This window comes from Diabrotica virgifera, chromosome 1 (assembly GCF_917563875.1).
Source record: "Diabrotica virgifera virgifera chromosome 1, PGI_DIABVI_V3a".
NCBI classification, from domain to species: domain Eukaryota; kingdom Metazoa; phylum Arthropoda; class Insecta; order Coleoptera; family Chrysomelidae; genus Diabrotica; species Diabrotica virgifera.
In genome coordinates this window covers 173,774,821-173,918,999 of record NC_065443.1, presented here as the reverse complement: position 1 = coordinate 173,918,999, position 144,179 = coordinate 173,774,821, and the positions used below count along the sequence as shown (strand labels likewise).

At 33.6% G+C, this 144,179-nt stretch overlaps 2 protein-coding genes across 6 annotated transcripts; one reads left to right on the top strand and one right to left on the bottom strand.

Annotated features, from left to right (window-relative positions):
* Positions 1-27,155: 27,155 nt before the first annotated feature.
* On the bottom strand, positions 27,156-138,175 carry LOC114341582 (polygalacturonase). Its single transcript, XM_050641777.1, has 5 exons — positions 137,938-138,175; positions 107,310-107,534; positions 74,558-74,772; positions 30,330-30,657; positions 27,156-27,431 (listed from the first exon to the last, which is right to left on the bottom strand). Exons 1-5 carry the CDS (start codon positions 138,002-138,004, stop codon positions 27,175-27,177), a joined length of 1,092 nt encoding a protein of 363 aa, XP_050497734.1. The 5' UTR covers positions 138,005-138,175; the 3' UTR covers positions 27,156-27,174.
* Positions 131,387-134,001, top strand: LOC126878885 (uncharacterized). 5 transcript variants are annotated; one of them, XM_050641778.1, is made up of 10 exons: positions 131,400-131,972; positions 132,488-132,565; positions 132,649-132,726; positions 132,808-132,885; positions 132,973-133,050; positions 133,132-133,209; positions 133,293-133,370; positions 133,452-133,529; positions 133,622-133,699; positions 133,783-134,001. In XM_050641778.1, exons 1-10 carry the CDS (start codon positions 131,867-131,869, stop codon positions 133,980-133,982), a joined length of 930 nt encoding a protein of 309 aa, XP_050497735.1. In that variant the 5' UTR covers positions 131,400-131,866; the 3' UTR covers positions 133,983-134,001. The 5 variants fall into 5 exon arrangements, with proteins under 5 accessions (XP_050497737.1, XP_050497739.1, XP_050497738.1 ...); XM_050641780.1 differs by lacking the exons at positions 132,808-132,885; positions 132,973-133,050 and having other exon boundaries at positions 131,387-131,972; XM_050641782.1 differs by lacking the exons at positions 132,973-133,050; positions 133,132-133,209 and having other exon boundaries at positions 131,387-131,972.
* Positions 138,176-144,179: the final 6,004 nt, after the last annotated feature.

The following is a 144,179-nucleotide window of genomic DNA, read 5'->3' as shown; positions in this document are numbered from 1 at the left end:
GGTCATTTAGGTATCTACAAAACATTTCATCGTGTATCTCGCCTTTTCTATTGGCCTTTTATGAAAATGGACATTACCAAATATATAAGGAAATGTGAGGTTTGTTTAAGGACAAAGCCTGAACAGAAAAGTCCTGCAGGACATATGGGACAGGCTGTCGAACCCACAAGGCCTTGGGAGATCATCAGTATGGACTTATTTGGACCATTGCCCAGAAGTTCAGCTGGTAATACTTAGATTTTGGTAGTTACTAATAAGTTCAATAAATTTCCTCTTTTATTCCCTCTGAGAAAGGCAACTGCCACTTCTATAAGTAAAGTTTTAAAAGAAAATGTATTTCTTTTGTTTGGTGTTCCCAGAGTGTTAAAATGTGATAATGGAAGTCAGTTCAAAGGTAATATTCTAAGATCTTCTTGTCAAGAGTTTGGAATCAGATTTCTTTTTACTCCAAATTTTACCCCTCATCCAAACCCTACTGAACGAATTAATCGTATCATGAAAACCATGTTGATGGCTTATGTTAAAGATAATCATAGGTTGTGGGATGTTAATTTACCTGAACTAGGTTGTGCTATTAGAACTGCCAAACATGAGGTGACAGGTCAAACACCATATTTCATTAATTTTGGTTGTGAGATGATGACCCATGGAAGTGAATATCATCTAAAAATAGGGAATGTAGAAAATAAACAACCTGTTTATGATCGTTCTAAAAATATGAATAAGTTGATAGACTGGGTTAAGAAGCGGATTGATAAAGCTTCAGATCACACCAGAGAAAGATACAATTTAAGAAGAAGAGATGTTCATTTTAAGGAAAATGATTTAGTTTGGAAAGAGAACTATGTTCTTTCTGATAAAGCTAATTATTTTACATCTAAGTTTGCTGATCGATTTGTTGGACCTTTTAGAGTAAAGCGTAAGGTTGGTTATTGTACATAGAATTAGTAAATGATAATGGTAAGTCTATTGGTCACTGGCATGTGAAAGACTTGAAACCTCACCCACAGAACTCTGATAGCCACGTTGACTCGGATTCTGATGTAGATAGTGTAACATAGTATGTATTTGTAACAAGTTTCTTTGGGATTCAATTCAAAGAAACTTAATTTTCTTTCCGGAAGGAAAGGTGGAGTTATTACGGTTGAAAATTTAGTAGTAACTTGCTTCGTCTTTCTATTGCCAGATGGCGCTAGCCACCTATTATCATCCATTTGGTTGCGATGTGTTGTAAAACCTCTCGATGCAATTTAGTTGGATTATGGAGAACAGTGCCTACGTTTCTTCTGATGAAGCTCCAATAAGAGCAGAAAATCTAGGTTAAAGGAACTGGACTGCACTCCGTAATCTAATTAAAGAGTAAGATTGGTTTGCCTTCGCATCGCAACCGAATAAAAATGGTACACATTTTTATTTTAGTAGTAACGTTTGTTGAGTTTTGGTTGTTTATAACCGATTATTTTGTCCTTGGAGGATGTATAATTTTTATGTTTGGATGTATATGCTTTTTGTGTGAGTCAGTGAGAGAAGATTTTTGTTGTAGAGTTTTTTGTTTTTGAACGCCTTGTTAGCAAATCAACAACGTTCATTCTTTTTCAATAAAGAAATTTTGAGAAAGGACTTTAAGCCAGGCCGGCGATTAGAATTCTCAGTTTTTAATTGAAAATGGTAGTTTTTCGATCCTTTGATGGGATGTGCTGAGAATTCTTCTGTTGAGGTTTCCGTTTGTGTGCTGGAAATTTGGGGCACGATAAGAATTTTTGGGAAAACCCTCAAATATTAATTTAATGTATTAATGGCCAGGCTGAGAGTTGTTTAATGGACCCTTTTGCATGTTAAAGGTAAGCTGAAGTCATTTTTGTTCAGTTTATTGGTTCTCGGTTTTAAAAAGTTAGTTCAGTTATTTTTATTGTTTTTTCTTTTGCTAGGGTGTTCCGGTGGTACAGTAAATGTATGTGTTTTTCGATCCTGGGGCTTTGAAGAAGTGGCAATAGAAGTACATTTATTTAGTAGATTAGAAATAATACATTTGGCAGATTTATTTAGAAGTTCTATATTTGACGTTTAACCATTTGACATTGTGACAAAATTTAAGGAAGATTGCAGTGTGTTTATCCAGGCAAATGGTTTGTTATTGAAGGAAAAAAGGACGGTAACAGATTTTATTTTATTTTATGGGAGAAGACAAGGATAAACAAGGGACAATTTAGGTTGGATTAAATGGGTTTAAAAAGGGGACTAAAATAAAAAGATTTTATATTTATGTGAAGGAAACAGCTGGTTCTGGTTTATTTTTTTTTTTTGTTAAATTAATTACCTAATTTTGTTCTTATAAACTGTTGAAATCAAAATTAATATTTGTATGTAAAAAAAAGGATTTAAATTTATGTTGACATTACATTCTCTATAGTTATCTAGTGTTTTATTTGAACTGTCATGTATCATGCTCTCTAAATCTAACCAACTAATTAAAAATAATAATTCCGACTGAGAAATAGCTGTGGTAATGGCACATCCAACAATTCATCGAGTGGTATTCTCAACAAGGAGAAGCCAATAAAATAGATTGATTACTCCGATTAAGAAATTCAGCTGTTGCAAAATGTGAAGCAACACTAAAACAAACAATGATTTTAGAATATTTTAAAACAAATTGATTCGATTGCCCATACATAAATCCTTCTTATATTGTGAAACAAAAAATACAAATAAAATTTAAGAGTTGTACTCTGACCTTTTAATTTTTTATTAATGTTCTGTTAACCGTCTTTTCGATTATCCTTCATACCCTTGGTCCGGTGCCCTGACGGATAATCGAGGTTCCACTGTATAATCAAATGCAATATAGTATAAAAAAATTCTAGTGGTTAGTAACAAATTCATCTTTGATAAAATTAAAAACCAATTGTATAAGCACAATCATGTATAAGTTTTTTAGTTTAAGTTCTTGATAACAAAATAAAAGATAAATATGCGCTTGAATAATATAAAAATAAAAATTTACCTTATGCATCATTAAATTAAACGTATCATCGACTCGTGGACAAAACATTTTAAAATTATCAGTAGTAATTGCACAAGAGCTCTAAAATTATTGAATTTTTCCCGAGTGTCACTTTGGCAGTTTTAATTTCACGAGCCGAAGGCGAGTGAAATTATGTCAAAGTGTCACGAGGGCAAAAATTCTATATTAATTTTAGAGTTCGAGTGCAATTTGTTGCGATTATTTCATGAATAAAACTGTTCAAAACCAAAATTTTATTGTAATTTATATATGTAAGTACCAATTAGTGAAATTAAACACACAGTTGTTATAAATATGTATTTGCAGGTTGAAAGTCATCACTTTTATAATTTTTAAAACATTTGTCATTAATGTCACTGAATGTATTTTTTCGTAGCAACGAAGGGCATCTGACGTAATATGCTTAACGACGGCGACGGGAGATTATCAAAAATTATTACCTTAATTTGCATGTCTGTAGCTTTCTATTGGTCAGAATCTCCTATGAATGAAATAATCAGTAGTAATTGCACAAGAGCTCTAAAATTATCGAATTTTTCCCGAGTGACACTTTGACAGTTTTAATTTCACGACACGAAGGGGAGTGAAATTATGTCATAGTGTTCCGAGGGCAAAAATTCGATAATAATTTTAGAGATCGAGTGCAATTTGCTGCGATTATTTCATGAACAAAACTGTTCAAAACCAAAATTTTTTGTAATTTATTTAAGTAAGTACAAATTAGTACAATTAAATACACAGTTGTTATAAATATTTGACGGTTGAAAGTCATCACTTTTATAATTTTTAAAACATTAGTTGTCATTAATGTCACTGAATGTATTTTTTCGTAGCAACGAAGGTATCTGACGTAATATACTTGACGACGGGGGACATTATCAAAAATTATCACTTTAATTTTTATTTCTGTAGCTTTCTATTGGTCAGAATCTCCTATGAATGAAATAATCGTACATATTATGTTCAATGTAATTAATTGGTGTTACAAAAAAAAGACGTTATATAGAGAAAACTATATTTTAGACGTTTTAACTGAATAATCAAAAAAATTAAACCCCTAAAATTACGTTATACCGACCACGAAAATCAACTTTAAGGCGAATGACCAATTTTGGTACATGTTCAAAAATCAAATTTTATGCAAAAATACGAAAAATAAATTTTGATAATATTTCAATTTTACCTCGCTGTATCTTTGGCAGCTGTAAACAATTTGTCTTGAAAATTTTACTGTTTCATCTTTGATGTATATATGTTATAGTCAAAGCCCGAATTTCAGGCACTCCTAGGTTTGACTAGGCAATCCTCAGGTCTGACTGACGGTCTTAGTCAAAGCCCGAAATAAATTACAGTTTCGGCCTTTGACTAGTTAAACCTAGGAGAGACTACGTTGGTCAGGCAACGGTTGAAATTTAATTTTATGAAATGGGGGTTTGACTAGTCAAACTCCGATCAGCTATTAAAATGTCGTAATTTGTTAGATTAGGTTTAATAAAACGTCATTTTTTAATTGTAATGTTTATTATTTTTATATTGTCGTAATTAAAATAAAAAAAAATAGTGTTTATTCCCGCATGTTAAGGCATTATGGCATTTAGAGTTGCACAATATGTTAGACCTTTTACACTTGCATGTTTTTGAAGAGCATTTATTATTGCAGTGGTATTTTATAAATCCTTGTTCTCCAAATTTAGAATATGCTGTACTAATTTCTCTTAGAGACAGCTTAACGTTTGGAACATCTTCGAAATTATGAAAATTCTCTTTGCATTCTCTTATTTGGTTTCTTGAAAAACATGTGCTGATTGTTCCGTATTTCGTACCAAGTCTATATAAACCGTCAATTATTGTTCTATCTTGTATGATACCCAAAATATTTCGAGCATCTTCTTGGCACTCGTCGAGCATGCGTTGTGCACAGACAGAAAAGATTAAAATAAATAAAGGAAATGCGATTTAAGGTCTTCATGCCCAGGCTAATGCTATGAAACCATTAAGTGAAAAAAATGTCCTCCAGTTTCGATCGAAAAAACTGTAACAATACCTATCCCCAGCTTTGATAGAGCCAAAGGAGATGCTTGAAATATTTTGGATATCACACAAGATAAAAGAATTTACGATTTATATAGAGTTGGTATGAAATATGGAACAATAAACACCCTTTTTTCAAGAAATCAAATAAGAGAATGCAAAGAAAAATTTCCTAATTTCGAAGATGTTCCAGTCGTTAAGCTGTCTCTGTCTCTAAAAGAAATTAGTACAAAAAATTCTAAATTTGGAGGACAAGGATTTATAAAATGCTCCTGCAATAAGAAATGCTCTTCCCAATTACGTAAGTGTAAATGTAAATGTAAATCTAACGTATTTTGCAACTCTAAATGCCATAATGCCTCAACATGTGAGAATAAATACTAATTTGTTTATATTAATTACGACAATACAAAGATAATAAACATTAAAATTAAAAAATGACGTTTTATTAAACCTAATCTAACAAATTACGACATTTTAATAGCTGATCGGGGTTTGACTAGTCAAACCCCGATTTCATAAAATTAAATTTCGACCTTTGCCTGACCAACTTAGTCTCTCCTAAATTTGAGTAATCAAAGGCCGAAACCGTAATTTATTTCGGACTTTGACTAAGACCGTCAGTCACACCTGAGGATTACCTAGTCAAACCTAGGAGTGCCTGAAATTGGAACTGACTATAACATATAGATGACAAAGAGCTTTGTCCAAAATGTTTGTACAAACTAAAAGAGGAGTCCTTAAAAAAACATTTTGTCGTCAGATTTCGTTAGTTTCATGTTTACTTAAAAAGTTAAAACTTTTCAGTTTATAATTTTAACTAACACAGCAATAAAACATAATTCATGAGGAAGTTTTCTGGAAAATTTTTAGTCAAAATATGTAACAGAAAACAAGTTATGTGACTTTACATACGAGAGGTACATCTTAAATACGCTTATTTCTCGAGATACTGTGTGGTGTGATGGCCACGGTGTGGTGAATGGCTACTTGGTCAATGTGGTGAATGGCCATACTTTATGTTTTTGATGGTGGTGAAAACGAAAATTAGGTTTATTTTGAATTTTACTTATGGGAACATTGACAATATCGCAATTTTACCCTAAAATTAAACAAAAAACTGAAATTATATTTTTTTGCGATTAACTCGCCACAACTCTGTTTTAATTTAATATTTTTTTCTAAAATTTCTATAGTAACCTTTTTAAAGACAATAGTACCTATTTCAATATTTCTGTCGTATTATAATAAAAGTTATGAATTGTTTAAAGTAAAAAGTGCAGATTCCTGAATTTGCAAAGCTTAATCGAAAAAGTTGAGTGACACTATTTGAAATTTAGCTTTTTAATCAAGTTTATGTTAAAATATAGGGTACAACGAATAAAATGTTTTATAGAAAAGAAAATGGTTCAACTTTTAATTAAAAAAAAACGTGATTTAATTTTTTTTTATTTTTGGGGTAAAATAATTGCGATTTTGACAATGTTCCTCCATCTTAAATTCAAATTAAAGCTCATTTTCGTTTTCAGTACCATCAAAAACAAAGTAAGACCAAAATTAGCCATTCACCACACTGTGGTCAGTATCTCGAGAAATAAGCGTTTTTTGGGGGGATTGCCACTCGTCTAGAAAGTCACATAACTTTTTTCCTATTGCATATTTTGTCTTAAAATTTTCCAGAAAACATCCCCATGAAATATATTTTTTCTATGGATGCTATACAATATGCAACGTCTCTCACTACTTGCATACATTCAAAATGAACAGTTCCTCACGCAGTGAGAAAAGTCGGCCATTGCAGTGAGAAATATTTTTTTCTCACGGGTTCTCCTACGGCAGCGGTTTCCAACCTTTTTTAGCTTGAGGCACACTAACTTAAAAACTGGTTCACCCACGGCACATTTTGGTAAATAATCTCTATAATAATAGTGAGTATAATCAAATTTCGCGGTACACCTACAGGCACTTCAGGGCACACCAGTGGACCTCTGTCCTACGGTCTTCCATACTATGATTGCCGTTTTCATGGTAACATGCGCAATACAAACACAATTAATGTTGTGAAATAAATGTGTTAAAGCAAAACCTACCAGGAATTACCTTTCAGAATTGTTCAAAAATAACTTTTAATTAGAATTTAAAAAAATAAGGTATATAAATTTTAAGAATATTAAACACCTACACAACATGTATACAGTGAGGACGTTTGAGTTGGAATAAATTCATTATCTCGAGAATGGGTGAATTTGGAGAGAAATCCTGAGATAGGTCGATTTTTATTTTTAAATTACGACTTTTTGGCATATATATCATACTAGTGACGACATCCATCTGGGCGTGATGATGTAATCGATGATTTTTCTAAATGGGAGTAGGGGTTGTGTGATAGCTTATTTGAAGGGATATTCAATTTCAGTGGCGTGCGGTGACTTTTTTGAAAGGGGAAGCGATTCAATAAGGATATAAAAATATTTTCTTAAGGGTCGAGGGTCGAGACACTTCCCACCTGATAACACTCTGATGCGCAGGGGCTCTCTATCAGCAAAGTGCTTATGTGAAACGTCCTGGGTACAAGGACTCACACACTAAATCCTACCCCGATCAATGCGTGAGGCACTCTATTTCCGCTATTTCTAGTGACTAGTGACCTATCATTGATCTGTATTACTAGCTCGGGCCTTGAGTCCTCGCGCCGGGCTTGGTTTCCTAAAGAAGAATTCTATTTAAAAAAAATTATATTCCGAGGCATTTTCCACAACACACAACTTTTAATAATATGACACTTATTTATACTTGAGGTCTATTCTCCTATCAACTTCTGATAATTGTTGAATGCAGTCTTTTTCAATGGATAATAGGGCTAACTTTCAATGTATGTCTTCCCTTGTTTAATTTCTTTTAAACTCTTAATTTGAAACTTTTAATGCACCTTAATACTGAAAAACTTCGTTCAACTGATGCACGTGTGGCTGGGATAGTTAGTACTAATTCACAGAACTTGACCACTTCACACAGTGACTTGTTTAAACCAGTAGTTATAATTATCACTAATGTCAGTTGTTTCATAAACGACACTTAACTGTGAATGCAAAGCTGGGATATTAAAAAAATTTCATTATTTAATCGTATAGTGAAATAAATTCCTCTGTGGGAAATTTTGATGAATTATAATTAGAAATATTAAGATTATATATTATAATTCTACAAATTTTAAATCGTTAAAATTTTGAAAGCTAAAATTTATTTGTTGTAGAATATTATCAAAAGGTCTCTCTGTTTCCTCTGTTCTCTCTGTCTCCGACATTATCAATCTTCATTATTTTTCTTTCATGTTCAAACCCCATATTTTCAGTTTTATCCCAAATATTTTGAAACTGCTCTCGTTTTTTTAATTATCAGTGGTAATTGCACAAGAGCTCTGAAATTATTGAATTTTTCCCGAATGACACTTTGACAGTTTTAATTTCACGAGCCGAAGGCGAGTGAAATTATGTCAAAGTGTCACGAGAGCAAAAATTCTATATTAATTTCAGAGGTCGAGTGCAATTTGTTGCGATTATTTCATGAATAAAACTGTTCAAAACCAAAATTTTATTGTAATTTATTTATGTAAGTACCATTAAACACACAGTTTTTATAAATATTTGACGATTGAAAGTCATCACTTTTATAATTTTTAAAACATTAATTGTCATTAATGTCGAAGGGCATCTGACGTAATATACTTAACGAGGGAAGATTATCAAAAATTATCGATTTAATTCAGATTTCTGTAGCTTTCTATTGGTCGGAATCTCCTATGAATGAAATAATCGTATTAATAAAGTCATCAATTTTTCTTATACAAAATGCAATGTCATTTGACTTCTGTAAAATGTCAAATAAAAGATCAGTAAAAGGAAAAATCTCTGCAAAAAATTTAAATCGAAATATTCTTTAAGCGAATGTATGTTGACCTAAGCACCCCTTATCAGTCGGAGCATCTCACTTTTGGAAGGCGATAGGACGATCGCTTCCAAAGGGTACCAAAATTTGCGCGACTAGTGGGTGCGGTCATTGAACCCTGACCAATTTTTAAACGGGACAACTGCATGACAAACGGCGGTTTTGAGATGCGCTTCTGTCAGGAGTGGACCGAATAGTTGAATTGTGTGCATATTGAGTTCGTTCGTACGCGATTAATTTTTAATATTTTTCAATGCCTATTGCCTAGGTAATATGTAGATTACTTGGATTAGGGAAAACTTTTTGATTATTAAATATTAATTAATAATATATTTTCTTATATCGAAGTATAAATAGGGAAGCGGTGCTTCCCCCGCTTCCATGGACTGCACGCCTCTGTTCAATTTTCTATTCAGTAGTATAAACAATAACCTAATTATTTATACAGGGTGACCAAAAAATATTTTTTTGATTAAATTAGTTGAAACAAAAAGAAGAATATGAGCAATTTATTTAATTCAAAATACATTTTACTGCTGTCAGAAAACGGGTAAAAATATCTATTTCACAAATAAACATTGCTTTTCGCTTAAATTCAATGTTCAAACTGCTAAGAGACAGGTGGGTGGCAGTTTTAACATTGAATTTAAGCGAAAATAATATTTATTTGTCAAATAAACATTTCTTTCTGTTTTCTGACAACAGTAAAATGTATTTTGAGTTAAATAAATTGCTTATATTCTTCTTTTTGTGTCAATTAATTTAATGAAGATGCTAATCATGCAGATTGAAAATGTGGAAAACTTCACGTACCTTGGAAGTGTCATAACAGAAAGCGGAGGTACAGAAAACGATATTCGTTTGAGGATACGAAAAGCTCAACAAGCATTCAGCATGCTTAACCCTGTTTGGAGGTCTGGGGAATATACTACAAGGACAAAGTTCCGAATATTCCAGTCAAATGTTATGTCTGTTCTACTCTATGGATGTGAAACCTGGAAAGTGACAAAATCCCTTACAGACAAATTGCAGGTCTTTGTTAACAAATGTCTACGAATTTTCTGGCCAAACACCATCAGAAACGAAGATCTGCTACACCTGACCCAACAAAAGAAGGTAGAAAATGAAATAAAATCCAGAAAGTGGGGGTGGATAGGTCACACACTCCGAAAAGATAATTCCAGTATTGCAAAAACTGCCCTAGAGTAGAATCCCCAAGGAAAAAGAAAAAGAGGTCGCCCAGCACAAACTTGGAGAAGATCAATCATGGACGAGATAAAAAGTCAAGGAAAGTCTTGGAATAAGGTGAAGGCCCTAGCGCAAAATAGAACCCGATGGCGCGTTTTCACTGAAGCTCTATGCTCCACTTAGGAGTTCAAGAACATTATATTATTATATATTAATTTAATGAAAAAAAAATGTTTTGGTGACCCTGTATAAATAATTAGGGTATTGTTTATATTACTGAATAGAGAATTGAATAACCATTCAAACGAGCTATCACACAACCATTATTCGTATTTTAAAAAATAATCAATTACGTCATCACGCCCAGATAGATGACGTCACTAGTATGATACATATGCCAAAAAGTCCTAATTTAAAACTAAAAATCGACCTGTTTCGAGGAATTCTCTCCAAATTGGCACATTCCCGAGATAATGAATTTATTTCAACTCAAACGTCCTCACTGTATGTATTTTATTTTAATTTATGCATATAATATACCTAAAAGCACCTAAATTATTTAATTTTGAAGTTTGAACTCTTGACAAAACCGCATCCATAGAAAAAGTACAGTGTACAACATATGAGAAAATGACATATTTCTCCCTCGCTTGATTTGCGGCCCTCGCCTCGTGCCTCGGCTCGTGCCAACAAACTTCTGCGCTCGTGAGAAATATGTCTTTTTTCTCACTTGTTGTATGATTTTTGAATATGTTCCACCAATTCTAGATAAAAATAATCTTCATATTCGGATTCAGCGACTTCAAAAATATGAATGACCAAAATTTGGCATTCACCTATCACGGTCGCTTTCTCGATTTATAAGCCTCAACTTAGAGGTGTACCGCTCGCCTATTAAGTGAATAATTTAAACAAATATTAAACACTAAAATTTACATAATGAAAATAGTTCAAACAATAATAGTGAAAAAAAAAACAGTTCAAAATTTTACATAATGAGTTTATTTATTTTATTGCGATAATAATTTGTTTGTACCACCAGAGAGTATTAGAGCAAGAGCTCGTGGCCGTTAGACATTCCATATATTTAATAAAAGCTGAAAGTTTATCTGCGCATGTCCCCAACACAGGTAAAAACGATCAGCGAGTACGGACTTTAGATCGTGGTTACTTGAGTAGGTAACAGGTAGCAAACGTATGTAAAATATTATATTATCTACTTTCCTTAAAGGACAAAAGTTGAATTTTATATTATGTTACTTGGACTACTATCAAAAGATAATATCTGAGAAGCCGGAGAGTTTCAATGGTTTTTTCAACTTGCCGGACACATTGAAGGTCTACTGAATGTACTCGAGTGTATACGAACTAGCGAGATAGTGAGTTCCGTCTACTGCGATCTTTTACTGCGCATCATCAGCCGTATTATTTATATTTATATATTGTATATTATTATACAGGGCTTGCCAAAAGTAGCGGGACGGTCGAGTATTTCGCAAAATAAACATCCGATCGAAAAACCGAAAAATACGTGCTCAACATTTGCCAAAAATCTATCGAATGATACCAAACACGTCCAGGAGGTGGGGTAAGGGTAACTTTAATATTTTAAATAGGAACCCCCGTCTTTTGTTGCGAATTGCTTAAGAAAAAATAAGATTTTTTAGAATTATGATAAATGGCGCTGTAATTGGAAAAATATGATATATTAACGCCATCAAGGTATTCAAATCTGCCATAAAAAATGTGGGACCTATTTAAGATTTTAAAATTACTCCCAACCAAGCTCCAGGGTGTGAAAGGGGGTGTCGTGTTTGGTGTCATTCGTTGGTGTCAACGTTTATTTCAGTTTTTCTATTGGATGTTCATTTCTCGAAATATTCGACCGTCCCGCTACTTTTGGGACACCCTGTATAATAATATATAATATTAATACGACTGATGATGAGCAGTAAAAGATCGCACTAGACGGAACTCGCTATCTTACTCGTTCGTATACACTCGAGGACATATTTATTGTCTCGCGCTCGTACCTACCGTAGACTTCAATGTGTCCGGCCAGGTGAAAAAACCATTGAAACTGTCCTGCTACTGAGATATTATATTTTGATAGTAGTCCAAAATAACATGATATATAAAAATTCAGCTTTTATACTTTAAAGAAAGTAATATTTACATATTTCATATTTTACACACCTTTGCTATATATCGTCCCAAACCATTTTTTCAGTGCGTCACAGATTATCGAATTCTCTCTAACGCATTACAGTTGGAAGGGACAGAAAAAAACGTACCTCTGTGATTATTATACCTTGAACTTAGAAAATTATGTATTCCTTGACGGGTATTTGCATATGCGTCTTTTCATGAGCATTTTTCAGTGCGTCACAAATGATAGAAAAAAAGGTAAGTTTGTGATAATACACATTTATGACATTTATTCTAACATGACATTTTAGTTAAATCTGACAGTTGTCACATTTTATTTGCAATTTGGCATAAAAACAAATCAATTGTGTTTATTGCATCTATAAAACGGTATTTTCTTTGATTTGTATAGTCTTATAAATTGTACAGATTATATTCGTAGATATTTATTATATAATAAGTAAATAATTTTTTCGATTATAGCGCCGTCTATTGACAACTAGAATAAATGTTATAAATGTCACCGACAAAATGTAACCACCTACGTGCGTTTTTTTCTGTCACATACAATTTAATGCGTTAGAAAGAAATCGAAAAATTGTGACGCACTAAAAGATCCTCATGAGAAAAAGCATATTAAAATGACTTATACTTAAACATGTATAATTGGCTGGCGATTACAATACTCTAAATCTATATAACCAATCAACGATGCGAATAAAAATAATTTGGCACAATAGTAATCGATTGTACAGTATTTTTACAAGGTCATATGGTAAAATGACAATTGTAATTTCTAGGTTAGTATTTTTAAGCGACGTAAATACAAAAATTTTATGTCATTGGTATATTCGGGCATTGTATAGTGAAATTTGATATTATATTTATTTAATTTTACATTAAACTATTTTAAATATTAATAATCTTTCAAATATTTGTATAAATATTGATGTTTATATAAGTATAAATATTCTGACATTTGTCAGTGTCAGGTTTAACTAAAATGCAATGTAATGATTATGATTATGAGGTCAAAATTAATGACGCACGAAAAAAATGGTTTGGGATCCACTATTATACCTGTTACCTGCTCAAGTAACGACGATCCAAAGTCCTTACTCGCTGATCGCTTTTACCCGTGTTGGGGACATGAGCAGACAAACCTTCAGCTTTTATTAAATATGAAATAACTAGCGGCCACGGGCTCTTGGGCTATAGAGATTTAAACGAAAAAAAAAGCACGCCGACTTAAAAAACAGGTATTCTGACGTGAGAATTTTTGTTTAAAAATTAGGGTGCTTTTTCAATTGAAATCAAAATAAGCGGAAAACAAATATTTGAAATAAATAAAAAAAAACGGGATAGTTCCGGGAATAAATCTCGAATAAAGTTTTGGGCATAATATGGAGAGTTTTGACTAAATTTCGTGATTTTTGTTTGTGGAAGATAAAAACAGGAAACCAAGAACTCGGTTATTCGAAGTTTCCGCATATATTTTGAGATTATTCTTTAAACAACCAACGTGTAATCACAAAATTTGTAAATCTTTGTTTTTTAATTTTATCTTTGCACAAACGTCATAGTTCATTTAAAATCAAGTTATATTAAAACATTAAGTTAAACGTACGTCGATATAATGTATTGTACTTAATAACATTGATTATGTACTGTCAATATAATCGGTGCCGCCCAAAATCCCGACAGCCAAAATCCCGACAGCCAAAACACCGACACGCCAGAATCCCGACATGTAAATTATTATGTATTTTAAAAGAAAAAATTATTTAAACACTTCATTTTATAATATAAAAGCTATACTTACTGAAATGGAAGGTTGTAAGTGACATGATAATATCTATTATATGAAAGTAAGCTTGAATTCAGGATTTGATTATACATATATTATTGGACTATATATTGGCAAAAACAAAATTTAGTTCATATACCCATGTTAGAAATTTTATTTAGAAAATTAGTTTATATTAAATGGTAAATACTTTTGTTTAGTAACAAAAAATAAAAAACAGATTGCCCTAAACAAAAAACAAGGAATAAATGTAATTTTATGTTAAATAGAGACTTGTCAAACCTGTCGGGATTCTGATCTGTCGGGTTTTTGGCCTGTCGTTATTCTGGCGTGTCGGGATTCTGGCCGTCGGGTTTGTGGCTGTCGGGATTTTGGGGTAAACCACAATATAAAAATTATTAGGAAATGGTTATTATCCGTGGGCGTATTTTATACAGTTATATTTTACTATCTATATACATTTATATTTAATATGTAAAATATTATACGGGAAATAAATATTCTACCTTCGTCTGTGCTGCCATCTTGGGAACGTTTTCGCTGTCTACAGCTCATCAGCCAAGCTCTCAGAACAGACGAAGATGTAGAATATTTCCTCCGTATACTCGAGGCCGTAAGACAGCCATGCAGTCCTTATGGGACTAGCGCAATCTGAGTTAGTTAGAAGCAACCTACCTTGCTCGTTTCGGTACGAAACCGATCTGTGCCTCTACTTTGAGGCCACGAGATGTCACCTGGTATTTATTGAAAAATACCTACGGCGTCAAACAAGCAGGAAATAATCGCAACTTTCTACTTTTTAAAAACTCAGATTGCGCTAGTCCCATAAGGACTGCATGGCTGTCTTACGGCCTCGAGTATACGGAGGAAATATTCTACATCTTCGTCTGTTCTGAGAGCTTGGCTGATGAGCTGTAGACAGCGAAAACGTTCCCAAGATGGCAGCACAGACGAAGGTAGAATATTTATTTCCCGTATAATATTTTACATATTATTTTCATACTTTTAAAAAGTAGAAAGTTGCGATTATTTCCTGCTTATTTGACGCCGTAGGTATTTTTCAATAAATACCAGGTGACATCTCGTGGCCTCAAAGTAGAGGCACAGATCGGTTTCGTACCGAAACGAGCAAGGTAGGTTGCTTCTAACTAACTCAGATTGCGCTAGTCCCATAAGGACTGCATGGCTGTCTTACGGCCTCGAGTATACGGAGGAAATATTCTACATCTTCGTCTGTTCTGAGAGCTTGGCTGATGAGCTGTAGACAGCGAAAACGTTCCCAAGATGGCAGCACAGACGAAGGTAGAATATTTATTTCCCGTATAATATTTTACATATTATTTTCATACTTTTAAAAAGTAGAAAGTTGCGATTATTTCCTGCTTGTTTGACGCCGTAGGTATTTTTCAATAAATACCAGGTGACATCTCGTGGCCTCAAAGTAGAGGCACACATCGGTTTCGTACCGAAACGAGCAAGGTAGGTTGCTTCTAACTAACTCAGATTGCGCTAGTCCCATAAGGACTGCATGGCTGTCTTACGGCCTCGAGTATACGGAGGAAATATTCTACATCTTCGTCTGTTCTGAGAGCTTGGCTGATGAGCTGTAGACAGCGAAAACGTTCCCAAGATGGCAGCACAGACGAAGGTAGAATATTTATTTCCCGTATAATATTTTACATATTATTTTCATACTTTTAAAAAGTAGAAAGTTGCGATTATTTCCTGCTTGTTTGACGCCGTAGGTATTTTTCAATAAATACCAGGTGACATCTCGTGGCCTCAAAGTAGAGGCACAGATCGGTTTCGTACCGAAACGAGCAAGGTAGGTTGCTTCTAACTAACTCAGATTGCGCTAGTCCCATAAGGACTGCATGGCTGTCTTACGGCCTCGAGTATACGGAGGAAATATTCTACATCTTCGTCTGTTCTGAGAGCTTGGCTGATGAGCTGTAGACAGCGAAAACGTTCCCAAGATGGCAGCACAGACGAAGGTAGAATATTTATTTCCCGTATAATATTTTACATATTATTTTCATACTTTTAAAAAGTAGAAAGTTGCGATTATTTCCTGCTTGTTTGACGCCGTAGGTATTTTTCAATAAATACCAGGTGACATCTCGTGGCCTCAAAGTAGAGGCACAGATCGGTTTCGTACCGAAACGAGCAAGGTAGGTTGCTTCTAACTAACTCAGATTGCGCTAGTCCCATAAGGACTGCATGGCTGTCTTACGGCCTCGAGTATACGGAGGAAATATTCTACATCTTCGTCTGTTCTGAGAGCTTGGCTGATGAGCTGTAGACAGCGAAAACGTTCCCAAGATGGCAGCACAGACGAAGGTAGAATATTTATTTCCCGTATAATATTTTACATATTATTTTCATACTTTTAAAAAGTAGAAAGTTGCGATTATTTCCTGCTTGTTTGACGCCGTAGGTATTTTTCAATAAATACCAGGTGACATCTCGTGGCCTCAAAGTAGAGGCACAGATCGGTTTCGTACCGAAACGAGCAAGGTAGGTTGCTTCTAAATAACTCACATTTATATTTAACTATATACGGGGGTCGGCATAAGTCAGGCAACGCTCTCGAAAAATCGGCATAAGTCAGGCAACTCTCGTAAGCGCTAACACAGACGGGGCGGCGTACGTCGACTGAACCCCCGCTGAGATGTCGTAAGGGACGCATCCCTTACTATACTTTGATGCAGTGACACACACCAGGCGCTCTTAAAATTTTCGTTGCATCGGTGTTCCCGCGACCCATCCTAGAAACCATATGTCGCCAGTCGGTTTTACGACTTCGACGGCTTATCATATATGAGTGTATCGTGGTACAACACAGACATTTGAGCTGTTTTCTAGCGAATTTTATTGTGAGTGTTGCCAAATCTTGTTTAATGATGGAAATTACAGACTCGAACTATATTTTTACTTGAATTTTTTACTCCCATATCAAATTATTTCTATATGGGACTCATTGTATTTTTATTTTTTTTATCTTATAGCTTAAGGGAAACTTAATTAGGTACATTTCTATCTGGAAAAAAAGTAAATTATTTTTCAAACTCTTTTCAGAAATCAGAAACAGAATTTTCAAATCTGTAACCATTGACCAGGTTGACTTGACTTGCGTTATTTGTCAGAAGGATTGACTTTAATAAAAATAAAATTATTGACTCCATAAAAATAAAGATATTAAACAGTTATCTTACCTTATTTATTATTTTATTTATTATGCTCTACAAGCCTTGTATTTACAATTTTACATAATGCAGTTTATACTAATAACTTATAAATATAATTTTATTTGATGTCTATTACGTAAATATTTCTGAACTATGGTTCTCCACTATATCCTATTTTTCGCCTTCTCTTTCCAGTGTATAATTTCCATCGATACTATATATTCCTGAAACTTTCTTGCAGTCTTTTTCTTGGTCTACCTCGTGTCCTAGTCCCAATTGGTCTTCGTAGCAGTACCATCCTTGACATTCTTTCCTTATCCATCCCCTCGACATGACCTGCCCACCTGATTCTTTATGACTTTGTGTATCTTGTTATACTTAGTTCCTTGTAAAGCATCCTTAATTCTTGATTGGTGCTTCTATGCCAGCCGTCTTCTGTATCTGTATTATTTCCCCTGAAAATAGCTCTCAGTACGTTCCGTTCTCAACTCTATATCATTTCTTCTTCTGTTTTATTTAACACCCATGTCTCACATCCGTAGGTGACTGTTGCTCTTATTACGGTTTTGTTTATTCTGGTTTTCGTCTTTCTCGATACGTACTTTGACTGTATTTTGAATTTGTGAAACATCACTATTTCCTAATTAATGGGGTATAATAAAGGGGCATCAATTTAACACCTTTATTTGCTCAGTGGCGTACCATAGAATGGACAGCCTCTTAGCGTTATAAATAGTTTTTCTTAGGTGATATGCTTTCCCTCATAACGGTGTTATTTCTTGAACATGGCTCTTTAATACTTACTACTAACTCCTGAAAAGATTTTTTAGACATTCTTGTTTAAAAAACTTCTCTGGGCCTTTATTATATTATATAATTTCGTTATACAGGGTGTCCCGAAAAGATTGGTCATAAGTTATACCACAGATTCTGTGGTCAAAAATAGGATGATTGAACCTCACTTACCTATATACAATAGTGCACACAAAAAAGTTACAGTCCTTTGAAGTGACAAAATGAAAATCAATTTTTTTTCATATATCGAAAACTCTTAAAGATTTTTCATTGAAAATGGACATGTTGCATTCTTATGGCAGCAGGATCTTAAATAAAAATTAAAGTAAAATTTGTGTACCCCATAAAAATTTTATGGGTGTTTTGTTCCCTTAAACCCCCCCAAACTTTTGTGTACGTTCCAATTTAATTATTATTGTGGCACCATTAGTTCAACACACTGTTTTTAAAACATTGTTGCCTCTTAGGACTTTTTCGATAAGCCAGTGTTTATCGAGATATTTTGAATATTTATCGAATCCACCACATATTTGTATATATGGTTAAGTACGATTATAGAGACCTGTTAATAATCTGAAAATGTATTTATAATTTACATTTTTAGGTATATTTTGAAAAAGATGCCACATTTCGATAAAAGGTGACTTATCAAAAAAATACTAAGAGGCAAAAAAGTTTTAAAAACACTGTGTTTAACTGATGGTACCACAATAATAGTTTAATTGGAACGTACACAAACATTGGGGGGTTTAAAGGAACAAAACTCCCATAAAAATTTTATGTAAATATATTAAAAAAGAAGCCGCATCTCGATAAAAACTCGCTTATCGAAAAATACTAAGAGACAAAAAAGTTTTTAAAACGTATTTTTCACTAATGGTACCACAATAATGAATTAGTTGGAAAGTACACAAAAGTTTGGGGGCGTTTAAGGGATCAAAACCCCCATAAAATTTTTATGGGGTTGACAAATCTCACTATAATTTTGTTTTAAGATGATCCTGCCATAAGAATGATACATGTCCATTTTCGATAAAAAATCTTTAATAGTATTTTTACTACAAAAGCGATATTACGTAGGTCAAAATTTTTGACGTAAGAGAACTGTCAAAACATTAGAATGTGACTTTTCATTATTGCCATGTTTATAATAAGCATGGCCATAATGAAAAGTCACATTCTAATGTTTTGACAGTTCTCTTACGTCAAAAATTTTGACCTACGTAATATCGCTTTTGTAGTAAAAATACTATAGTTTTCTATTTATTGAAAAAAAAATCTATTTTAATTTTGTAACTTCAAAGGGCTATAACTTTTTTTAAGAGCACATTTATACTAAGGTAAGTTAGGTTCAGTCGAACCATTTTTGACTCCCGAATGTGTGGTATATTTTATGACCAATCTTTTCGGGACACCCTGTATAATGTGTAAAAAAATTCCTTATACTTTCGTTCTTTTATGATAGAATGTATCCAATATCTGCGTTTCTTTTTTCTTTAATCTAAGGTAAGGTAAACTTGCATTTATTATTACAAAAGACAAATCGTCCTAACTTTCAGACATCGTACCGTACAGCAGCCAACACGCAGGGCCCCACGTGGGCAATGTGTGCTGCGCACACAGGCGCCAGTAATTAAGGGGCGCCACTAGAGTTATTTTAGAGAATTTTTAGTTATTTTTTTTAATTGCGTATATTTTGGGCATATTTTGAGCATTTAATGTTTTGCACAAAGGCGCTACTACGTGCTGGCGCAGCACTGCCAACACGCGACTAAATTTGGCAATAACGAAATACAAACACTTTAAATCGTAGCATAGCTGCCGGCCATATGTTTTAAGCTGCCTCGACGTCGACTTGACGCGCGCCGCCTGGTGTGTCCTTGCTCTAAGTCTGGCAGAGCAGTCAAAAAATATTAAAACGAAGCATGTTTATGTTCATGCTTCAGACAGTTGTGTCGGTGTCATGATAGCACGTCGGCGTCTAGCTACGTGGCATGTACGCGGGAGTATCTTACTGTTCAATTTGGAGAATGGATAGGCAGAAGCGGAATCATTGAGTGTTGAGTGGCCGCTGTGGTAATGTGACCTGACACCCGACCCGGTGAGTTCTTCTTTGGAGCCTTCTCAAGAACCGCGTTTTGCAAGAGGACTACGCACACGCACCCTTCCCGACCTCCGAACTGCAATTGAAGAATGATTTGAAAAGCTTCGCAAATTCTTCAGAATTGCTTATAAAGAAGAATAAAAAGACCTCGTATAAAAAGTCATTCGTGAATAATTTCATGCATGTGCAAATATATAATGGAAGAATTTATTAACCCTTTTCTATTGGAGTTGAATTTTTAACATCAGATCGCCCGTAAATTATTTTTTCTTTAATTTATGTTAATTTTTCTTCCTTTTTTAATAGGTTCCATCCTGTTACAAGTATGAACCGATACGCATATGTAAATATCAAAAGAAAGAAGTCGGTTAATATAAACCATAATTTTCTTAAAGTTTCGGGCATAATATTCTTCATATTTATTATTCTTGTCATTTTGCAACTATGACCTGATAATCATCAAATTATAGAGTATATTCGCAAGTTTTTTTTACTTTGAAATGTAAGTACATTTATTTATATATATTTACTTTATTTTTAAAACCTTTAAGAGGTGCGTGCTACAAGGTAGATTTTAAAAATGGTTGGTGAGGCCCTGCATCCCCATCTAAGCCCTTTGGACATTGCAAAACTGCATATAGTTTAACACCTTGATGAGAGTCTATCTAAATGGTATGATTTGCATAGTACGTACAAGAATTCAAACAATATTAACATCGTCACTTAAAATATCACAATTTAGTGTTTTCCGTTGCCAACTAAATTACATTAAAAAATATAATCAATTAGGTTTTTTTCTATAGAAATGCGAATTTTCTTATTCTTCTTCTTCTTTTAATAGGATTATGTTCTGTTTCTTCTGTTAAGTCTCTGCTGCGATCTGGGGCTCCAGCTCTCGTACCATGGTTTTTTGGTTCTTCCTACGGGTCTCTTGGTGTTAGGCTTCTGTGTCTATGCCCACTTCGCCATACGTTCATGGTCCATCCGATCTACGTGATCACTCCAGATGAGTCGTCGTGCCCTTGTCCATCTCACTACGTCTTAAACTAGCTCTTTCAATGTGTCTTAGTTTCGTATCCTATCTCTGAATGTGATACCTCTTATGGATATTAGGGTTTTATATCTGTTGTTCTCATTATTTGTTTGGTCTTTGTCTCGGCCCTTGTTTCAGCTGCGTATGTCAGTAAGGGTCTAACATATGTCTAATAAATGCGGACTTTTCCGTGCTCATATAATATAATTATTCGGTCAGATTATATCCCTCCCTTAAGAAGCCAGGTATTCTCGCTGCTTTTGTTGCCTGCCGTTTTGTTTCCTGTCAAAGATGCCTGTAGCTAGATATTTCCATACCCAGGTATCTACAATCCATACTTGTTCGATTAGATATGCTATTATTTCATCTTTTTTTTTTCTTCTATTTTTACAGATCTAAAAAGGTATTGTTGTAAAAAATCCTCGTGGTTCAATTCACAAATATATTGGGAAATATAAAATTAAGTTGCCCCCTTCATCTCATGAAATATTTGCACTATAAATTCACATTGATTTAATTGTTACTCTCTGATGTTTTGTTGGCAAATACTTTAATAATTATTGATTCAGTATTTATGTTCCGTTTCAGACGTCGACCGATAAGGTCGAATGGCCAATCGATGTAAATACAAATATTCGAAACAACGTTTTTAAACTGTTTTTAATCTGTTTTAAACTGTGCTGTGTTTTAAAAATAAAACTTAACAACAACTTACGCTACATAAAAAGAAGTTACCTGCATCTGAAGGCGAAAACCGGTGCAGGTGTCTTATGGCTTTGTGATAGCTGTTATCAGTGATCGTATAAAGGTATTTATTTATTTATTAATTACCCATCATTAAGAAACAAAACAAATAACAATTAATACCTAATACTGTGAAAAAGTCAAACACAATAATCGGTATGACGATTTTAATCAGTGGCGTAACTTAATAAATTAGGTGAATAAATTATTAAACCAAAAATGTATCAAAATACGAATATAGGGGAAATGACACCATATATACAAATGCAACCCATCCCAAACATTTACGGCACGCAAAATGTTCAGTATCCAACTGCATTTGATGCAAATCAATCCATCTCAATGGTACCACAAAATTATGCGGCTCATAACAACTACGAACAGGGGATGTTTCTCACTCAACAACAAATGCAATGTACACCATTCACGATGTCAACACAGGCCATTTCCGATCAAAGCCACCAAAATAAAGTTCAGCAGAAGATAAATTATTATTATGATGCAGTAAAGCCAACTACAAGTAATCAAAACCAAATCAGAAATGTCTCACTGTCAGAAAACAAAAAAATGGAGCAAGAAAATTCAGATAATGAAGTATTTCAACCAAATGAGTTCCAAAAAATTGAATATAAGAAGCGGAGAAGAAATAGCAACAGCCCACAAATGAAAAAGAAATCCTTAAAGGTAAGTGAAGTTGAAAATTCTATTAGCACAAAAAATCGTTTTTCTTCACTATCAAATGAAGATAATACAGAGCAAAGAAATAATAACAAAAAGGAAATAGATAAAGTTCCTCCTTTTATACTATATGGAGTCTCAAATTTACCAGGTCTTCTAAAATTAATTCGCTCATCTACGTCAGATTTTGCTTACAAATTGTTATCAGAAAACGAAATAAAAATCCAGAAACTACTATCGACAATTACAAAACAATCAAAAAGCTGCTGGACGACAATAAAATCGTCAGGCATACCTATAAACTACCAGAAGAAAAATCGTACAGAGTAGTTTTACGTAACATACACCACAGCACAGACACAAAAGACATTACAGCAGCATTAGCTGAAGAAGGTCATAAGGTAAAACAAATAATGAATGTCCATGACAAACAAACAAAATCACCCAAAAACTTGTTCTTTATTGTCATTGAGAGAAATCGAAATAACGGTGATATCTTTAAAATCTCAAAACTGTTAAATGCAGTTGTTAGATTCGAAACACCCCACAAAAAGCAAACTATAGTGCAATGTAAACGATGCCAAAGTTATGGACACACAAGAAACCAATGCACTCAACAATTTCGCTGCGTGAAATGTGCTGAGTATCACGACTACCGTACCTGCAAAAAGAAAAAAGAGGATGGCAATCCAGCAAAATGTGCATTATGTGGAGGAGCACATCCTGCAAATTATAAAGGTTGTCAGGTATACCTTGAAATTTTAAATAGAAGATATCCCTCCAGTAATGGTGTGGCTGTACAAAATCAAGTGACAAGACCAAAAGTACAAGAAAAAGAATCACAAAACACTATAAGCAGCTCACACGCTCCAGCAGAGGTAAAAACATATGCACAAGCAGCTTCAAATCAAAATCAAGTTCAAAATATAAACAGGGTAGAGTTATTACCGCAGTCAACAAACAATCAATTCACCACGTTTCTTCAACAACAAAATAATTATCTCCTGCAACAAAACGTTCAACTTCAACAACAAATAGAAAAGCAACAGCAAGCAATCCTTGAACTAACCAAGGAAATAAGACATTTGAGAGATCTAGTACAGCAAAACACTAAATCCAACAATTAATGGCTCAAATATTTAAAATAGCTTTATGGAACGCCAATGGGGTCATAAATCGGAAGAATGAAATTGAGGCATTTTTAAAATTTCACAATCTAGATATAATTCTAATATCTGAATCTCACTTAACATCAGAAAATAGTTTTAGAATATCCAACTATTTAATGTACAATGCTGCCCATCCAGACGCAGCAAGAAGAGCCAGTGCTGGAGCAGCTATAATCATTAGAAAGGGTATAAAACACCATATTTTACACAAGATTGAACAACCAGATCTACAAGCAGTCTCCATTGAAATAGAAGATTGGATCGGACCAATCTCGATAGCTGCTGTATACTGCCGACCAAATTATAGAGCTAACAAAAATTCTTTAAGTAATCTCTTTAACCAACTTGGTAACCGTTTCCTGGCAGGTGGAGACTATTACGCCAAACATACTAGTTGGGGTTCAAGACTGTGCGCTCCTGGAAGAGGCAGGGTACTACATCAAATCATATCAGAACAACACTTGGACCATTTGTCTACGTATCAGCCTACATACTGGCCATCAGACCCGCAGAAAGTTCCCGACTGTTTAGATTTCTTTGTTACAAAAGGGTTCTCAAGGGGATATCTAAGTATCGAATCAAATTTTGATATAGAGTCTGATCATACTCCTGTAGTAGCTACTGTACATTCAGGAATTAAAGAAAAAGAGCCTCTGTCCAAGTTGCACAATTACAAAACCAACTGGCAAGCTTTCAGAGAAAGGGTTGAAGCAAATATTGAACTAAACGTATCACTAAAGTCACCAGAAGAACTAGAAAAAGAAATCCAAAATTACACAACAACGATTCAGGAAGCTGCATGGAAATCAACACCTCCACCAACAAAAGCTAAACCAAAAACGAATTGTCCAATAAATGTCAGAGAAAAAATAATTGAAAAAGGTATCTGAGTAGAACTTGGAAGCAAACTAGACATCCAGATGACAAGTTAAGGCTCAATAGAGCAGCACGACAATTGAAGGAACTACTAAAACAACTAAAAAATAACAGCGTTCAAGAATACCTAGAAAATTTAACTCCGTCAGATGCCAGCGATTATGCCCTATGGAAGGCTACAAAAAAATTAAAACAGCAACATCGTCATATCCCACCAATTAGAAAATCCAACGGAACATGGGCCAGAACAAACAATGAAAAGGCAGAAACTTTCAGCGAATACCTAGAAGAAGTTTTCAAACCTATACCAGCTGCTGCAACAAATAACGATCAAGAAATCTACAATTTCCTACAGAACCAAACCCCGACAGGAGAAAACACACTACACGCTTCACCCAAAGAAGTTCAAAACATAATCAACAATAATCTAATAAAAAAGAAAGCACCTGGCTATGACTTAATCACAGGTGAGGTAATTAAAAATCTACCTACCAAAGCAATTAAAATGCTAACTCAATTGTGTAATGCGGTACTAAGGCTAAAACACTTCCCAATGCAATGGAAAATTGCGGAAATTATCCTTATACAAAAATCAGGAAAACTTCCAAATGAGCCCACTTCATATCGACCAATTAGTTTAATGCCAGTAATGTCTAAGATAATGGAAAAAAATAATAGAAAAAAGACTTCTACAAATACTAACAGACAGAAATATGATACCCGACCACCAATTTGGCTTTATGAAAGAGCATGGCACCGTTGAGCAAGTTCACAGAGTGGTCAACGTTATAAATAAAACATTTGAAGAAAAAAGTTACTGTTCAGCAGCATTCCTCGATGTTAGCCAGGCTTTTGATAAAGTTTGGCATCAAGGACTGTTGTATAAACTGAAAAAGAACTTACCAGAGGAACTATATACACGCCTTAAGTCGTATTTATCAGAAAGTTACTTTCAAGTGAAGTTTGAGTCAGCCTATACAAAACTATATCCCATCAGATCAGGGGTACCGCAAGGAAGTGTTCTGGGACCACAACTGTATCTGATTTGCACAGCCGACTTACCCACAAATCGTGATATAACGACCACCACCTTTGCAGACGATACCGCAATCCTAGCAGTACACAAAAATCCCGTCGAAGCTGGTGCAAAACTCCAGAGAGTATTAAATCAAATAAATACGTCGGTCTTGACGGTCCAGTTAGCTGGGGCTCAGTCGATCGACAAGTTTAGTGGATTTGCGATTTGCGGTCGCTGGTTCGAGCCTCAGCTAGGTCATGAAATTTATAAAAAGGCCAACGCCGTAGTATAAAACTCAATAGAGTCTACGGCTTGGTCTGGAATAAACTGGCGTCTGATCGGCCTATTGAGGATCGGTACGGGAAGGGATAAGGGCTTCCGGCTTGGTGATACTCCTCCATAGATCCCTACCGAAGGGCGTTGACGCCTAAGAACGGTGTATACATACAATACATGGGCACAAAATTGGAGAATTAAATTGAATGAACAAAAATCAAACCATATTGTTTTTACAAAATGTCACGGTGAATCACCTACAGTAACAATAAATAATAAGGTAATTCCCTCAGTTACCTCTGTAAAATATCTGGGCATGCACTTGGACAGGGGATTAACCTGGAGAACCCATATATGGAACAAACGGAAACAACTGGGAATAAAATTTAGTAAGCATTATTGGCTTCTAGGGCGTAAGTCTAAGCTCACGATTAGAAATAAACTGCTAGTCTACAACACAATATTCAAATCAGTCTGGGCATATGGTCTGCAGCTCTGGGGAACAGCATCCAAGTCGAATGTATCCATAATTGAGAGATTCCAGTCCAAGGTGTTACGTTCAATAATCGATGCTCCGTGGTTTGTTACTAACTGGGATGTTTACAATGATCTGGAAACCAAAACCGTCAATGAAGTGATAGTGGAGTTAAGTGCAAAATACATCGTACGTCTTGAAAGCCATGCGAATGTGCTTGCAATTAATTTGTTAGACAACAGTCAGGAAACAAAACGGTTAAAGAGACTGACACCATTAGATTTACCGCACAGACATTAATTTTGTTACAGTAGCTAAGTTAATATATGTAATACAGTAATTTAATACTATCTCTATAGAGATGTGTGGCGTTGGTCACAATCTCTTCATGTCATTATTTCTCAGATAAAATGTGCCTATTGTTATATGTTATAACAGATTGCCTAATAAACATTAAAATAAAAAAAAGTATTTATGTATAATATATGTATAAACATATCTATTTTAATTATTGCGTGCTACCTAACTATTAGTTTTTCTTTTGCTCAATATATTAAATTTCAAAACAATATATTTCTTTTGCTCAATTTGGTGCAAGCATTTGTGGAAAATACGACTTATGACAATAAAAATAGGAAAATATTTTTAATTAAAATCAATTTTTAAAACATTTATTAACAACTAAATCCATTTGGTGTAAAATTACAAGAATTTGGCTTAGCAGCTCCAGAGACATTGATTTCAGACCAGTTCCAATTCGTGCAGCCTCCACTTCCACAAAGAATATAAGCTTTAACTGAGTTTGAACCTGTCATTGTTCCATACACGTTATGAATTTTTAAGTCTTTAACAGGGATATTTCCTAGAGGGTGTCCGGTGGGTCCATCGTTGGTGTAGTCTTCTTGTACGTTAATTGCATAATATGAAATTCCTAGAAAAAATTATAATATCTATATACATACATATTATATAATAAAGATACAATCTGCATAACTCTATTACATACTTTAAAGGGTTTTTACCCACATATTTTTATTTTGGTGGCTCAACATGTTATCACCCTCTAAGTATATCCAACTTTGTATATTTTTAACCTTAGTCAACATTTCAATTTAACTTTTGCATTAATTTCAATTGCTATATTTATATCAGGTTTTAGCACTGATAAAAAATGTTTAGTGATTGTGAAGTAGCTCTTTAAGGGACTTACTAAATATATCCCTTTTATAAAGGATTTAATTAAATAAAATTTTTGTGGTTAATCGTATAAAGCCAGCTGCAGGAAATTATTTTCTTTTTAGATTTTGATTTGAAACAGTAGGTATATGTATGCCTACATTATCTAATTTTTTCGAAAAGGTAATTTATTAGTCCCTATTTTAAAAATAAATGCCGCACCCTGACTTCAATAAAAATTGAAAATTTATTTTATTGTCCAACACGTTCCTTAAAGCGTTGCCTTCATTATGGAATAATGTCATAGGTATAATTTAGTTCTTAGAAGCAGCATAGTGCGACTGTGTCGTTATTACCATTTCCGGGTATAGCTCTCTCAGCATTAGCGATAGAGCCACATGGCAGTTTGCGTTACGCCGTGATCGAGAGTGGATTTGTGATAAGTACCGTTTATTTTTAAATATTGCCCTAACATTTGTGATAATGCATTTGTTAGCCAAGTGATATGGCAAGTTGATACGACCTAATTCTCGAATTTGGATATGGATGCCTTAGCAATAGTGCCTTATCATATGTTAAGGGCTAATTTCAGGGTAAAACAATGTCAATAACTAAAAACAAATACTAGGATTAGATAACCACACACATAATCAACATGAGTGCAGAATTTGGTTAACTTCGATAAGAAAGTTGCAGAGAAAGAAATGAAGAGTTCACATAAAATCTTGTTTTTGCTCTCCTAAAAAATTTTGCGATTTCAGAATTATGGCACTAATAAAGTCGAGGTGCGATATATAGGTTTATAAGCAGGAGCATTTAATATAATGAAATCTTATCTTTCTACCAAATTCCAAGGCGTAAAATTTAATCAAAATATTTCTTATTTTTCAAATTTTGACACTGTTGTGCCTCAAGTCACTTTATTAGGTCCAATATATTCTCTATATATACGTCAAATTTTCCCTCTGTTTTTTTTCTGTTCACAGACGATAACAAACTCTGTATATCATTTTTTTCAAATTTAGCCATACACTCACTCCCGCTCCCTCGAAGGGGGAAATTCACTCATCTCAGATACCTACGGTATCAAAAGGATTGTGATCTGGGGGACTCTTTCCGTGTTACCGAGCTCTAGGTTACTTTCTGACTTAAGAAGAGTAGCATCGCTTTCTGCATAGTCTAATAGAGATATTCATTTAAACCAATCTCTTTTATTTTATCTATGAGATTCTTCGAAATTACTCCAGTAGTAGACAAAGTAATAGGTATAATCTGGGTACTTGCCATTCTCCATTGTCTCCTTATTTGTATTTCGAGATCTGTATACGTAGCCATCTACTTGTGGCTTTTAATACGCAGATTACTGTTGTAAGGCATCGCGACATCAATTTGTGTTTTTTGCTAGTAAGTTTATTAACTAGTATGAGATCCGGTCTATTGTGCACCAATGGTAGGAATTTGAGCACTGTGCTGTCCCAGTATAGCTTATTGTAGTTGTGGTTTTCGAGCACTATGTCAGAGACGTAGTGATAATAAGGGAGATGGTCGATTTGTAGAAGTCCTAGTTTCCTGGCTTATTCTGGTGAATAATATTTCTCAGTGAGTCATGTCGTTCTTTATAATCAGTTTCAACAAACACCTAGCAGCCCTCGATAAAATGTTGGATGGTTTCTTGGGATTTACATCCATATCGGCATTTGTCGTTTTGGATTTAAGGGTCTTTTACAATATATTTCAGGTAATTTTTATATGGAATAAACTGATCCTTAATGGCAAGTAGGAAACCCTGTGTGTCGGGAAAAATCAACAACATTTATTATTATTATACAAGACGGATGAAAAATTTAATTTTATGAAAATTTCTTTTTCTTCCCTCGTGATTTCTTGATACAAGGCCAAGAAAGCAGTTTAAGGTTTTGACCTCTCGTTAGCTAATATTAAAGTCTCAGTGGTGAAGAATATTAGATAAACCACAAAATGTTTAAAACCCAATAAGTACAGTATGCGGCAATATAAACAGTACTGAAATGAATACTGAAACCTTTATTTATGATTATTTATATTTTTATTATACTTACATTATATAGCTTTGCAAACATTATTAACGACAACGTTTACAATAAAACATAATATTAAAGATGTCCTCTGGTCAGAAAAAAATCTTTAATTCTATTCCGCAATTCCGGAACGTCAGACGGTGGATCGGTCTGCCTCCTTCACCATTCCCCATAAGTAGGCATCAGCTGGCGTTAGGTCTGGTGAGTGCGATGAATATGGAAAATCACTGCCACGCGAAATAATGTGATCCCCAAAATGATGGTGTAGTATTCAAAGAGACTCCCCGGCCGTGTGTCAGGTTGTCTCGTCCTAATGAAAACATTATTAATTGTAAACTTGGACCATTTTAGCGACTTTTTCCGTATGACCGAAAATAGTACTCCACGATAAAAAAATTTTCTGCAAAACTGAGAACCATCCTGAAGCACCCATAATAATAACACAACAGTCATATATCGACGTTATAATAACGTTCAGAAACCACTCACTATGTTTCGGTGCATGACACATAGGTATAAATTTGAGGCATACGCATTTCAGTATTGTTTATTTTGCCAAATACAGTATGATACAGTATGATAATTTTTAAACTTACCTATTAGCTTAATGTTATCATAAGTGATGCTGGTAATTTCGCCCTTCTTATTATTTACTGGTATAGTTTTAATATGAATAGCGTTACGTGAATTTTCTACTATGGAATTTTGAAAAGTTACGTTGTAGATGGTGTTTAGCTCATAGGTATCCCACAATCCTGATGCAAGACTTAAACCATGGCCCCCAATGCAGTGCATGTTTTGGAAAACCAAATGCTGACCTTGATTTACACAAATACAATCATCTTGGTTCCTTACTGTAGTATCTTTTATTGTTACTTTGTACGATTTTGCAATATCAAATCCATCGGTATTAGCTCCTCCTTTCTAAAAAATATTTTGATTTTTATACAGAAACCTTGAACGCAAACATTACTTTCATTATGCAGCATAAATAAAATGGGATAGTTCCTCTATCATAATCAGAATTATCTGAACGGGTTTAGCATTTGGATGGTCCGTATGCTGCATTACATTTGTATTCTGCTTCTTCAGAAGTAGAAAAAGAGTGTTGATCATAATAAATTTAGTATTCAATATACTTAGAGACAAAATCAGCCAGAGAGAAAGCAAGGCACAACAACCCAAATACTTGACGTATTCAGAAAGATAAAAAATCTGTAGAAACTATATATATATATATATATATATATATATATATATATATATATATATATATATATATATATATATATATATATAAGAAGAATTTTATTCCTGGGTCTATCGGTCTGATAAAATAAAACACTTTATTTTTGCTTAAACGTTTCGGCTACATTGCCATTTTCAATAAGCACTTTAAACTTTAATGATTAAAACATTACACTTTTAATATTATATTTTCACATACACGTTATATTTTAACATTCATAAAATGCATGCTCCACTCTCGATGTTTTAAGTGAGAATGAAAAAATTTGGCCTGTCTCGCACCATATGTAGACACTTCAAAACGGTTTCAGGTCATAAATTAAAAATTATGTATACAAGAGATCGAATTACACATAAAAAAATCAGATTACCATTCATTAATAAGAGACAAGAAAAATATTTTTTAAGGATGATGTGAATTTGCGATATCTGATAAAATTCTTCTTAAAAATTCACGGTCAGGAAATAACAAACTATATATATATATATATATATATATATATATATATATATATATATATATATATATATATATATATATATATATATATATAAAACAAGGTTTATTATTGGGGAATTCAGCAAGTTCTAGGTGAAAGAAAACACTTTTTACTTGTCCAAGCTTTCGGAAACTTTAATAAATTGTTCCCATCGTCAGGGTAAACTGCAATATAAAATATATGATGGTAATTTTATGTTACAGGACCTTACAAAATTTATAGTACTTACAGTAAGTTGTGGTTGTTCACAAAAGGTGTTAAAAAAGTAAATTTTTTTGTCAAAAATCTTATAAAGTTCTAAATTATGATGTTTTCAAAAAATTTTTTTACATTGATGGATAGATCTTACAATTGTTTTTTAAATTATAAATATTTTAAAAAACAAAAATATCACAGAATAGATATTATGATAGATCGGATCATAACACGAATAACATGTTAGAAATATTAAATTAATTTTTGATGACATATGTCCTATAAGACAGAGGCCATGGTCTTGTTCTTAATAAGTATTGAGTAAAATGATAGTGAGGTTTGAATAAGTACTATGATATTGGAATCAAGTCATTTAGATTAGTTTTTTAAGTCTTTTATAATTTAATTTAAATATTGATTTAATGATGCTAATAATAAAATTGTTTTCTTTGCCCGTTGATGTTATTTATTGAGTATAGTAAATAATTAAATATATTAATAAAATATTAATAGTAGATGGTAAATTTAAATTCAAGGGAGACAAGGATGTTAAAATTTGTTAGTTTCTAGGTGGTTTGTCTTTAGATAATAAATTAGAATAAATAACACTAAGATGCTGTATATCGGTTTTATTGTTTATACATGATGGAGTTTGAGCAATGTATGTCATTTCTAGAAACTTTCTTTTTGTTAAATTAGGTTCATTAGATAAAATGATGGTTGATTATTATTATATTAAAATAAAATATATATATATATATATATATATATATATATATATATATATATATACAGTATGTCCCTGTAAGTTGTATCCATATGGAAAACTTTTTTATTTTTAATTTTACGAAAAAAGTTATTGTTTATAAAAAGCTCTGCTTGGTCCAAAACCTAAGATTTAAACATCAAATATCAAATTTTTTGAATATTATACGAGGTATGTCAAAAAGTTTGAATTTCACTCAAGAGTAAAGTAGCTTTATTTTTCGTAATATTGGAAATTGCTATTATGAAAAGTTGTGTGGAATTAAAAACTATATTCTAATATGCAATTACATCCTTCTAAATAAAAAATTTTTTTTTTTTGAAAAATTATGGGTCTCATTATTTTTTCAGTTATTTCAATTCTGATAACTCTTTTATTATTAATTTTACGAAAAAAAGTGATTCTTAATAAAAAATTCTGGATGGTCGAAAACTTAAAATACAACCATCTTATATCAAATTTTATCAATTTTATACGAGGTATGTCAAAAAAGAAATTTAGATCAAAAGTAAAGTACCTTTATAGTTCATAATATTTCAATTAGAAGGATGTAATTACATACTGAAACATATTTTTTAATTCTAAATAACTTTTCATAATAACAATTTTCGATATTGTGAAAAATAAACATATTTTACTCTTGAGCGAAATTCATATTTTTTGACATACCTCGTATAAAATTCATAAAATTTGACACAAGATGGTTGTATTTTAGATTTTAGACCATGCATAACTTTTTATTAAGAATCACTTTTTTTCGTAAAATTAATAATAAAAGAGTTATCTGAATTAAAATAACTGTAACTAATGTCAGTTATCCATAATTTTTCAAAAAAAAATTTTTTTCAATTAGAAGGATGTAATTGCATACTAGAATACAGTTTTTAATTCCAAACAACTTTTCATAATAGCAATTTTCAATATTGTGAAAAATAAAGCTACTTTACTCTTGAGTGAAATTCAAACTTTTTGACATACCTCGTATAATATTCAAAAATTTTTATATTTGATGGTTAAATCTTAGGTTTTGGACCATGCAGAGCTTTTTATAAAGAATAACTTTTTTTCGTAAAATTAATAATAAAAAAGTTTTCCATATGGATACAACTTACAGGGACATACTGTATATATATATATATATATATATATATATATATATATATATATATATATATATATATATATATATAGATACATCTTTAGTACAAAGCCAGGCCAGAAATAGTAAACTGAATGCACAAACCCAGGCCAGTGCCGCAATCCCAGGCCATATAAGTGGCCTGTAATTGTTTTGGTCTATAATTGGCTTGTTAGTAAAGATCAGTCCACCAAATTCGGTCGGTTTAAATCTGCCGTGCTACTGGATCTGACTAATGCACAGCAAGGTTGATCTAGCCTGTCTGAGTATAGTTATTTCAAATTTTACTGTGGCCTGTATATGTATCAATAGTCATTTTGTAATGTTTGAAATGACCGCTTGGGGCGCTGATTTTAACGAATTTGTATAGGTATTTCAATTGACAAATCCGGGCCAAGTAAAATTGGCAACATTGTTATTCTGTTCTTCCCGCGCGAGTTCGCAATTCGCAATGTTTTACCGGGAACTAAACGCATTACATATACATTATTACATCACTACGGTGCAAAGACGTGGACAGTAAATGAGGGTGTATTTTAAATGTAGACAGTAAATGAAAAAAATTAAAACATTTCTTCCAAATATTTTAAACTACAATTTAATCTTTAAAATCAATATATATGTCCACGACGTGATATTTGATATACTAATAACTGTTCACGTTATTAGCACTCTAAGCAATAAAAATTTAATGTGTGTTGGTGGATGAAAGAAATGCAATATTACCAGGAACTTATTAAATTGTGATTTGACTGGAGTAAGAATTTTAACCGAAATGTCTGATTAAGCGTATTAAATAGACGTCGTTATATTTTCAACGAAAACTATTCGTTTATAAATTCGCAAAGTTTGTGTGTTATTGCGTTGCCGCTCCTGCAATATTTAGAGGCCACCTAGCAATGAATTCCTATGTAGTTTTGTCTTCTGAATCCAAATCTGAAAACGGCATTTCGCTACTCTAACCATCTTCGAGATATCCGACCTCAAAATAGCCATTGTGACGTCACAAGCCTTCTTTAAATATTCATATTCTTCCGACATAAAAACGTCAACTCAACTTGTTTTCGTTTGACACAACTAAACGTCCACATAAAATTGAAATGCCAAATAAATAAATTTTATTTATTTATGTTAATGTAATGTTAAAATACAGTTCACTATTTTCAACGAAAACTTTGTTTATTTATTTTTTCAATAAAATAGTTTAAATATTAATTTTCTGGCAAATATTTATATAAATAAATACTCAACATCACATTCGGCTATTATAAACGCCTGTAGTCGTAATATTCACAGCCTGCCCGAGACGCTTGTTTTATTTGAGCTGTCTAATACTCAATGATATAATTATAATACATATTATACTATACTATTACGTAGTATATTAGGTGCGTTCGCGGGTACAGTTGACAAATTGTCGCCGACAATTTCTAACCTCATTAAATATAAATAATATCGTTAATAGATAAATAAACAATGTATATTTACTTTTAATTAATATTAATAACAAATTATTAAATTATAATAAGTAAATATACCTTGTATATTTATCTATTAACGATATTATTTATATCATTTTAAAGTGCGCATGCGTTTTGCTGCTAATTTGTCGCCGACTAGTCGCCGACAGGCACCCGCGAACGCACTTTATAGTTCGTCCGCTATAACTTTTCTCATGCGTCACGATTCATTTTTAAACAAATTAAGTCAAAACATAAAGTAAAACGAACTTCGATGTGTATATACATTTTGTATACTGTATACTATATACTACACACAGCGGCGTACGTTTCACTTTATGTTTTGACTTAATTTGTTTGAAAATGAATCGTGACGCATGGGAAAAGTTATAGCGGACGAACAATATATTTATGTATATCAAATCTATATTATACGAGGTATGTCCAAAATATGAAGTTCGGTCAAGATTAAAGTACCTTTATTTTTCACAATATTGAAAAATGTTATTATAAAAAGTTGTTTTTATAAAAAGCTTTTATTATTAATTTTACGAAGAAAAGTTATTCTTCATAAAAATATCTTCATGGCCTAAAATCTAAGATGCAATCATCATATATCAAATTTTATCAATTTTATTCGAGGTATGTCAAACAATATGAATTTCTCTCGAGAGTAGAGTACCTTTATAGTTCACAATATTTAAATTAGGATATAATTGTACATTAGAGCTTCGATAATCCGAACCCTGGTAATCCGAACGTTGGCTAATCCGAACGCAAAAAAAAATTATAAAATTAAGAAATATGATCACGGACCGAATTTTTGGATTTAATATGACAATATGGGCAAAATATGACCGCGGATTTTTGTTTTGTTTATGCAGAAATACATACAATATATTTGTTTATTATGCAGGTGTTTTATTCGTTGTAACAAAAACGTATGTGGGTACATAATATGTACTAACTTTATGAGCTTTGTATGTATTTTGAACATATGTTCGATAATCCGAACAATTTGATAATCCGAACTACTCCTGTACCAATTAGTTCGGATTATCGACGCTCTACTGTATATTAAAACATATCTTTTAATGCTAAACAACTTTTCATAATAGAAATTTTCCATATGAATTTAAATACATAAATAAACAAAGTTTTCGTTATGATAATGCTCGCATTTTCGGCTTGTTATGACTGTTTTCATAAAAAAATTATCTTCGGATTAACTTTTACAAGTAATAATAATTTTAGTTTTGAACGTTTTGCAATGTGAATTATAAAAGGCTTCCACCAAAAGGAAGTTTTTATGTTTGAAAGAAAAAGTCGATGTGGTTAATTATGAGGAGACGCATAAGTTATGTGTTAGACCGTTAGCAGAAATATTTGGAATAGGAGATCAGTCCACCAAATTCGGTCGGTTTAAATCTGCCGTGCTACTGGATCTGACTAATGCACAGCAAGGTTGATCTAGCCTGTCTGAGTATAGTTATTTCAAATTTTACTGTGGCCTGTATATGTATCAATAGTCATTTTGTAATGTTTGAAATGACCGCTTGGGGCGCTGATTTTAACGAATTTGTATAGGTATTTCAATTGACAAATCCGGGCCAAGTAAAATTGGCAACATTGTTATTCTGTTCTTCCCGCGCGAGTTCGCAATTCGCAATGTTTTACCGGGAACTAAACGCATTACATATACATTATTACATCACTACGGTGCAAAGACGTGGACAGTAAATGAGGGTGTATTTTAAATGTAGACAGTAAATGAAAAAAATTAAAACATTTCTTCCAAATATTTTAAACTACAATTTAATCTTTAAAATCAATATATATGTCCACGACGTGATATTTGATATACTAATAACTGTTCACGTTATTAGCACTCTAAGCAATAAAAATTTAATGTGTGTTGGTGGATGAAAGAAATGCAATATTACCAGGAACTTATTAAATTGTGATTTGACTGGAGTAAGAATTTTAACCGAAATGTCTGATTAAGCGTATTAAATAGACGTCGTTATATTTTCAACGAAAACTATTCGTTTATAAATTCGCAAAGTTTGTGTGTTATTGCGTTGCCGCTCCTGCAATATTTAGAGGCCACCTAGCAATGAATTCCTATGTAGTTTTGTCTTCTGAATCCAAATCTGAAAACGGCATTTCGCTACTCTAACCATCTTCGAGATATCCGACCTCAAAATAGCCATTGTGACGTCACAAGCCTTCTTTAAATATTCATATTCTTCCGACATAAAAACGTCAACTCAACTTGTTTTCGTTTGACACAACTAAACGTCCACATAAAATTGAAATGCCAAATAAATAAATTTTATTTATTTATGTTAATGTAATGTTAAAATACAGTTCACTATTTTCAACGAAAACTTTGTTTATTTATTTTTTCAATAAAATAGTTTAAATATTAATTTTCTGGCAAATATTTATATAAATAAATACTCAACATCACATTCGGCTATTATAAACGCCTGTAGTCGTAATATTCACAGCCTGCCCGAGACGCTTGTTTTATTTGAGCTGTCTAATACTCAATGATATAATTATAATACATATTATACTATACTATTACGTAGTATATTAGGTGCGTTCGCGGGTACAGTTGACAAATTGTCGCCGACAATTTCTAACCTCATTAAATATAAATAATATCGTTAATAGATAAATAAACAATGTATATTTACTTTTAATTAATATTAATAACAAATTATTAAATTATAATAAGTAAATATACCTTGTATATTTATCTATTAACGATATTATTTATATCATTTTAAAGTGCGCATGCGTTTTGCTGCTAATTTGTCGCCGACTAGTCGCCGACAGGCACCCGCGAACGCACTTTATAGTTCGTCCGCTATAACTTTTCTCATGCGTCACGATTCATTTTTAAACAAATTAAGTCAAAACATAAAGTAAAACGAACTTCGATGTGTATATACATTTTGTATACTGTATACTATATACTACACACAGCGGCGTACGTTTCACTTTATGTTTTGACTTAATTTGTTTGAAAATGAATCGTGACGCATGGGAAAAGTTATAGCGGACGAACAATATATTTATGTATATCAAATCTATATTATACGAGGTATGTCCAAAATATGAAGTTCGGTCAAGATTAAAGTACCTTTATTTTTCACAATATTGAAAAATGTTATTATAAAAAGTTGTTTTTATAAAAAGCTTTTATTATTAATTTTACGAAGAAAAGTTATTCTTCATAAAAATATCTTCATGGCCTAAAATCTAAGATGCAATCATCATATATCAAATTTTATCAATTTTATTCGAGGTATGTCAAACAATATGAATTTCTCTCGAGAGTAGAGTACCTTTATAGTTCACAATATTTAAATTAGGATATAATTGTACATTAGAGCTTCGATAATCCGAACCCTGGTAATCCGAACGTTGGCTAATCCGAACGCAAAAAAAAATTATAAAATTAAGAAATATGATCACGGACCGAATTTTTGGATTTAATATGACAATATGGGCAAAATATGACCGCGGATTTTTGTTTTGTTTATGCAGAAATACATACAATATATTTGTTTATTATGCAGGTGTTTTATTCGTTGTAACAAAAACGTATGTGGGTACATAATATGTACTAACTTTATGAGCTTTGTATGTATTTTGAACATATGTTCGATAATCCGAACAATTTGATAATCCGAACTACTCCTGTACCAATTAGTTCGGATTATCGACGCTCTACTGTATATTAAAACATATCTTTTAATGCTAAACAACTTTTCATAATAGAAATTTTCCATATGAATTTAAATACATAAATAAACAAAGTTTTCGTTATGATAATGCTCGCATTTTCGGCTTGTTATGACTGTTTTCATAAAAAAATTATCTTCGGATTAACTTTTACAAGTAATAATAATTTTAGTTTTGAACGTTTTGCAATGTGAATTATAAAAGGCTTCCACCAAAAGGAAGTTTTTATGTTTGAAAGAAAAAGTCGATGTGGTTAATTATGAGGAGACGCATAAGTTATGTGTTAGACCGTTAGCAGAAATATTTGGAATAGGAAAACCTCAAGCCAGTGAAATTTTGAAACATAATAGTGGAAATCTGGAAGCGAAAAGAAAATTTTTGAAAACCGAGGGTGCTGCATTTAGACATAATTATTTTCGATTGGTTTTGTAAAGTGCAGTCTCAAAATATTCCTGTTTCTGGTAAAATAATTCAAGAAAAGCCATTATAAGTTGCAAGGGAACCAAGTGTTGATATGAAAGCTTCTGGTGGATGACTCGACAAAAATATTGTTAGAAACACAATATTTCCTTCAAATCTGGATTTATCAGTGGTTTCTAACTGGAAGCAAAAATTGCTCACTTTAATGAAAGTACATGAAGCATACAGCACATAGAACATTACCCAAGAAAACTTATACCCTGAAAGGAGAAAGGTGCCCTGGGGATGTGGCTTCTAAAGGTAGGATCAGAATTATATTTTGCACCAATATGATGGGAGACAAAGAAAGGCCACTGGTAACCGAGAAAACTAAAAACCCTCGGTGGTCCAAGAGTTCACACGCAGAACAATTACCTATCGAATGGTACCTACAACAATAATTATAAGTCGTGGATGACTAGGAAAACCATGACAAACTGGCTAAATCTAAAAGTTAATTTGTTCCTAGACAATACCATTGATTAAATAAGTACATAGATACCTCACCTTTAGGTAAAACCGAATTCAGTGTTAAACTCCGCCCACTTACACCTCTTTGCCCCTCAAGTCTAAGTACTAACTGGCTGGACGGTGGCGACATTTATTGAAATTTTTGCCAAGATTGAAAAATAAATTTGAGTCGCTTGGCTGGCGTAATAGACAACGATATAAGGGTAGTATTCAGCATTTTAACAAATAATTTTAACGCGATTGTAATCTCTATTTTGGAATTCCGATTTTACTTCAGATAAAACGCTAAAAATTGATTAATAAAAATAGTGAAGAGGTTTCTTAAAAATTATTTAATTATTAATACACTACAAAAAAACAACAAAATAGAAAATACATAATAAAATTGGCTGTGATAATTCACATGTAAATTATTTTTTGCAATTTGTAAAAGAATGATATTTTCAGAACTAATGCGAAATAAACTATTTGAAGTTGATATACAGAATTTCTTTCCAGATCTAACCCATTCACCCCAGGTAAAATATTGCAAAACCTCCGAATTTTAAAGAATCCATTGGATTGGCATGAAATTTGGTATACATATATACTGATAAAATGACAGGGAATTTCCAACATATAAATAGTTGAGGGCCATCTGCCTAGGAACAATAGGTAAAAGCTGATAAACGGACAGGATTAGAAAGTTTAAAACATCACTAATTAGATCATATTTCAAAACAAAGTAAATAAGTATATTTGAATGTTAATTCTTTTCAAACTAAGATAGCAAAATTAAAATTTTAGGAAAAAAAGATATTTATTATTTCTTGTTCTCAAGAAGTACTTTCATTATTGACAATATCGAAACATTTTATTATTAAAAGTCGAGAACAATTAAAAACCACGTTCATGTTTATATGAAAGTACTTTAAAAATGAAGGTATATTACTCTTGAGAAGAATTAATATTTTTTAACAAACTTGGTATACGACTCATAATATTTGACATCTGATTCTTTCATTTTGAGTTTTAGGACGTGCAAGTTTTTATCAATAATACATTTTCCCTAAACTGAATAAAAAAGTTTCCATATGATTCCAATGTTTTAAGACATACTGATATTGTTTTCCTGATATTATAAAATACTTGTTAATATCTACTGTATATATAAACTAAAGCTAATAGTGTAGTTTAACATTCAGTTGAATCCACGATTATTTACCCGTGCGTCATTAATACCTGACGAGATAAAACACATACTTTTGATCTAGCATCATTCTCTTCCACGCATGAAACTAAAGACCAACCAGCTACCGCCTGTTATTAAGTAAAAACACATGTTTTTTATGAACGCACTAGACTAACTCTATTGCGCACAATAGAGAAAAATTTTCTAGAGGATTTTGGTTCAGAAAAGATGTTAAAAGATATAACACATTATATTATTTTTGAAGTTCCTCCCACAAACATAAAACTGAGAAAATGGTCCACTGAAAGCCGTGTAGACAGTGAATATTATTTCTCTCTTTTTGATTTTCAAAAACTTTAATTTTTTTAAAATATTCTAAACCTGCTTTTAAGTTTTCAGTTGACTTGCTTAAAGTTGACATTGGCTTTCTGTTTGGATTACTATCACTACAATATTTGCTGTTAAGACCATCAAAAATATTATTTATAATTTTCAAAAATTCGGCAGTAAGAGAAGCCGTTTTGGTGTGTAACTGCCCTACAGACATTGCTGTTGATATTGCTGGGGCAATTGAGTTGGAAAAAATTTGTGCTGCTAATTTTACACGCATTTTTTGAAAATTATTATGGGTTTATATGAACGTTTGTCATTTTCACCATGCATCGTGCTCTCACACTGGTTCTATCGATGTTGTATGTGTATTCAATATTTTGCCACGATATTTGTTTAGAATCGGCAAAAAACGTCAAGTTTTTGAAGAAAATTATTTCTTAGACTTTTTAATAAGTGGGGTGTATCGAACACAGTGAAAATCCTCTGATTTCCTCTTTCTATTGCAGGCTGATCCTTACATGCGCCTAACAGCTTAAATAAAGCTCTATTATTAGATGCTTGATCACACAACACTTTTGGTATATACCCAATATTTTGTACCCAATTTTGAAACAACTTCAACTACAATGTTTTTTAAGTTGTCGCTATGTATTGGACCACCTGTAGCAAGCCGCGTAGCCTTATGTAGCAAGCTGCGCATCATGAAAACCAGACCTGTGTTGGCAAGTTTGTTTGTTCTGTTCTTCCTAAAGCACCTAAATCTTGAAACCCTTCTACAATGTCATCTAATTTATTGTACTCCAATTGTTTTTTCAAAGAAATTTCATCAAACATTAACACATGACGTGAAATTTGGCATACACATAGCTAACAAGTCAAAGAAAAAAAGTGATATTGTGCCGATATGTTCTTTTGCCCTGGGGGTGGTTTTCACCCCCTCTTATGGGTGAAAAAATATTCGTCCAAAGAAAGTCAGGAAATGGATAAACTGGCTAATTTTAAGTAACTTTTGTTCTATAGAGTTTTTTCACTAAGTCAATACTTTTCGAGTTATTTGGCAGTGACTATGTTCATTTTTTCAACAAAATAACCACGCTTTTAGACGGTTTTTCGCAAATAACTCAAATAGTAAGTATTTTGTCGAAAAAACATGCTTAGCAAAAATATAGCCTGTAAAAAATTTTAAAAAGTGGTGTATATATCACGTCTCTACACCTAGTAGAAGCAGAGTTATAGCTAATGAAAAATAGGTTCATATTCGTCAAATTCCAAATGGAATATTTTAACGTGAAATAACCCAAAATGAAGCACATTTCGGGGAAAACTCATTACAACTTATTTAAAGTGTTTAAAAATCTTCATTTTTGTTTTATAAAAAAAAAAAAAATTCTAGCATCAAAATTAAACAAGTTACGCTCAAAATAAAGTTAGTCCCTTTTGGTTTTGGTAAAAAAATCGAGAAAATCACCCCCTAATTAGCATCTTAAATGAACTTAATCGTTACGACTTCATTCGAAGTTTCTTGACTTGTGTACATATTGTTTATATGATCTGTAAGTTTCATCGGATCAAAGTCCTTATTATTGAAAGGGCTGTAGTTAAAAGGGGTTGAACGAGTCACTGATCACGAATGTATGCAAATTTAGAAACACCAAATCTTAATCAAGACTATTTTTGTTTTTCGAGATTTTTGGTATCTCTAACAATTTTGTAAGTTATTTTGAAAAAAGCATATTTTTCAAAATTTTAATTTTTAAAAATTTTACTTTACAGATCATATAAACACAACATAAGTAAAATAATTTTTGGAGCGGTGACGATTAATTTCATTTAAGTTGCTAATTAGGGGGTGGTCCTCCCGATTTTTTTTTTTTTGCAAAAACACAAGGGACCAACTTTATTTTGAGCGTAACTTGCTTAAATTTAATGTTAGAAACTTTTTGTAAAAACAAAAATAAAGCTTTTTTAAACACTTTAAAAAAGTTATAATGGGTTTTCCCCAAAAAGTGCTTAATTTTTTGGATATTTCTCGTCGAAATATTCTATTTGAAATTTGGTGAACATGAATCTATTTTTCATTGGCTATAACTCTGGTTCTACGAGATCCAGAGACCTAACGCGTACAACATTTTTTTTTTACTTTTTATAGGCTATATTTTTGCTAAGAACGTTTTTTTCGACAAAATACTTATAGGTCTGGATCCCGCGTATGAAAAAAAAGTTGATTAATAGCAAGCTGAAAATTTGTTAATAGCTTAAGGATGTCGAGTCGGACAAACTTTGATATATGGGAACACTGGAACAGGGGCAGTTTTAATTGTGGAACAGCTTAAAAATTTGGAACGGTCAGACCACGAAAACGGCACATTTATTTTGTCCGACAGAACAGACTTAAACTCTCCGAATAGAGATTAAACTCTCATGCAAAAATCAGACTGCTATTTATCACCTGTCATAATTCTCTAATAGAACTAATAGAATAATAAAGCTCTATAGAACAAAAGTTACTTAAAATTAGTCAGTTTACCCATTTCCGGACTTATTTTGGACATATATTTTTTCACCCAAAAGAGGGGGTGAAAGTCACCCCCAGGGAAAAAGCACACATCGGCACAATATCACTTTTTCTCTTTGACATGTAAGCTATACGTATGCCAAATTTCATGTCAATCCAAGCGGTTCTTTAAAATTTAGACCAAAAACCGTGAAAGAATGGACTATACGTCTTTCAGGGGAAATTTAAAGAAAGATATATTATTATTTGTTCCATCGTTTCTTTCAAAATATCCCGCGTAAACACACTTATGCGTTACAGAGGCCATTTTATCTAAAATGTGAGTCCTTTTTTTAAATTTTGCTATAACTTGTCACAACACTTGTCACAAATAATACACCTATAGGGTAAGTTCGGCCCTGACACTACTCCTACCTCCTCGCAAGTCAGAGAGGGAATGAGAAATCTCGATACGGTTTTCGAGTAGCGCCATCTAGTTGTTGATACGTCTTTCGGTTACCAAGAGGTGAGCTATCTAGAGGAATATTTATAATCAATGACAATACTGTGTCTCATCCACAACCTGTGTTATGTAATGTTAAATTAATATTTCTATTTATCTATACAGACATACCTACATACAGTTATTTTTTAAAATTTTATGCTAACATAATATTTTCTCTTCAACAGACACCTCCTTTTAAACGGACACTTTATGCGGAACGACTCCTGTGCCTTCAAGGGAAAGTTCACTGTAATTCGTTACTGATTTTTGTGTATTTTATTTGTTAATATGTATTGATTTCCGCTCAGTCCAAAACAAATACGTGCACAAATTCTCAACATAATTGACAAGACAAAATTTAATTTTACACCCTTATTTTTTTATTATTTAAGGTTACTGATTTAGAAAGAACGTAAAAAGTATATTTTTCCAAAATAAAGCATTAATATTAGATAATACATTAATATTAGACATGGTCTAGGTCTCGAATGTTGTTTTTTGATTAGAATGTGTCTAAAGATATTCAACCTCTTGTCTTTACCGACGAGCCCAGAGAGGTTGAAGAGGGCGAAACACATTTCTAAGAACTGGTGTTTGGATCTTTGATTCTATTCGAAAAAATTTTTCCCAGCCCGAAATGGTGGATGTGTGAATTGTTCGTAAGGGGATTTTTCCACATTCTCTATTTCATCTATTTGATTTTGTACGAGTGGTCGTTAAACCAATAACCTTGGATCTTTGGTTCACTGAGTGTGTTTCAAAGATCTACATCTTATGTTTTTAAACATATATTTTACTTACTTTAAGTAATTAGGGAATTAAAACTTGAGACTGTCATTGTCGGATTTGCCGTAGACTTACGCACCTTCTATGTCTAGGTCTCGAATGTTGTTTTTTGATTAGAATGTGTCTAAAGATATTCAACCTCTTGTCTTTACCGACGAGCCCAGAGAGGTTGAAGAGGGCGAAACACATTTCTAAGAACTGGTGTTTGGATCTTTGATTCTATTCGAAAAATTTTTCCCAGCCCGAAATGGTGGATGTGTGAATTGTTCGTAAGGGGATTTTTCCACATTCTCTATTTCATCTATTTGATTTCGTACGAGTGGTCGTTAAACCAATAACCTTGGATCTTTGGTTCACTGAGTGTGTTTCAAAGATCTACATCTTATGTTTTTATATATATATATATATATATATATATATATATATATATATATATATATATATATATATATATATATATATATATAACAAATTACCTGCCAATAGGTACCGAACTATCGAACATCACATTAGAAAATAATGAAATCATCATGCCCTGCGACCATTACACATATCTAGGAATCGTTTTTGACACAACGGGGAAAGATGATGAAGAAATAAAGAGAAGAATAACACAATCCAGAAAAACAATAGGTTGTCTAAACAGCGTACTGTGGAATCATGAAATAGGAAAAAGAAGAAAACACAATATCTACGAATCTCTTATTAAAAGCAGTCTATTGTACGTAGCAGAAACTTGGCGGATAACCGAAAACAACAGAAGAAAACTGGAGGCAGTAGAAATGGACGCTTTTAGAAGATCAATAGGAGTGTCACGCAGAGATAGAATACGTAATGATGAGATAAGACAGCTAATGGGGGTTGACGGCTCTCTAACAACAGACATAGAAAGAAAACAGCTGATATATGGTACGGACACGTCCAGAGGATGGATAACTCAAGACTCCCTAAAATAATTATGCAATGGGTACCACCAAACCGCAGAAAGAGAGGAAGACCCAAGAAATCTTGGAGAGAGGGAGTAACGAAGGCGATGAGCGCAAGAGATCTTAGAGAGGGCCAATGGGATGATAGAGTGTCATGGAAATTAGGCATCGGACAACGTCGCAAGACGTTTTATACATATATATACATATATACATATATATATACGTTTTATACATATACAGGGTGTCCCGGAAAATAGTGCGTTCCTTGAAGGTATAGGTAGAAGGCACCATGTAGAACAAAAAACTCTTATAACATTTTTTTCTAAATGCAACCGTTTGACCAAAAAATTAAAATGTATTTTGGTATGTAAATTTAAATCTGACAACTATGTGCGGTACGCAAATTTAAGCATAGACAGTCCCATGTAAATAGATAGAAGATACTAAGATACATAGTAAACAGATAGTTTTAAAGAATCCTGTTTAGTGTTTAGTGTCAATGCGAAAATGTTTTCGAATAGTGAGTGTATTACCTATTATGTTATTACCTATGAATGGTGTTTGTGAAAGGTTACTTGAAACATCTATTCGGTATAATAATTATTTTCAAGTAAGTACAACTTAGTTATTTCAGTTCACAAGTAAACAAATTACTGAGACATTATCTGGTGTATTTAAGTTCCACTGTAAACTATTAAAACTATGTAATTCAGTTAAAGCCCTCAGCAGTACTCAGCATTCAACCCATTTAAACCTTACTAAATACATAATACTAGTTTAGTTAAAAGACGTGTTTTTATGTTAAAAGATGTGTAATTCGTTTAAAATTATGCAATAGGTATTTCAATACATTTCAAAAGAAAATAATTTTAGTAAACAAATCGTAAATACATAAGTATTACCTACTATTAGGTTGGATTATTTTAAATACTGTTAATCACAATCACAAACGAGTTTTTATTATGTTATTATTCCGTAGTGCGTTCGATGTTGCCAGTTTATTAAAATTTCCAAACATTAAAATACAGGTATATGGAAAACAATGTTAACTTTTTTTTGGAAACGCTTAACTCTAGAAAAAAATGGTATAGGACTTTTTTGTTCCAAATTGTGTATTCTCTCCATACCTTAAAGGAACGCACTATTTTCCGGGACACCCTGTATATATATATATATATATATATGAAAAAACAAAAGATGTAGATCTTTGAAACACACTCAGTGATCAAAAGATCCACAGGTACTGGTTTAACGACCACTCGTACGAAATCAAAACAAATGAAATAGAGAATGTGGAAAAATCCCCTTACGAATAATTCACACATCCACCATTTCGGGCTGGGAAAATTTTTTTGAATAGAATCAAAGACCCAAACACCAGTTCTTAGAAATGTGTTTCGCCCTCTTCAACCTCCCTGGGCTCGTCGGTAAAGATGAGAGGTTGAATATCTTTAGACACATTCCAATCAAAAAACAACATCCGAGTCCTAGACATAGCAGGAGCGTAAATCTACGCCCAACCTGAAAATGTGGATGTGGTACGCCCAACCAGCCCGAAATGGTGGATGTGTGAATTATTCGTAAGGGGATTTTTCCACATTCTCTATTTCATTTGTTTATATATATATATATATATATATATATATATATATATATATTGAAGAGGGCGAAACACATTTCTAAGAGCTGGTGTTTGGATCTTCGATTCTATTCCAAACAATTTTCCCAGCCCGAAGTAGTGGATGTGTGAATTGTTCGTAAGGGGATTTTTCCGCATTCTCTATTTCATTTGTTTATATATATATATATATATATATATATATATATATATATATATATATATATATATATATATATTGATGCACGTTAAGTTGTGACTTCCGGTATACAGAAGAGGCTGTCCGACTTCCACCTTTTCTACTAGGAATTATTTTTTAAAAATTGTGTATTTGGTAAAAGGGGGGCTTATAAAATGGGTCTACCTATTGAGGGGAAAGGATTTACCAAAATAAATTTTGTATATATATACGTATATACCGAAGCGTACAGCATACGTTATGGCTTCCATATATAGGGTAGTTCAAGGCGCGTTGTCACTTCCAGCGGTGTTGTCATATTTTGGAAGTCACAACGACTCGTCTGCTAGATTTACCTCCTATTTTGAGCGTAATGTGTGATCTTTTGAAACTTTTACTGTGAATACAGTTGTCTATGTTTTAAAGTTGTCTATTTAAATTAAAATATTGATATTCTTTTGATTATACAGGTTTACAAAAAAATACATTTCGGACTATTTGACGAAACCATATGACTAGGGGGGTTTTTGGGGTCGCTGGTTACGAATCCGGGGTTCGCTAACCTCTATCACGTCAGGTAAAGGTTATTTCAAGGACAAATCAAGATAAATCGACAGTCGCTCTGAAAAAGTATATTAGGAGGGTTTTGGGGTCGCTTATAACGAATCCCGGATCCGCTGACCTCTATCACGTGTAGCTGAAGGTCATTTCGAGGTCAAATCAAGATAAATCAACACAATCGCTGTGAAAAAGTATATTAGGGTGTTTTTGGGGTCCCTGATCACAAAACTGGGGCCCGTTGAGCTCAACCACGTCAGGTAAAGGCCATTTCAAGGTCAAATCAATTTTGTTAACTCCTCCTGATTTGAACTTGAAATGACCTTTACATGACGTAGTAGAGCTCAACGGACCGCAGTTTTCATGATCAGCGACCCCAAAACTCCCTATACTTTCAGAGCAATTGTGTCAATTTATGTTGATTTGACCTTAAAATGACGTTGAACTAGACGAGATAGAGGTCAGCAGACTCCGGATTCATCTTCAGCGACCCCAAGAACCCCCTAATATACTTTTTCAGAGCGACTGTCGATTTATCTTGATTTGACCTTGAAATGACCTTTATCTGACGCGATAGAGGTGAGCAGACCCCGGATTTGTGATCAGCCACTCCAAAAACCCCCTTGTCATATGGTTTCGTCAAATTGTCCGAAATTTAGTTTTTTTTTGTAAACCTGTGTTATTTATGATAATATGATTGATATTTATTTTAACAAAAATACTAATATATTATTATTGCTGTAAAATGGATTTATTGGAATTAATTAAAAAAGTGTTAATAGTAAGTCATTTATTTATGAAAATTATATCAAAAATGTTAATAAATAAATTTGAACTTATAGAAAATTTTAATATTTTAGATTTTATTACAGGCACCGTCCTTTTAATTTTTGATGTACCAATAATAATATGTAATAAAAAATTAAATGGCTAAACCCTCCAGGTGGGGATTACCCGCTAAAAAGCTATCTAGATCCATCTTTTTCGAGCAGATTTTTCCCAATCTGCTACTCGATACTATTGACTATGCTTCTCCATTTCTTTCTATCCTCTTTTGTTTTTCTGCTGGTCTCTAATTCCTGCCCTATATAAATCTTCCTTTAATTCCTGTAACCATTTATTCTAGTTCCTCCGCGTCTCCTTCTAACTCCGGGTCTCCATTGTATAATTGAGTTTATAGTTGTTGCGCTACCTGCTCTCCATATATGCCCCAACAATCCAACTCTGTGCCCAAATCTGAAAATCTGGAATAATATCTACCCGGGTCGAAACATTTTTTTTTTAATATATGAAAATAGTTATTTATGAAACGGAGTGAGTGCTATACATCGCGTAAGTTCGCAAAAAGTACTTCACGCACAATTTCATACAATATTTTATCTACGATAAACAAATAAAAATACTGTAACTCTTCGTCACTGGAATTCATTTCTATTCTACAATTCTTAGAACTGTGACATATAAAAATTCTAATTTCTTTCAAACCACAAAACTGTCAAACTTTTTTTTTGTAATTTATTGCTCATTATGTCATCACCTCTCTTGTGCTCTGCACAAGAGATCTAAGGTTAGAGCTAAGAATAAGGTTGGCTAGGTGCTACGTTTTCTCGACTCTGTTTTACGGAATGGAAGCTTGGACCTTGAATGCGGCATCAATGAAAAAACTGGAATCATTCGAGATGTGGGTATATAGAAGAATTCTAAAAATATCATGGACAGAACACGTCACAAACAAAGAGGTTCTGAGAAAGGTGAATAAAGAAATGGAAGTCTTAAATACAATTAAAACCAGAAAATTGGAATATCTCGGACATATTACACGTGGAGAGAGATACAACTTGCTCCAACTCATTATGCAGGGAAAGATTCAAGGAAAAAGAAGCATAGGGAGACGCAGAATATCGTGGTTGCGCAACCTGAGAGAATGGTACGGATGTACATCAAACGAACTTTTCAGAGCAGCCGTCTCCAAGGTCCGAATAGCTATGATGATTGCCGACCTCCTTCGCGGAGATGGCACTTGAAGAAAAAGAAGGTGTCATCACCATGAAACGCGAAAGTTAAGAAAGAATATTTAATTATATGAAAGTGTGTCAAAAACAGTGAGAAAAAGTAAATCCCACTTAAAATACATTGTTACTTCATGCTTACTTTAAAGCACTGCTATCTATAATGACAGTTTTCACAAACTAAAAATTTATATATTATAATATGACATAGAGTAGATAAAAGTCATTTATTAATTATTAATTGATTATAGTCAGAAGAAAATTAGATCATGCACCCCTTGTTTTTTATAATTGTTAACATACTAAATTACATATCCAATAATTATTGTTATCCATTAAATAGATCGATGGAGATCGGCCTTATATCGGATCCTCTTCTATTAGTCCGTTCGCTGACGGTAAAATATTGCAAAACCCATAAATTTTAAAAAACCACTTAAGATTGACATGAAATTTGGCATACACATAGGTAACATATCAAAGAAGAAAATTGATGTTGTGCCGATGTTTTCTTTTGCCAAGCAGACATTCCGTTAACATTTTTAGTCACAACATAATAACTATCAATGTTAAAGTATTATTAGAGCAACGCGTTATGGTGTCATATTTCTTTTAATGACCGACACACAAAATATTTTAATGACGGATCCCACACTAGAACCAGATTTTTATTACCTACTGCTGATAAGGTAGAGTTATCAAATATCACTCGTTGTCATCTCTGTGTTAATTTGAAATAATAAAATATAAATATTGTAGTTTTGTATTCTAAAATATTTGGAAAAAATATCTATGTATTTTTTTTTTCATTTAGGTACACATCATTTTAAGGGATTGTCCGGAAGAGTACAGGCTCAGTATATCGGCAAATGAATTTTGTTTTAAATACCGTCCGTATAGAGGAGGTGCTCGTTGGGGATAGGCGCAAAATCTTAGTCCAGTGCTAATTAAATGCATTAATTTTTTTCGAATTCTGAGAAAACTAATAAGTATTTTTGAAAAATTTAAACGCAGAATGGAAGCTTACATTATTACCGAGGGCAGAAAGTCCCTGAAAACTTATATAATGTTTATTTTAATAACTTATATACCTAATATATGTTTATTTTAATAAAGATAATGGGATGATAAAAAAAAGAGAAAAGTTAGTGTGATTTTTAATTTTGAATATTTCATTCAAAAGAAACTTTTTTTTATTCTAAGGGACTTTCGGTCCCCCGTAATAATGTTATCTTTCATTCTGGGTGTATGTTTTAAAAAATATTTATTAGTTTTCTCAGGATTCGAAAAAAATAAATGTATTTAAATAGCATTGGACAGAGATTTTGCGCCTACCCCCTTAGGAGAGAGTTTACTGTATTTTATATTATTACTAGAATTTATTACTTTAAACTTTTTATCGCTCTTGACTCATTTTATCGTGTATTTAATTCCATTCAATTGTAATTTTACATTCAATTTTTTTGTAATTTTTACACGTTTTATTACTTTCGAAATAACAATAACTATAAAATCGATTTTTCAGCCTACTTGGGTCAAAAAAATACACAATTTTCGGAAATTTCGTTAAATGAGTACATTTACCTACATTTCTTGTATTTAAGCTTTTAATAAGATTTTTAAAAATAATTTAGATTATTTAATAGATACATTCACCGGCACGAAAAAGGGGCACCCCAAAAAAATGGGTCATTTTTGATGGCTCGTATCTCCTAAACCTATTCTCCGATTTAAGTATTTCTTTAATATGTTATAGCCTTATTCTTTAACTATATCGCTGTAATAATATTGTTTCTAGACAGGTAAATTATCATTGTATACTGGGCGTACCAATCAAACTGGTTTTTTTTTTCAATTTTCACAACACTCTGTGGAATATTCTAGCCTTTATACAATATTGAAATTAAAACCCAACTATAGCCCCAGGTTTTCTTAATGTTCTGTTTGTTATTCATTCGCTTATGTTGGATAATAAAAAAGTTAGGGACTTTAACAATTAAACATGTTCTTTATCAATACATGGTGTTTCTAAATAAGTGCGACAAACTTTAAGGGGTAATTCTGCATGAAAAAATAATGATCGTTTACTTGATAAAGCTATGTCCGCAAATGCTTGCAAATATAAAATATTTTGCCAAACGATCATTATTTTTTCATGCAGAAATTACCCCTTAAAATTTGTCGCACTTATATTTAGAAACACCTGTATCGATAAAGAACATGGCTAGTTGTTAAAGTCCTTAACTTTTTTATTATCCAACGCAAACGAATGAATAAAAAAACAGAATGTTAATAAAACCTGGAGCTATAGTTAGGCTTTAATTTAAATATTTTATAAAGGCTAGAATATTCCACAGGGTGTTGTGAAAATTGAGAAAAAAACCCAGTTTGATTGGTACACCCGGTATACAATGAAAACTTACCTGTCTATCAACAATGTTATCATAGCTATATTGTTAAATAATAAGGCTATAACATATTAAAAACATTACTTAAATCGGCCCAAAGGTTTGGGAGATACGAGACATCAAAAATTACCCATTTTTTTAGGGTGCTCGTTTTTCGTGCCGGTGAGTGTAGATTAAATTAGAAGTTCATTGTAAAAAAGGAAGTAAACAAAAACACGAGAAAAATGAATTTATATAAGTAAATAGGTAAGTAAATATTATAGATTGAAATAAGTACAGAAAATATATAATTATAGAGATATATAATCACTTATTGTACCTTCATTTAAGGCTAACTTTAAAAGTAAAGCAGATCTGCTATTATTCATGTTTAAAAACAAAAGGCAAACAAAACACTAAGTACGATTAGGACCGCGAATCTACAACAGATAAATGTCTGGAAACCGTTACACAGGGTTGCCAAAAAACGGAAGTCACACCGAGCGGTGTGGTATACGGAAGACGCTACGCGTTGTGTACATAACCTGTATAGTAGCACGGGAGCGACACTAGCGCTGGTGATATACCGTCGAACTAAAATCTGATCTTATGAGTATGTTAGATACGATATGACTTCCAGCGAAATTTTTAATATAAGCCTTCTGATACCATCTAGTAGCCAAATTCGTAAAAATATAGGCAAAACGTTGTGACTTCCGAAATCGGAAGTCATAACGGTATATATGAAGTAACAACGTATTACGAGAATCTACTTTGGAAGTCACATGGATACATGTATCAATATATATATATATATATATATATATATATATATATATATATATATATATATATATATATATATATATATATATATATATATATATATTGATGCACGTTAAGTTGTGACTTCCGGTATACAGAAGAGACTGTCCGACTTCCACCTTTTCTACTAGGAATTATTTTTTAAAAATTGTGTATTTGGTAAAAGGGGGGCTTATAAAATGGGTCTACCTATTGAGGGGAAAGGATTTACCAAAATAAATTTTGTATATATGTACGTATATACCGAAGCGTACAGCATACGTTATAGCTTCCATATATAGGGTAGTTCAAGGCGCGTTGTCACTTCCAGCGGTGTTGTCATATTTTGGAAGTCACAACGACTCGTCTGCTAGATTTACCTCCTATTTTGAGCGTAATGTGTGATCTTTTGAAACTTTTACTGTGAATACAGTTGTCTGTGTTTTAAAGTTGTCTATTTAAATTAAAATATTGATATTTTTTTAATTATACAGGTTTACAAAAAAATACATTTCGGACTATTTGACGAAACCATATGACTAGGGGGGTTTTTGGGGTCGCTGGTTACGAATCCGGGGTTCGCTAACCTCTATCACGTCAGGTAAAGGTTATTTCAAGGACAAATCAAGATAAATCGACAGTCGCTCTGAAAAAGTATATTAGGAGGGTTTTGGGGTCGCTTATAACGAATCCCGGATCCGCTGACCTCTATCACGTGTAGCTGAAGGTCATTTCGAGGTCAAATCAAGATAAATCAACACAATCGCTGTGAAAAGTATATTAGGGTGTTTTTGGGGTCCCTGATCACAAAACTGGGGCCCGTTGAGCTCAACCACGTCAGGTAAAGGCCATTTCAAGGTCAAATCAATTTTGTTAACTCCTCCTGATTTGAACTTGAAATGACCTTTACATGACGTAGTAGAGCTCAACGGACCGCAGTTTTCATGATCAGCGACCCCAAAACTCCCTATACTTTCAGAGCAATTGTGTCAATTTATGTTGATTTGACCTTAAAATGACGTTGAACTAGACGAGATAGAGGTCAGCGGACTCCGGATTCATCTTCAGCGACCCCAAGAACCCCCTAATATACTTTTTCAGAGCGACTATCAATTTATCTTGATTTGACCTTGAAATGACCTTTACCTGACGCGATAGAGGTGAGCAGACCCCGGATTTGTGATCAGCCACTCCAAAAACCCCCTTGTCATATGGTTTCGTCAAATTGTCCGAAATTTAGTTTTTTTTGTAAACCTGTGTTATTTATGATAATATGATTGATATTTATTTTAACAAAAATACTAATATATTATTATTGCTGTAAAATGGATTTATTGGAATTAATTAAAAAAGTGTTAATAGTAAGTCATTTATTTATGAAAATTATATCAAAAATGTTAATAAATAAATTTGAACTTATAAAAAATTTTAATATTTTAGATTTTATTACAGGCACCGTCCTTTTAATTTTTGATGTACCAATAATAATATGTAATAAAAAATTAAATGGCTAAACCCTCCAGGTGGGGATTACCCGCTAAAAAGCTATCTAGATCCATCTTTTTCGAGCAGATTTTTCCCAATCTGCTACTCGATACTATTGACTATGCTTCTCCATTTCTTTCTATCCTCTTTTGTTTTTCTGCTAGTCTCTAATTCCTGCCCTATATAAATCTTCCTTTAATTCCTGTAACCATTTATTCTAATTCCTCCGCGTCTCCTTCTAACTCCGGGTCTCCATTGTAAAATTGAGTTTATAGTTGTTGCGCTACCTGCTCTCCATATATGCCCCAACAATCCAACTCTGTGCCCAAATCTGAAAATCTGGAATAATATCTACCCGGGTCGAAACATTTTTTTTTTTAATATATGAAAATAGTTATTTATGAAACGGAGTGAGTGCTATACATCGCGTAAGTTCGCAAAAAGTACTTCACGCACAATTTCATACAATATTTTATCTACGATAAACAAATAAAAATACTGTAACTCTTCGTCACTGGAATTCATTTCTATTCTACAATTCTTAGAACTGTGACATATAAAAATTCTAATTTCTTTCAAACCACAAAAGTGTCAAATTTTTTTTTGTAATTTATTGCTCATTATGTCATCACCTCTCTTGTGCTCTGCACAAGAGATCTAAGGTTAGAGCTAAGAATAAGGTTGGCTAGGTGCTACGTTTTCTCGACTCTGTTTTACGGAATGGAAGCTTGGACCTTGAATGCGGCATCAATGAAAAAACTGGAATCATTCGAGATGTGGGTATATAGAAGAATTCTAAAAATATCATGGACAGAACACGTCACAAACAAAGAGGTTCTGAGAAAGGTGAATAAAGGAATGGAAGTCTTAAATACAATTAAAACCAGAAAATTGGAATATCTCGGACATATTACACGTGGAGAGAGATACAACTTGCTCCAACTCATTATGCAGGGAAAGATTCAAGGAAAAAGAAGCATAGGGAGACGCAGAATATCGTGGTTGCGCAACCTGAGAGAATGGTACGGATGTACATCAAACGAACTTTTCAGAGCAGCCGTCTCCAAGGTCCGAATAGCTATGATGATTGCCGACCTCCTTCGCGGAGATGGCACTTGAAGAAAAAGAAGATGTCATCACCATGAAACGCGAAAGTTAAGAAAGAATATTTAATTATATGAAAGTGTGTCAAAAACAGTGAGAAAAAGTAAATCCCATTTAAAATACATTGTTACTTCATGCTTACTTTAAAGCACTGCTATCTATAATGACAGTTTTCACAAACTAAAAATTTATATATTATAATATGACATAGAGTAGATAAAAGTCATTTATTAATTATTAATTGATTATAGTCAGAAGAAAATTAGATCATGCACCCCTTGTTTTTTATAATTGTTAACATACTAAATTACATATCCAATAATTATTGTTATCCATTAAATAGATCGATGCAGATCGGCCTTATATCGGATCCTCTTCTATTAGTCCATTCGCTGACGGTAAAATATTGCAAAACCCATAAATTTTAAAAAACCACTTAAGATTGACATGAAATTTGGCATACACATAGGTAACATATCAAAGAAGAAAATTGATATTGTGCCGATGTTTTCTTTTGCCAAGCAGACATTCCGTTAACATTTTTAGTCACAACATAATATCAATGTTAAAGTATTATTAGAGCAACGCGTTATGGTGTCACATTTCTTTTAATGACCGACACACAAAATATTTTAATGACGGATCCCACACTAGAACCAGATTTTTATTACCTACTGCTGATAAGGTAAAGAGTTATTAAATATCACTCGTTGTCATCTCTGTGTTAATTTGAAATAATAAAATATAAATATTGTAGTTTTGTATTCTAAAATATTTGGAAAAAATATCTATGTATTTTTTTTTTTTTTTTCATTTAGGTACACATCATTTTAAGGGATTGTCCGGAAGAGTACAGGCTCAGTATATCGGTAAATGAATTTTGTTTTAAATACCGTCCGTATAGAGGAGGTGCTCGTTGGGGATAGGCGCAAAATCTTAGTCCAGTGCTAATTAAATGCATTAATTTTTTTCGAATTCTGAGAAAACTAATAAGTATTTTTGAAAAATTTAAACGCAGAATGTAAGATTACATTATTACCGAGGGCAGAAAGTCCCTGAAAACTTATATAATGTTTATTTTAATAACTTATATACCTAATATATGTTTATTTTAATAAAGATAATGGGATGAAAAAACAAGAGAAAAGTTAGTGTGATTTTTAATTTCGAATATTTCATTCAAAAGAAACTTTTTTTTATTCTAAGGGACTTTCGGTCCCCCGTAATAATCTTATCTTTCATTCTGGGTGTATGTTTTAAAAAATATTTATTAGTTTTCTCAGGATTCGAAAAAAATAAATGTATTTAAATAGCATTGGACAGAGATTTAAGAGAGAGTTTACTGTATTTTATATTATTACTAGAATTTATTACTTTAAACTTTTTATCGCTCTTGATTCATTTTATCGTTATTTAATTCCATTCAATTGTAATTGTACATTCAATTTTTTTGTAATTTTTACACGTTTTATTACTTTCGAAATAACAATAACTATAAAATCGATTTTTCAGCCTACTTGGGTCAAAAAAATACACAATTTTCGGAAATTTCGTTAAATGAGAACATTTACCTACATTTCTTGTATTTAAGCTTTTAATAAGATTTTTAAAAATAATTTAGATTATTTAATAGATACATTCACCGGCACGAAAAACGGGCACCCCAAAAAATGGGTCAGTTTGATGGCTCGTATCTCCTAAACCTATTCTCCGATTTAAGTATTTCTTTAATATGTTATAGCCTTATTCTTTAACTATATCGCTGTAATAATATTGTTTCTAGACAGGTAAATTATCATTGTATACTGGGCGTACCAATCAAACTGGTTTTTTTTTTCAATTTTCACAACACTCTGTGGAATATTCTAGCCTTTATACAATATTGAAATTAAAACCCAACTATAGCCCCAGGTTTTCTTAATGTTCTGTTTGTTATTCATTCGCTTATGTTGGATAATAAAAAAGTTAGGGACTTTAACAATTAAACATGTTCTTTATCAATACATGGTGTTTCTAAATAAGTGCGACAAACTTTAAGGGGTAATTCTGCATGAAAAAATAATGATCGTTTACTTGATAAAGCTATGTCCGCAAATGCTTGCAAATATAAAATTATTTTGCCAAACGATCATTATTTTTTCATGCAGAAATTACCCCTTAAAATTTGTCGCACTTATATTTAGAAACACCTGTATCGATAAAGAACATGGCTAGTTGTTAAAGTCCTTAACTTTTTTATTATCCAACGTAAGCGAATGAATAAAAAAACAGAATGTTAATAAAACCTGGAGCTATAGTTAGGCTTTAATTTAAATATTTTATAAAGGCTAGAATATTCCACAGGGTGTTGTGAAAATTGAGAAAAAAACCCAGTTTGATTGGTACACCCGGTATACAATGAAAATTTACCTGTCTATCAACAATGTTATCATAGCTATATTGTTAAATAATAAGGCTATAACATATTAAAAACATTACTTAAATCGGACAAAAGGCTTGGGAGATACGAGACATCAAAAATTACCCATTTTTTTAGGGTGCCCGTTTTTCGTGCCGGTGAGTGTAGATTAAATTAGAAGTTCATTGTAAAAAAGAAAGTAAACAAAAACACGAGAAAAATGAATTTATATAAGTAAATAGGTAAGTAAATATTATAGATTGAAATAAGTACAGAAAATATATAATTATAGAGATATATAATCACTTATTGTACCTTCATTTAAGGCTAACTTTAAAAGTAAAGCAGATCTGCTATTATTCATGTTTAAAAACAAAAGGCACACAAAACACTAAGTACGATTAGGACCGCGAATCTACAACAGATAAATGTCTGGAAACCGTTACACAGGGTTGCCAAAAAACGGAAGTTACACCGAGCGGTGTGGTATACGGAAGACGCTACGCGTTGTGTACATAACCTGTATAGTAGCACGGGAGCGACACTAGCGCTGGTGATATACCGTCGAACTAAAATCTGATCTTATGAGTATGTTAAATACGATATGACTTCCAGCGAAATTTTTAATATAAGCCTTCTGATACCATCTAGTAGCCAAATTCGTAAAAATATAGGCAAAACGTTGTGACTTCCGAAATCGGAAGTTATAACGGTATATATGAAGTAACAACGTATTACGAGAATCTACTTTGGAAGTCACATGGATACATGTATCAATATATATATATATATATATATATAACGACTTTGGATCCTTTGATCACTGAGTGTGTTTCAAAGATCTACATCTTTTGTTTTTAAAACATACATTTTACTTTAAGTAGTAATTTGGGAATTAAAACTTGAGATTGTCACTTGGCATTGTCAGATTGGGCGTAGATTTACGCTCCTGCTATGTCTAGGTCTCGAATGTTGTTTTTTGATTGGAATGTGTCTGAAGATATTCAACCTCTCATCTTCACTGATGAGCCCAGAGAGGTTGAAGAGGGCGAAACACATTTCTAAGAATTGGTGTTTGGATCTTTGATTCTATTCGAAAAATGTTTCCCAGCCCGAAGTAGTGGATGTGTGAATTGTTCGTAAGGGGATTTTTCCGCATTCTCTATTTCATTTGTTTATATATATATATATATATATATATATATATATATATATATATATATATATATATATATATATATATATATAAATGTCAAAGGTAAAGTTCATTGGGTGTGCAGCTGGAAATGAAAACCAAAGTGTACTCTTTTCAACGAGCTAGCAATATTTCGTTTAATTTCTTAAACATCATCAGGCCAGTTGTTGGATGAGCTTGTTAGCCTCGATATAAAAAGTACATAGGAGGTACTTGCTTTCACGCCTTCCTCCCAACATGTAAACACAAAAATGTTGAATTATTAATTGTTTCGTCTATGTATTCGTAAAATTGTTTGTCCTAAATGTTAACTTAAGTAATTTTGACTACTCCGGCACACACGGAAAATAATACACTTGGTTGTGTGAGTTATTATGCCTTCACTTTACACTAAATCCAATGTTGGTTTTTTTTTCACTTGGCGTTCTTCATGGAACTTTTTATATCGAGGCTAACAAGCTCATCCAACAACTGGCCTGATGATGTTTAAGAAATTAAACGAAATATTGCTAGCTCGTTGAAAAGAGTACACTTTGGCTTTCATTTCCAGCTGCACACCCAATGAACTTTACCTTTGACATTGATATTAATTAGACAGCTGTGATCATCTTTCAGTTATATATATATATATATATATATATATATATATATATATATATATATATATATATATATATATATATATGTAAAAATAAAAGATCTAGATCTTTGAAACACACTCAGTGATCAAAAGATCCACAGGTACTGGTTTAACGACCACTCGTACGAAATCAAACAAATGAAATAGAGAATGTGGAAAAATCCCCTTACGAATAATTCACACATCCACCATTTCGGGCTGGAAAAAATTTTTTGAATAGAATTAAAGATCCAAACACCAGTTCTTAGAAATGTGTTTCGCCCTCTTCAACCTCTCTGGGCTCATCGGTAAAGATGAGAAGTTGAATATCTTTAGACACATTCCAATCAAAAAACAACATTCGAGTCCTAGACATAGCAGGAGCGTAAATCTACGCCCAACCTGAAAATGACAGTCTCAAGTTTTAATTCCCTAATTACTTTAGAGTAAGTAAGATAATGTTTATGAAAAAACAAAAGATGTAGATCTTTGAAACACACTCAGTGATCAAAAGATCCACAGGTACTGGTTTAACGACCACTCGTACGAAATCAAACAAATGAAATAGAGAATGTGGAAAAATCCCCTTACGAATAATTCACACATCCACCATTTCGGGCTGGGAAAAATTTTTTGAATAGAATCAAAGATCCATACGCCAGTTCTTGGAAATGTGTTTCGCCCTCTTCAACCTCTCTGGGCTCATCGGTAAAGATGAGAAGTTGAATATCTTTAGACACATTCCAATCAAAAAAACAACATTCGAGTCCTAGACATAGCAGGAGCGTAAATCTACGCCCAACCTGAAAATGACAGTCTCAAGCTTTAATTCCCTAATTACTTTAGAGTAAGTAAGATAATGTTTATGAAAAAACAAAAGATGTAGATCTTTGAAACACACTCAGTGATCAAAAGATCCACAGGTACTGGTTTAACGACCACTCGTACGAAATCAAACAAATGAAATAGAGAATGTGGAAAAATCCACACAAAAAGAGCCCAGAGAGGTTGAAGAGGGCGAAACACATTTCTAAGAACTGATGTTTGGATCTTTGATTCTATTCAAAAAAATTTTCCCAGCCCGAAATGGTGGATGTGTGAATTATTCGCAAGGGGATTCGTGGGGAAGAATTTTACTGATTTCATAATTGAAAACTATTTGGAAGAATCTAGGTTTTCCCCAGAAAGGGCCACTACTACAAATAGTATGTGCCGCACTTGAAATGCATGCGCATCATTGCAGTGTGTTTTAAATTCTAGTTTTTACTACCCACATCCGAATATTTTCAACTTTTTAAATGTCATAATGGGTATTCAATCCAAAAATATGTGAAAATAAAAAGTGCGAATAACTCGTGTTACGAGAGCAATGTAGTTTAAATAAAATTAAAGAACTGCAAGGTAACAAATTACAGAATTAAGCGTTTATAGCTCCCCATTAGGTTTAGTTATTATGTTATAGTATTAGGTCTATAAATAGGTATGGTAAATATGTAAGTATTTACTAAAAAGTCTGTTTTGGTTAGTTTATAAAAAAAGTTAATTATATTAAATAATGTTTAAATAGAGTAAAATATATTTGATTTTTGTGTTCTCTTAAAAAAATTTAATTTATGTTACGACCCTCGTAGGATAAATACTACAGTGTTCGAGTGAAAGGAGCAGATCATTATCTGTGAACAACTATAAACCGTTTATCCCTTTTCGTAAAATCCGTGAATTGAAGGTCCCCGACCATTTGTGGCACCTTTAAGAAGCTCTTTTTGTTTAACATTTTATTAAAATACAGGGGCAATAAACAGTAATCCAGACTCAAGACGTGGTCTGAAGGCAGGCGGCAGGTAGCGACAGCATGCAAAACACAACGTGACACAACCGAAGGCCGGCAATTGCAACAAGGGTTGTAAATGCAGGTTTTCCCTACTGACAAACATTACCATTATAAAAATATACTCTAATCTCTTTATATAGAGAGAAATAATTAGGTCATTACGTGAATGTATAATGTTAAAATTGGTATCCGTTGGAAACTACATTCTACATTCTGCTAAAATTTTAAAGCAAAAAATATAGTTTCATTCTTCACATCTTTATTTATTTCAATGTACATTTGATTCGAAATTGTTTGGTTCAAATTATTACTACCAAAAAAGCAAGACCAGCAAGACTCTTGCAGCAAGACCAAGACCAAGAACAAGACCGGCTAGTGCAAGACCAAGACCAAGACCAAGACTGCCTTTTAGCTGCAAGACCAAGACCAAGACCAAGCTTACAAGAACAAGACCAAGACCAAGACTAGCCTGGTCTTGGTCTTGTTCTTGTTTTGCTCATCACTAATATTACGTGGCGCGAAAATGTATTTTTATTTTGATGGGAAATAAAATTCTAGTTTTATTTTGAAAGATTGTTTTCATAATATTTGATAAATTTGAAATAAAACGCGCCACAAAAGAGTAACTTTGATACAGTTTGCATTTTGAGGCTCTTTTGTGGCGCGTTTTACTTCAAATTTAGCAAATATTATGGAAAAAATCTTTCAAAATCAAACTAGAATTTTATTTTCCATCAAAATGAAAATACATTTTCGCGCCACGTAATATTCATATCAGCTCTTTTGTAGCTGGAATATTGTATGCGCCACTCATTTTTACGACGTTTAGCGGTTTTTTATTCTTGTATCAGGAGTTTTTCAAAATTTTTATAAATTGAATTTATGAGGTTGAATGTAATGTTTCTCGATTACGCGTTAAGCGTTATAAATGGTCGCCTTTGTCGCATTCTTTCCCAAATAATCTAGTAGTTACGACACCAGACTTTTGATAAGACAATCCGAGATCATATCCCAGCCATCCTAATAATTATGGGAGGCAAATGAACTCGGATTGCCCGAGCAAACTTAGCGTCGTAACCACTACAACTACATAAACCATTTCGGCGATAATGGTTAAATGGATCATACTTTTCGAGCTCGATAACTTCTGAACGGCTTAACCGAAACATGAGTTTAAAACGTATTAACAAGTAGTATTTGATACATCCAAGGTCAAGTATGATAACTGAAGGTATTACAGGAATTATTGAGCTTTTTAAAAACCGTTTTTCCCAGAAGAAATAGATTTGATCATACTTATGAAGCCTATAACTTAAAAATTCGAATTTTTTCAGATATTAGGTATACACCGTTAGACGCGTCTAGAGTCCTCCTACAAACGCTTAATTATTGGCGCAATTCGTAAGTTCTAATTTTAAGTAAATGTCGAAAAACCAAAATTTTCAACGTTTTTCTTTTCGGCTATACTGAGACCAGTGTAGGCATAATCTTAACCACTTAGGAACCATTTGAAAGCATAATTCAACGCTATTAGTTTGGTTTATTTACGGGTTTCCTGTCTCTTCTTGAACCTAAGATATATACGCCCAAAAAATATGCCATTTTGTAAAAACCTAGCCCTATAGCTCGCTTATGTATAGTCAAAAGTCACAAACTACACCGGTTCTGAATCGGCCCCGACCTCGTCTTAAAACACAGAAAAAAAATTCAGATCGGTGTAACTTTTCCACACACATACATACATAATACATGACATATCCACAAACATTTTCCCGTTTTTAAATAGAAATTGAGTCATAATTCTGAGCTCGGTAACTTTTAAATGGTATAACCGATTTTCAAAATTAGACATGCGTTGGAAAGATAATGATCAGTGCTATCAGAAGCAGCAAAGGTCGGACTTAAACTTTTAAAATTTATGGGAGTTTTGTGGACGAGAACGAAAAACAGACCCTAAATGGGAAGGGCCGTAAAATCCACACCCTTGGACCGAAATGGAGAGTTGACATATGGAGGTGCGAGTCTTTTCCTAAACTTTAAGATGGGATTTTGCCCAATTTTCAATTCAGTCAGATTTTGAAAGTCGAAAATTTCGTGTATATATTCTTGGACCGTGGTGAGAAAGCACATAAGTCATATTGCCTAGTTTTGCAGTAGAAGCGTTTAAAAATTCGCCGGGTACCCCTAATTTCGTTTTATTGCCCACAATTACATGTTATTCACTTTATATGGTTTTAGTTGTTATGTTTATAATTATTCCATATTATAAATGTCTCATACTAATATGGAATATTCTCCAAATTTTCCACCACCAATGAAATACAAGATAGGTAAAAAATGAAATACGTGACTTATGTCATTGACACCAAGTCTGTCCATGACTTATGTGTTATTGCACTTACAAAAAAGGGTTATGAAAAAAATATTATTACGTAAGGTATCTTTATTTATTGATTTATTTTAGCCTTCACATGTATCTGAATAAACACAACATGGGTAAGCTCTGGAGACAATAATGCTATACAAATTATTTATACAAACATGGTCCAACATCATGGGCCCCTAGTTTTTGCATTACATTCGTGCCACATAAAATGCTTTTACTTTCCATTTTCGTTCATTACAGTGAGGTTGAATGCCCATAGCTGTCACTTGTAAAAAGTGACTAAAGACTTTAATTGTACTTGTATTGTAAGTCTTTGTACGCCAATACGGACCAGATGACAGCGGACACCCCATTTGTACCTGACTGCCAGACCTCCACTTTCCATTCTCCTTCAACAGAGACACACCACACTAGTTTTGAATCTGAACCTGACATACTTTTTTCCGAGGTGGAATTCGCTTTAAAAAGACTTAAGTTAAACAAAGCAGCAGGATATGATCTCATTACTGCAGACGTCTTAAAGCATCTTCCGGAATGTGGAGTGAAAATATTACATCGATTGTGTAATGAAATATGGCACACAGGCGTCTGGCCTGAGGATTGGAGAAAGACCATAATCATACCTCTTCATAAGAAAGGTTCAACAAATAATTGTAACAACTACAGGCTATTAGCTCTAATATCACACGCCAGTAAGGTGATCCTCTACATACTGCAACGGCGTCTAGAAAACTTCATAAGTTGGCAAGTAGCACCTGAGCAGGCTGGATTTGTAAAGGGCAGAGGTACTAGAGAACAAATCCTTAATGTAAGAAACATCATAGAAAAAGCCAGAGAATACCAGATCCCGATATTTATATGTTTCGTCGATTATACAAAGGCCTTTGATAATGTTAGATGGGACAAACTATGGAACATATTGACGACAAACACTTGACTCACCTTATTAGCAAACTGTACCAAGATAACCTGGCATATATTCGAATGGACGGATACCTGTCTGACAAATGCACTTTGGAGAAGGGAGTACGCCAAGGATGCGTTTTGTCTCCCTTATTATTCAACATCTATTCGGAGTTCATAATGCGCAGAGTCTTGGATGGTTGGGAGGGAGGAGTAAACCTAGGTGGTGTTAAGATATCTAACTTGCGTTTCGCAGACGACACTACACTTCTAGCCTCTACTCCAGAAGAAATTATTGAATTATTAAAAAAACTCGAGGTAGAAAGTGCTAAATTTGGACTCATGGTTAACTACAACAAAACCAAAATCATGGTTATTGATCGCCAACAACAGTTTCCTGAAACGCAAACTATTGCGGGATGCGAGGTAGTCTCATCTATGATATATCTTGGAGCTCTAGTTAACAACACAGGCAGTTGTGAACCCGAAATTAGAAGACGCATTTAACTAGCAAGAGCAGCAATGAGTGAACTAAACGGGGTCTGGCGTGATCGTCACATTACTATGACAAACAAAAAGAGACTCGTTTCAACTCTGGTCTTTTCCATATTTTACTATGCATGCGAGACATGAACAGTCAAATAAACAGATAGACGACGTATAGACGCATTTTAAATGTGGACATGGAGACGCCTGATTCGAATTCCATGGACGGCTCGCCATACAAATATCTCGGTTCTGGATGAAATTAAACCGGATCAGTGTCTCTCCAGTACCGTTTACTCTAGAATTTTAAAGTTCTTTGGTCATATCCATCGAAGTAATCACAAAATGGAGCGGTTGGTGGTCCAAAGAAGGCCTCAGACTCAACGCCAACGCGGAAGATCTCCACAGCGATGGGCGGACATTACTAAAAAGCTTCTCAACAAACAGTATACTGAGGCAATACATGTAATTGATGACCGCGACCACTGGAGAAATATTATCAATCAAACTGTCCGAGCTGCTGAAGCCCAATTATGAACCACAACACATCTACTATGTTAATGACTATGATGATGAGACATTGCTAGAGGTCAAAAGTAAAACACTTCATTTCTGTAATCTTTTGAGCTAACAGCTTGCCTTGCTTTTTATTCTGATATGTGAGGTTCCGCAGAGATCGTGTGATTTTCCTTTCCTATTGTTGCAAATACTTTCTCTGCTCCATCGCTGCATTTCAGTAGCATTTAGCAACTTCTCGCATTTATGGCAGGTATCAGTTTGAGGATTTTTAAATCACAGTTATTTTATGAAATTCAGATCTAATAATATGGATACGACACAGGGTTTGGTATATTCCTTAAAAGAATATATTGCTTGTAGAGTCAGATGTGACCGTAGAAACTTTTTATTTGTTTGGGAGCGTGAGTAGTGGCTTTCGTAACTGGGGAAACTCAAAATATGCTTACTCGCTTCTAATTTTTCTTCAGACCACTTGTTTGGTGGAATATTCTTTCCTTTGGCAGAATCAGTCTTTGCTTTCTCAGGTGATGCTTTTTTATAAGCGATAACTGTTATGAAATTGTCCGTTTCATTGGAAGTCACCAGAAATAATTTAAGGCAAACAGAAATATGGCTACATTTTATCCGTGAAGTATATTTGTAGGTTTTGAGGCGAAATTTTTCTTTATCTGGATCGTCGGTACGTGGCCTCTGCGATTTTTTCTCATGCATGGTAAAAATATTTTTGTTTTGCATTTAGCTCGGCGTAATGGCAGAGGTTGAAATGGTCTTTTCTTTTAAAAATTTAAGTTGTTTTCTGCAAGTAAAAGCGCCTAGTAACATAAGTCAGCGACGAGACGACAAGAGACAACGATCTCCGGCTGGCTCTTTTCACATAAGTCGCCTTAAGTATTTATTCACAACTCAAATCGGTATTTTTTCAATATAGTTATTATGCACATTTCGCAATAACAGACGTAAAAATGCATAGAAGACTTAGTTGCTTGGAGCCGATGGTAGTATTACAAATATGCCCTACGACATATTTTGATCAAAAAAAAAATTTCCGAATTTTTGACTTATGTGCTTACTCACCTCAGTCACAGAATATAGTGTCGCATGTAAGGGTATTGTGCGCCACTGGCGACAACTGCCGTTCTCTGTTAATACCAGTTTGTTGTGATTGGAAAATATATCAAAATATTTATAAAACTGAGTGTCAGTGTCAACGAATGCCAAACCTAATGAGGGCGCGTTTTAAGCTGGCTGCTCTAATTTGAATTTTTAATCGTCTTTAGGGGCCAGACGAAAGACAAAAAACATTTTTTCTTTGATATGTTTTAAATTATATTTTATGCATTTTATGCATGAATTTAAAATTTTATGCAATTTGTTTCTTGTGGCAGAAAATGAGCTTTTAAAATGTGGTAAATTTCAAACAGATCGACATAATAGTTTATAAGTTATTCAATTTGTTTATCCCAGAGAACGATTATTTAAACAACTATATTTGCCCAAGCAGTCACTGTAGAAGTATTTTGTGAATCGCAATCGATTCTTTCAGGCTTCGTTTTTAAGGTACATATATTACAAAAATCTTACAACATTTCAATGGGTTAAAACCAGAGTGGTGTAAGTCATATTTTTGAAATGATGTAACCCTTGTTTTATTATAATCTTGATACCTATATAGATCTCTTCAAATAAAAAGTGGTGTAAGTTTTTACTGTATTACTTAACCCGCCATTACACGCGCTATGAGGGAATACCTCACCATATTTGTTTATAACCAATGAAATTGTCTTAACTAATACGATAACCTTGAGCACTCAGGAATGCTTTTAGCATCGTCCATGAGAGGGTATGACAAAATTATAGAATATTTCAGGCGGTCAGTTTGCTGTGATACTCACTTGAAAGAAGTGACCATCCCTCTTCAAGTGAGAGAATTCCTCACTGCGCGTGCAATCACGGTGAAATCACGTTTCTGTCATTTCAAAGAAACTTTTAGGTTTTTGTTTAATATTTGGGTAAGTTTAATTAAGATATTATTGTTTAGGTTAGGTTAGGAACAGTGGCGCACAGAGGGGGGCGGTTTGGGGGTTAAAATCCCTCCCAGAGCATATAGAAATGTATATAAAGAAAGTAGGAAAATGTAATTTGTCTTTCACAAATAATACAAAAAACTTGCGGTACCTAAGCCAACGCCCCCAGAGAAAAATTCTAGGTGCGCCACTGGTTAAGAACCCATTTTTAATTTTACCTATTCTAATTCGGAAATAAGCCAAAATTTAACTTGAAAATTTGATTTTACTGACATTTCAAATTCCACCTCGGACGTCTTTATCAAAATACAAAATATTAATAGTTAATTACATAAATGCCACAAAGAAATAGCTTCAGAACATTTATTAATTTTAATTTGCTTTTTTAGTAAAATGGATTCTCCTAAAGAACGTCAATTACTTCAGTGGCTTGCAGAAATTGAAAATGAAGAAAGCAGCGAAGGTTATGGAAAGATTAATATTATGAAAATACCAATATTGAATTGCCGCGAACATAAGAACTATCTCTGTATTGTTACAAATGCAAATAAGGGACGATTTGGGAAGTAGAGACGAAGCAGAGCCTGTAGAAATAAACCAAGTATCTAATAAATGTGCATACTGTCCTAAGAAGAACAGAAAAACTCAGCAAAATGCTGCAAGCCAAATTGTAGAAGATCAATTTGTAAGGAACACATAAAAAGTTAATGTAATGTAATTACTAGTGTAATTCCTGTTGGGAAATAGAGGAGGAAGAATCTGAGTAGATGTATTTATTATCTTTAGATGTGTGCAATATTTTTAAAACTTTTCATTTGTATATTGAATATCTCTTTTTTCTATTATCATATTATTTTTACTTTTGTTTTGATAAATTAATAAAAAAATTGGTTTACGAGACTTTCCATGATATATGAGTAGAGCCCATTTTATATTTATACAGGTTGACATTCATTCTTCCTCGAAATAAGTCGAATTGGTGTAGGTGAGGGCGACGCTCATACGCGTGCAAGCACGTCACACTAAAAGACGCGTGTAACGGCGGGTTAAAATAATACTGTAAATACTTACACCACTTTTCCTGATTTTCCTGATGAAAAGAAGTGTATTTATCAAGGTTATAAAACAAGACTTACATCATTTCACAAAAATGACTTATACCACTTTGGCTTTAACCCCCTCATTTTATTAAATGTGTTATAAAAAACATGTTGAAAAAGAGCTGATATTTCAGCTTATAAACAGTTACAATAACATTGACATCTCATTGATAATGAAAAACTCGTGAAAGTACACACTTTCCAGAAAAACGGAAGTTTCTTTGACCAATAGAAAAAAAATAGCATTTTTTTCATAAAATCATATTTCCATTGTTTATTAACACTAAGAGCTGAAAATTGAATACAAATGATACAACTTGAAATGATACAACTTTTAAATACCGCTACGACAAGTAAAAGGGAGAACTGTCGGCTGCAATGTCTCGATTTGTTTCTAGTTATTGGTCATAGAAAATTGCGATTCTTTTGGAAAGTTTGTTTTTTCACCAGTTTTTCATTGTCGACTTACAAGGGCGTGACATAAAAAATATAAATGTTATTATAAATGTTTGTAAGCTAAAAAGTCCCCACTTTGAAAATGTTTTTTAATAAAAAAGTAAAAACAAATGTTGAAGTTTATTTTAATAAATTATCTTAAAAATTAAAGGTCGACGAATCGATTGCAATTTACAAAATACCTCTAGTTAGAGTAACTATTTTGGGCAAGTACGGTGGTTTAAACAAAGGCAAATTGAATTACTTATAAACTATTAATTTTCGGTATACTACGAAAACCAGGTAAATGTCGAAATACCGAAATCGAGAAAAAACGTTTTTAAAGTTTAGTGCTTTATTTTGAATTAAGCGGACCAGTTGTGTTTGATATTCGATATGCTAGTGAAAGACGCATTTATCGGAAATAATATTCTATCATTAGTTTGAAAAAGTTAAGAGACCTCGCTGATTAAACCTAAATTTAAGATCCAGGTGCAATCATTTACCTGGTTTTACCTGTAAATCAAAATAAATCACACTGTATTAAAGACACTTATCACCTTTTTACTGAATATGGTAGATATACAGCAGTAGAAATATATTATTGTTCGGCAAATATAAATGTGCGCTTAGTTGGTTTTACATGCAACAGAACTTTGATTTTATGGAAATAAGTAGCGATATATTGTTTAATTTGAAAACAAAAAGTTGGTTAGGTGTAACTTATTTGTTTATTACACAAATTATCTGCTGAATGGTAAGTCGTATCATTTATTGAGTTTTACCTGTATGTAGAGCGTAAAAAGCTGAGCATTTTGGTATACTTAACTCAATATTTTAAAATTTGTCATTTATCTGGTTTTCGCAGTATACCGACGCACGGACAGAAAAAGTAGGGATAACCGTAAAATATTTGCGAACTATGTACCGATGGCCTTAAACAATCATAAAGAGTTAAACAATCATTTTTTTGATATAAAACTTTCATTATACATTTTCTGAAAGAAATAGTTCAAATAAAAATTGTTGATTATAAAAATTTCTTTAATTTTGAGAATGTTTTCAAATTAAAGTACATAAACAATTGACCAAGATAATGGTCAATCATTTTTGCAATAGGTAATTTATAAAAAATGTTAATTTAAATAACTTTGTTTTTGCATGTACCATAACCACCCAAAATTGTGGCAGTTAATTATTTAAAAAAAAGTGTGCTAGATTTCAAAATTAAAACTGTGCCAAATTTTGGTCGATGTGTTTGAAATCTAGCATACTTTTTTTTTAAATAATTAACTGCCACAATTTTGGGTGGTTATGGTACATGCAAAAAACAAAGTTATTTAAATTAACATTTTTTATAAATTACCTACTGCAAAAATAATGGCTTTTGACCATTATCTCGGTCAATTGTTTATGTACTTTAATTTGAAAACACTCTCAAAATTAAAGAAATTTTTATAATCAACAATTTTTATTTGAACTATTTTTTCAGAAAATGTATAATGAAAGTTTTATAAGCAAAAAATGATTGTTTCACTCTTTATGATTGTTTGAGGCCATCGGTACATAATTCGCAAATATTTTACGGTTATCCCTACTTTTTCTGTCTTTACACGGCAAGTTACGTGTAGTAAAATTCACACTGGTATGGATATGTAAACATTACCAGAATGTCATTCCACTTGACAATGTTCTTGGATAAGTGTTATTTGTATAATTGCAAATTATTAATTCAGTTAATAAATGTGATAATTTTTTCAATAACTATGTATTCAGTGATTGTAATAATTTATATGTAGAACAAAAACTAATACTCAATCGAGAAAAGAGGAAAAGTGTTAAAGTGATTTTTTAATAATATATTGTTACTATGGAACGCTTACAATTTTGAACATCTTTAACAAAAAAATACTAGGATCACATAAGATATCCTGATGTATTCTCTGCTTGGATCTTCCATAAATAATAAACAATAAATAACTTTTTATTAAGTTCACGTCTTAAATCAAGTATTTATCAAATACACTATCAATATTATTTAATCAACAACTCAAAATATTCCCGATGCCATGTCAAATATTTAACTGTCACTGTCTTGTCATCATATTCTATTTGACTCAGTGCGTTGAATGACAAAGATAGCGAGTGTTCGATTCGGAAAATATCACCACGGACATGGTGTCCACTTTTTCCGAATCCTGAAAAAACTAATAAATATTTTTAAAAAATTTAAAAGCAGAATGAAAGACTAAATTATTATCGAGGGCCGAAAGTCCCTTAGAATAAATAAAAAGATTCTTTTGAATGAGATATTTGAAATTAAAAATCACACTACATTTTCTCTTAGTTTTTCACCCCTGTAACTTATTAAAATAAACATTATAGAAGTTTTCAGGTACTTTCGGCCCTCGGTAAGAACGTAACCTCTCATTCTGCGTTTAAATTTTTCAAAAATACTTATTAGTTTTCTCAGGATTCGAAAAAAAAAACGAATCCCCATTTGAATAGCATTGCAGCTGAAAATACGTACACATCCCCTTAAATAAACAAAGCAATATTAGCTGTATCAATAATTTCAGTTTGAAATTAAATTTCTTTGACGTTTCGATTTTTTACTTTAGGAATCGTTATTAAAATATAAAATTTGAATAAATTAAACTAATTTTGTTGTTGTTGCTTGGTAAAAAAATCTTCTAATAATTTAATTTTATCTGACTCAATCATATTGACAATTCGAGTTCAGACATATATTATGTATTTACATTATGCAATATCATGCAAAACAAAGTTAATTTCATGTAGTCGAACGAACTATCTTCCAATATTGTCCGAGGGACGGAACTCATAAATATTGCCAATATCATTTTAAAATCATCTGCATACTTCAAAATGTATAACATATTATATCTGAATTGTCAATATAATATCAATATATCAATTATCAAATAAAATATTATTAATATAATGTCAACATAAGTCAGATAAAATTAAATTATTGGAAGGATTTTTTTACCAAGCAACAAAAGCAAATATTTTTAAATTTATTAATGTTTACGAGTGTATAGTTTTTGATAACGATTTCCTGAGTGAAAATCGAAGCGTTAAATACTGTTTTATTAAAAAAAATGCACGAGGAAAAAATTTTTTCCTGTAGTTTGCTGTATACTATTTATTACAAAAAACCATAAAATCCTTTATAAAAGGTATATTTGTTAAAATCCCTATACAGGGCTACATCACAGAACAAAACTAGTTTTCAATCGGTTGACCGATCATCATCAGTGTTTAAATGAATCGTAACATGCTAACCACCAAAGTAAAAAATATTTGGGTAAAAACCCTTTACAATTAATCCGTCATAGGAACATAGATATAAAATGTGAACTTAAACATTGATGTTTAAAATATCCAATGTTTCATGCTCTAGGTACCATTGAGCTCGAATCTGACTTGTTCACATCATGACTGGATGGTAGCAAGTGAACCATACAGTCACTTGCTACCATTCAGTCATGATGTGAACAAGTCAGATTCGAGCTCAATGATACCTAGAGCATGAAACATTGGATATTGTATGGAGTGAACCATACAGTCACTTGCTACCATACAGTCATGATGTGAATAAGTCAGATTCGAGCTTAATGGTAGCTAGAGCATGCAACATTAGATATTTTAAACATACATGTTTAAGTTCACATTTTATTTCTATGTTCCTATGACGGATTAATTGTAAAGGGTTTTTACCCAAATATTTTTTACTTTGGTGGTTAGCATGTTACGATTCATGTAAACACTGATAATGATCGCTCAACCGATTGAAAACTAGTTCTGTTCTGTGATGTAGCACTGTATAGGGATTTTAACAAATATACCTTTTATAAAGGATGTTACGGTTCTATTAAAACTTAAATAATAGCTTGTTCCCACCTAAAATAGTATATTTATTATATAAAACGCAAAAGGAGGTCCTTAATACATCACGGGAGTCGGCGCAATCATACCCAGGGATTAGGGACCGTCTGAACTTGTTCGTTGCAATCATGTCCTCAGCTTAACGTACTTGAGGTAAAATCAGCGCAATCGTCCCCTGCCCGTTGTTTATGGCATAGCGTTTGCTTGGGCGTGTTCCGTTTAGGCAAATTTTTGCCTCTTCTTGTTCAAAACTACTCTAAAACAACCTTTATATTATAGTCACATTAAAAAATGGACATGACCAATTCTTTTAAATCTTATATTTGAATATTTTTTATTTAGATGGTCAAGAAGGGTATTTTGAATGTCAGAGCAGATAAGACGAAGATATTCTACTGTTGTAATAACTCAGTTCATAAATAATTTGCAATAAAATATATTCATATGAAATATATCATTGAAAGTAAATATAAATGTCCAAATGACCATTCCAGGTGGAAGGGCATGCTCTGGTTCCTTAACTTAAATTAGTTTCTTATACCAAAAATTTAACAATAATACAAAATGTTCGACTAGCTTCAAAATAAATTAGAAATATGCCGAATTAGTGCATTGTCATATTATATTAGTGAATTGTCATAAAAACAAATCTAACTTACTGTATCTCCATCTTGGCAATCAATAGTCCAGTGTTGAAGAGTAATATCATGGGAATCCGATATACCAATGCATGTGTGAGGACAATTCTTTACTTTAATGTCTTTTAAAAGTGAATTTCCTGTTGCCTGAATTAACATGAATTGAGGTTTCTTTTTATTGCTGTGGTCACCATGTCCGTCCCACCATAGTTCACCACGACCATTTAGCAAATGACCTTAAAATCAACGGTAATGTCGATTCGCTAATCTGAGACATAACTATCTACACTATGTACAATCACAATAAAATGCACTATATATAAATAAACAAACCAAGACACGTTGAATGTTCGAGGAGCACCCCAAAATCATGATTTGGAAGTGCTCCTCGTGCTTGTTTATTTCTAGCGCATCTTTATTGTGATTGTAGTGTAGACAGTTGTTGTGTCTCAGATTAGCGAATCGACATTACTAGTATTTTTAGTATTCGTATGTATTTTTAGTAGATCATCTTTGGGTTTGGTTATCTACTTCTATTGATGATGGAAAAGATAAAAAGAAGCTGAACAATAATATATCCAAAGAAATGTGATTACATAATACTTAATTATGCAAGATAAGAGCCGAAGAATGGTAACAAAGAAGACGACAGTTATAATTCAAATCAAAAACATAAATAAATTAAATAAATGAGAACTTTGATACATCATAATAACAAGCAATAAATCAAAATACAGTGTGAACGCAGTATTTTCGATGTACCAAGACTAAGGGCCGGTTGTTCGAACGCTAATCAACATTGATCACTATCAAATATTTCATTACTGTCACAACTGTCAATGTCAACATTGGTTGGGTTGCTGAAAACATAGTTAATTATAATTATGAGATTAGTTAGTCAATTAACATAACAATTATTAACATAATTGATTAACTTAATTTCATAATGGTCATCAATAATTATGTTTTCGGCAACCCAACCAAAGTTGACATTGACAGTTGTGACAGTAATTAAGTATTTGATAGTGATCAATGTTGATTAGCGTTCGAACAACCGGCCCTAAATTTAGGATAAAGTGTAAATGAAGGAATAAATGTATATAAGGGAGCTATCAAAAGACAAGTAGATACAAAATAGGAATAAATGACAAATTAATTAAAAATTTAAACGTAACAGAGAAGATATTACAAAGACGATTATAAGTCGCAGTAACTTGTTTAAAAATTATATGCAAATTGAGTCTAAAAAGCAAACAAAGGCAAAATAAAATAATTTCTATGTTACCGTATATTATATAGGTACAAGAAATGGACATGTTAACAGTATTTATTCATTTATAGCTAATGACATTGACAATATTCTATTAATCTAGAAACATAAAAAAACAATAGTAACTAAGGTAGACATTAGTAGCCTTATATCTTAAGTACTAAATATATATAACAGTCCTCCGCCTCAATTCCCAACTACAAGACTAAACGTGCTGGCAGCAGCTGATCTAAGCGACCGACGTTTCCAAAGTTGACCATCATATGTTCGTATTTTATAATGTAAGAACATATACGTCTGATTACCTTTCCAAATACCCATCTTTGGCCACTGAAGTACTTTCTAGCCTGAACTCTGTCTTCCAAGGCAAATTCCCTACCAGGTGTAGGCCTGTCTGATGGAAAGGAAGTTGTGTGTTTGCAAGGTTTTCTTAACATTGCATGAAGATGCATTCTAATTTCTCGTCCGGACATACCTAAGCTCATACGGGGTGAAACCGTTAACACCTGGTGTACAACGTAAACATGTTCATACTTTAAGTAGTTTATCAGTTAAGTTATTGCTCTCCCCCGCTAAGATGTGCAGGGTCGTTTTTATAGTTTGTACAAATCGTTCTGCTTGACGGTTCGTTGCTGGGTGATATGGAGCAATAGTTCTATGGGTGATACCGCAATTGGAGAGAAATTTGTTAAATTCTGCTGAAACAAATTATTGGCCGTTGTCAGACACCAGCACATATGGATTTCCGAACGTGCCAAATATTTGTCTTAGCGTTGGTATACACCACGAGCTAGTTGTTACCTTTGTAGATATAATTTCCACCCATTTTGTATATGCATCTACCACAATGAATAGTTGAGAACCACAAATTGGTCTAGCGAAGTCAATATGGACTCTTTCCCAGGGACCTGTGGGCTCTTCCCAGTTATGTAAATGTGTCTTTGTTGGTTCATTTTGTCCTAAATGGCATGATCTACATAATTTCACTTTTTGTTCAATATCTTTATCAATATTTTTCCAATAGAATGACTGCGTGCTAGTTGTTTCATCTTTAATATACCAATGTGTCCCACGTGCAGTTCATTAAGAATAAATTTACGAAATTTATGTGGTATTACGACCCTTGTTCCTCTTAAAATACAGTCATCTTGTAAAGTAAATTCTTTGTCTTTGTATCCATATTGTTTCAGAGATTGACCTGTTCTTAGTGCTTCAAGTATTTTCTATAATTCGATATCATTTTCTATCTCCTTAGCGATTATATCTGGGCTAATTTCTAATATTTGAATTTGTTGTATTTGATATAAGCTGTGTTGATCTAATTCATTCTGTATTTATGTTAGCATTTTTTGAAACAGGAAACCGCGACAAAAAGTCTGCGTTAGCATTTTTTGTGAATGTTCTGTACTGTATATCATAATCAAATCCAGATAAAAAATGAGCATAATGAAAAAGTCTCGTTGTACTCAGTTCTGGTAGATTATGGTGGAGATGAAATATTGATATTAACGGTTTGTGGTCAGTAATCCGAGTAATTTTTCGTCCATAGCAAACATGAAAGAATTTATTTATGGCCCAGTATATCGAAGTCGCTTCCTTATCAATCTCACTGTATTTCTTTTCGGCATTGGTAGGGCCTTGACGCAAAAGCTATCGGCCGTTCTGAGCCGTCTTCAACTATGTGTGAAAGAACTGCTCCTCCAAGTCCTCTTGGTGAAGCATCCGTGGCTATGATTAGAGGTTTTTTTCGGATCGAAATGTGTTAATACGTTTTCACTTGCAATTTCCGTTTTAATTTTGTTAAAATTTTCATCGCATTCTACAGTCCAGGTAAACTTGTTATATTTTTTCAAGAGTTGATTTAGAGGATCTGATATGGACGCAAAATTAGCAATAAATTTGTTGTAGTAATTAGCCATACCCAGAAAAGTTCACAATTCATTTATATTAGAAGGCTGTTCCATACCTATTATAGCTTTAATTGTTTCTTTGTTCTTATGGAGCCCATCTTTATCAATTGTATGTCCTAAATAGTTTATGTTCTTTTTAAAAAATTGGCATTTTTCTTTATTCACCCGTAGGTTATTTTCTTTTAGCTTGGTAGGTACCTCTCTTAATCTTTGTAATAGCTGGTCTTCTGTTGATCCTTGAATTATTATATCATCAAAAAAGCATTGACGCCTTCTAAACCTTTAAGTAAATTATCCATGAATTTCCAGTTCAATAAACAAGTAAAGAAATGAGGTTCAGAATTTCCTATAAACCAAATAAAATATGTGCACTTACTTTGACAGCAGCTTCATATCAGGTAGTAGGCAGGAACTCTCGTAACTTCTTGTAGGTACACTTACTTTTAAAATATACTAAATATAGTCAGTAAAGTATTGAAATACTTAGGTGATGACTAGAGCTCGGGAAATATGCAAAATGCATATTAAGTGCATATTTGCATATTTTGGATAAATTGTATAAGTGCATATGCATTTATTAAAAGTGCATATTTTCAGATATATCACAATATGGACAAACATCTGAGGACACAAGTAATGCAGTTTAGCGAGGTAGGTAAAGATATTCCTCGAAAATACCCCTTATTGGTCATAAGCATAATATGACAATATACCTCAATGGACAGTAAGCAATTGTAAGATTGGTTGCAATGTTCCAATTGCAAAATTTGATAATCCATTATTCCAATAATTTTTAAAAAAAGTACTGCAATATTGATGTACAAGTTCCTTCTGCTACGACTATACGAAAAAATATATTGATTCCAGCATGAAATTTACTGTTGAAGCGATTAAAACTGCAATTGGGAATAATCCAATATGGATATCTGTGGACGAGACGACTGGACGAGAGGACAGTATATTACAAATTTGGTTATAGGAAGTTTAAACGGGAGTGAGTGTAGCACCGGATATTTAGTTTCCGTTAAGGAGTTGCAAAAAACGAACAATCTAACTATTTGTAGATTGGTAAATGAATCTCTTAGTAACTTTTTTCACCTCAACCGACATGTACCAACAGAAAAATATTTATTATTGATAAGTGATTCTGCACCATATATGATCAAAGCTGGACAACTTTTAAAAATATTTTTTCCAAACTTGATACACGTTACTTGTTTAGCACACACTTTAAATAGAGTAGCACAAACTGTAAGGACATAATTTCCAATGGTCAATATCCTTGTATCAAATATAGAAAAAATGTTTTTAAAAGCCCCTATGCGAGTATAGGTGTATAAAAATCGTTTACCTAATGTGCCTCTGCCATTCGAACCTGTGATAACTAGATGGGGAACATGGTTAAATTCTCTAAATTTCATAAACAATAACTTTGAGGGAATTAGAGACGTCATTTGTAGTTTCCATGTTCCTAGATAGCTAAGGAGCTATAAAAATTATTGTGGATGCTTTAAAAAAATCTGTTATTAAAAAGTAATTTGGCACATATCCAAACCAACTTTGAAAATATTGCTGAATTAACTACTAAATTATAAAAGAGAAACATTTCATTAGTATTGAAATTATCAGTTCACTAAATGAAAAAATTAAACACCTTGGGAAAACCAACAAAGTTTTTTTTTTCTTTTAACACCTGTACGATGTCTGCATACTGCTATCTGGTCAAAAATGACCAATTATCAGTTATTCTCTGACCTAACTTAATAACAACAAATACTTAAATCTAAGGGCATACCCTATGGCTTACTCTTATTATAGCTATCAACTAATGCACTACAATTAACATGCAATAACATCACAGCAATATGCTCTGCTTTTTACACTAAACTGTTACACATTTACACTAACTCAAATGGTTTTGTAGGGGACATGAAAGGAGCCTCCACGTAGATTGTGATCACTTGTGAATACAATCGGGCGAGCCCTGGAAACGAGTAATGTCGGCTAATCCTTTCAACACCGGTGCACCAACAACACAGATGCAATCAAAATCAAAACGGTCTTTATCAAGGCCATTTTTGTTGACGACCTCAATTAATATTGAAGGACTATCAGCAGATAAAGAAGACCTATTGTCTAATATGTGCAGAGAACATGGTGTCGATGTTCTACTGGTTCAAGAAACCCATAGAGGTACTGCAAGCCGCAGACCAAGGATTCGGGGTATGAAGCTCATACTGGAGAGACCACACGACCAATATGGTAGCGCAGTCTTCGTCAGACCAGATATCGACGTAGCATCCACATCTCTAACAGATCAAAATGACATCGAGATCCTCACAGTGGAGATAAACTCCTGTACAGTGACGTCAATCTACAAACCACCAAACGCTGACTTTGCTTTTGAGGAACCGATTAACTTTCAATCACAGCAAATCAAATTCGTACTGGGTGACTTCAACTGTCACAGTGTCGCGTGGGGTTACAACGAAACAGATTCCAATGGCGAAGAACTAGAAAAATGGGCTGAAAGCATGAACCTAAAACTTATTCACGATCCAAAGCAGCCTGCGTCGTTCAACAGTGGAAGATGGCGCAGAGGTTACAACCCAGACAATATATTTGTCAGCGACAGAATTGGAGACCAGGTGACAAAAATCGTTGGAAGCGCCCTCCCAAAGACACAGCACAGACCAATAATTTGTCTTTCCAACGCGGCAATCAGATATGAAATTGTTCCTTTCAAGAGAAGGTTCAACTTTACTAAAGCAAAATGGGAAAAATTCTCTGAAACATTGGATCAAGAAGTTTCCCAGCTAGAACCTTGCCCTGATTCATACGATAAATTTGTAGAAATCGTAAAGCAAGTATCACGGAAATTTATCCCTAGAGGTTGTCGAACTGAGTACATAGCGGGGCTCAATGAAGAATCTAAACCCCTACTTAAAAGATACGAACAGCTATATGAAGAAGACCCTTTCTCGGAAGCGACAATACAGGCTGGGGAGGAAATGTTACATGCGATATCCGCCAACAGAACGGAAAGGTGGTGCAAGCTGGTCACGAGTCTGGACATGAAACAAAACAGCAGACGTGCCTGGAAGCTGATTCGGAATCTTGGCAACGATCCCGCTGCTCCGGCAGTCAACATGACAGAAGTCACACCCGATCAGATAGCCCATCATCTTCTAATGAACGGTAAGACGACATCAAGAAAGAACAAGGTGAGAGCTCAACGGAATATCGACGAAGAAAGAGATGTTCTAGGTACCTCTTTTTGTCTAGAGGAGATGAGAGGCGCGATCCATCAAATGAAAGATAATAAAGCGGCTGGCCTGGACGACATACGAACAGAGCAAATAAAGAACTTTGGACTAAAAACCGTAGAGTGGCTCGTAAAAATGATGAATTGCTGCATCCGTACATTACAAATCCCCAAAATCTGGAGAAAAGCTAGAGTGGCAGCCCTCTTAAAACCAGGGAAGGATCCGGCGGATACAAAGAGTTTTAGACCTGTATCTCTCTTGTGCCACCTTTTCAAGGCCTTTGAAAGAATGATACTGAACCGGATCGCAGAATATGTGGAGACTAAAATTATTCCAGAACAAGCAGGATTCAGGCCCGGAAAGTGCTGCTGCAGTCAAATTCTTAATCTCACCCAACATATTGAAGATGGTTTTGAACGGAAGGAAATAACAGTAGTAGCGTTCATAGACCTAACTGCCGCCTATGATACAGTTAACCATCAACGGCTACTCGCAAAACTCTACGAAACTACAAAGGATTTCCGACTAACAAGGTTAGATAAATGTCTCCTCCAGAATAGACGCTTCGACGTAACGCTCCAGTCCAAGAACAGTCGGTGGAGGGACCAAAAAAATGGGCTACCACAGGGAAGTGTCCTCGCGCCGATTCTATACAACATATACACCAACGACCAACCCATACACCAACAAACAAGGCAATTTATTTACGCTGATGATACAGCGGTGGCAGCTCAGGGAAGAACCTTCAATGAAGTCGAAGTGAAACTGACAGATGCCCTGGGAGACTTAGCTCTATACTATGATAAAAACTATCTGAAACCCAATCCCACAAAAACCCAGATATGTGCTTTCCACCTGAGAAACAAGCATGCCCGAAGGTCGCTGGAGGTGGAATGGCGTGGTCAGATGCTGGAACACAACAAGACGCCAAAATACCTTGGCGTCCGTCTGGATAGAACTCTGTCTTACCGATACCACTGTCAAGATGTCAAGAAGAAAGTAAGTGCCAGAAATAATATCATCCGCAAGCTAACTAATACAAAATGGGGAGCACAACCACACACTCTCCGCACTTCTGCCTTGGCATTATGTTTTTCGGCCGCGGAGTTTGGAGCACCAGTACGGGCAAACTCTGCTCACGCAAAGAACGTCGACGTGGCTCTAAATGAAACGGTCCGTATAATATCGGGTTGCCTGAAACCGACACCTATCGAAGAGGTATACCCCATTGCTGGAATTGCTCCACCACCTATCAGGAGGAAGGTAACGTCAGAGGTAGAACGGAAAAAACAGGAGACGGACCGAAGACACCCCTTATATGACCACCAAACTCAGCCAAGCAGACTAAGATCTCGGAAAAGCTTACGGACCGAAGACACCCCTTATATGACCACCAAACTCAGCCAAGCAGACTAAGATCTCGGAAAAGCTTCCTGAAAACATCAAGATCCATCCCCGAAGCGCCAGAGACGCGCCGAATACACCCATGGCAAGCGTCAGCTACCGCGACACATTTTCCTCCCTCGGAGGAAATGGCTGCTGGAAACAATTTACCGTATCCGACTTGGAAAGCGCTAAACAAACTAAGAACCGGCGTTTCACGTTGTGCTAGTAACCTGAAAAAATGGGGATACCAGGAGGACGATACCTGCGACTGCGGCGCGGTTCAGACCAGCCGGCATCTACTATCATGCACAGAGATGAGAGAGACCTGCACAGAACAAGACTTAATTATAGCAAATGACAGGGCCATCTATGTGGCCAACCATTGGAAATACAGAGTTTAAAGTTGTTGGTGTTCCGGACACGGAAAGTAAGTAAGTAAATGGTTTTGTCCTCATGAGTCTTCTTTTTAGTTCAGTGTTGTCAAGAAGCTGGATTGCCTCGACATTCACATGACTATGCAGCCTCTGCTCGTGACTTGCTGCTGTCCTCTTGATTACTTCGGTCACAGTTTCCACACCCAGGTCCTGGTGGAGGTTGCTGTTACGGATATACCAAGGAGCATCAACAATGTTCCTCAGTACTTTGTTTTGAAATCTCTGGATAATATGTAGGTTACTAGCTTTGGTGCAGCCCCAGGGTTGGCACCCATATACCCATACTGGCCTCAGTACTTGTTTATAAATGGATAATTTATTCTGAATGGATAATGTTGAATTTTTTCCAATCATCCAATACAATTTCTTATACCTCATATCTAGCTCCCCTCTTTTCTTTTTGACATGGACTTTCCAGCGCAGTCTCGCGTCTAAGGTGATGCCCAAATATTTTGCTGATGTTGCATAAGGAACTTGGGTATCATTTATTCTAACTGGGAAATTTTCTATTTTTTTATTTGTGAAGTTAATGTGTGCCGATTTAGACTCATTTAATTTTATTCGCCATTTTCTGGTCCAGGTATGTATTGTATTTACTGAGAGTTGCAACTTATCAGTCGCTTCTTCACTAGTGTCTCCTATCGCTAGTATAGCCGTATCATCAGCGAAGGTGGCAATAGTGTTCTGTTCTAGTTCTGGAATGTCACACGTATACAATAGGTACAGGACCGGACCTAATACGCTCCCTTGTGGCACGCCAGCTTTGATCTCCCTTAAATCGGTGTACACTTCTTCTTGTTTAACTCTGAAATATCTATTCGCAATGTATGATTCTAGGATTTCCGAATACTGTTTAGGCATAAACGTTCTTAGCTTATAGTTTAAACCCTCATGCCAGACTTTATCAAATGCCTGTGCTACGTCCAAGAAGATTGTAGAGCAGACTTTCTTTTCTTCTAATGTTTTTTTCTATTATATTTGTTATTCGGTGAACTTGATCTATAGTGGAATGTTTATTTCTGAAACCAAATTGATGATTTGGTATAAGATTTTTTCTTTCTATTATTGGTTTTAATCTTTTCAATAGGAGTTTTTCAAATAATTTTGACATCACTGGTAGGAGTGATATTGGTCGATACGATGTCACTTCATTAGGAGGTTTACCTGGTTTAGCGATCATAATGACTTCGGCTACTTTCCAGAGTCTCGGAACATATCTCAATCTAAAAGCAGCATTTATTAGGTTTGTCAGCTTAACTATGGCTTTTCTTGGGAGATTTTTTAATAGTTCTCCTGTTATGAGATCATATCCTGGAGCTTTCTTAGGATTTATATTCTCTTTTATCTCTGTTGATACTTCTCTAACAGATGTCAACGTTATTCTTTCTTCTGTTTGGAACGGTTCTTCCCACCTCAGTTCTTCACCATCATTGTCGTTGGATTTGAACGTGCTTTCTAAATGATCTGCAAATCTTTCTGCTTTCTGTTCGTTACTTCTAGCCCAGTTGCCGTTTTCCAACTTGATAGGAGGAGAATGAATAATTGGTCTCTTCATTCTTTTTGTTGCCTTCCATGACGAATAATCTGTGTTCTGGTCAGCTGTTAAATTACTTAGAAAAGAATCAATTGTTGAATTTTTTATATTCTGTATCTCCCTTTTTAGTTTTTGTGTAGCATTATTTAGACCAGTTTTGTCTCGTGTTGCTGCCATTTTTTTTCTTAACTTTCTTTTTTCTAATATCAGTTCTTTGATTTCTTTTGGATAATTGTTCCCTTTTGTTCTGGGAGTTATTGTGGGATTATTTTCCCAAGGATGTTGTTCCCACTGTTGGATAGTTTTAATAAAATATTCTAATTTGTCATCAAGTTGCCTGGTGTTTCTCAATGGCACAGCAAGATTAATTTTGTGTTCAATGTTTATTTTGAAGCTCTCCCAGTCAGTTTTTTTATTAGTCAATGTTGGATTGAACTCTTTTTTGATTACTGTATCACTCATAGTTAAAATTATCGGTGAGTGACCAGAGTTCATATCGCAGCCATTATTGATATCCAGATAGTTAGCTGAAATATTTTGGTAAATAAAGAAATCTATCCGCTCTGGAATTTTGTTCCCATTGGTAGGCCAGTATGTTGGTCTACCAGTAGATATTACTTCACCTTTTTGTTCTTTAACAGCTGATAATAGTTCTTTTCCTTTAGCTGTAGTTAGCCTAGAGCCCCAGTGGGTATTCTTTGCATTAAAGTCGCCACCGATGATGTATCTTTTTCCTAAAGTGTTCAGAAACTCCTTGTATTGTTCTCTTTTAATGGAGTGTCTAGGAGGACAATATATTGAACTTATATTTATGTTATGTGTTTTCATCTTTACACAAACTGTTGTAGCTTGTATGTGCTCAGTTGCATATTTTAATTCCTCATGATACGAGATGTTATCTTTAATTATAATAGCGCTTCCTCCTTTAGCTGCATTATCTGCTTGCAAGTACTGCTTGCAACTCAATCTGATGTTTTAACAGTCCATTTGCGTTCCACGCCATTATTCGGAGGTCCTTAGCCATTTCTGATTTTCGGAATAGCTCCTTTAGCGCTATGCTCTAGTCAGGTGACTCTAATATCAATTTGAGTTATTTTGTCATCAATCTTAGTGAGCTTTTCCAATATCATTTTTAATGTAATATCAGTTTCTTTTTCTTGTTGCGATGGTGCATGTCTCCTTGCATCCTTTGTTACATCAATATAACTTCTACTTTGACTGACCTCTGCCGTTTTCAGTTTTTTGCTATCAATAACCCTCTGGGGCGCTTTTATAATATTGTCTTTGTTTGTTCTCTGGTTTCTCATTGTTTGTAATTTTTTAGCTACATAACATCCGCGGTAGTTTGCAGGATGGTTTTCGCCGCAATGAACACATTTTGGTTTACCTTCCGGTGGTTTTTGGCAATCTTTAGTAAGGTGTTTACCAATACATTTACACATGTTGGCTCCTTTTTACAGTATTTCCACGTGTGGCCGTAAGCCTGGCATCTTTTACATTGCGGGACTAATCTGGAACTCCTCAATGGCTCGATTTCAACTCTCGTACTAAGTATGTCTGTTATGCTGTAAATTCTATTTATATCTTCATCCTGTCTAAATGTTAGGATGAACATATCTAGTTGTAATTGATGGATTCGACCGTTACTTGATGGAAGTTCATTTTATCTAACAATACGAAACAGCTGTAGTCACTTAGATATAATAAATTTTGTGGAAGTATAGAAAACAAACGTTTTCAGTGTTTTATTGTTAGATATCTAGTTGTTTTTTAGTGTTCCATTTGAATTTCTTGTCAGCTTTAATGGCTTTATATTGTCGTTTTTGTAGGTCTTTTACTATGTCCTCTGGTGGCCATGTGTGATGTAATTTCTTAACAACAACTCTAATTGGCCTCTCTTGCTTGTTTTCGTAAGTGTGGTACGAAAGATTACTCGTATTTAATTTCTCTATTAAAGCTCTGTAGTTATCGCTATTGGCTGTATTAATTTTTCTAACTTCACTGTTTATGATTTTCATAGTAAAGTTAATACCAGCCTCAACCAGGAACTTGTTCAGGTCAACAGCACTTTGGAAACCTTCTACTACAACCGGCGGTGGTGGTTTTGGTTTTTTGATCGGTTTTTCAATTTGTGTTTCTGCACTTGATTTTTGCGGAGAGGGAGGAGATAATGAGGTATCCATTTTACGTTTTTTATTTTTCCTTTTTTCTTGTCTTATCCAGCCCGTTTCATACGCTAGATCTTCTTCATCGGTGCAGTATTCAAGTTTATCTGCTTTTAAATTGTTTTGTGATTCATCAGCAATTGCGGTTAACCCTGTATGTTGTTCGGCTTTTTCCAGCTATGCTAATCTTTTTTCCATATCGGCGATTATTTGACTCAACCATGTACCAACACCAACAAAGTGTATCAAAAATTCTGCACGGTGTTAAAAAAAATAAGGGATATAAAAAATAATTGAAATAAGAAGGGGAATTGTACAATATTCAATTGTACAATTATACAATATTTTAAGTTTGGTCCTTTAAGTTCATGTGAAGTAGACAGAAGTTTTTCCGCGTATAAATAATTATTATCAGAGAGACACAGTTTTTCTCTAAAAAATTTAGAAAAAAAAAATTTAATAATATATAGTTTTAACTGTAATAATGATATAATAAAGAATGATGATGATGAGGATGATGATGAATATAAAGAATAAATGAATATCATGATGTAGGTAGTAGAAATGTCAATAGATACTTTTTCTGACTTTAGCATAATAATAGTTATTTATGATATAAGTGTTAAAAGTACACGTTTAAGGCACGCATGTGAAAGTTTGCAGAATGAGCGATAGCGAGTTCTGCAATTCACATGAGTGCCTTAAAAATGTACTTTTTAACACGCATATCATACAATATTTTTTCTACAAACGTAATTACAGGACAGTATCTACAAACACTTTTACTTGAACTTGACTGACATTCCATTTTTATATTTTTTTGACATTACATCAAAATTGCCTATACGATCAATACGAACTGCAGTGCCTTAAAATTGTTTTAAAGCACTAGTGCCTTAGAGTAGCATTTTTAACGCTCTTATGGAGTGCTAAAAATTGCATTTTTAACACGGTTGTAGAAAAAATAAATTAAACACCTTCATGACAAGGATTAATGCGTTTTTATTTATGTGCATTAGATGCATAAAAGCATATTTCAGTGCATATTTTTAACGGTTTTTTGTGCATATTTGCATGCATATTTTAGGGTTTTTTATGTGCATATTTCCCGAGCTCTAGTGATGACTGATTCACCCCTGACTAGTGATGTAAAATTTCCAGGAAGATTCGAATGCCGGAAAGTTTCCGGTAACTTTCCGGGAATATTGGAAACTTTCGGAAACTTATGAAAATATTGCATTTTTATTAAAATTATTATAATAAATTATACAAATCAGTATTTAGATAGGAATAAGCCACAATTAAATTGAAAAAAAAATTATTAACGTTTCGAAGTCCAAATCCGGTTTCGTTATATATTGTTGATATAAATAGTTGATCATAAAAATGCCACAAGGAAATAGCTTCACAACAACAAATCAGTAGTTATGTTTAATTGTTGTTGTATCCCGACTACAGAAAAAATTTGTTAAAAATTAAATGCCCAAAAATGCTTTTAAAATTTATTTAACTTAATAAAAAAATACTCTGAATATTTGTTATTAGTCATTTTAATTAAAACTAAAAAAGTTATTTTATTTAAAAAAATATTAAAATAAAAAGACAACATTACAATAAATAAACCAAAATTGATTATATTATAGGAACTTACTTCAGGTAATCTGTATTCCTATATAGTATTAAAGCAAGAAGTTTTTTCTTAACTAATAATAACAAAATAAACTACAAAATTCTTAGCAATTATAATTGTAAAATATATAAAAATAAGCGTCTATTCTTGTGAGTCAGAGAAATTTTCTTTACACAAGCTGGACACTGTATTATGAAGAGTCTCTCTACGTCCCGCTTAATCTTTCATTTTCTGATACGGATCTAGAGTCTTGCCCTGGTTCCAACAGATGTGAAAGAAGCTCATCACATACTATTTTTTCATGTTTATGGTCTTTTATGAGTTTTTCATTATTAGCTATTATACATTAACTTCCCTGCTCTATCTATAGTCAGTATATTTCTCCTTTTATTACGTATGAAAGAGTATGTGCTATAACTACGCTCTGTTTCGGCATAGGAAGCTGGTAACCCCAGTATTGTAATTGCCCAATCTTTTAAAGAAGTTTTGGTACCAATTCCTTGTCACCAGCTTATACAATCTACTGATAGTGCTTAAAGCCAAATAAAATCCACTGACCAAAGGTCTGTTTTTGCACAGAACTTTGTTAGTTCTGTAAAAATATTTTCTTTTTTGTCAATAAGCTTGGGATGATTGGTTAATATCTTTTCTATACACTGCATAGCTAATATATGCTCTTCACCAGTGAGGCTTTGTCCTGTTAAAGAAAAATCAGGTAAGTTTGCAGCATAATTAGTGCAAAAGTTTCACTGCCATTTTTTTCTATTTTCTAATTTAGATAAACCTTTTCTTCGGACTTACTGATTGGAAATAATAGAATATACGCGGTAAAAATATTTTCTGTATCCTTAAATGCTTCGACAACCTGGGATATTTTAAACATAATTCCTTCCAATAAAGTACCTAATCCATTTCACAATTGGTGTTAGCACAACTGCTACTTTTTGCAACTTTATCCAAAATAGTTCATCATCCAGGTAGTTCTGTTTAACATTCCGTGAACATTTAAAATTTTCTCCCTCTATGACCATAAGCATTGGTAAAGCAGTTTTAGACGCAATAATGTTATTTATACAATTATGGATTGAACCCCATCTAGTTTTTACAGGAAGTTTTAATGATATAACTTTATTGTAGTATTCAATTTTTTCTCTTTATTTATTATTTCATTTTTGAAATATTAAAACATTTGAAATATTTGAAAATAGATATAAACAAACCAAGACACATTAAATGTTCGAGGAACACTCCCAAATCATGATTTACATATTTACAATGTATATACTGAGATACATGAGATACAATGTATCTTAATTGTTTATTTCTAGTGCATCTTTATTGCGATTTAAGTATAGCTTTAGGCATTTTTAGTATGAAATTAATGAAGGTAATGTTCAAAACAATGTAATTGGCAGTGGTATAGGTCCGCCGGCCGTGTGAATTAAATAGCGCTACTTCCATGCAAATTCAAATTACATCACTGACTCTTATGTCCAAAAGGCTCTTAGAAATATTCCCAAAAGTACTTGGAAACATTCGCGAAAGTTCTCGGAAATATTATGGAAAGTTCTCAGAAACATTCTTGAAAGTTCTCGGAAATATTCTCGAGAATTTTCCATTAAAAGTTTCCAGGAATATTCGCGGTTAGGAGAATGTTTCCATTTTTTATAGGAGAATATTCACGAAAACTTTCCAATGTTCGCGAATATTCGCTTGGAAATATTCTGAACTCACATCACTACCCCTGACTATACTGTTCACGCAGCGCCAATTAAATAATTCGTTTCGATTTTTTAGTTTTTAAAAAATTTATTTTTACAAAAAGAAAAACTATTTGAAGAATGAATTAAGTCTAATCTAAAGTTTGTTTTCACTCTCGTTGTAGGCTCGGTTTCCCTTATCTGTAGACAAAGGTCACTACTAATAGAAGAACTTAAAAGGTTTGATTAGGAAAGTGTTTGTAGGTTTATTTTTGACCAAGATATCGATATAGCACGCTCTGAGGCTCAAGATTCACAGTCAAGTAATATTACGATAAAGACACCGATCGACAGCAGATATAAAAAAGCCGAGATTCCCTGTATATCTCGATGCAGATGCATGAAAGAAATGTTGGTAAAAATAGTATCAATAAATAATATCAACTTACTTGTTAGTTATATTTCTGAAATATTAGTTTTTAATGTTCTTTTTTTCTCATTTAATACAAAAAATAGAAGACAAAGTTAATAGAATGTACGAGGTACGGTATGATGATTTCATACTCACAGTTCACAGAGCGTGGACCTTTACGCTGTGAGCCGATCTTGCGCCTTAGAGCGCGCTATTAAAATATTAATATATTGGCTAAAAATAAAGTTACGAACACTTTCTTAAGCTCAAAATGTTCCTTTAGAGTTTTTATATCATTATTGTGAATTAAAGTATAAATGTTTATCGCTCAAATTTGATTAAAACCCTTATAAACAAATTAATGTACAATTTTTTTTAAGAAAATTATAAATTCAAGCGGGCATAACTTTAAAACAGATGAAGATAAAGTAATTTAACAAACTTTGTTTGGAAGTCTATTGTCTAAGCTTTAAAATGAGACCTTCCAAGGCTTATTTTCATGCGTGCCGAGTTACGATCGATAAAGCTTCGAAAAATACTATTTTACAATTTGCAATTTGTATTGTGCACTAATTTTACAATATCTTAAGTTCTGATTTTTGGATTTAAGTTTAGTAAAGGTTTTTTTCTTCGTTTTATATTTTTAGGAACAAATTTTATTTTAAATATTTTTTTATCTCTTAGTTTATGAGCCAGAGCCTTATAAACAATTAAATTGTTTATAACAATTTTTTGACCACTCGGATCGAAATCCACCCTCGAAATTTGTAATCAGCAGCCAAAAATCCATAAGAAACCGTTGAGTTTGACCATCAGAATTAAAAAGGACACGGTGACCTCTATTTGGCGCCTAGACTATTAAGGATATTTAGGGCAGTTAATGAGGGTATTTGGCTCCGAATTCCATCCTACTACATCGATTTACTTGGTATTTTTACAATAGGTAGGGTTTTTACCCAAGAAACAAAGTCAACCCTATGCCGATGTGCGCTTTTATCTTGGGGGGTGGTTCCCACCTCTTCTTGGGGGTGGAAAATTTTTTAGTTAAAATAACCACGGAAGTGACTAGAGAACCTAAATCTAAGCAAAAACTATTCTATAATTTTTTTTTGAAAACTCAATACTTTTTGAGTTATTCGTGGTTGAAAATTGTCCATTTTTATTGAAAAATGACACTTTTCGGGCGGTTTTTTGCGAATACATACCTTAAAAACTATGCATCTACCGAAAAAAAAACTATATAAAACATTTTTGTAGCTTAAAAAAAAACAAAGAGATTCGTTCGTTCATAACTCTTCTAGTTATAACACAAAAAGAGATATGGTAGGTGAGACGAGTTTGTTTTGTTGGTGCATGCTCAAATCGGTTTATTCAACTTGAAATACCAGAGAAACGGTCTATTTTAGGTGTATAATGCTATCAATACCTTTTATATTGCTTGAAAAGACCTTTAAAATGAGCAATATTAAATGTCGAATACATTTAAACTAAGCGAGATATGCTACAAAGAAAAATTGGTGACTAATGTATTTTAAGAAAAAATGAGAAGTAATTTTAACCCCTCGTCCATCAGAATTTAAATGCATCCTTTTACTTCTACAATATTTTTTATTATAGTGTTATTTCTATGTTAAAAAGTTGGACGGTTTTAAAATGAATGGCTTTTGAAAAAAATAAGATCAAATTATAGAGCGCATTATTAAATTTTCTTAAAAATCTTCCTTTTTCTCCATGTAACTCGAAAATGATAAGAGATACGAAAAAAAGGTACAGTACAAAAATATGGGGTTTTCCTAGTTAAAATTTCTTTTTTAATTTTCATTACTGTATCTCTTATCATTTTCAAGATTTTTAAGAAAATTTAGAAATGGGCTCTATAATTTGATCTTAATTTTTTTTTCAAAAACCATTCATTTTAAACCCGTCCAACTTTTTGAACAATTTTTTTTGCAGCAGATCTCGCTTAGTTTGAACATAATCGACCTTCAATATTCTTCTTCTTGTTAGGGTGCCTGTCCGTTCCGAACGTTGGCGATCATTCTGCCTATGATGACTTTGTTAGTTGCTATACGGAATAGTTGTGTTGAGGTCTTTCTATACCATGCTCTCAGGTTAGCAAGCCAGGATATTCTTCTTCGTCCTGGGGCCCTTTTTCCTTCAATTTTACCTTGTAAAATGCACTGGAGTAGCTCGTATCTGCCTTGATTTCTCATTATATGCCCTAAGTACTGCAGCTTACGGCCCTTCACGATGTTTACTGAATCTGCGGTTGTGTTCATCCTCCGTAGTACTTCTTCATTGGTGACTTTGTCTGTCCATGGTATCTTCAGGATCCTTCTGTACAACCATAGCTCAAAAGCTTGAAGTTTAGATAGAGTTTCCGCCTTCAATGTCCACGTTTCTACTCCGTATAGAAGCACTGAGTACACGTAACATTTAAGGAGCCTTATTTTTGTTTTAGAGTGATGTCATGGTTCTTGAACACAGAGCTCATAGTCAAGAATGCACTCTTTGCCTTTCCGATACGACATTTAATCTCTTGAGTATTGTCCCACGACTCATTGATTATATAGTTCCCAAATAGTTGTATTGTGAGACACGTTCAATTCTCATTTGGTTCACATACAGATTTACTCCAGTTAGGTTTTGCTTGCTGATGATCATTAGCTTGGTTTTGCTGGTGTTTATATCTAGTCCATATGTTTTACTGGTTTCAGTTATTTTATTCATTAAGTTTTGCAGCCCTTCTATGGTATTGGAAAACACTATTGTAACATCTGCATATCGCAGGTTATTGAGCTTGACTCCATTTATTGAGATGCCTTCATCAATATCTTTTAGAGCCTCTTCAAAAATGTGCTCTGAGTACAGATTGAATATCAGCGGTGAAATTATGCATCCCTGTCTCACTCCCCTTAAGATTTTGACCTGATCTCTATATTCTCTATCTATTCGGAGAACTGCTGATTGATTCCAATACAGGTTAGCTATTATTTTCAGGTCTCTTCCGTCAATCCCTCTCCTCTTCAGCACTTCCATCATTTGTTCATGTCGTACTCTATCGAAAGCCTTTTTGTAGTCAATCAGGCATGCAAAAACATCACAGCTGACATCTCGACATTTCTGAAACAACACCTGCACGCTAAATAAAGACTCCCTCGTACCAACGGCGTTCACAAATCCAAACTGATTGGGCGCAATTTGTTCTTCGCATTTTCGGTAAATTCTATTATGGATGACTTTTAAAAACAGCTTGAGAAGATTGAGAAGATGGCTCATTAGGCTTATGGTCCTATAGTCTTCACAAATTTTTGCTCCTGGTTTTTTGGGCAACGGTACAGACTCAGATTTGAGCCACTCTGCTGGTATTTTTCCTGCCTTGTATATGTCATTAATAATTTCAGCTATTATTTTTATTTGTGCTCCATCTAATAGCTTTAGCAGTTCTGCAGGTATTTCATCAAGTCCCGGTGCCTTTCCATCCTTCATTTGTCTGATGGCTGTGGTTACTTCTTCTGGTAGGATTTCGGGACCTGAATTAACTTCAATGGTGGGTTCTTTTCCTGTGCTAAGGTCGTGAAAAAGTTTCTTCAAGTATTCTTCCCATACTTTCTTTATATCTTCTTTGGTTATGGCAAGATTGCCTTCATCATCTGTTATTTTTCCGCTGCTGCGTTTTCGGAACTTTCCAACTATTTCCTTCACCTTTCGATGGATATTGAAATTGTCATATCGACTCTGATACTCCTCTATTTCTTGACATTGTTCTGTTTTTTGTTTCTCTTTTGCTTCTCTTATCTTTCTTCTGACGATGGTATGTATTATTTTATATTCTTTGAGATTTTCTTTGCTCTTTTTTCTCTGATCCATAAGCTCGAGTATTTCATCGGTCATCCATGATTTCCGTTTGTCTGTATCTTTCTTCAGGTGTTGTTCTTTTATTTCTCTCACTGTTTCTTGTATGATGGTTAGACTTTCATCTATAGTTCCTGCATTTCTGAATTTTAGCATCTTTGTATTGAGGTTTTCACTCACCTTCAGTTGAACATTGGGATATTTCAGTTTTCTAATATCATACCTCTTGATCGACTTACTTGTAACCCTCTTCATTCTGACTTTGAAATTACCTACAACTGGTACATGATCAGAATTTATGTCTGTCCCCGGGTATGTTTTGACATATGTACAGCTGTTCCTATACCTCTTATTTACTAGTATGTAATCAATCTGATTTCTCACAATCCTTCCCACAGAATCCTGTGGAGATTTCCAGGTGTACAGTTTCCTTGGGTGTAACTTAAACCAGGTGTTCGTTATTACTAATTGATTTGCTTCCGCAAAAATTTCCAATGTATCTCCCCGATAGTTCCGGTTTCCAAATGGTCCAACTGCAGATGATGTTTTGCTAGCCCCAACTTTGGCATTGAAGTCACCCATGACAATTGTTAGGTCTTGCTTTTTCAACCTTTTCACGACTTCATCAATGCTACGGTATAGTTCTTCTACCTCTTCTTCTGTTCCTTCTGTTGTAGGTGCATACACTTGAATTATATTGATGTCGATTGGTCGTGCCTTCAGTTGTATGAGAATAACTCTTGCTGAGACTGGGATGAAGTTGTCAACAGATTTTGCAACTTCTTTTGTCAATATAATACCGACACCTAATTCATGTTTGCCGTTACCTGTTCCAGAGTATGTAGTATACGCGGTGTTCTCCGATATTTGCGGTTCCTGAACCTGGCCAACGCATCTCGCTTAACTCCTAGAATATGTAATTTTATTATTTTATTATCCACAAGGAAAAAGTTTTCCTGGAGTTGGCTGTATACCATGTAATACAAAAACAGCAAATCCTGTATAAAAGGTATATTTAAAATCCCTAAAAAGGGCTACATCACAAATACATAACTAGTTTTCGACTGGTTTACCAGTCATCATCAGTGCTTACCTAAAATGAATATAACTAGATAAAATAATGCAAAGATCGAAATTTTGACTACGGTTAAAAAAGCTGTCGGTTATACTCAAGTAAAGTTGATACATCCTAACCACCAAAATATAGTTTTACAAAAATATGAGGGTCAGAGCCCTATAAACATGGTCCGTTAAGGAAACATCAGTTTAAAATGCCAAATAAAGCATGGATGTTTTAAATATTCTCAAAATGCCCCAGGTAACATCTGAGCTGTAGTGTGACTTGATTACATGGTGGAAGACAGGCAGCAAGTGACAGTGACAAAGAGTTGGATGTAGACCTCCGAACGTTGACAGGACAGAAATGACAGTTCCACAGGAAGTTGAAAAATTAGCCTGTCATATTTAAAGACTATGGTATATAAATGTTAAAACTAGAAGTGATGTAACAACACACTCCATTGTGAAAATTGCCATACAAAACTCAGTAAACTAGATTTTGTAATTAAATATTGTGTTTACGTGTACTGTCTGTAGAGGTAGGCAAACCTCATTACACAGATTTATTGACAGTTGTTAGTATTTATATAATTTATATAAGTTTAAAAAGAAAATCACAATGGGGGTAACTGAAGTGTGAAATGTCTTAAATCATCTAGGAGGATGTATCGTTAAGAGAATACAAGCTCAAACTTAGGCGACCAATTCTTAAAGCCCCTGCAGGCCACCCGGATCTCTAATGGTCCAGAAACCAAAACTGTCGTGGGATGATGGCAGTAGGAACTGGGGGTATGGGGTGTTTGTGAGGGAATTAATGAGAGAAGAACAGGAACGGGACCCAGGAAGAAAATTAAGATTGATATTGTTATAGATGAGTGTTAAGTTGGTAATGACAGATTGAGAAGGTAGGGTGAGAATGGTCCTATGTAGAAATATGATGATAGGTTGTATGTAGATGCAAATTTATTTAATGAGGATGTATGTGGATGATGATGTCAGTAATTTATATATATGTTATGGATAGATAAAAGTGATTCGATGGCTGAAGATGAAAAAGAAATATTGTGGCTAGTACCAGATGAATTATACTGTGAATATAAACAAAGCAGTGTAAGGGAGGGTGAAAAGTAGTATTGTAAATGTGTTAAGAAAAAAGTTGTCGATGGAGTGGTTGGAAGTCCCGATTGAACGAGACATATTGGTTGACACAATTCGGACTTTTTTGTTTTTATTTGATTATTTCTAGGTCCTCGTACAAGTCTAGTTTTAGGAAGTCTTTCTGTGGGATGTTATGAAGTAGAGCGACATCATCTGGGATATTCAAAGTATGATTTTTATGTTTTAGATGTTGAGATAATGTAGAGGTGTTCTCTATTTTGGTGTGTTCGAGAGAGCGAGAAGCAAGTGAACTACAAGTTCTTCCTATGTAAGTAGGGTCACAGTCAGAACATTGTAGTCTATAGACACCACTACGACTCATGTAATGGATACTGTCTTTGGAATTAGATATAGATTTTCCTAAATTGTTGGATACTTTAAAAGAGATTTGGATGTTATCTACTGATCTTTTGATAATATTCGATATATCCCCAGATAGCCTATCTTGGTGAAAGGGTATTGAAGCATAAGTAGGTTTGGTTTCCGAATCCCTAGGGAACGAAATGACCACTTCGATTTTAGTATATTTAAGAAACCGACACAGACTGACCATGTCATACCATTTTCCTCTAACCACCCAATGTCACATAAACTTGCCGCCTTTCACAGTTACATACACCGCCTTGAAACCATTCCCTTATCACAAATCAATTACAATAAAGAATTAAACATACTTCGCCAAATAGCTTTTAATAACGGTTACGATCCACACATCATAGACAAGCTCATTCATAAAAGACAGCTTAAAGTCTTACGACATGCTGCGTTCCCTAGGGATTCGGAAACCAAACCTACTTATGCTTCCATACCCTTTCACCAAGATAGGCTATCTGGGGATATTTCGAATATTATCAAAAGATCAGTAGATAACATCCAAATCTCTTTTAAAGTATCCAACAATTTAGGACAATCTCTATCTAATTTCAAAGACAGTATCCATTACATGAATCGTAGTCTATAGACTACAATGTTCTGACTGTGACGCTACTTACATAGGAAGAACTTGTAGGTCACTTGCTTCTCGCTCTCTCGAACAAACCAAAAGAGAGAACACCTCTACCTTCTCTCAACATCTAAAACATAAAAATCATACTTTGAATATCCCAGATCATGTCGCTGTACTCCATAACATCCCACAGAAAGACTTCCTAAAACTAGACTTGTACGAGGGCCTAGAAATAATCAAAGAAAAACAAAAAAAGTCCGAATTTTGTCAACCGACATGTCTCGTTCAATCGGGACTTCCCACCACTCCATCGACAACTTTTTTCTTAACACATTTACAATACTACTTTTCACCCTCCCTTACACTGCTTTGTTTATATTCACAGTATAATTCATCTGGTACTAGCCACAATATTTCTTTTTCATCTTCAGCCATCGAATCACTTTTATCTATCCATAACATATACATAAATTACTGACATCATCATCCACATACATCCTCATTAAATAAATTTCCATCTACATACAACCTATCATCATATTTCTACATAGGACCATTCTCACCCTACCTTCTCAATCTGTCATTACCATCTTAACACTCATCTATAACAATTTTCTTTCTGGGTCCCGTTCCTGTTCTTCTCTCATTAATTCCCTCACAAACACCCCATACCCCCAGTTCCTACTGTCATCATCCCACGACGGTTTTGGTTTCTGGACCCTTAGAGATCCGGGTGGTCTTCAGGGGCTTTAAGAATTGGTCGCCTAAGTTTGAGCTTGTACTCTCTTAACGATACATCCTCCTAGATTATTTAAGAGATTTCACACTTCATTTACCCCCATTGTGATTTTCTTCATGGAGTGTGTTGTTACATCACTTCTAGTTTTAACATCTATATACCATAGTCTTTAAATATGACAGGCTAATTTTTCAACTTCCTGTGGAACTGTCATTTCTGTCCTGTCAACGTTCGGAGGTCTACATCCAACTCTTTGTCACTGTCACTTGCTGCTTGTCTTCCACCTTGTAATCAAGTCACACTACAGCTCAGATATTACCTGGGGCATTTTGAGAATATTTAAAACATCCATGCTTTATTTGGCATTTTAAACTGATGTTTCCCTACCCGACCATGTTTATAGGGCTCTGACCCTCATATTTTTGTAAAACTATATTTTGGTGGTTAGGATGTATCAACTTTACGTGACTATAACCGACAGCTTTTTTTGACCGTTGTCAAAATTTCAATCTTTGCATTATTTTATCTGGTTATATTAATTTTAGGTAAGCACTGATGATGACTGGTAAACCAGTCGAAAACTAGTTATGTATTTGTGATGTAGCCCTTTTTAGGGATTTTAAATATACCTTTTATACAGGATTTTTTTATTTTATTATGTTTTATTTGCATTTTGATCTATTTGTTATACTTGTAACTGCTCCTCCCGGAGATCCGATTGAGGAGCTTACTCCGGAATTGAATTTCGCTGCAAGCATATCCATTTGATTCTACTAGGACTTATCCAATCCGGATCTTTAATGAGGTGTCTTTGTCCCAATCTTTCTTTCTCATCTCTATGCCGTTGACCACTTCCGCGGTTCTTCCGCCTTTGAAGCCAGTTTCCCAGCTCCAGGACAAAGGGGTGCCCTATCGTTTACTCGCTCCTCCACCCGAAGCTGTTGGCCAGTAAACGGGGATTGCTTATTCCGGCAATCACTCGGTCCCTATCTGCGTCAGCCATCAAAAGTTGATGTTGCCCACCTTCTACCACGTAGAGGTGAAGATTCGGATTTTTCCTTCATCAAGATTAAGACCTTTCGGCATTTCCTAATCTCTCCAGAGCTTAGAAGGCCCTTCAATATTGCTCATTTTAAATATCTTTTCAAGCACTACAAAATTTATTGGTAGCATGATATACCTAAAATCGACTGTTTCTCTGTTATTTTAATAGCCCGATCAGGGAACGCAAAATTTTACGAAAACCTCCAAAAAAATAAAGAAAGGATGAAAATTTGGCAATAGGTAGTTGAAATTGTCTATTATTATATAAGAAAAAGTTTACAATTCTACATCCCCTCCATTTTACAAAAATTGGAAAATACGTGGTGAAAAATTTTTTCTCGGGGGTGAAAAAATATACGTTCAAAATAAGTCCGGAATTGGATAAAATGACTAATTCTAAGTAACTTTTGCAAAAAAAAAATCAAAATAACTGTCAAAGTCGTGCTCGTTTTTCTTGGATTTATCCAAAAAAATATTAATTTTGGCAGTTTTTTGGTATATTCCGGGCTTATTTTCAAGTGTATTGATTTACTAAAAGTTTCTGTTTTGTGTGTTATACGGGTATAACATTATTTTGTTCCCCCATGGGGGAAACAAGTGTAGGGACGTCTTCGTTGACGAAAATGTCAGTAGATAATAATGAGGCCTCTCTGGACAAAAATGCATACATGGAACCAGAAAAGAAAACCTTTAACCTGCTTTCAGATAAGTATAATATACAAAATATTTGGGTTTATATTGAGAGACTTAATAATGAAGGTAGTCTGGGCAAATTGCATCATATGTGTGTCGCAGATATTTTATTTAAGAAACTTAAGCTCACTAACATTGTAGAAATCAAAAGTTTAGGAAAAAATCGCATAAAAGTTATGTTGAAGTCCTTATTGGAGGCAAATAATTTAGTAAATAATAAGTCATTGAAATTGGAAAACCTTAAGGCTTACATACCAAATCATTTGTTGGAAATTAAGGGCATAGTACGCGATGTAGATACGAAATTTAATGTAGATTATTTAATGGAAAATATAGAATGTTCTTCTAAAGTCACTAATATATACAGAACCAAACGTAAAATTATAAATGACAATAAAGTTGAATTTGTCAATAAAAAAATGATAATAGTCACCTTTGAAGGCAACGTTTTGCCAAATTATGTTTCCTTTAATAAGGTATTTTGCCCCGTAGAACAGTATATTACAAGGGTCGTTCATTGTTACAAATGTCTTTTATTTGGGCACGTATCCGGTCAGTTCAAAAGCACACAAGAACGATATATGCAATGCAGTCAAATTAAAGAAAAAGATCACAATTGTAGTAAAGAAGTCATATTTTGTATGCATTGTAAGAGTAAGGAACATATTTCAATATCAAAAAAATGTCCTCAATTTGAGAAACAAAAACAAATTAAAAATATAATGGTTGAGCATAAGATGTCCTTTCTAGAGGCACGTAATTACTGTGACAAATCTTTTTCAAATTTTGTAAGCAATAATTCCTTTGAATGTTTAGCAGATAATGAAAGGAATTTTCCTAGTCTGCCTTCCACTAGTAAAAATATTTCGATATCCAAACCAGTTTCTAAAAACCCAACTTATTTTGCTTTTACTCAACCTGAAATAAATAATACTAATAAAAAAAGAAAATTTAATTCACCAAGTGCACAGACGACTGCTGAGAAACCGATGTTCCCTTTTGTTTTCGGGCCTGATAAGCCTTTACCTGTTAATACAACCGTACCAAATTATGGTAATATTGAAATTAAAAAAAATGTAACAGAAATTCTTTCTACTTTTATATTGCAACTTTTACAAGGTATACAAAATTTTGATGGTATACGATCAATCGATAAAAAATTAATAGTCAGTAGTATTGAACAGGTATTGGAGGGTACTTTGATTCATATTAAATAAATAATGCCCTGTCAACCTAAATTAAAAATAATACAATGGAATGCTCGTTCTGCTGTCTCAAATAAAAATAGTTTGATGCATTACTTAGTAAGTAAAAAAATAGACATAGCTCTTATTAGTGAAACATGGTTTAAAAAAAATGTGTTATATAATTTTAATGGATATAATCTGGTTCGTAATGATAGGTCAGATGGTTATGGTGGAGTTGCAATACTTATAAATAAATCAATTTGTTTTACTGAACTAAAAATAGAAAATAATAAGTACAATAATGAAATACAGTTATGTGCTATAAAAATTAAATATGGAAATAGACAAATTAGTTTTATATCACTGTATAGAGCACCTAAAATTAGATGCACAATAAATGATTGGATGAACATATTTTCCCAGGTACAAAAACCAGTTATAATTGGAGGTGATTTTAATGCCCATCATTCTGTTTGGGGTTCAAATACAAATGATGAAATTGGAATACAACTGATTAAAATGGCAGATGATCTTGAATTTACAGTTTTAAATAATGAAAATCCCACTTTACTAACTCAACCTAATCAGAATTACTCAATGATTGATGTTACTCTCTGCAGTCCTGATCTTGTTAGTAAGACTGAATGGTATGTAATCTTCAGACACTCTTGGATCGAATCACTTCGTTATACATGTGGATATTTGCATTAAAGACGAAACGGAAACAATTTTACCGAAAAATAAATGGAACATCAAAAAAGCGAATTGGCCTTTATATACTTCTTTGGTACAAAACTTTTTTAATAAAAATGGTGATGTTCAAAATAATGTATCAAGCAAATATGAATATTTAATAAATATTATAAACTATGCTGCTGAGATTGCAATACCACAGTATACAACTTTTAAGCCAAGAACTCGAAATCCGTCACCGTGGTGGAATACTGAATGTGACATGATTATTAAAAAGCGCCAATTATCACTCAACGATTATAAAAAAGAACGTAATTTTGAGAACTATATAAAATGTCAATCAATTATGGCAAGTACCAAAAAACAACTAAAAAGTATTGCAAAACAAAGCTGGGTCAATTGGGTTTCTTCTCTCAATAAATCAATTCCATCATCAGTACTCTGGACTCAAGCTAGGAAGTTATACAGAAAATCACCAATAAAATCAAAATATTTTGAGAATGATTGGATAGAAGAGTTTTTTGACAAAATAGCCCCACCAACAGCAACATCTATGCCTAATAAATCTAAGAAAATCGATACTGACAAAAATCATTTTTTATTTCAACCTATTAGACTAACTGAACTAAGTTATACCTTAAATAATCGTCCTAGCACAAGTCCTGGCTATGACCATATTAAGTACCCTATGATTAATATGCTTCCTTCAATCGCTAAAGATCTTTTATTGGAAATATTTAATGAAGTCCTATATGCAGGTACGGAAGAATTTATAGAAGTCATTGTCATTCCAATTTTAAAACCAAACAAAGATCCGAATCTGGCACAATCATACAGACCAATTTCACTTATGTCTTGTATTCTCAAAGTTTTAGAAAGGATACTAAAAGTAAGACTTGAATGGTGGATAAATGAGAAAAAACTACTTCCAAATTCTCCGTACGGCTACAGACAAGGATGTGGTACTATGGATGCTCTCGCTACTATTGTAACTCATATTCAAAATGCATATTCTCGAAATACATATGTACCAATGTTATGTTTGGATATTGAAGGTGCATATGACTGTTAATTTAGATATGCTAAAAGACAAAATGATTCATCGATTCGAAATACCTTCTCTTCTAGCTAAAAATATTGTCAATTTCTACAAAAACAGGAAAATATATATCAGGATTGAAAATAATATACTCATTGGACCACGTTTTAATAGCTCAGGTCTTCCACAGGGATCAGTTTTAAGTCCTTTTCTATTTAATCTTTACACAGCTGATTTTCATAATATTAGTATCGACAATATTTCGTTTAATATAATACAATATGCTGATGACTTTTGTATTTATACTGAATCTAAAAAATATAATGATGGCTTAAACACATTGGAAAATATCCATGAACATTGCCGTGAGTGGTTTAAAAAAAATGGTTTTGAGTTAGCAAACAACAAGTCTAACATTTGTATATTCACTAGACACAATGTACCTCAAAGAGAACAAATACAATTAAATGATGATTACTTTCCTGTTTGTAAATCAGTAAAATATCTGGGTATGATTCTGGATACCAAAATGACCTGGAAACTGCACGTTGATTTTATGCTTGATAGATGCAGTAAAGCACTAAATTTTCTTAAATCAATTGCAAAAACTTGGTGGGGTGCAGATGTTGAAACATGTCTTTTATTTTATCGTTCATATATCAGATCTATTATAGATTATGGCTCAGTACTGTATGGATCGGCTAGTAAAAATATTTTAGGTCGCATAGAAGTTTTTCTAAACACAGTATGGCGCTGTTGCATAGGTGCTATGAGATCTACCCCTATTGAACCACTCTATGTTGAAACAATGGAACCGCCGACTAAATTCAGAAGGGAATATCTCAGTCAAAAATTTCTTCTTAAGATCCGATGTTACAACACTTGTTTATATAAAGAAATTAGTACTTTAAATTATTTTGATTTAACAAATAAATATTGGGCTCACAAAAACTCGCCACCGTTATGTGACGCATTTCGAAACACTGCGGATAATAATACTGAACTTGCAGTTGCAAATAAAGTGGTAGAGTTCGAAGATTTCTTTGAGTTACTAAATCAAGGTGATATAATACAACCCAGCTATCATGAGCACTCTTTATTAAACAGTATTGTTTTAAGCAACTACCTTAAAAATTGGTCAAAATCTCTTTGTATTTATACAGATGCATCCAAAAGTTCAAATGGTACTGGTTGTGCCTTTTATATTCCAGATAAATTTATAGAAAAAATGTTTAAACTGCCCTCAAATTTCTCCATTTTTACTGCCGAGGCTGCGGCGGTATATGAGGCTTTAATTTATTTCAAGTTGGCATCCTATAATTCCGCAGTAATTTTATCTGATTCATTATCTGTGCTTACTGCTATTCAAACACCTCACCTACCTTGTAGTACTTCTAATCCATACATTTTTTTAATAAAAAAAATCTTATTTGAAATTATAAACACACCCCAAAAATAAAGCTTATGTGGATCAAAGCACATTCAGGACTTACACATAATGAGCATGTAGACCAATTAGCTAAAAATTTCCTCATCCATGGAACAGTAACCAAATATCAGCCCTGCATTCTAGATGCTTTTGCTTGTTTAAGAAATGAACAGATGAAGAGCTGGAAAACACACTGGGAAAGGTACTGTAACATTTCAACAACACAATACAGTTTGATACAACCGATTATTCCGGAAAAGCCTTGGTATAAGAATTTCACCCTCCCTCGCAAATACATATCCACCATCAGTAGAATTAGATTTGGACATGCATGTTATCCTGCACATTTATTTAAAATAAACATATTAGATTCGAATATTTGTCAAGAATGTGAGGTTAAAAGTGACTTGAACCACATATTTTTTGAATGCAAAAAGCATAAACACCTAACCAATCACCTAATTAAAAGAATTATAGACCAGAACATCCCACTCCCTGTAAATATTCTCTTTATTCTGTCACTGAATAAAAAGAAAATTTTTGACTGTCTGGTATCTTTCTTGTCGGATAGTAAAATATTATTGTAATTAGTTATAAGTATTTGTAAAATATGTTTAAGAGATATAAAAAAAATAAAAAGAAAAAAAAATAAAAACATGAAACAAAAAAAAATGAATAAAAAAAAATTAATAATTAAAAAAAATACTTAAAAAAAATAATAAAAAATTAAAGAAAAAATCACTAAGAGGATTTAAACCTCCGCAGGGATGAACTGGGTTGACATCCTATCGTAGTGACAAAAAAAAAATAAATAAAATAAAATAAAATACAAAAAAGAATGCATTTATTTTAATATTAAGATTAATATTTTTATTTGTAAAATGTATACACTATGTGTTCTTGATAAACATTAAGTAGTATAATATATTTATATTTATTAACATAGTATGTACATTAGCTGTAATGAGTAGGTAAATAAGAAGTAAAAAAATTGTAATAATATTATAATAACCAGGTTTCACTAATTGGCAATATCTTTAATACATTTACTTTTGATTGAGACTGGCTGAATGACCATAGTCCAAGCCAAAAAAGAAAAAAAAAAAGTAACTTTTGTTCTATAGAGTTTTTTTACTAAGTCAATAGGTCAATACTTATCGAGTTATTTGCGAGAAAATGTGTTCATTTTTTACAAAAAAAAATGTTTTGGACGGTTTTTCGGAGATAACTCAAAAAGTAAGTATTTTAGCGAAAAAATATTCGTAGTAGAAATATAGCTTATAAAAAATTAAAAAAAAATTATGTGTGCGTGAGTTCTGCAGACCCAGTAGAAGCAGAGTTGCAGCTAATGAAATGTACTTTTCGGGGAAAATTCATTACAACTTTTTTAAAGTGTTTAAAAAAAGGTTTATTTTTGGTTTTTAAAAAACTTCTAACATTAAAAGTAAGTGAGTTACACTCAAAATATTGTCGGTCCCTTTTATTTTTTAGGAAAAAAATGGCGAAAATCACCCCTTAATTAGCTTCTCAAATAAAATTAATCGTTACCGCTTTACAAGTTACTATTCTTATGTATTGTTTATATTATCTATAAGTTTCATTGGTTAAAAGTGCTCAGTTTAAAAAAAATGGGTTTAAAATAAAACATTTTTTTAATTTTCAAAAAAATCGTAATTGTTTATGGAATTAACTTAAAAACAATTAAGAATACCAAAAATCTCAAAGAGTAATAAAATGTACGATTTTCTTTTCTGAATATTTTTGATTTTTTGTTTTCTTGTTAGACAAAAATTGGTTATGCTATGGCTGCTCAAAATTTGCCTAAACTCGTGATTAGTTACTCGTTCAAGCCATTTTAACTACACCTTTTTCAAAACGAACCACTTTGAACCGATGAAACTTACAGATCATATAAATAATACATAGACAAAGTAACTTGTAAAGTGGTAATGTTAAAACGTACATGTGATGCTAATTGGGGGGTGATTTTCGCGGTTTTTTTACCAAAAAATAAAAGGGACCAACAATATTTGGAGCGTAATTCACGTACTTGTAATATAACAAGTTTTTTTTTAAACAAAAATAAACCTTTTTTTAAACACTTTAAAAAAGTTAAAATGAATTTTCCCCTAAAAGTACTCCGTTTTTGAGTTATCTCACATTGAAATATTCGATTTGGAATTTGACGAAGAAGAACCTACTTTTCATTAGCTGCAACTCTGCTTCTACTAAGTCTACAGACCTCATGTATACACCATTTTTTTTTTAATTTTTGATGGGCTATATTTTTTCTAAGAACATTTTTTTCGCTAAAATACTTACTTTTTGAGTTATCTCCGAAAAACCGTCCAAAAACATGATTTATTTTGTTAAACATGAACATATTCACTCGCAAACAACCCGAAAAATATTGACTTAGTGAAAAAGCTCTATAGAAGAGAAGTTGTTTAGAATTAGTCATTTTATCCAATTCCGGTCTTATTTTGAATGTACTTTTTTCATCTTCGGAGGGGGGGGTATCCCCCTCCATTTTTGTAAAATGGAGGGGATGTAAAATTGTAAACTTTTTCTTATATAATAACAGACAATTCCAATTACCTATTTCCAAATTTTCACCCTTCCTTTATTTTTTTGGGGTCAGATTGTTCTTTGATCGTGCTACAAGTTTAATACATTGACTTGAGCATGCACCAAAAAACAAACTCTTTTCACCTACCATATCTCTTTTTGTATTATAACTAGAAGATTTGTGAATGAACGAATCTCTTTGTTATTTTATAAGCTATAAAAATGTTTTATATAGTTTTTCTAGTTAGATGCATAGTTTTAAGGTATTCGCAAAAAACCGTTCGAAAAGGTGCTATGTTTCAATGAAAATGGCCAATTTTCAACCACGAATAACTCAAAAAGTATTGAGTTTTCAAAAAAATTGCCGAACAGTCTTTGCTTAGAATTAGGTTCTCTAGCTAATTCCGTGGCTATTTTAACCAAAAAAATTTCCACCCCCGAGAAGGGGTAGGAACCACCCCAAGACAAAAGCGCACATCGGCATAGGGTAGACTTTGAATTAGGAGATAAGTAGAGGCTATTCCCAAAATTTCATTAAAATCTATGCAGTAGGATAGAATTCGGAGGTAATATCCTCTTCTTGCTTCCATTGAATTGGGTAATTATAATTTATATAAAAATTAAATTAAAATATATCTAAAATATATGTGACATACTTTCTGTTCCTTGAATCGTGATTCCGTCTCCTTTAATCCACATAAGAGGACCATCCCACTCACTGTAACCAAAAGCAATGTTTCCATTAAAAGTCAGGGTAGTACCATATTGTAAATGTAGTTTTAAGGTTTGGCCGGCAGGTACTGCAAAACTTTCAACGGTTATAGATTTGCATTGGCTAACGACGGTGTCAACATGGTCAAACCTACTAATTGTGCAGCTAGCTAGAAAATATATATTATAAAGAAGTGATTATACAGGGGGTAATAAAAAGATAGATTATAAATTACACATTCTGGGACAAAAATAGTTTGATTGAACCTAAGTTACCTTTGTACAAATGTACACATGAAAAAAGTTTCAGCCCTTTGTAGTTACAAAATGAAAATAGATTTTTTCCAATGTATTGAAAACTGTTTAACGTAAACACTCAAAATAGACATAAAAATATCGTACTATGCTGATGACACAAAAATAGATGCCAATCCTATCACAAACCAGTTAACCCTCCAAAGAGACTTGAACTCTATTTGTACTTGGTGTGCCCAGTGGTTACTACCCTTAAACGTGGAAAAATGTGTAGTGCTTAGAATTGGTAAAAATAATCCACTTGTGCCGTACTTCGTTAACGGAAAACCATTAGATTCAGTTTTCTCGTATAACGACCTCGGTGTTATCGTAAACAGCAGCCTAACGTGGTCCGATCATATTCAGTCTGTTTGTAAACGTGCGAACTCCAGACTGTACAGTTGAGTACAGGAATCTTTACCCGTGCGTCATCATTTAACCCTTATCCGGGCAACACCTTTTACTTACGTAACCAGGCAACTCGGGTCCGTTGGGCCCACCACTGTTTGTGAATGTACTATTCATATTTACCCATATATTTCTAATATTCTTTTTTAATTTTTTACTAAAGTTATATTTAAATTGTCTAGATTAATAAAAAATGCTTCTATAGTATGCGGTCTACCTTGAGGGCGCGATCTCCCTAGAGGATTTGCCATATTTTCATGCCATACTTGTCTGGCTTTGAAGGCATATACTGCTTGAAAGGACACCTACGTCGATACGTTACAAGTTGCTCATATACCGTTATGTTTTTTCCTGGTAAATAGTATTTCTGAAATTTTTATTTGACTTGATTCCACACATCGCGTATTGCTGCTACTTTGTCGTTCCTTCTTCGTTCAGACCTCGGGTCTTTATGGTCAAATCGAACAAATCTTAGCAAGTTTTTGAATCGTTTTAACCCCATGGTAGCTTTAAATATAGTAGGTCCATAAAACTTACTGCAAAGGTCCAAAGTATATCTACATTATGGATGTTGGCACTCAGTTACCCTGCAGTTAGTAGTAGTCCAATAAAGGCATATAGCTCTGTAGAGTCGCAATATTTCCAGTTCTCTATCCCCTGGACTTTTTCGGCTTCTTCATTTGTACACTTCACTATTTCATTCACAATTTTTTCGTCCACAAACAAACAAAAGGAATCAACAGGATCATCTACACTTTGATCAGGCGTAACATTACTTTGTGCGTTTTGCATTTTATTATGTCGCAAGATCGCATACGTCCTGTCGGTTGTGGTTTATTCTTCCAGTTAATTCCATCCTTAGTTTCAAAAATTACACACTCTGAAATCTGGGAACTTGTAGCTACACATTATTCTTCGTTATTACTCAATACTACTTGCTGATCAGCCTCTTCACTTGCTTCTGAAAATTGACCTTGAATTTCAGAGTCACTTTCAATGCCACCTACTTCAGGAGATTCTTTATCATCGAAATCCCATAAATTATTAGCAATATCTTGCAGTTCTGCAGCTGATAATGGTTTTCGGGACATTTTATTCGCACTATCTACCTGGAAACTCATTCTGCGAAGCTCTTAGAGCAGCTGAAGATAGAGACCAATGGAGAAACATTGTTAGGAATATTGGAAGAAATCACGATCCTCAGTAATGGGGAAACGACAGGAGAGAGAGATCTACCTTCACTGTAATTCAATATAATTTTAGGAGCTTAGTTGTCGACACTAACATCGATATCGATCGATTGATAGCAGATGCATTATTGGTTTCAAAATATGTATAGGTACCTACCTAACAATATTATTGCATTCCAACAATGATTATCAGTTTTAAAATTCATTTGGAATAGATATAACACCTATTGTAAGCATCTCTTTGATGTTCACATCAAAGAGATGTTTACATTGTTTGTTACAGGTTTAGACTTTATTATTGGATTTCCGGAAGATAGATAGATAGATAGATAGATAGATTTATTTAACTACTTTACAAAAAAAATTGTTTGTAGCAAGTCAAAATTACAAAGTCAAAATAAGGAATATAAAAATTACAAGGTATATAAAATCACAAGGTATATAAAACAGAAATATAAAACACAACTTATAAATACGTATCACAAACAAGAATATAGATTAACAAAAAATATTTTGTGTCACGGTAAGCATTTCAGTAGATGTTCTGCAATGAGTCATATATTCTTCCGAGCAATAAAAGCAATGTTTCAACAGATACCTTTTTATTACTTTTTTGAAACTGTTACAGCTTAGCTGTTTAATATCTTTTGGTAAAATATTGTAGTAGTTATAATTAAGACAATTTTTATCTGAAAGACGCAATCTAGAGCGATTTGTTCGTAAATAGTGAGAGTATCGCGTATTGTGAACGTGAACATCAGACTGCTTTGTTAAATGGGACCTTTTTCTGTGAATTTCAGTCAGAACTTGATATATCAACAGAGTAGGTAGCGGCATAATTTTTAATTTGATGAAGAGAGGTCGGCAATGTTCCAGATAACTAACCCCTGCTAAAATCCGGATAGCTTTCTTTTGCATCCTGAAAATTTGAAGAGCATTTGTTGAATTGTCCCATAAGATTAATCCATAGCTTAGGTGTGAGTGAAATAAAGAAAAATATGTCACCTTCAATGTCTCAAAGTTGACAACCCTTGCTAGTTGACGAATAAGAAACAATGAACTAGACAGCTTCGCCTTTACTTGTGAAATATGAGCCGACCAGTTCAATCGATTGTCTATGGTTATTCCTAATAGTTTAGCAGTGTCTTTGTCATCTGGATCGCCATGTAAACCACTTGCAGATATAATCAAGTCCTGCGTTTTTTCAGTATTGAGTTTTAGTTTGTTCGCAGCAAACCATGTGCTAGATTTATCAGCGACTTCCTCGTAAGCCATTTTTAAATCCTCATTTTTATTACCTGATATTATGTATGTCGTATCATCCGCAAATTGTACTGATTTGTACGGAGATATGAAATGAGGCAAATCGTTGACATATATAATGAATAAAAGAGGTCCCAAGACCGAACCTTGTGGGACTCCATATTTTACGGGTCGAAAATCGGAGAGATAACCTTTAGACACTACAGCCTGGTGTCTACCACATAGGTACGAAGAGATAAGCTTAAGAGGGATACCTCTGATTCCATAATAGTTTAATTTGTGGAGCAAAATGTCATGTGAAACGCAGTCAAAAGCCTTCGACAAATCGCAGAGAGAAATTGCTATGCGATTGCCACGTTCAAGCCCCTCAATCACCTCGCTCACAATATTATATACCGCGTTTGTAGTAGAACGAGCACTTCTGAATCCATATTGCGAGTTGCTAAAATAACTTTTAGACTCAAAATAAGAATATAATTGTTGTTTGATCACCTTTTCAATCACTTTCCCGAATGTAGAAACAATGCTTATGGGTCTGTAATTGTCAGCTTTCGAGGAATCACCTTTTTTATAGATAGGTAGTACCTTTGAGTACTTTAGTGCTTCTGGAAATACTCCAGTTGATAAAATTAAGTTAATAAGATGAGTGAAAGGTGTTAAAACTATTTGGTAAGTTTCTTTTAAAATTTTGCTATTAATTTCGTGAACGTCCTTACAATTGGAATTATTAAGAGATTTAATTATTTGAGAGATCTCATCTTCCACAACGGGTCGGAAACAAAAGGACTTACTCGGGGAAGGATAGTTTCTGTAACTGAAGAGGATATCGTTATTAATAGTGGGAAGGGATGTAATTATATTCTCTGCGATTGTAATAAAAAATTGATTTATTTCGTCTGGAGATAGATCTGGTTGTACCGAACTGGATCTTGTATTGCCTCTTTCGAAGTTTAATATTTTCCAGCAGTCTCTAGGTTTATTATTGGAGTTAGTAATAAAACCAGAGTAAGCCGACTTTTTAGCATTTTGTAACTGCCGATTATATTCATATTTTTGTTGTTTATATAGTTTGAAAATATCGGGATCCTTAGTGACATCTGCAATGTGTTTAATGAGAGAAAGATTAGATCTGTAAGACCTTAATTCGTCATTAAACCATTGCACGGGTGTTATTTTAGCAGTTTGTCGTACTTTTTTTAATGGAAAAAACTTTAATATTAAGTTGTTATAAGTTTCAGTTAAAAAGAACATCAAGACATCGGGATCGTTATTGGTGTCATAGAAAAAGTCCATCTTTGTACTAGCTAGTGCATATTTAAGCTTCTGCAAACCAGAAGAAGTAATAGACCGTTGAAGTGATTGATTAGTGTCAACAACTTTAAGATCAGAATCAATAGATATAAATTGTGCTCGATGGTCAGAGAAACAAGGTTCAAATACGCCCACCCTGTAGATATTTTCAGAAAAGTTAGTCATAATGTTATCGATGCAACTACTGGATTCAGATGTGATTCTAGTATAATCGTTTATCGTTATTTCTAGACCAAAAGACATTAACAGATTTTGAATATCATAAGAAGAGTCAGATTTAATTTTAAAATTTATATTAAAATCCCCAAGTATAATCAGTTTGTCTGCTTTGTTAAGTAAGAATGCTATAACATTCTCAAAATTCACCAAGAACAAGTCACAGTCACCATTACCTGATCTGTATACAGTTAAAACATTGGTTCTCATTGAAGGTATATAAATTGCACAAAACTCTGAAGTTTGCTCTACGTTATATTCATTTAGATTAAGAGAAGAATACATAAGATTTTCTTTTACATAAATTGCAACGCCACCTTGCTTCTTTTCAACCCTACAGAAAAAGTTAGCTAGTGAAAAGCCGGAGATGTTAATTAATTTTAGATTTTCTTCAGTTTGCCAGTGCTCTGAAAAACATATGACGTCATAGAACTTTTTATCCGCAAGAAAAGCATTGATCATATCGACTTTATTTGATATACACTGTAAATTGACATGAAACATGCTTACCGTGCCTTGTTGAATTAGGTTATTTTGAAAATTTGATGGAGGGTTAACGGTCGTTTCTTCATCCTTCATTTTATTTGAGTATGTGTTGGACGCTTCATAAAAAACCTGCTTACATAAGAGCCTACGGGCCATAGTTTTGGGTCCATCGCTAAACCAAAATGTTGTTCAAAAATTGAGACTTTAAAGGATGAATATATGTTGGGATGCTTAGCCGTTAAGGACGTACATATCACTTCTGGAAAGTGTTTTTCTAACATCTTCTTAAGATTATCTGCCGTTGTATGCTGGTTTACCCTAGTAACATGAAGATGACTAAATTTTGGGACACCACTGATTTCAGAGTTTTCATTATTGCCAATAACAATAGGTCCATTCCTTCTTTTATACCTAATAGTTTTCCATTCTTGCCCATTATTATTTGGAACTGGAACCGAATTTTTACTCTCAGTATTTATCAAATTCTCATCGTTTTTTAAATTAATGATATCTGAACATTTTGCCTCCGTTTGTATTCTTAAAATATCAGCTGATAATTGTTTATTATTTTTGATTAAGGAAACAACTTGTTTATTTTTATTGGTACTATTTTTAAATAGAGTTTTTGTTGGGGAACTCCTTTCTTTATCAACAACTAGACTTTCATTTACAGCAACATTTTTTGCGGGTGTAGTGTTTTCGTTTTTTGGATATATTTTACTGCTAGACTGTTTCGGTCGTTCAAAATTTGGGTCTCTGTTTGAATGGTTGATTGAATTTGTATTTTGTTTTGTAGATGGCGACTGATCAGCTATTTGCATATATTTAAATAAATCTAGTTGTTCCTTCAATAAATTTATCGTAATTTGTTGATTTGATATTATTGTTTCATTCTGATTAATAATTTTCTTTAAGTACCTTATTTCAGTTTGTCTCGGATCTTCATCGTCAGCCTCACTATCCAAGGTTTTGTTTGGTGGATCACTTAACCTCACACTCTCCTCACAGCATATAACTGTCTCATCATCGATATATTTGATCGATTTTAGTTGCTTCAGGCAGCCACTATGGGATAACGTTCCACAATTCGCACATAATAGACCACTTTGTGCAACTTTATAACACTTTTTACAACACTTAACTTCCGAGTCGTAAACACGACCGTTCTTCTGAGGCGCCATGTTTCATGTAAATGAATCATAAAAAACGTTTAGATAATCCACGAAAACATTATCTGACTGCCAGATTAACTTCTGTAACAAAGATTTAGACTTTAGGTATAAATAAAAATAGGGTCCGGCGGGCCAGTGTTGCCCCTTTACGTGACAAAATTCTTTCGACGCAATAATTTCAAAAATGGTAATGAATATTTTGAATAGCTCATTACTATGTTGAAGGAAACATACTTCTAAACAAATTCAGTGATGCATAAAATTCAATAAAAAATTTTTGATCAGTTTATGACAAAAGAATTGGCGTCTCGGGCCTGTTGGACCCACCTTGCCCGGATAAGGGTTAAAGCATACGAAATAAGTCGATGATAAGTCGGAAATTGAAATTTACTAAACGCGACAGCAAGTGACAGTAAGTAACTAATGCGTCACGGGCTAAAATTTGAGTTATCAAATATGTGTTTTATCTCGCCAGGTATTAGTGACACACGGGTAAAGATTCCTGGACGCAACTGTATCTTATTCGGAGGTGTTTATCGAGTTTCAATGCAGTCATTCTGTAAACTTTACAGTATTTACATAAGACCGATTCTTGAATATGCTGGCCCAACTTGGTATCCCGATTTGGTTTTTGACAAAACTTTGTTGGAAAACGTCCAAAGAAAAGTCACTCGAATTCCATTGGGACTGAGAAGACCTTCCTATGAAGAGAGGCTCAATATGGCCCACCTAACTTCTTTCGAACTTCGCCGACAATGGGGCGACTTAATAACCACATTTAAAGTATTAAAATTCAATTTCGGAAATCTCGACGAAATGTTTACCATCAAACAAGATGAACGCCTTAGAGGCCACCAATTTAAACTTAAAAAAGAGAACTTTTGTACGAGATCAGGACAGAATTTTCTACCAAATAGAGTTTTCGATATTTGGAATAACCTGAATGATAACATTGTCTCAGCCCCCTCTACCAACACATTTAAAACAGACTTGACCATTTTTTTTTGTTGTTGTTGTTTTTTATATTGTATTTACTTACGTTACGTTACGGTTACTTATGTAATCTCCTTGTTTTTGGGCATAATAGGGACTTCATGTCGCATAGTCGCTCTGCATTTTTTTATGTATAATAATAATAATAATAGTAATAATAAATACCATCATTCCTAACTCAGGGAACCACTTATTTAATACCGAAGGATCAAAATAACACCCAAGATCCAGCAAAATACCGCCCAATTACTTGTCTTCCAACTTTGTATAAATTGGTCACATCCTGTGTAGCCCGGCGTATCTACCAACACTGTGCGCTGAACAATATCATAGAGCCTCAACAGAAAGGATGCGCTAAGGGTTCCATGGGCTGCAAAGAACAACTTATCATCGACTCAGTCATTTCTAATCAAGCATATTCCAAAAAGAGGAACCTATTTACTGCTTTTATTGATTACAAGAAGGCCTTTGATTCAGTGCCGCATGAATGGCTTATAGATATATTGAGAATATATAAAGTCGATGATAATATAGTGACCTTTTTACAACATATAATGACAGAGTGGAAAACTAGAATTCACCTTCAAATACCTGGTGAAAGTAACATCGAAACTGAAAATATCGCAATCAGCCGGGGCCTGTTTCAAGGAGATTCGTTGAGTCCTCTGTGGTTCTGTCTAGCTATGAACCCACTATCTCAGCTATTGAACTCCACAGATGCAGGTTTTAGCATCAAAAATAACAACAATGTGGTGGCGAAGCTTAATCATTTATTGTACATGGATGATTTGAAATTAATGGCTTCCACTCGAAACCAACTCGACGAGATGCTAAAAACTGTAGAAACTTTTTCTAATGATATTAGTATGCACTTCGGACTAGACAAGTGCCGTATTTTAAATATAGTCAGAGGAAAAGTACAGCCCGGAGGATTCGATATGCAAAATGGCCAGAACATCGAGGCCATGGGTGAAAACGATATGTACAAATATCTTGGAGTAAAGCAAGCGCGGAAAATTGACCATAAACAAATGAAAACAGAGATAACTACTGAGTTTATACGAAGGGTAAAACAGCTGCTTCGCTCACACCTTAACAGTAGAAATTTGTTTAAGGCACTAAACACCTACGCATGTTCCGCGCTTAGCTACTCATTTGGTATTGTTAAGTGGACAAAAACAGATATAGAAGCTCTTCAGCGAAAAGTGCGAACACACCTCACAAAGGCACAAAAACACCATCCTAAAAGTGCAGTAGAAAGAACAACATTACCACGGAATCTAGGAGGAAGAGGACTTATGGATATAGGTGAGCAATTAGATAAACAAATTGCTAATTTAAGAACTTATTTTCAGATGCAGGCTGAGACATCTACTCTACATCGCGCTATCTGCGCAGTAGATGACACAACACCGATCAAACTGAGGGAACCAGAAATGCGCATAAACCACCTTACTAAGGACGAAAAAGTGCGCGCCTGGATGGGTAAACCTCTGCACGGGCGACATCCCAATGAGGTCAGCCAAGACTATGTCGACAATATAGCGTCGAACTACTGGTTGACATCAGGAAAGATGTTCCCTGAAACGGAGGGTTCATTACTGGCCATTCAGGATCAGGTTATACCAACCAGAAATTACCTGAAATATATCATCAAAGACCCTCAGGTTCAAAACGACAGATGCCGATATGGATGTCAAGCCCAAGAAACCATCCAACATCTTACAGGGGGCTGCCAGGCATTTGCTGCAACTGAATACAAGGAACGGCATGATGCAGTAGCAAAAATCCTTCATCAAGATATAGCTATCAAGCTGGGACTTCTCCAAACAGACCATCTCCCGTATTATCAATACGTCCCTGAGAGTATGCTTGAGGATGGCAACTACAAGCTATACTGGGACCGCACTGTGCTCACAGACCAAACAGTGGCACATAATAGACCAGATATCGTACTAGTTAATAAATTAACAAGACAAACAACACTAATTGATGTGGCGATACCTAACAACAATAATCTACGTAGTAAATTTACTGAAAAGATCGCCAAATACAGAGATCTAGAAATTCAAATACGAAGGCAATGGAGAATGCAAAGTACCCAGACGATACCGATTATTATTTCTACTACTGGAGTCATTCCGAAGACCCTCCTCGAAAGCATAAAAAAGCTGGGTCTGAATGAACATCTTTATAAGACCATGCAGAAAGCTGTACTACTCGCGACGGCCAGATGCGTACGAAAATTTCTGGGAGATACACCTGCATTCCAAGTCACCTAGGGCTCGATAACACGGAAAGAGTCCCACCAGAGCTCAATCCTTTTGATACCGTAGGTATCTGGGATGAGTCAATTTTCCCCTTAGAGGGAGTGTGAGCCGTATGGCTAAATCTGAATATAATAATAATATAAAAACTCAAGCGGGACGACCGAGGCAGCGCATGAAATGGACTGTGTCCATTAACGAAAGCATTTTGCGCTTCTATTATAAGGTGACAAACCTCGGCCAAGAAACGATCGGCTACAGAAAACAGCTGTGTGCCGAATTTTGCAGGGAGTACCCAGATATTCAAGTATCGGAGCAAAGAGTATCAGATCAATACCGGGTAATCGTAAGAAACAACCTTATCCCAGAGACTAGACGCAATACGATCAAAAGCGAAGTCGAACGGGAGATTAATAACCAAGAGCTAGATTTAGATCAAGTCCCTAATGAAATCCTTGATGAGCAGATTCCTGAGATGCCCACACTAGAAACTCAACCTGACAATACACAGCAGGAAAACAACGAGTTGCGCGATAGCCTAGAAAACGAAATGGCTCGTGCCGTACAAGAGTTTAATGGAACAAATGCACTTAGCAGACCACCGCTACCACGAATAAACTCTTGTAAGAAACTAGGTGCCCTGTTACAAATTGTGAATACTGAAGTCCTACCCAATTATGTCGTAGAAACCCACACATTGGAGTATCTGCATATGCTAATCTACTGTGCGGCTACAGCAATTGCCAATGTAATGGGCGTTAAGATCAGAACACGACGGGGTACTAATAACGGAAGGACTGGTAACAGAATTGCACCCTGGGAAAAAAGACTTCTCGAAAAAATTGAATTACTGCGTAGGGATATTGGTCAAGTCACAGAATATATAAGAGGTGTAACAAGTAGAAAAGTCATTAAAAGAGCTGAAGAAATAATGCGGAGCACTGCAAGACACTCGAGATACGATCCAGAAAATAACACAGCCCAACAGTGTCTGGATGCATTAAAACAAAAACTCTCCGTCTATTCAGGGCGATTAAGAAGGTATAAAGTTAGTAACAACCGAAAATGTGACAATGCACTTTTTGAGAACTCTGAGAAGGCGTTCTACCGAAAACTCAATTCCACCGTAGAAAGTGTCGACAAGTCTTACCCAAGCCAAGAAGAAATTCATGAGTTTTGGGGAAATCAAATTTCCACACCAGCTGCTTTTAACAACAATGCTGGCTGGATAGAAGATACGACGCACAACTATCACCACTACGTCACTGCTAACTACGAACCATTCACGACTGAGGAAGTCTCAAATGTCATCAAAGAGCTTCATAACTGGAAATCTCCTGGACCAGACGGAGTTCAGAACTTCTGGCTTAAAAAGTTTTGGAGTATTCATGAGTGCTTATCAACATTAATTAATCATGTTATTTCTAATCCGCAGGAATTACCATCATTTCTAACTCAGGGAACTACTTATTTAATACCCAAGGATCAAAATAACACCCAAGATCCATCCAAGTACCGCCCAATTACTTGTCTTCCAACTTTGTATAAATTGGTCACATCCTGTGTAACCCGGCGTATCTACCAACACTGTGCTCTAAACAATATCATAGAGCCTCAACAGAAAGGATGCGCTAAGGGTTCCATGGGTTGCAAAGAACAGCTTATCATCGACTCAGTCATTTCTAACCAGGCATTCACTAAAAAAAGGAACCTTTTTACTGCTTTTATTGACTATAAAAAGGCCTTTGATTGAGTACCGCATGAATGGCTAATAGATGTATTGAAAATATACAAAGTAGATGATAACATAGTGACCTTTTTAAGGCATATAATGAGAGATTGGGAGACTAAAATTCACCTCCAAATACCTGGTGAAAACAATATCGAAACCGAAAATATCGCAATCAACCGGGGATTATTTCAAGGAGACTCGTTGAGTCCATTGTGGTTCTGTTTAGCTTTGAACCCCCTTTCCCAGCTATTAAACTCCACTGACTCAGGTTTTAGCATTAAAAGCAATAATACTGTGGTAGCGAAGCTCAATCATCTGTTGTATATGGATGATTTGAAATTAATGGCTTCCACTCGAGAACACCTAGAAGAGATGCTAAAAACTGTAGAAACATTTTCTAATGATATTAGTATGCAGTTCGGTCTAGACAAGTGCCGTGTTTTGAATATAGTCAGAGGAAAGGTACAGCCCGGTGGATTCGATATGCAAAATGGCCAGAACATCGTGGCCATGGGCGACAACGATATGTACAAATATCTTGGAGTAAAGCAGGCGCGGAAAATTGACCATAAGCAAATGAAAACTGAGATAACTACTGAGTTTATAAGAAGGGTAAAACAGCTGCTTCGTTCACAGCTTAACAGTAAAAATTTGTTTAAGGCACTAAACACCTACGCTTGTTCCGCGCTTAGCTATTCATTTGGTATTGTTAAGTGGACAAAAACGGATATAGAAAATCTTCAGCGAAAAGTACGAACACACCTCACAAAGGCACAAAAACACCACCCTAAAAGTGCAGTAGAACGAACGACATTACCCCGGTATTTAGGAGGAAGAGGACTTGTGGATATAGGTGAGCAATTAGATAAACAAATTGCTAATTTAAGAGCTTATTTTCAGATGCAGGCTGAGACATCTAATCTACATCGCGCTATCTGCGAAGTAGATGACACAACACCGATCAAACTGAGGGAAGCAGAACTGCGCATAAACCACCTTACTAAGGACGAAAAAGTGCGCGCCTGGATGGGTAAACCTTTGCACGGGCGACATCCCAATGAGGTCAGCCAAGATTATGTCGACATTATAGCGTCGAACTACTGGTTGACATCAGGAAAGATGTTCCCTGAAACGGAGGGTTCACTACTGGCCATTCAGGATCAGGTTATACCAACCAGAAACTACCTGAAATATATCATCAAAGACCCTCAGGTTCAAAACGACAGATGCCGATATGGATGTCAAGCCCAAGAAACTATCCAACATCTTACAGGGGGCTGCCAGGCATTCGCTGCAACTGAATACAAGGAACGATATGACGCAGTGGGAAAAATCCTTCATCAAGAGATAGCTATCAAGCTGGGACTTCTCCAAACGGACCATCTCCCGTACTGTCAATACGTCCCTGAGAGTATGCTTGAGGATGGTAACTACAAGCTATACTGGGACCGCACTGTGCTCACAGACCAAACAGTGGCACATAATAGACCAGATCTCGTACTAGTTAATAAATTAACAAGACAAACAACACTAATTGATGTGGCGATAACTAACAACAATAATCTACGTAGTAAATTCACTGAAAAGATCGCCAAGTACAGAGATCTAAAAATTCAAATACGAAGGCAATGGAGAATGCAAAGTACCCAGACGATACCTATTGTTATGTCTACTACTGGAGTCATTCCGAAGGCCCTCCTCGAAAGCATAAAAAGGCTGGGTCTAAATGAACATCTTTACAAGACCATGCAGAAAGCTGTATTACTCGCAACGGCCAGATGTGTACGAAAATTTTTGGGAGATACACCTGCATACCAAGTCACCTAGGGCTCGATAACACGGAAAGAGTCCCATCAGAGCTCAATTCTTTTGATACCGTAGGTATCTGGGATGAGTCAGTTTTCCCCTTAGAGGGAGTGTGAGCCGTATGGCTAAATCTGGATAATCGATATATAATCATATCCAGATATAGAAGCTTTTCAGCGAAAAGTTCGAACACACCTCACAAAGGCACAAAAACACCATCCTAAAAGTGCAGTAGAAAGAACAACATTACCACGGAATCTAGGAGGAAGAGGACTTATAGATATAGGTGAGCAATTAGATAAAAAAATTGCTAATTTAGGAACTTATTTTCAGATGCAGGTTGAGACATCTTCTCTACATCGAGCTATCTGCGCAGTAGATGACACAACACCGATCAAACTGAGGGAACCAGAAATGCGCATAAACCAAATTACTAAGGACGAAAAAGTGCGCGCCTGGATGGGTAAACCTCTGCACGGGCGACATCCTAATGAGGTCAGCCAAGATTATGTCGACAATATAGCGTCGAACTACTGATTGACATCAGGAAAGATGTTCCCTGAAACGGAGGGTTCATACTGGCCATTCAGGATCAGGTTATACCAACCAGAAATTACCTGAAATATATCATCAAAGACCCTCAGGTTCAAAACGACAGATGCGGATATGGATGTCAAGCCCAAGAAACCATCCAACATCTTACAGGGGGCTGCCAGGCATTTGCTGCAACTGAATACAAGGAGCGGCATGATGCAGTGGGAAAAATCCTTCATCAAGAGATAGCTATCAAGCTGGGACTTCTCCAAACAGACCATCTCCCGTATTATCAATACGTCCCTGACAGTATGTTTGAGGATGGCAACTACAAGCTATACTGGGACCGCACTGTGCTCACAGACCAAACAGTGGCACATAATAGACCAGATCTCGTAGTTGTTAATAAATTAACAAGACAAACAACACTAATTGACGTGGCGATTCCTAACAATAATAATCTACGAACTAAATTTACTGAAAAAATCGCCAAATACAGAGATCTGGAAATTCAAATACGAAGACAATGGAGAATGCAAAGTACCCAGATAATACCTATTATAATCTCTACTACTGGAGTCATCCCGAAGAAACTCCTAGAAAATATAAAAAAGCCAGGTCAAAAGTGAACATTTCTATAAGACCATGCAGGAAGCTGTACTACTCTCGACGGCCAGATATGTACGAAAATTTTTGGGAGATACACCTGCATTCCAAGTCACCTAGGGCTCGATAACACGGAAAGAGTCCCACCAGAGCTCAATGCTTTTCATACCGTAGGTATCTGGGATGAGTCAATTTTCCCCTTAGAGGGAGTGTGAGCCGTATGGCTAAATCTGGATAATAATCAAACTCAATTTTCCCCTAAGAGGAAGTGTGAGCCGTATGACTAAATCTGGATAATAATCATCGCGCTATCTGCGCAGTAGATGACACAACACCGATCAAAATGAAGGAACCAGAAATGCGCATAAACCACCTCACTAAGAACGAAAAAATACGCAACTGGATGGGTAAACCTCTGCACGGGCGACATCCCAATGAGGTCAGCCAAGACTATGTCGACAATGCAGCGTCGAACTATTGGTTGACAGCAGGAAAGATGTTCCCTGAAACAGAGGGTTCATTACTGGCCATTAAGGATCAGGTTATACCAACCAGAAATTACCTGAAATATATCGTCAAAGACCCTCAGGTTCAAAACGACAGATGCCGATATGGATGTCAAGCCCAAGAAACCATCCAACATCTTACAGGCATTTGCTGAAACCGAATACAAGGAACGACATGACTCAGTGGGAAAAATCCATCATCAAGAGATAGCGATCAAGCTGGGACTTCTCCAAACGGACCATCTCTCATATTACTAATACGTCCCTGAGAGTATGCTTGAGGATGGCAACTACAAGCTATACTGGGACCGCACTGTGCTCACAGACCAAACAGTGGCACAAAATAGACCAGATCTCGTACTAGTTAATAAATAAACAAGACTAACAACACTAATTGATGTGGCGATACCTAACAACAATAATCTAGGAAGTAAATTTACTGAAAAATCGCCAAGTACAGAGATCTGGAAATTCAAATACGAAGGCAATGGAGAATGCAAAGGACCCAGACGATACCGATTATTATGTCTACTACTGGAGTCATTCCGAAGACCCTCCTCGAAAGCATAAAAAACTGGGTCTGAATGAACATCTTTATAAGACCATGCAGAAAGCTGTACTACTCGCGACGGCCTAAAGTGTAGGAAAATTTTTGGGAGATACACCTGCATTCCAAGTCAACTAGGGCTCGATAACACGGAAAGAGACACACCAGAGCTCAATCCTTTTAATACCGTAGGTATCTGGGATGAGTCAATTTTCCCCTTGGAGGGAGTGTGAGCAATATGGCTAAATCTGGATAATAATAATAATAAGCGAAGTCGAACGGGAGGTTCATAACAATGTAGTAATTGAAAATCAAGTCCCTGATGAAGTTTATGAGCAGAATCCTGAGTTTTCCATACAAGAAGCTCAACCTGACAATACAGAGCAGGAACACAACGAGTTACGTGACCTAGTAAGCGAAATGGCACGTGCGGTACAGGAGTTTAATGGAACAAACCCACTTAGCAGACCACCGCTACAACGAATAAACTCTTGTAAGAAACTAGGGGCGCTGTTACAAATTGTGAACACTGAAGTCCTACCCAATTATGTCGTAGAAGCTTACACATTAGAATATTTGCACATGCTAATCTACTGTGCTGCAACAGCAGTTACTAATGTAATGGGCATTAAGATCAGAACACGACGGGGTACTAACAACGGAAGGACTAGTAACAGAATTGCACCCTGGGAAAAAGACTGCTCGGAAAGATTGAATTACTGCGTAGGGATATTGGTCAAGTCACCGAATATATACGAGGTGTAAGAAGTAGAAAAGTCATCAGGAGAGCTGAAGAAATAATACTGAGTACTGCGAGATACTCAAGATATGATCCAGAAAATAACACAGCCCAACAGTGCCTGGATACATTAAAACAAAAACTCTCCGTTTATTCAGGACGACTAAGAAGGTACAAAGTGAGTAACAACCGAAAATCTGACAATGCCCTTTTTGAGACTGCTGAGAAAGCCTTCTATCGAAAATTCAATTCCACCGTAGAAAATCTCGATACGTCTTACTAAGCCAAGAAGAAATTCATGAGTTTTGGGGAAATCAACTTTCCACACTAGCTGCTCTTAACAACAATGCTGGATGGATAGAAGATACGACACAGAACTGCCAACACTACACTACTACTATCTACGAACCCTTCACCACTGAAGAAGTCTAAAATATCATCAAAGAACTGCATAACTGGAAATCTCCTGGACCAGACGGAGTTCAAAATTTCTGGCTTTAGAAGTTTTGAAGTGTTCATGATTGCTTAGCAACACTAATTAATAATGTTATTTCTAATTCGCAGGAAACACCACTATTTCTAACTCAGGGAACCACTTATTTAATAGCGAAGGATCAAAATAACACCCAAGATCCAGCCAAATACCGCCCAATTACTTGTCTTACAACTTTGTATAAATTGGTCACATCCTGTGTAGCCCGGAGTATCTACCAACACTGTGCACTGAACAATATCATAGAGCCTCAACAGAAAGGATGCGCTAAGGGTTCCATGGGTTGCAAAGAACAACTTATCATCGACTCAGTCATTTCTAATCAAGCCTATTCCAAAAAGAGGAACTTATTTACTGCCTTCATTGATTACAAGAAGGCCTTTGACTCAGTACCGCATGAATGGCTTATAGATATATTGAGAATATATAAAGTCGATGATAATATAGTAATCTTTTTACAGCATATTATGACAGAGTGGAAGACTAGAATTCACCTTCAAATACCTGATGAAAATAACATCGAAACTGAAAATATCGCAATCAGCCGGTGCCTGTTCCAAGGAGATTCCTTAAGTCCACTGTGGTTCTGTCTAGCTATGAACCCACTATCTCAGCTATTGAACTCCACTAACGCAGGTTTTAACATTAGAAATAACAACAATGTGTTGGCGAAGCTTAATCATCTGTTGTATATGGATGATTTGAAATTAATGGCTTTCAATCGAAACCAACTAGATGAGATGCTAAGAACTGTAGAATCCTTTTCAAATGACATTAGTATGCACTTCGGACTAGACAAGTGCCGTGTTTTAAATATAGTCAGCGGAAAAGTACAGCCCGGAGGATTCGATATGCAAAATGGCCAGAACATCGAGGCCATGGGTGAAAACGATATGTATAAATATCTTGGAGTAAAGCAAACGCGGAAAATTGACCATAAGCAAATGAAAACTGAGATAAGTGCGGAGTTTATACGAAGGGTAAAACAGCTGCTTCGTTCACACCTTAACAGTAGGAATTTGTTTAAGGCACTAAACACATACGAACGCATGTTCCGCGCTTAGCTATTCGTTTGGCATTGTTAATTGTACAAAAACGGACATAGAGAATCTTCAGTGAAAATTAAGAACACACCTCATAAAGGCACAAAAACACCATCCTAAATGTGCAGTAGAAAGAACGACATTACCACGGAATCTAGGAGGAAGAGGACTTATGGATATAGGTGAGCAATTAGATAAACAAATTGCTAATTTAAAAACTTATTTTCTACGTACAGAGACCTGGAAATTCAAATACGAAGACAATGGAGAATGCAAAGTACCCAGGCGATACCTATTATTATGTCTACTACTGGAGTCATTCTGAAGAACCTCCTCGAAAGCATAAAAAGGCTGTGTCTAAGTGAACATCTTTACAAGACCATGCAGAAAGCTGTACTACTCGCAACGTCCAGATGTGTACGAAAATTTTTGGGAGATACACCTGCATACCAAGTCACCTAGGGCTCGATAACACGGAAAGAGTCCCACCAGAGCTCAATCCTTTTGATACCGTAGGTATCTGGGATGAGTTAATTTTCGCCTTAGAGGGAGTGTGAGCCGTATGGCTAAATCTGGATATGAGATTCTCATAATATGAGAGTAGTACAGCTTTCTGCATGGTCTTATAAAGGTGTTCATTTAGACCCCAATCTGGATATGAGATTCTGGACAGGTTGTATATTAGTGCACACAATGTAACACCATTGATATCCTCAATTTTTTCATACTCATCAGATTACATGCATTTAAAAAATAGTTTTTAAACACCAATAAAGTAAAGTTTTTTATGTCGTTTTTTAATACAAATGCTCAAAAGAGGCATTTTAATTATAAAAGTCCATCAAATATCTGTTGATCTTCTTCTTTATAACAATCTTAATTAAGTTTGATTGAAAATGCCTCTTTTGAGGTTTTTATATTAAAAACTTTATTTTATTGGTGTTTCAAAACTTCAAAAATATTTTTTAATCTATTACAATCATTCATCTGTTTGATTTATCTATTTATCTACTTTTTTATAATTAAAATGCCTCTTTTGAGCTTTTGTATTAAAAAATAAGATAAACTTTACTTTATTGGTGCTTCAAAACTATTTTTTAAATGCATGTAATGTGATAGTATGAAAAAATTGAGGATATGGCAACGGTGTTACCTGTCAAGCTATCGCGTGTACTAATATTAGGCTATTGATTATGTGCTATAGAAAGGAACTACAACGTTAACGGGGTTTTATTATTTCATATGGTAAATGAATCTCTATATATGAAAAAACCGCGGAGTGCTACCATTTAAAGGGGTGCGTTTTTGAGAAATGGGTGAATTAGTCCCTGGGCATAGGTTACATTAGGGTGAGTTCTATGCACTTTTGGTACAAACACGTCTACATAAAAATTGTTCCTGGTTAAATTTCGTATCTAGATATAACTTTTTAAAGTCAAAGATACTTTTTTTTACAAAAATATATTCAAAAGAAAAAGCACAAAGAAACCCAAAAGAAATAAATTTTGTTTTTTGTCCCATAACTTTTGTCCATGGGGATATAGGTATAGATATTGCTTCACAGAAAAAAAACTTACATATTTTGTCTTTAAAATGATGTTTGGTAGACGTCATTAGGATTTATAGTTTTCGAAATATGATTTTTCAAATTTCGCCACTCACAGCAATTTTCGGCAATTTTCCTTGTTATTTGGCAAATATTGTTCTGTAACTTTTTTCTACGTAACTTTAGCTATATGCAATGGTACATGTAAAAGGAATAGAAATCAATTACCTTTAAAATATTCTACTGTATAATGTTGTACGACTTCTTTTAAAGAGGTTATATTTTTCAAGACTTTATACTTTTAACAAGTTTTTATATTTTTTACGATTATTTTTTAAATTTCCAATTCCAATTGTTTTTTTCTACATTTAGGTATATATTATATAATAAAAAAGAAAGCTTATTCTATTTACTTTAAAATGGTGTATTATAAAAAATTCTAGGATTATTTTTGAATAAGATATGCTTTTTCAAAATGTAATAAGTACTTGCAATGATTTTTGATTTTAGGATTATTTTTTAAATTCCTCATTATAACTTTTTTATGTGATTGTGTGTTATGATTGAATCTTATTTTTTTATAGGTAATACTTTGGATCCACTTGACTCGGCCGGGCAAACTTCAGAATATGGATTAATTCCAATATTTACTGTCAAAGCTCCTGCACCACAAATTTTGCTTGAAAAAATAGCATGTAAATGTACCAAAGGATGTACAAAAAACTGCGGTTGTAGGAAGATAGGAATTAGTTGTTCAATATTCTTCAAAGGGTGCATGTGCATGGGTACTAATTGTGGGAACTCTAAGATAACTGGGGTGTCAGAGGAAGATATTGAAGCTAATACTAACGAGGAGATGGATTTTGATTTTGAAAATTTTTTAAATGTCAACGTTTAAATAATTTTAACTAAAGTGATGTTTTCTGAAACTAATGTTTATGTAATTGTTGTAAAAGAAATAATTTTAAATAATACACGTATAAACATATCAACGAATCACTCGGTTTCCATTACATATTTAAATATAGATTATACACCATTTTAAATAACAGAAAGTAAGCCCTCTGTATTGAGCAATATATAGTATATTTATGTACAAGAAAAAAAAGATATATAATGAGAAATTTCAAAAATAATCGTAAGAAATGTAAACAATAATATTTTTTTATATTAGGTATTATATAATATATTATATAATAATATTATTTTATTTTTATATTATATTATAAAAAATCGTTAAAAGTATAAAACCTTGAAAAACCATAATCTCTTTAAAAAAAGTCGTACAACGTTATACATTAAACCATTTTAAAGGTAATTGATTTCTATTCCTATTACGTGTACCATTGCATATACCTAAAGTTACGTAGAAAAAAGTTACAAAACAATATTTGCGAAATAACAAGGAAAATTGCCGAAAATTGCTGTGAGTGGCGAACTTTAAAAAATCATATTTTGAAAACTGTAAATCCTAATTACCTACACTAAACAACATTTTAAAGAAGAAATGTGTAGGTTTTTTTTCTGTGAAGCAATGTCTATACCTATATCCTCGTGGACAAAAGTTATGGGACAAAAAACAAAATTTCTTTCTTTTGGGTTTCTTTGTGCTTTTTCTTTTGAATATATTTTTGTAAAAAAAAGTACCATTGACTTTAAAAAGTGATATTTAGATAGAAAATTTAACTAGAAACAATTTTTATGTAGATATGTTTGTACCACAAGTGCATAGAACTCACCCTAATGTAACCTGTGCCCAGGGACTAATTCACCCATTTTTCAAAAACGCACCACTCTAAATGGTAGCACTCCGCGGTTTTTTCATATATAGGTGTCCATTGACCATATGAAATAATAAAACCCCGTTAACGTTGTAGTTCCTTTTAGCTATCTTATTTTGAATATAATCAATAGCCTATATACAACCTGTCCGAGATTCTTATGTCAGGGACATCTTAAAAAATAAGAGTGAATAACAGTTTTGTTTTCTTAGACCTCCTCCCCCTCAATAGTTAAAAGTTCTCCTAGACCTCCTCCCACTAGTTAAACAAAATGTTTTTAAAACTTTTTTGCAACTTAGTACTTTTTCGATAAGCCAGTTTTTATCGAGAAATCTCAAGAAAATCCACGACATATTTTTAAATGGTTGAATAAGATTATAGAGACCTGGCAAGAATATGAAAATTTATTTATAATTGGACACCGTTATGCAACAAGGAACCAACTAACATTTTTTCGAAAATAGAGTTATTGGTTCGTACAGACTGTAAATAATACGATTCACGTTATGCAATAACGAACCAAATGTTCCGTTACCTCATAGGCATTTACTGGACGGTAGAACCATATTGCAGATTAATAAATTCGGTTGTACATATTTTCAATGGCGAACCAAGTAACTTTGGTTCCTTGTTGCAGAACAAAGACCAAAAAATACACCTGAAATAAATGTCTTTATGCCTTTAAAATAAAAATAAAGATTATTAAAGACAATGAAAAATAGGATGTTGTTAGAAAACAACAATTTCATTTGGAACAAGGTGAATCACGAAGAAACAAGAAAAGAAATTAAACTTGATTTAAACAAAGCAATAGAAGACGAAAAACGCTTCCTTATGCGTATATAATTGCGAAATTTACGCAGGAAAGCAAGAAATCAACTTTTCATTTATAGCTCGTAGAAAGGCAGGCTCAAGGTGAAGCTCAAGAAGTGGGGTCTTGTTGAAAAAAAAGTAGGAGCAACGACACAATAAGTTGGTTTAAAACCAAAGAAATTTAATTATGTAAAGGTAAGCCTTATTTTTTAAGACGACACGACGCGACGTACCGAGACAATGACGAGTATAAAGAGGTAAACATAAAAAGGGAACAGGAAGAGAACCGTCAACTGGGTCACTGTTTGTCACGTATTTAGAACCATTGCGGTTTAAAGAAAAGTCAGTTTCCGAAGCAAAACTTCGGAGAGTGACAAACTATACAAGTTATCTTTATTTAATTCAGTACACCACGATTAATAGACCAGGGTAATAAGCTAGAAATAGACCATGTTTGGGACACTCAAAGATCCAGGTAGCTGACTACTTTTTCAGTTATGGTAGACCTATAGGAAGAAAACCCACCTATTTCCTGCCTAGAGTTCGCGTCCGTTTTTTAATTATTAACAATTTAGTGCAAAAATCGCAATTTTTTCGATTGTTTGCACCCCATTCAAAAGTTAAATAGTTGACATAAAATTACAAAATTCTATTTTTTAGAACGTTGAAAAACCTTCAGAATTCCGATTTTTGAAAGTTAAAAAGTTAATTTGTTGCTACGCAAACTGCAAAATAAATGAAAATCGTTATTTGTTAATAACTTTTACTAAAACTAACGTAGAACTTTAGTGTTTTACCCAAAGTTGGGCATTGGGGTACTTGGCAAACCCTCAAAATTTGAGACCAATCCATTAATTAGTTTAAGAGTTATTATGTTTATCCCAGAGACCTTTATTTTGCAATAACATAAGACAGAACATAATGAAGATAGGGCAATTCTGCGTATGTCAAATGGATGTAGAAAACTTATGCTATCAAAATGTACTAAAAAAAAAGATAAAAAATTATCTAGTATAGTTAAAAATCTTAATGACAATTTTTTTAAATTTTGTAGTTTATAAACATTTAGAATGACTTTAAAAATATTGTCCGCAGAAAAAATCCTTTTACATATTAGAACAGCTGGTATTTTACACGAATTTCTAAAAATGCAGTTCAATTGATGACTACTCGTGGTAAGTAAAGGGAGAGCTGGGAGCCGACAAATGCACGAGTTCAAAAACTAAAAAAGGCAACTTAAAACTACTATCATTTTCTATATCTCGTGATCTACTAAATATATTTTGACCGTTATTTTTTTAATTTGCATGTAATTTTGCTGTAAATTACAAATATGCAATTTGTCTAGACATTTATTAATTAATAAACAGTTTTATTTAAACAAATTTGTTTAAACAATTTTTGAAAAAAATTTTGTTTCCCGAAAATCTATGATTCATGATCCATGATGATCATACTATCATTATTAATCACAGAAAAAGTTAAGGTATACCTTAATATAAAAAATTATCTTCTATAAATAATTATGTAATAAAAATAATTTATTTATTAAAGTGTAAGTGTACTTTAACTTTTTCTACGATCATTAATGATATTATGTTTAAAAAAAGATAGATTTTTGTAAAAAAAATATTTTTTCAAAACATTTTAAACAAATTAGACTGTTTATTAATTAATATATTTATAAACAAATTGCATATTTGTAATGTACGTAGAAATTACATACAAATTAAAAAAGAAAGATTAAAATGCATTGAGTTGATCCGGAGATACAGAAGATTGTATTAGTTTGAAATAGCTTTTTTGGTATTTTAACTCGGCGGATTTGTAGGTTTCCCTAGTAATCGTTTGAACTACATTTTTGAAAAATCGTAGAGGGTGCTGTGAAAGTACAATATTTGTGCACATTTTTTAAGAAAAAAGACAAATCCCATTCTTTAAACTAGCATTAATTGGATTCCTGAATTATTATAAACAAATTAGCTGTGAATTAAAAAAAAACATCAGGCTAACTTTGTCCCAAGTCAGCCCAGGCTAATTTTTTTTATTCGAAAATTCGTGTTAAAATACTAACTTTTCGAATGCATAAAAAGATTGTTTATACGGGCAAAATTTTTAAAGTTATTCTAAATGTTCATAAATTACAAAATTTCAAAAATTTGGCATTTGGATTTTTGACTATATTAATTAATTTTTTATCTTTTTTTAATATATCGTCGTCTTGGAAGCCAACTAGTCTAACCCACAAATTTAACAAAATGAGCTAAGTTCACAATTTTTTTTAGAATCCACTGAATAATATGGTGGTCATTAAATCTAAGCCTAAAAAAATTTTCTGGGCCTTATATAGAAAATTGTTAATAATACCAAGCCACATTGACAAAAGTGATGAAAAATTCTATGCTGCATCGTCTTGTTTGCCTCCAAAATAAAATGCTTCATCGAATAAATATTTCAGTGATCAACTAGCCCAAGCGCACTTAGAATGGTTGACCACTGCCACATCTATTGTACTGTGAGATAAGACTCGATTAGACTATGTACTTCTAGGAAACATAACAACATTCTTGTGCGATAATCATCAAGTGTCTCACTCGGTCCTGCACAAATGCGTAAGATAACACTGACTGACAAATTTTTAACTGTTAGTTGAATGCTATTTTATGTAGAGTGAGTAGTGAGCAGTCTGTTTTTCGTATCTATATTAAGTTTTACTACAAGTTGTAAGTTTTGGTTTTCAAAAACAAGAATAAAACATGAATAACAGTTCAACATGGCATAGATCTGGCGCAAGTATCATTAGGTCATCTCGTGTGAAAAAGATGGTTGAAGCAGCTTTATCACGACAAGAAAATGTTCCTGGTAAGTAGCTGTTTTATTTCCTAAATCAATAAAAAAAATATGGAAACTCTGGTTTCTTAATTATTACGAAGATGTATTCTATAGTACACATTAAAATTATTTTTACAATGAATCACAATTTGTCTATCGGTGGAACGTGGGGTGAAGAAAGAGGACCACAGAACCGGCTTGGATCTTTAAGCAAATGAAATGACTTGATGATTAAATTTGATATATGAAATCTTCGTCTACACATTGCATATCATTTAAGCAAAATAAAGAGCATGATAATAAGGAACGTGTATTTTTGAAAAATTCGCATTTTATTTACAAATGTTGAAAAAATTTAATAAAAACGATGAACTTAAAAAAGCTACATACTAATAAAGTCATTCACGTTTCAATAAACTGCGTACATAGGAAATCAATCATTTTACGACTTCCGAAAAGGGACTTTATTGTTACATTGTAAAATAATTTTAATGTCTACTATAGCTGTATAAATTACACTACTAAAGCCAGTATTTGATTTTCAGGCCCAGAACAAAGTGAAAGAGTAACTGACTTCACAGTATTGCAGAATGTTCTGTCAGAGCGAAACGAGGACTTTCAGAGTAAGTTGAAAGTTCATTTCAATACCTATAGTTCGTTCAGTACTATTCCATTAACATTACTAAGACTAGCGTTTCATTTTCAGATCCAGAACAAAGTGAGACAGTAACTAACTTCACAGTATTGCAGAATGTTCTGCCAGAACGAAACCAGGATTTTCAGAGTAAGTTGACAGCTCATTTCAAATCTATAGTTTAATCAGTACTACGCCATTAACATTACTAAGACTAGCGTTGATTTTCAGACCCAGAACAAAGTGAGACAGTAACTAACTTCACAGTATTGCAGAATGTTCTACCAGAACGAAACGAGGACTTTCAGAGTAAGTTGAAAGTTCATTTCAATACCTACCTATAGTTCGTTCAGTACTATGCCATTAACATTACTAAGACTAGCGTTTCATTTTCAGATCCAGAACAAAGTGAGACAGTAACTAACTTCACAGTATTGCAGAATGTTCTGCCAGAACGAAACCAGGATTTTCAGAGTAAGTTGACAGCTCATTTCAAATCTATAGTTTAATCAGTATTATGTTATTAACATTATTAAGACTAGCGTTGATTTTCAGACCCAGAACAAAGTGAGACAGTAACTAACTTCACAGTATTGCAGAATGTTCTACCAGAACGAAACGAGGACTTTCAGAGTAAGTTGAAAGTTCATTTCAATACCTATAGTTCGTTCAGTACTATGCCATTAACATTACTAAGACTAGCGTTTCATTTTCAGATCCAGAACAAAGTGAGACAGTAACTAACTTCACAGTATTGCAGAATGTTCTGCCAGAACTAAACCAGGATTTTCAGAGTAAGTTGACAGCTCATTTCAAATCTATAGTTTAATCAGTACTACGCCATTAACATTACTAAGACTAGCGTTGATTTTCAGACCCAGAACAAAGTGAGACAGTAACTAACTTCACAGTATTGCAGAATGTTCTACCAGAACGAAACGAGGACTTTCAGAGTAAGTTGAAAGCTCATTTGAATACCTATAGTTCGTTCAGTACTATGCTATTAACATTAATTAACATTACTAAGACTAGCGTTGATTTTCAGGCCCAGAACAATGTAAAACAGTAACTGACTTCACAGTATTGCAGAATGTTTTGTCAGAGCGAAACGAGGACTTTCAGAGTAAGTGGAAAGCTCATTTCAATAACTATAATTTGTTCCCTATTATGCCATTAACATTACTAAGACCAGCATTTGATTTTCAGACTCAGAACAACGCGAAACAGTGACTGACTTTACAGAAGGTTCAAAAGGAGCAGATTCGGACCAATCATTTGTAAACCAAGAGCCTAGCGTATCACATACTATTCAGGAGACATCACAGTCTTCATTATCGTCATGTTATGTCTCCAACAGCGACAAAGACACAAACCAAAGACACAAACCAATGAAAATGTTGCTGTAACTACTGAAGAGAGCTCGACTAGAAAACGCAAAAGAAACCCAAAAGATTGGAAAAGAAACAAGCAGAAAAAACTAAGAATGATGGAAAAGAATTCGAGAACCGAGCTGGAAGGAAAATACCTGCTAAAACGCTGACACCAGTCAACTGCAAATGTCATTATAAATGCAATGATAAAATATCCCACGAAAACAGAAAGAAAGTACTCGAAGAATACCTAAAAATGGAATGTGAACAACTAAGGTGGAGTTTTATTGCAAAATGTGTGTCAAGTATGCCCGTGAAAAGGCGATATCAAGGTGAAGCAGAATCTAGACGAAATAACACATTAGCTTTCAGCTTAACTGTAGATGGAAACAAAATCCAAGTGTGCAAAACAGTTTTTTTGGCCACACTAAATATTTCTGCTCAAAAAGTTCGGACGGCACTATCAAAGAAGACGCCAGAAGGCACTACAGAGTCAGACCGGCGTGGTAAAAAGGAACCACCAAACAAAAAAACAGAGAAAGTCAAAAATGTTATAAGAGAGCACATAAAATCACTTACAGTCGTGGCCTCCCACTACTGTAGGAGCAGCACTAAAAGGCAGTAGCTACAATCTGGTTTAAGTGAAAATAGGTTGTACCTGGATTACGTACAATTTTGTAACGAAAAAAATGTGCAAGCTGAAAAGGCAAGTTATTACAAGCACATTTTTACATCAGAGCTCAATTATGGATTCTACAAGCCAAAAAAAGACCAATGCGATTACTGTACACAGGTGAAAAATATGCTCCCAAATGATAAAGATAAAATTATAGATGAATACAATCTACACCTAACAAGAAAAGATGAAGCCAGACTTCACAAAGAATAAGACAAAACAAGAGCAAAGACTGACCATAGCTTCATTTCTTTTACGATGGATATGGAAAAAATGCTACTATCTCCCAGTCTACAAATCGGTCAGTTATACTATAAAAGAAAATTAAAGACATTTAATTTCACAATCTATAACCTCGGAACTTCTGAAGCAACCAATTATATGTGGCATGAAGGAGAAGGTGCGAAAGGATCTTCGGAGACTGCCACATGTCTATGGAAACTTGTTTCAGAATTAAAGCCGGAAGTTAAGGAGATAACCTTCTACTCTGATACCGCCACTGGTCAAAATAGAAACTCGATCGTTTCTGCGATGTTTCTCCGTGCTGTAAGGGATTTGTCTATTGAGGTCATCAATCAGAAATTCATGGAGTCAGGTCATTCAGAGATGGAGTGTGACAGCGTTCACTGTGCGATAGAATCGAGAGGTCGAAAAATCGATGTATTCACTCCGGAGGGATGGTACACTGTTGCTCGCACGGCAAAAATATCGCAGCCTTACTACAAAGTAACGGAACTGCATCATACCGATTTTTTAGATTTTAAATCATACTCTACAAAAGTTATAACTAATAAGACTAAGGCTGAGGATGAAACTATGAACTGGCTCCATGTAAAATGGTTTCAGTATCGAAAATCTGATCCAGAAGTAATATTCTTTAAAAAACAACTCAGCCAGGAAACTTTTCAATCACTAAGAATACATCGACGCCGGCGAAACAACCAACACGATGTAGCTAAACTCTACAGTAGAAAATTGAAGATTGATTCCTCAAAGCTGAAGGACCTGAAACAGTTATGTGTGCAAGGCAGCATACCTTCTGCTTACCATGCATTCTACAACAGCTTGGAAGAAGGTCAGGAACCTCCCACAGACAATAATTCCGAAGACGAGAAATGTTATACCTAGTTATACTTGGATTTAATTTTAGTTTTTTTTTTAATTTAGTTATTATCAAAATACCTAGATACTATACTTAGATTTAATTTTAGTTTTTTTTTAATTTAGTTATAAAAATACCTAGTTACTATACTTAGATTTAATTTTAATTTTTTTTAAATTTAGTTATATCAAAATAAACTTGATTTAAAAACATACTCGATTTTCACTAACAAAAAATTTGATCACCATGTTTGCTAAATTCCCAATTTCGTTCATTCCTGTAGTGGCCAAAAGACCTATGCGGTATAGTCGAATAGTGGAGTAACCAATTACATTAATAATGTCGGCGGTCAATAATACTAAGCAACTAAACTCTCACATTTTATTAACAATGTCATTATGAACATTACTATATGATAAGTTTGACCATAAACAAAGTATGTTGTGAGTTTTAACTTTCTATAGCAAAAAATTAACTTGTTATGATTAAAAATGTTCGGTTTTCAGCACGCGAAAATCTTTAATCGTCGATTTCTCCAGTTTGTACTATTGTGTGTTAGACTTATTGGCTTCTAAGACGACGATATTTTGATACTACCACTCTTCTACTTTCATTTGACATACTCGAAATTGTCCTATCTGTAATATTTTCTGTCTTATGTTATTGCAAAATAAAGGTCTCTGGGATAAACAAATAGAATAACTCTTAAGCGAATTAATGCATCGGCCTCAAATTTTGAGGGTTTGTTAAGTACCACAGTACCCAACATTGGGTGAAACACTAAAGGTCTAAGGTAGTTTTAGTAAAAGTTATTAATAAATAACAATTTTCACTTATTTTGCAGTTTGAGTAGCAACAAATTAACTTTTTAGCTTTAAGTAATCGACATTTTGAAGGTTTTTATATGTTCTGAAAAATTAAATTTTGTAGTTTTATATTATCTATTTAGCTTTTGAATGGGGTGCAAAAAATCGAGAAAATCGCGTTTTTTGCACTAAATTGTTAATAATTAAAAAACGGACGCGAACTCTATGCATAAAACAGGTAGGTTTTCTTTCTATAGGTCTACAATAACTATTAAAGGTTCCTGGATCTTTGAGTGTCCCGAGAAAATCCTTATTACCCTGGACTATATACAGAAATACAGATTTCGAACCAGACGTGGATTGTTAATGTAACATTTAACAACAAAGACCCAACTGATTTTTTCTACCATAGGTCCATAGGAGATAATTTTTCAGTTATTTATTTTATTATTGCATTAATACCCATAAGTTATATTAAAAGTGTTTATTTTTGTGTCGTTTATTATTATTTTTATATCCAAATAATTTATTAACAGAAATAAAACGTTTTTCTTGAATATCTCCAAACTAACTTACTGTCAATTGGTTCCTTGTTGCATAACGGGGTCCAATTTACATTTTGCTAAGCACTCAAAAATTTTTGAACATATTAAAAAATAAGCAGCATCTCGATAAAAACTGGCTTATCTAAAAAGTACTAAGAAGCAAAAAATTTTTAAAAACATTGTGTTTAACTAATGGTACCATAATAAAAATTTAATTGGAACGTACACAAACATTTGGTGGGTTTAAGGGAACAAATCTTCCATATAATTTTAATGGGGTGCACAAATTTCACTGTTAATTTTGTTAAGATATTCCTGCCATAAGAAAGCCACATGCCCATTTTACTATAAAATCTGTCAACAGTTTTCGATATAATGGAAAAAATGAATTGGCATTTTGACATTTCAAAGGGCCGTAACTTTTTTATGTGCAAATTTGTACTAAGCTAAGTTAATCGAACCATTTTTGGTCCAAGAATACGTGATTTAATTTATGATGTACCTTTGTGAAAAAAATATGTGTAATCAGCGTATAGTATAAATAATTCTATATGGTAAATTTTGTTTTATTTCATCTAATAGAAAAACATTATGAACAAGTTAAGTTATGTATATTTAGTATATTTACTTATTTACCACTTTTTTCGATGGTTCTAACAGTGGAAAGTGATTTGAGACATGCAGCATTGTATCTACTATTCGCAATTAGGTAAAAGGCATAAAATAGAGAATTCGTAAGATGAGAAGATAAAACTTTTCCCCCTAAGCCTAGAAGGTGTTTTAAATAGTTTAATAAAAACGCAAATTTAGATACAGTTCGACGTAACGGAGCTAAAATTAAAAAAAAATGAGTCATACATACCTGTTAAGTTTGAAGCATATGCAATGCTACAGAGAAAAAAATATTCAAATAATTGTATAGTTCTCATAATAAGGGGACTACGATTACTAAATATGCCTGAGAGTTTATTCCATGATGTTATATATTTTCACAATTATCAGAATTTTTTATCAAAACAGATATGATAATTACACATATATCTCTATAGTTGTAGCATCTCATCCAGGGGATTATTTGTGAGATAATTAGACGTTTTGGTGATTTAACACAATTAATACGTTAAAAATATGGGATATGGGGTTTGTAGATATATATTCCCAATTAATGCAAAATACTGAGATCCCCTACCACTTCTTCTTATAATCAAAAATGGCTAAAACTTTCTTATTTTAATTATATCCTATAAATATATCACTACGCATTTCGATTGAAGTGCACTTTACTATCCTCTCAATATTAAGCTGTGCTATCTTACACCAGGTGTTTTATGAAATATGACAATTTTTTTATAAAACAGTGTCTCTGACATTATTATTGGGTAACCTTTTTTTGTAACACAATTCGATATTTTATTTCCTGAGACATAAACACTTCTCTTGGAACCATATTCTGGTATTTGTGGCTCCTATTACTTGCAAACCAAACGAACGATGAATGAAAGAAGACCAGGTGAAGTCTAAAAATTGCACTTCACTATCTGTCTATTCAGAAAGGCAAAATTTCAAGGAATTTTTGGTCCGTATACTCAGATATGAGTAAACTAATATAAAATGAAGATGAGAGAACTCAATTCGTTTAGAGAGGACCATAAACGCCCTTACGTACGTTTCAGCCTCCTAAGGGATCATCGGAGGGGTATATACTCGTAATTATGGTTACCTCTGAACGAAGTGAAAAATAGTCAGTCTCCCAATGTCGAATTACAACAAATAATAACAGAAATAAACAGTTATGAAATGCTTCAAAATGCTGCTAAAAATAGAAGAACTTAATCCTGACTATCTAACATATCACCTGACAAGACAATGTACGGTGGATGCCTACAAAGAAACACGCAACACCTTTAAGAAGACAAGACTACCAAATATTTTTAACCAAATTTAAAGTAGTTTATACAGGTACTATCATAAGACCACCGACCAGCGTCCATACAATTATTTAAATAAATAATAAATAAAATTTAACTTATCATGTCTTAAACGAAATCTTGTTACCCTTTTTTTAATGTATGAACATTTCTATAGAAATGCTCTTTTTAATGAAAATTAAGGAAGCCATTTATCAGAAAAATGGGAAACGTTTTGAGTGTTTAACATTTATCCTAGTATTTTAAACGTATACTGTTTTAACAATGTTTAACAATGTGAAATAAACATAATATACTGTTTTAACAAATTTTGTTTATGGATGGAGTATTCAAATACTTCAAAGTATTGGAATTTTATTTGATCGGACAAGAGTAAATCGTTTTGCTAAAGTGCATATGCAAGATAACAAGTAATACCTAACAAATACTCAAATTGGATAACAAGGACATTCATATTTTATTTTTAAAATTACTATTTATAGTCCAGAGAAATAAGATTTTTCTCGTGACACATCCCCCTCCAGGCCGAAAACAAATTTGTTGAGTTTTATGGACATACAATAATAATCTTTATGTTTCCTATACATAGTTATCAACAAATGAAGATTAAAAACGGTAAATTTTCGTTTTTTTCGTCTATTACCAAAAAGTGAAGCATTTTAAACAAATTTGACACTAAGAAGCTTATAAATCATATAAAATACTTCAATGTGGCGTTCACTGAATATACACTCTGGGCCAAAATTAACGGGCCACCTTAAAAATAGGTAATTTTTGATGTCTTATTTCTCCTAAACCTGTTGTCCAATTTAAGTGATTTTTTAATATGTTATAGCATTATTCCTTGACAATATCGTTATAATAATATTGTTCCTAAACAGGTAGATTTTCATTGTATACAGGGTGTACGAATCAAACTGTGTTTTTTTCTTAAAGTTTGCATCACCATGTGGAATATTCTAGTATTTGTAGAATACTGAAATTAAAACCTAACTATAGCCTCATGCTTTCTCAACATTTTGTTTCTTGATTGATTCGCTTATGTTAAATAATAAAAAAGTTAGGTGCTTTAATAACTAGACATGTTTTTTATCAATACAGGGTGTTTTAAAAAAAATTTGGAAAATTTTAAAGGGTAATTCTGCATGAAAAAATATTGACAGTTTGCTTTATAAACTTATGTCCGCAAATGCTTCGTTTCCGAGATAGGGGTTGTTAAAATTTTTTTGACAAACTGACGACATATTTATTACTTTAAAACCGGTTGAGGTATGCAAATGCAGTTTAGTGGGTTTTATGACGTAGTTATTGCATATTTTTTGGCATACAATTAAGCATTTAATATTCAGCATTGGCGCCCATACGGGTAATATGAGCCATCATATGAGCTATCATATTACCCGTATGGGCGCCAATGGTGAAAATTAAATTCTTAATTGTGTGTCAAAAAATATGCAATAACTACGTCATAAAACCCACTAAATTGCATTTGCATACCTCAACCGGTTTTAAAGTAATAAAAAAATCGTCAGTTTGTCAAAAAAATTTCAACACCCCCTATCTCGGAAACGAAGCATTTGCGGACATAAGTTTATAAAGCAAACTGTCATTATTTTTCATGCAGAATTACCCCTTAAAATTTTCCAAAATTTTTTAAAAACATCCTGTATTGATAAAAAACATGTTTAGTTGTTCAAGCACCTAACTTTTTTATTATTTAACACAAGCGAATCAATCCAGAAACAAAATGTTGAGAAAGCATGAGGCTATAGTTAGGTTTTAATTTCAGTATTCTACAAATACTAGAATATTCCACAGGGTGATGCAAACTTTAAGAAAAAAACACAGTTTGATTCGTACACCCGGTATACAATGAAAATCTACCTGTTTAGCCACAATATTATTATAACGATATTGTCAAGGAATAAGGCTATAACATATTAAAAAATTACTTAAATCGGACAACAGGTTTAGGAGAAATAAGACATCAAAAATTACCTATTTTTAAGGTGGCCCGTTAATTTTGGCCCAGAGTGTATCTATACTAATTTGTTGCTTAGAAAATTGCAAAATAAGTCATATATTTTGAGTTTTTATAAATATTTATAATTTATTTAAAAATTGGGTTACAACCTTCTTATTACATGGAATGCTGAGACTTCTGGTGCCTAAATTATACTCTAAATTTCAAAGCAATTGGTCAGACAGTTTACAAGTTTTTAATTTGTTTATCCCAAATTATTTTTTTTGCAACAGTATAAGTCAGAAAATGATAAAGTTACAGTAATACTACGGATAGTTTATGAAAGAACAATATTTTTATTATTAATTTTATTTAATAAAAATGACAAAAAATTATTTTAAATATTGCAAAATTATTTTGCAGGAACATGTCGATTTTTTGCTTATAAATTAGAATAACTTTTTAACCATTACCCGTAGAAAAATTATTTTTACTGATTTAGAAAGAGATAATTTTTTTACAAATTTAGAAAGAGAAAAATTGCCCTAGAACAATAAGGGACGAAGTTGGCCCCCTTTTTAATTCACAGCAGCTTTGTTTATAACAATTAAGAAATAAAATTAGACGCATTTAAAAGAGGAAATGGAAACGGGGAAAGGGAAATCTATTTAAAACTTATAAAATCAGCTACAAAATTGTACTATCAAAATCGTTGGAGAAGCTCTAAAAGTGTTGCAAAATAAACTTGGTCTATAATAAACGATCTTCGAAATAAAACTCACACAGATTATAGCTATTTGTATAACAAGGGAGGAAAGTGTAACTTTTCCTCCCGAGAATGAAGTTTACTGCCCGACGCGTAGCGGAGGGCAGTAATCATTCAAGGGAGGAAAAGGCACTTTACTCCCATGTTATACATATGGGTTTTCCACCTTCCTCAAATAATAAGTCATTTTTTCATTTTTACTTAATTTATTTATGTAACTAACCAACAAAATTTATTAGAACTAAAACAACAAGTAGGTACAATATAACTGTCAACTGTCAAATATAAGTCAAATTATTAATGTAAACATTGTTAAATCAAAATAACAATTTACTGTTTTTTACCATTCTGCAAAATACAGGATGTTTTATAAATAAACGTTAAAATGTATAGATACTTCGTAATAGAAAATAGATATTATACAGGGCGTCAATAAGTTATATTTCATGAATGAAATACCATGACGTCAGTTTTACTTTTCCTCCCTAGGGAGGAAAAATATTTTCCACCCTAGGGAGGAAAAGTACAACTTTGCTCCCTACAATCAGGTCCGGAAAAGTATACTTTCGGTAGAGGTAGGTGGAAAAACATTTTCCCTTCCAGACCCAGAAAATCTAAATGAATACTTTGTTAATGTGAGTAAAAATATAACATCAACTATTGTATCACAACAAGATCCCATTTCCTATCTCCCTAATTCAGGAAAGGTCTCGAATTCATTCTTTATAAGACCGGTTGATAAATCTGAACTAATCAAAACAATCAATAGTATCACAAGCAAATCTTCCTGTAGTGTACCGATGGACTATCCATAAAAATTTTCTCAAATATCCCAGACAATGTGTTGGGAGTCCTCATCTCTCTAATTAATGATTCTTTTGAGAACGGTAAATTTCCAGAGTGCCTAAAGACGGCCATCATTATTCCTCTTCATAAGGGTGGTGAAAAATCAAATGCCTGCAATTATAGACCTATTGCATTACTACCGGTACTCTCCAAAATTATTTATGCCTGGTTGCACCAACAGATCTTAAGCTCCAGCTTAGCTAAGCTCTACTTATAGATAGGGCCTCCTTGAGTATCACTTTCGTTGCACCATAATTCTAGATTCTTACCTTATTATCAATTATATCTATTATTATATTATGGTATTCTTATTGTAATATAAAATTAACATGAAGTAAAACTCCCTAGTGTAGTTGGTATATTTAATAAAAATTATAAAAATTTTTAAAAATCCAAACGGATTACGTTTAAAACGTTTTCGGACTTATCAGTCCATCATCAGTGAACCTAAAAGTAAGTAATCTCACTTAGTAAAATTGAAAAGGGTGAAATTTTGAATGTTAAAAATTGAAAAGTGTGGTTACGATTACTTACTCTCTGTCCTTGCTAAATAGCCACAATGCCAAACACTGGTCAAGATGTATGTTCTAACTACATGGTGAAATCTGATCTACAATTTGGCTTACATTGGATGCCAACGGATTAGTACTAGGAACATGATGCTCTACTCCATTAATTAAGAGATTTTTTTATAATTAGGTCTACATTGAACTACGTTTAGTCTGTCAATGATTTAGAAGGAAGTTGAAATACTTCAAATGTCAGTAACATTGACATCCAGGAAAGGGAATTTTTAAGGTATTAACCAAGGTCAAGATCCAATGTGGTTACGGAAATTTAAGTTTAAGACTGTGTTGGAATTTTAATTTTTAATATTAGAATTTAAAATTTACTATTTTTATAAAAATATATTACAACCATTACCATAAACTTGACTATAAAATTAAATTTGATCGAACTTATTGTCATAATATGGTAATGAAAACAAAATGTAAGATAGAATTATTGGTTAATGAAAGTTAATAATTTTTTGGCCTAAATAGCCTTGTGGGTGAAAGTTAAAACGTTGAAGTGATACAACCGTTGTTTAGTGTGTATAGAAATATAAATTTGTTAACTGTAATGTTGGTTGTATAAGTCTAGTAAGATATTGATTCTGTATGAAATTAACCAATTAAAAAATTTGGTGAGAATTGAGGTAACTGATATAAGATTGTTAAGTGAAAAATATAAATAATTAAATATATATTTATATTTTTCACTTAACAATCTTATATCAGTTACCTCAATTCTCACCAAATTTTTTAATTGGTTAATTTCATACAGAATCAATATCTTACTAGACTTATACAACCAACATTACAGTTAACAAATTTATATTTCTATACACACTAAACAACGGTTGTATCACTTCAACGTTTTAACTTTCACCCACAAGGCTATTTAGGCCAAAAAATTATTAACTTTCATTAACCAATAATTCTATCTTACATTTTGTTTTCATTACCATATTATGACAATAAGTTCGATCAAATTTAATTTTATAGTCAAGTTTATGGTAATGGTTTTAATATATTTTTATAAAAATAGTAAATTTTAAA

Excerpts from the sequence above, each read along its gene's own strand:
- LOC126878885 (XM_050641778.1), top strand. The coding sequence starts at position 131,867 with ATGAATAACAGTTCAACATGGCATAGATCTGGCGCAAGTATCATTAGG. Across the intron at positions 132,566-132,648 it reads GCGAAACGAGGACTTTCAGA|ATCCAGAACAAAGTGAGACA; the intron begins GTAAGTTGAAAG and ends TTTCATTTTCAG. Across the intron at positions 133,371-133,451 it reads ACTAAACCAGGATTTTCAGA|ACCCAGAACAAAGTGAGACA; the intron begins GTAAGTTGACAG and ends GTTGATTTTCAG.
- LOC114341582 (XM_050641777.1), bottom strand. The coding sequence starts at position 138,004 with ATGAGAACTATACAATTATTTGAATATTTTTTTCTCTGTAGCATTGCA. Across the intron at positions 107,535-137,937 it reads ATATGCTTCAAACTTAACAG|CTAGCTGCACAATTAGTAGG; the intron begins GTATGTATGACT and ends TATATTTTCTAG. Across the intron at positions 30,658-74,557 it reads ATTGCCAAGATGGAGATACA|AAAGGAGGAGCTAATACCGA; the intron begins GTAAGTTAGATT and ends AATATTTTTTAG.